This window comes from Erythrolamprus reginae, chromosome 11, assembly GCF_031021105.1.
Source record: "Erythrolamprus reginae isolate rEryReg1 chromosome 11, rEryReg1.hap1, whole genome shotgun sequence".
NCBI lineage: Eukaryota > Metazoa > Chordata > Lepidosauria > Squamata > Dipsadidae > Erythrolamprus > Erythrolamprus reginae.
Window position 1 is genome coordinate 36,836,665 of NC_091960.1, and position 140,053 is coordinate 36,976,717.

Sequence of the window (140,053 nt, forward strand, 5' to 3'; positions counted from 1 at the left end):
CCCATGCCTGATGGCAGAGATGGGTCTTAAGAACTTTACGAAAGGCAAGGAGGGTGGGGGCAGTTCTAATCTCCGGGGGGAGCTGGTTCCAGAGGGTCGGGGCCGCCACAGAGAAGGCTCTTCTCCTGGGTCCCACCAAACGACATTGTTTAGAAATTTAGAAATCAGGAGGGATCAGAAAAATCAAAGAGGACCAATTGATTAATGCTCTGTACTTTTTAAAAGAAAACATACTCATATAATAATAATAATAATAATAATAATAATAATAATAATAATAATAATAATCATCATCATCATCATCATTATTATTATTATTATTTATTAGATTTGTATGCCGCCCCTCTCTGAAGACTCGGGGCAGCTCACAACAATAATAAAAGACAATATAGCAGTGAAACAAATCTAATATTAAGAGAAAATATATATATCGCCAGACATGGTTTTAATTGCTGGGGGCCGGGGCCACCACAGAGAAGGCTCTTTCCCTGGGGCCCGCCAAACAACATTGTTTGGTCGACGGGACCTGGAGAAGGCCAACTCTGTGGGACCTTATCGGCCACTGGGATTCGTGCAGTAGAAGGCGGTTCCGGAGATATTCTGGTCCAATGCCAATTTAACATATTAACAGAGTTGGACGGGACCTTGCAGGTCATCTAGTCCAACCCCCTGCCCAAGCAGGAGTCTCTACATCTATCTAGGATTGAACTCACAGTCTACTGATTGTGAGGCAAGAGCTCCCCCTTCAGGGCACAGTAGCCAGGAAAAGGATGGAGCTTTCCTCACCAGCTGCCGTCTTGACCTTTCTGTCCACAAACACACCCTGAGCACAGTCGTTAGAAACTTTTGCTACTATTCTCATGGTTTCCGTCTCAACTTCCTGTAAAAACCAGTCAGTTCCTTATCCAATGAGGATATTGCAGAGCAGCACTTCTCAGTCCCAGTTGGGGATTCTGGGAGCTAGATAATTCTAGGAGCTGAAGTCCACATGTCTTAAATTTGCCCAAGCTTGAGAAATGCTGGCCTGGAGGTGGAGACGCTTGCTTAAATGCCCCAGAAAGAAAGGCCACAGCTGGCAGGTAGGAGCCACCCTCAAATCAATTTTATGGGAGTTTCTTCATGTGTAACCCTATCGTAGGTCTACCATGGAGAACTCTGCTTACATGGGCGTGCATAAGTGCACCAGTGTGCCTTCCGTCCCCTGTCCAATTGTCTCTCCTTATCTCATTTATCTTTTCTTCCTTTCAAATATGTTCACCTATACTTTTATACCTTTTCTTCTATTCTTTTCTTTACTTATATTATTACATATCTTTCTCTTCCATGTGTATTATGTATTGGACAAAATAAATAAATAAAATAAATAAATAAATAAAATTCTGCTGCCCCTGGGAGCACTTATTTGTGGCCACAGCCTTGTTCCTGCACTTCAAATGACACGGCTGGCTAAGGAATTCTGGGAGTTGAAGTCCCCACATCTTAACATGGCTATGGTTGAGAAACAGTGCCATGGATGATGAGAAGGAGAAATAATTCCATTGTAGATCAAACCACTCAACTGCCCAGAAGAATGACTAAGAGAAATAAAATATAAATATGAGCCAAGGAATAAGTCACTGGAGAAGACCCTGACGCTTAGAGAAATCAAAGAAAAGGGAGGGGCTTTTCTGGACATCTGCTTTTTATCTTCTTGGGGATTACAGAACTGTCAGATATATTTTTTTTCCTTTTTAATTTACTTTTGCACTAGAGTGCAGCCCTGTAGTTCTTCATGGAAATATCTGAGAGTCGAGAGGAAATTGCCCATGAAGCACTATGCTGCACATCCATCTTCTTATCATGCAATAAATCCCTTTCCACCCCCGGAGTTTCAATTCCTCTGATGTGTCAGTAATTTCACGCCTCTCTTTTTATCATCATCGGTCCTAGCAAATAACAAGGCCACAGAGTGTATGACTGTTGTTTATTCCAGTGATGCTTTATCTGCTATCTTCACCCATCTCTTCTAGTTCTTTATCAGTGGAAAAAAAATCAACTGGAAAAACAAAAACAAAACTACAGCTGGGCTACCTTATTTTATTTTTTTTTTATTTTGTCCAATACACAATAATATACAATGAAGGTTATAGATGATATAGTAGAGAAGATATACGAGATATAGGAGAGACAATAGGGCAGGGGTCGGAAGGCACACTAGTGCGCTTATGTACGCCCCTTACTGACCTCTCGGGAGAGGTCAACCATGGACAGTTTAAGGGTAAAGTGTTGGGGGTTAGGGGAAGATACTACGGAGTCCGGTAATGAGTTCCACACTTCGACAACTCGATTACTAAAGTTGTATTTTTTACAGTCAAGTTTGGAGCGGTTAATATTAAGCTTGAATCTGTTGTGTGCTCTTGTGTTGTTGTGGTTGAAGCTGAAGTAGTCTTTGTAGTCTAAGTATTGTGGGCAATACTTAGATCTTGTTTAAGGCATTGTCGTTCTAAGCTTTCAAGAGCCAGGATTGTAAGTCTAGTTTCGTAGGGAATTCTGTTTCGGGTAGAGGAGTGAAGGGCTCTTCTAGTGAAGTATCTTTGGACATTTGGAAATAGTATAAGGGCAGACTAGATGGACCATGAGGTCTTTTTCTGCCGTCAGTCTTCTGTGTTTCTATGTTTCTATGTTTCTATTTTTGAGGGTGTTAATTTATTATTATTTATTTTATTTATTTAATGTCAGAAATGTGGTATGGGTTCCAAACAGTTGAGCTGTATTTGAGGATGGGTCTGGGGAAAGTTCTGTAAGCTCTGGTAAGTAGTGTGAGATTTCCAGAGCAGAAGCTACGACACATCCTCTTTCTCCCTTTCTCTCTCTCTCTTTCTCTCCCTCCCTGCTCGGCCTCCCCCCCCCCCTCCAAGTGCTGTCTAGTTCCTGTTCTACTCTTTCACAATAGAAGATTCAGCCTGAGCTCCCAGCAACATAACAAACAGCTGTTGCAAAGTTTCTCCACCACTGTCCTTTGCCAATATCGGTTGGCCGGCTTGGCTGGCTGGGGGCACGAACGGAGAGACCAATCTCTGTCCCCTCCAGTCTTTGCCACTAGGTGGGGGGGTCCTGTTTCCAAAACACCTTTGAAAGTCCCAGAGGCGATCCAGTTCCCCGTTCAGCTCTCAGGTAAGAAAAGTGGGGGCTCCCAACTCTTTGGCTTTCTCCCAACATGAACTGGGTCCAGAGGAATGCTTCCGTGCTGCGAAAGAGGATCCTTTTACTGGAAGTTCCTGCAAACAGCGAGAGATCTGCTCTGCTCTAAACTCTGCAACTACATTCAGCAAAGCTTAATTGCACCGGATTGTTTGTTACTAGCTAAAGGTGAGTTGCTGGTCAGCCTGGACAGAAGTGGGGTTATTATAAATAGAATGGAGCTCGGTTTTGCAGGTCTGTCGGACACTGTGGTTCACCCCAAATTTTTCATCTTGGCCAGTAACTTTTAACCACCAAGAGCCGTGCTGTTTATGTGAGATCTGTCTCTTCCTTGCTATTCAGATCAAAAAGTCTCCTGTCTGTAATATGTAATATGGTAAATGATTTAGCTTTACTAGATAAATGGTCAAAGCAATGGAAACTGCAGTTTAATGTTTCCAAATGTAAAATAATGCACTTGGGGAAAAGGAATCCTCAATCTGAGTATTGCATTGGCAGTTCTGTGTTAGCAAAAACTTCAGAAGAGAAGGATTTAGGGGTATTGATTTCTGACAGTCTCAAAATGGGTGAGCAGTGTGTTCGGGCAGTAGGAAAAGCAAGTAGGATGCTTGGCTGCATAGCTAGAGGTATAACAAGCAGGAAGAGGGAGATTGTGATCCCCTTATATAGAGCGCTGGTGAGACCACATTTGGAATACTGTGTTCAGTTCTGGAGACCTCACCTACAAAAAGATATTGACAAAATTGAACGGGTCCAAAGACGGGCTACAAGAATGGTGGAAGGTCTTAAGCATAAAACGTATCAGGAAAGACTTAGTGACCTCAATCTGTAGAGTCTGGAGGACAGAAGGAAAAGGGGGGACATGATCGAAACATTTAAATATGTCAAAGGGTTAAATAAGGTTCAGGAGGGAAGAGTTTTTAATAGGAAAGTGAACACAAGAACAAGGGGACACAATCTGAAGTTAGTTGGGGGAAAGATCAAAAGCAACGTGAGGAAATATTATTTCACTGAAAGAGTAGTAGATGCTTGGAACAAACTTCCAGCAGACGTGGTTGGTCAATCCACAGTAACTGAATTTAAACATGACTGGGATAAACATATATCCATTGTAAGATAAAATACAGGAAATAGTATAAGGGCAGACTAGATGGACCATGAGGTCTTTTTCTGCCATCAGTCTTCTATGTTTCTATTATAAATAGAACGGAGCTCGGTTTTGCAGATCTGTCAGACACTGTGGTCCACCCCAAAATTAACAGAATGCATTATTTGAGTTGCCAAATTTTTCATCCTGGCCAGTAACTTTTAACCACCAAGAGCCGTGCTGTTTATGTGCGATCTGTCTCTTCCTTGCTATTCAGATCAAAACGTCTCCTATCTGATGCAATCCAAGTGCTTGTTAAAAGGCTCAACTGTCTCCGTTCTGGTCAATTGGCAACTGCTACTGATGTTGTCCAGAAACCAGAGAGAGTTAAGAAATCTTTTGCAGACTCTGCTGCTTGAGTAGGACTGGGGTTGTGGGCTTGCAAAATGGGGAATTGTAAGGCAATGCAATGCAAGTAAGCCAGTTTATTCTAATAATGGTGCTGGCCTAGAAGCCAGCACATTGTAAATTATTTTCCCATCTTAGGCGTGAAAGTCTATTTGCGAGTTCTAGTCCCACCTTTCGGCATGAAAGCTATTTGTGCCACTTGGGGCCAGTCATCAATTCTAGCGTGTGAGTTTTAGTTTTGTTTTAGGCACGAAAGACAGCTGGACGATTTTGAGCCAGCAACTCTCTCTTAACCCAACCCACCTCACAAGCCTTGGTTTTAAGTGTTACCCTTTATTCAATCTGGATCTGGAAAATTTAGACATCTCTTTACCAAGCTGGCTATATTATTCCTTCATTTGCAGACATAGAAACATAGAAGATTGATGGCAGAAAAAGACCTCCTGGTGCATCTAGTCTTCCTTTATACTATTTCCTGTATTTTATCTTAGGATGGATCTATGTTTATCCCAGGCATCTTTAAATTCAGTTACTGTGGATTTACCAGCCATGTCTACTGGAAATTTGTTCCAAGCATCTACGGCTCTTTCAGTCAAATAATATTTTCTCGCGTTGCTTCTGAATCCCAGCGGCCGATTAGGTCCCACAGCTGGTCTCAAGACATCACCATTATACAAGAATTTTGTGATGAAAACTTGGAGTCTTTAATTATTAATTGCAAACTCTTTTATTCTCCTCGTGAGATTCATTCCTTCTTAATATCTGCAATTTACATCCCTCCGCAAACATCTGTAAAAAAGGCACTAAGAACCCTAGCTGATCAGATTACGGAGGCTGCAGCCAAATAGCCTGATTCACTGGCCATTATCTTGGGAGATTTAAACTATGGATGCTGTCAAAGTCCCTGATGAAGACGATGTCTTCAAAGGGGCTAAGAGCAACCCAGCCGTGTGGGGTCACTCACGAACGCGAATCCTAGAAAGAAAACTTGGACACATTCTCTCTCTGGGTGAAGTGACACAGTATAGAGCCATGTACCTCTTTTTATTTGGGAACATAAGGAAATGGGGATAATTACACATACATGTCAAGTGATACATCCAATAACATAACTTCAAACATACCTTTGAGTTCTTCCTATTCCCACAAATATCACAAAACAATTTCCTAGAAACTTCCTCAAAGCAGATGTTTCTCACACCTAATTTCTCTGAAGCCTTCTTCCTTATCACAACTAATCTCCTTAATCACCCTCTAGTCCTGTGTATGCTTCAGGCAATGTAAATCTCCCCCTTTGATCCTATAACGTCCTGTCCAGAGTGATGTAAACTTTGTTTATCAGTGAGATGTTGATTGAGCCCTTTTGTTTCCCTGTAGTAATTGCCAGGAATGCAGACTAGGCAAGTTTAGTGCCCTCCTATCCTGGATTATAATAAGCAGAGCATTTTTATGCTAGAGGTCCAGATATATATAATTATGATACAATCCTATTCTAACATATTTATGCTATACTGCAACATTAAACAAGGCAAACTTAAGAGATGAGCTACCAAAATACTTTCCAACGTGTAAATTGTCCCACCAGAGGCAATAATATCTTAGACCCTTGGCTATCCTTCGTGAAATGCCCTTTGTCAACTTTCTTCCCAATCTCCTAGGTGTTCCTGAAATAACTTCCTCCTTTACTGCCATATCCCACGATGGAGTTTGCTGAGCTGATCAAGACCACCAAGGTGGACGATGTGGTTCTCTCGTGTCCAGGACTCCAGACCATCCGAGGGACCCTGGCGATCACCAGCCATCACTTACTCTTCTCCTCCCAGACAGAACAGAGAAGAACTGAGTTGTGGATACTTATTCGCAATGTGGATGCCATTGAAAAAAGGTGAATAGATTTGTCCTGCATTGCTGGGCTTCTCATCATGGTTCCTCCTCACCCCCCCACCCCAGTTTGTGGACTTCATCTCCCAGAATGCCTCAGCCAACATGGCTGATTGCAGAATTCTTGAGTTGAAGTCCACACAAGTTAAACTTGCCAAGGATGAGAAATAACTGGTCTAGGCCAGGGGTAGGCAAAGCTGGCTCTTCTATGGCATGTGGACTTCAAGTCCCAGAATTCCTGGACTAGTATGATTGGCTCAGGAATTCTGGATATTATTATTATTATTATTATTATTATTATTATTATTATTATTATTATTATTATTATTATGTCAGTACAACACAGCAAACGAGATCACTATGCTGGATTTCAAATTTCATCTCCAGTCGGGCACTTCCCAAGCACCTAGGACTGCGTGATGTAGCGGTGAATTATGTTTGCCGATCCCAGTAAAGCCGCCTTTTGCAATTGACAGGTGGAGATTTTGTCAATTCCAATGGTTTTCAAATGTCCGCTGAGATCCTTTGGCCCTGCGCCCAGCGTGCCAAGTACCACTGGGGCCACTTTCACTGGCTTATGCCTGAGTCGTTGCAGCTCGATTTTTAGATCTTCGTATTTCACTAATTTCTCTAGCTGCTTCTCCTCAATTCTGCTGTCCCCTGGGATTGCGATATCGATGACCCATACTTTCTTTTTCTCCACGATCACAATGTCTGGTGTGTTATGCTTCAGAATTCGGTCACTCGGAAGTCAGAAGTCTCACAGTAATTTTGCTTGCTCATTTCCGACCACTTTTTCGGGCTTATGATCCCACCAGTTCTTTGCCACTGGGAAATGGTATTATTGTTGTTGTTGTTGTTGTTGTTGTTGTTGATATTATTATTATTATTATTATGAGTGGCCCCGAGTCTTTGGAGAAGGGCAGCATACAAATCTAAATAATAATAATAATAATAATAATAATAATAATAATAATAATAATAATAATAGATTTGGTGTTGAAGTCCACAAGTCATAGAAGAGCTAACTTTACCTACCTCTGATCTAAGCAAATGTACCCTAACAAAGCTTAAACTGCACTATCAAACTTTATTGATTCATCTTGGACAATTAGAAGATTAATTTTGTTTGTTTGCTGCTTTGTTTGCTGCTTTGCAGAACAAACCTAACTAATACCTTTCGTAAGCTCCTTAAAACCCACCTCTGCCGTCAGGCACGGGGGAACTAAGATATTCTTTCCCCCTAGGCTTCTACAATTTATGCATGGTATGTTTGTATGTAGGATTGGTTTTATAACAAGGGTTTTTGCTGTTTTAGTATTGGATTTTTACATTCTGTTTTTATCACTGTTGTTAGCCGCCCCGAGTCCACGGAGAGGGGCGGCATACAAATCCAATAAATAATAATAATAATAAATAAATACGCAATTGCAGTTTTAAAATCTCTCATTAGCAATCTCAACTACTTGGGTGGACTACTCAGACCCAAATGAAGGCGATATGTCCACCCAAATATTACAATACTCTCAAGGGTTCTTTTTAAGGGTTCTTTCAAGTTCCTCCACACTCAAAGATGGTGAGATCAGAAGCAAAGGAGGCCAAATATCCTGCAACGGCTGGCTTGGGCTTTGGATTGGGTAGCCGGAGCGAAACAATGTGCTTTTCTTACTCTAACTGCTAATGGATGAGCTTTGTTCCCTGCTCAATCTCCATCTTTCCCCCATTTGTTCCTGAGCTCTTCAAATTGTGGGTTTAAGAGGTGACAATTTTCTGCAAGACTTGGGAAGAAGCATCACTGAGGGCGGCTGTAGAAGAAAGCAGGAATTGTACATCTTCCTGGGGTACAGGCCCCTGAGAGAAAATTGCCTAGGCAAAATTGGGGTGGCCCACATCACCCAGTGTGGCAGAGTGAAGAGCGAGCTGGCAGAGGGAGGGCGCTCTCCATCTCAGTGCCACTTGACCTCTGCATTTTGGACCCGAGGCTAACCTTTCTCCTTTCCTTCCTGTGACTCTCAGCATTCAGAATTTAAGCTGGTATCAAAGCGCCTGGACTAACGGCTCCCCACCAGAGAACAGGTTTGCCTTAACCATGCTCACACCGCACGGCATGCAAGCAAATGAGGTGGCAGGCTGGCGCGTCACCTGCTTTTGGCTTCTGCAGCTGTTTTGCACCACTGGGGAGGGGGACGCCTTCTTGCTTCAGGAGGGGAAGTGAATGAATCCCAGACAGGTGAAGAACGTCCTTCCAGCCATCCTGATACCCTGTCTCTACCTGCTGGACAGCTAAGCCAGGACAATTTGATGGAGTGGGTAGAGAGAACTGGCAACAGGCCCCATAATCAGAGATCCAACTTCTTGCCAGAAATAGCCCAGATTTTGCTATTACAGTGGTACCTCTACTTACGAACTTAATTCGTTCTGTGACCTGCTTCTTAAGTAGCAAAGTTTGTAAGAAGAAGCCATTTTTCCCATAGGAATCAATGTAAAAGCGAATAATGTGTGCGATTGGGGAAACCACAGGGAGGGCGGAGGCCCTGTTTCCTCCCGGGAGATTCCTAGAGAGGCCCCACGGAGGCTTCTCCCTGCCTTTTCTGGCCCTGTTTCCTCCCGGGAGATTCCTAGAGAGGCCCCACGGAGGCTTCTCCCCACCTTTTCTGGCCCTGTTTCCTCCCGGGAGATTCCTAGAGAAGCCCCACGGAGGGTTCTCCCTGCCTTTTCCGGCCCTGTTTCCTCCCAGGAGATTCCTAGAGAAGCCCCACGGAGGTTTCTCCCCGCCTTTTCCGGCACTGTTTCCTCCCAGGAGATTCCTAGAGAAGCCCCACGGAGGCTTCCCCCTGCCTTTTCCGGCATTCGCTGGCTGGGGAATTCTGGGAGTTGAAGTCCAAATATCTTTCAAGTGGTTGGGAAACAACTGCCCTTAACGATTGCGGGGATTTGCTTAGTGATCATGACAAAAAAAAAAAAAAAAGTTGGAAAATTGGCTATGACTTTCTGTACAACCACCTGGCTTAGCAACAGAACCTCTAGTGCCCATCATGATTGTAAGTCCGGAAGGGCAAGTGAGCTGGCAATGATGTGAGTAAGGTAAGAGTTGCATCAGTGTACGAAGCGCTTGGTATTGTGGCCACCCACCACCGCTTTGCTGTCCTCTGCTTCTCTCTTTCTGGGTTAACGAGTTGCTTCCTTCCTGCTCATCTGCAAGCCCCACTTTCAGATTGTGACTGGGGGAGGGGGGGTCTCCATCGTTGGTGCCCCTCCTCCTCCCTTGCCACAGACATGAGCTTCTTTCTGCTTGTGGTTTCTTTGCAAAGCAGCTCACGTGGCCTCTTTTCTCCCTGTTCCCACAGACTGGGCAACCCATCTGGCACCATCACACTAAAATGCAAAGACCTGAGAATCCTGCAACTGGAAATCCCTGGAATGGAGGAGTGCCTGAATGTGGCCAGCTCCATTGAGGTGAGGTCAGCTTATCCTATACAGTGGTACCTCGAGATACGAGTTTAATTCGTTCCGGACCTGGGCTCTTAAGTCGAGCAGCTCTTATCTCGAACGACTTTTCCCCATAGGAATTAATGTAAATAATTTTAATTGGTTCCAGCCCTCAAAAAACTCACAAAGTTAGTCTAAATTATGCAGAAAGACATGTTTTTAATGAAGAAATGTACATGTACATATAAATGAATAATGAAGTTTCTTTCACTTAACTTGTAAACTTTCTTAAACTTTTAAATTTACATATGTTCAACTTCTCTGCCACCCAATCCTGTAGGACAGAGGTCCCCAACCCTTTTTGCACCAGGGACCGGCTTTAAGCGATCAAGAGAGGAATGGGTGAATGAATGGACGGAGGGTGGGAAGGAAGGAAGGAAAGAGGGAAGGGACAGGAACAGAGGAAGGAAGCAAGGAAACTTATGAAAGGGGAGAGTAAGAGAGGAATGAGTGAAGGGAGGGAGGGAGGGAAGAAGGTGGGAAGGAGAAAGAAAAGAAGAAATAGAGGAAGGGAAGGTAAAAGAGAGAAAGAAAAAGAGCAAGCAAGCAAGCAAGCAAGAAAGAAAGAAAGAAAGAAAGAAAGAAAGAAAGAAAGAAAGAAAGGGGGAAGGGACAGGAACAGAGGAAGGAAGCAAGGAAACTTATGAAAGGGGAGAGTAAGAGAGGAATGAGTGAAGGGAGGGAGGGAGGGAAGAAGGTGGGAAGGAGAAAGAAAAGAAGAAATAGAGGAATGGAAGGTAAAAGAGAGAAAGAAAAAGAGCAAGAAAGAAAGAAAGAAAGCAAGAAAGAAAGAAAGAAAGAAAGAAAGAAAGAAAGAAAGAAAGAAAGAAAGAAAGGGGGAAGGGACAGGAACAGAGGAAGGAAGCAAGGAAACTTATGAAAGGGGAGAGTAAGAGAGGAATGAGTGAAGGGAGGGAGGGAAGAAGGTGGGAAGGAGAAAGAAAAGAAGAAATAGAGGAATGGAAGGTAAAAGAGAGAAAGAAAAAGAGCAAGAAAGAAAGAAAGAAAGAAAGGGGGAAGGGACAGGAACAGAGGAAGGAAGCAAGGAAACTTATGAAAGGGGAGAGTAAGAGAGGAATGAGTGAAGGAAGGGAGGGAGGGAAGAAGGTGGGAAGGAGAAAGAAAAGAAGAAATAGAAGGGAAGGTAAAAGAGAGAAAGAAAAAGAGCAAGAAAGAAAGCTGCAAGCACCCCCCCGAGCCCCCCAGGCCGGCTGCAACCTTTTAAAACACGCGCGCCGCTTCGCAGCTGTCTCCTGAAGCCGAACGCGGAAGTTAGCGTTTGGCTTCAGGAGACAGCTCCTTGGCGCTTGTATCTCGAATTTGGGCTTGTAAGTAGAACAAAAATATCTCTCCCCTCCCAGCTCTTATCTCGAGTTGCTCTTAAGTAGAGCAGCTCTTATGTCGGGGTTCCACTGTATATAATGACCTATAAAGCCCTACATGGCATCGGACCAGGACCGTCTTCTGCCACACGAATCCCAGAGGCCAATAAGGTCCCACAGAGTTGGCCTTCTCCAGCTCCCATCGACTAAACAATGTCGTCTGGCGGGCCCCAGCAGAAGAGCCTTCTCTGTGGTGGCCCCGGCCCTCTGGAATCAACTCCCCCCGGAGATTAGAACCACCCCCACCCTCCTTGCTTTTCGTAAGTTACTGAAGACCCACCTATGCCGCCAGGCATGGGGTACTTGAGGTACCCCTAGGCTAATGTGATTTATTTATGTATGGTATGACTGAATTGTATGACTTTGAATGATATGGGCTTTTAGATGTTTTTTTAAGTATTGGATTTTTCACATTGATTATTATTGTTGTGAGCTGCTCCGAGTCTTCGGAGAGGGGCTGCATACAAATCTATTACATTATTATCATTATTATTATTATTATTATTATTATTATTATTATTATTGTTATTATCCTGAGTTTGGCAGAACCCAGCTGCTGCAGGACTATTGGAAGAGGAACAGTCCCTAAACATGCACAGAGTGCCTGTCCTGATTAATTGCAAGGGAAGACCACCTGGTTCCCACCTACAGGTCCCCTATCAGATTTAAGCCCGGTCTTGAAGGTGGCGCAAATTCAGCCAGTGCTTCATCCAGGATGTATCGTGACATACATGCTCACAGTCACTCATGCCCTCATCACCTCGACTCCTCGCCTTTCGTAAGCTCCTCAAAACCCACCTCTGCCGTCAGGCATGGGGGAACTGAGATATTCCTTTCCCCCCAGGCCTATACAATTTATGCATGGTATGTTTGTGTGTATGTTTGGCTTTTAGTAAGGGTTTCTTAGTTACTTTAAATATTAGATTTGTCATATGCCGTTTTATTATTGTTGTTAGCCGCCCCGAGTCTATGGAGAGGGGCGGCATACAAATCCAATAAAATAAATAAATAAATAAATAAATAAACAAATAAATAAATAAATACATGTTCTACTAAAAAACAAAACAAAACTGTATTGTTCTGCAGTTCTGGGGAGCAGTTATAACCAGATATCCAAACTATTCTGTACCCAGCAGCAGTGTTCCCTCTAATTTTTTTGGGGGGTGGGCGGAAAAGTATAGTGTCTGAGCGGCAGTCCCTTCGGGACTGGGCGGCACAGAAATATTAAATAAACAAACAAACAAACAAACAAACAAACAAATAAAAAACCCACCCTGTTTTGCCTGAGAGAATTTCAAAATAAAATACTGTACTGTGTGTCTATAACAGTGAGCTCATAATAGGGCAACTCTATCAATATCAAAATGCCACTTAAATAGTTGAGCTAGTTTCAAACTAGATTTTGATTTTCTTTCCCTCTTCCTTACTCCCATTCTTTTTCTTTCTCTTTTCCTTCCTCTCTTTTTTCTATCTGTTTCTCTCTCTTCCTCTCTTCCTCTCTCTCTCCTTCCTTCTCACTCTTTCCCTCTCGGCTTCTGGGCAGGTTTGGAAAACTCTGAGTTGATGATGATTTTTAAGTGAGCGATTGCTCACTGCTCAGCTTAGAGGGAACTATGCCCAGCAGGCCCCTCCCCTGGTTAAACTCATGCCCAAACTCAGCTCAGCCCAGTTGCTTCCAAATGTTGCAGCTTTGAGAATAAAGAAGTAAGAGGAGGAGTGAATGAGGAAGAAGGACAATAAATATTCCCAAGGCCTTGACTATTGCTGTTCAACCCCTTTCTTTGGAGTCATAACAGGGAAGTCTTCTCCACCCCCATCCTCTCCATTTCCTGTTGCTTCATTTTGCAAAGGGGGGGAAAAGGGAGGGTTGCAAAAGAAGTAAGAAGCTGATGGGCCTAGAAAGTTTAGAACTAAGATGCCTTAAACACGATCTAAGTATTGCCCACAAGATCATATGCTGCAACGTCCTGCCTGTCAAAGACTACTTCAGCTTCAACCACAACAACACAAGACTCTGGGGCTTTGCAACCATGGTAAATACATGCTGGTTTTCAAGCATGCAAATTTTAATCATGTTAGTATGTTTCAGTACGAAACCTTCAACACACATTAAGCAGAGTTGTTGTGGTGCAGGAAAAATGTGGATTAGCCAGACAATGACTCAGACTTAGTATCAATGTATATACAACAATATTATTATTTACAAATATACAGAATCAACAATAGAATACTCTAATAGTTTACAAACCACGCACACAGCAAGAATATCGCTCACGGCAAATATATCTCTAACAAAGTAACTTCTCCCAAAAGGAACGGTGTTGGCGCCCCCTTATGGCCGACCAGTAATATTTCCTTAAAGGTACAGTCTTTACATTTTACAAACTAACATGGTTAGCTACTGTATGGCAACACCCAAGTACAGGGGTAGGCAAAAATCAGTTCTTCTATGACATGCAGACTTCAACTCCCAGAATTCCTGAGCTAGCGTGATTGGCACAGGAATTCTGGGAGTTGAAGTCCACAAGTCATAGAAGAGCCTACTTTTCCTACCCCTGCCCAGGTAGGTTACAAATCATGTGACTATGGGGATTCTATGATGGTTGCAAGTGGGACAGCCGGCTGTTTCTCACTTTTCTCAGTGCCACTGTAACTTTAAATGGTTGCTAAATGAATGAGATGAAGGCCTCCTGTAGACAAAATGAGCGCCTGGGTTTTAAGAATGAAGGGCAGCAATGCTGGCTGGAATATTTGGGGAGTTGGAGTCCACACACCTTGAAATGTCTGAAGCTTGTCCAAGACTCGCTTCAAGATAGAGGAAGTCATGTGCGCTTGTTGTTAACCATGCCGGGCCAACCCTGTTTCCACAGGCCCTTTCTTCTCTGGAGTCGGTGATGATGACGTACCCTTTCTTCTACAGACCCCAGAACACAACCCTGGGCACTGGGTGGCTGACGCATGTTATTGAACAGTATTACCAGCAGGTCGCAACTGACGTGAGTAGAGAGGCCGGTGATCTTGAGAAGTAAAGTTCCCTCTCTCAGCATAGCTGTACACAAGGGAAACCAGGTTGGCAGAACTGACAGCTAGAGCAGGGCATTTTGTGGCCTGGTGTTAAGGACTTTTCATGCTATTCATTCATTCATTCATTCATTCATTCATTCATTCATGTCATTCATTCATTCATTCATTCATTCATGTCATTCATTCATTCATTCATTCATGTCATTCATTCATTCATGTCATTCATTCATTTATGTCATTCATTCATTCATTCTTATATGCAGCCCAATCCCTGATACCCTTACATCCCGGACATAAACTGCTTCAACTCCTCCTCTTGGGATGGTGCTTTTGTGAGTAGTCCACGTCCGGCTCAGCTGGTCACAGATTCCGAGGACCAGGAGATGGAGGAATACTGGCATCGCAGGCCAGTGTTCTTGCCATTTGAGTCTGAGAGTGAAGGGGAATTGGAGACTGAGGAACCACCAGAGACTGTAGAACCCCCAGTTAGGGTATTGTCTGAATCAGAGGACGATGGGGAGTTTGAGGACCCTCTCTTAGATGCAAGGGTAAGAAGAATGAGAGCCAGACATGAATATCTCCCTGGAAGGGGGTCTAGACATTGAATATCTCTATGGGACATTTGACCACACCCTAGCAGTATATAGGATAGGCTGATGGGAAAAGAGGGTGTGGAAAGATATGGAACATTCGGCACGGAGGCCATAGTCTAGGAAGAAGAGCTGTGTCTCTTCCTTTGGATTTGCCTTCCTGCGCTTTGCTAGAGCCCTGAAATTTCCCTGGAATTGGGAGTGAATACCTTGACAAAGCAGAAGAGACAATTAATGGGAGATTTATGACTCTTTTCTGGCGAGAGTCCCGGTGGGGCTATTTAATGGAGAGAGATGCAGCCAAGATCACATTCCAGTGATTTAACTTTTGCAATTCAGAACTTTGTTTGAAAAAATAAGAGACTTTGCTTTTGAGTCACAGCGCGAATGGGTTGAAAGTCTAGACTCGTAGGGAATTCTGTTTCGAGTGGAGGAGTGAAGGGCTCTTCTGGTGAAGTATCTTTGGACATTTTCAAGGGTGTTAATGTCTGAGATGCGATATGGGTTCCAAACAGATGAGCTGTATTCCAGGATGGGTCTGGCGAAAGTTTTGTAAACTCTGGTGAGTAATGAGAGATTGCCAAAGCAATCTGCCATCAATCTTCTATGTTTCGGGCCCTTCAAACCCCTTCATTCTTTTTTTTCTTCCCAGACAGGGGCCTGGAGACTGAGTTCTATCAATGCAGACTTTGGAGTCTGCCCCAGTTATCCCCCACTTGTGATTGTACCCGCAAGACTGGACGATGGAGTCCTTCAGAGGAGTGCACGGTTTCGTCAGGGGAGGCGATTCCCAGTTCTCAGCTACTATCACAAAAAAACCGGGACGGTGAGTCCACCTCCTGTCTCATTCCACCCATTTCACTGTGTATAGAAACATAGAAACATAGAAGTCTGACGGCAGAAAAAGACCTCATGGTCCATCTAGTCTGCCCTTATACTATTTCCTGTATTTTATCTTAGGATGGATATATGTTTATCCCAGGCATGTTTACATTCAGTTACTGTGGATTTATCTACCACGTCTGCTGGAAGTTTGTTCCAAGGATCTACTACTCTTTCAGTAAAATAATATTTTCTCATGTTGCTTTTGATCTTTCCCCCAACTAACTTCAGATTGTGTCCCCTTGTTCTTGTGTTCACTTTCCTATTAAAAACACTCCCCTCCTGGACCTTATTTAACCCTTTAATATATTTAAATGTTTCGATCATGTCCCCCTTTTCCTTCTGTCCTCCAGACTATACAGATGGAGTTCATGAAGTCTTTCCTGATACGTTTTATGCTTAAGACCTTCCACCATTCTTGTAGCCGTCTTTGGACCCGTTCAATTTTGTCAATATCTTTTTGTAGGTGAGGTCTCCAGAACTGAACACAGTATTCCAAATGTGGTCTCACCAGCATTCTATATAGTGGGATCATAATCTCCCTCTTCCTGCTTGTTATACCTCTAGCTATGCAGCCAAGCATCCTACTTGCTTTCCCTACCGCCTGACTGCACTGTTCATCCATTTTGAGACTGTCAGAAATCACTACCCCTAAATCCTTTTCTTTTGAAGTATAAACTAGCCTTGTGGAGAAACATATGCATTTCCCTTTATCATTCCGTGTTTTGTTCTGTCCAGCTGCCAATCCTCTTTTTCTTCTCTCTTCCCTGCACATGATGTTTGCATTCCACTACAGTTTTTCTTAATCTTGTCATCTTGACGATGTTTGCAGATGACAGATTAACAGAGATGGAAGGGACCTTGTAGGTCATCTAGTCCAGCCCCTGCTCAAGCACCATTTCTGACAATGTCCAATCTCTTCTTGAAAGTCTCAAGTGATGAAACAATGCTCCATGCCTACTCAATATAAGTAGCCTTCCATTGCAGCAACAGCAATCTCCAGAAAGAAATGAGTTCATCTCAGTCATTAATCAGCAGAACAAGAATGTAGAAATGTGTTTTATCTGCCCCAAAATGGGAACTTTTGCTTTTTCAAACCAATACGCAGAAACGTAGCCATTATTCAAAATTCATAGTTCTCTAACTTTTGCAACACATGTCATCCATAGTTTCATTTTTGGAAATATAACATCAAGAAAAGTCTGCTTTAAAAAACCCAAAAGCTGTATAAAATGCTCTAAAATGATTTTTAAAAAAAGGGTTTGCAAAAACCAAGCATGAAACATAAACAAAAATTCTTATGTTAAGGAAAACATATCCCCAAATCCATTCCATTTCGGGATGAGCTTTTCAAAAAAGATCAAGATTAAGGAGGCCACAAGGTGACCTTGGGAGAATCTCAAATGGATCTCTTTCCCCTTTACTCTCCTCCATCCATCTCCATCCTTTGCTCACACAGACGATGCTTCGCAGCAGCCAGCCCCTCGTGGGGCCCAACCGGAAACGCTGTCACGAGGACGAACTGCTCTTGTCCACTGTCCTGGAGGGAGGGGAGCGTGGCTTCATCCTGGACACCAGGTCACTGCAGGCTGCAAAGCAGGCCCGGGTGATGGGAGGCGGCCTGGAGCACCGAAGCTGCTACCGCGGCTGGAAGAGGCTGCACCGCGCTCTGGAGAGGTAAGTCCCTCCATCTATTTGTGCTGTGATTGTTCCTGATGGGAAGACATTAAAAAGAAACCCCAGACGAAGCCCATCTAAATAATATAGGACACAGTTTGGACACAAACTGTTTCAACTCCCACCCTCAAAACGTCGCTACAGAGCACTGCACACCAAGACAACTAGACACAAGAACAGTTTTCCCCCGAACGCCATCACTCTGCTAAACAAATAATTCCCTCGACACTGTCAGACTTTTTCCTGAATCTGCACGTCTATTTCTACTAGTTTTTTCTCATCATTCCTATCATCCTTTTCCTCCCACTCAGGACTGTATGACTGTACGTTGTTGCTTGTATCCTAAGATTTTTATGAATATTGATTGTTTCTTCATTGCTTATTTGACCCCTATGACAATCATTAAGTGTTGTACCACATGATTCTTGACAAATGTCTCTTTTTCTTTTATGTACACTGAGAGCATCTGCACCAAGACAAATTCCTTGTGTGTCCAATCACACTTGGCCAATAAAGAATTCTATTCTATTCCATTCCATTCCATTCCATTCCATTCCATTCTATAATATTCCATTCCATTCTGAAATCACCATGGAAGCCTCTTTCCCTCACTCTTAGCCTACACACAAAAAGACCTTCCACCATTTTTATAGCCCGTCTTTGGACCCGTTCAATTTGATCCATATCTTTGTGTAGGTGAGGTCTCCAGAACTGAACACAGGTATTAACTTTTGCTCACTTTCCCCAGCCAGACAAGCCTGGTTCTTGGGAGAAGCTCCTGACTGTGAACTGCAGGACTCTCTGACCAAAACACTTCTTTCTCCTGCCTCCCCACCTCTTAGGGGCCGTTCTCTCCAGGAAAGCTTCATCAAGCTGGTAGAAGCCTGCAATGACCCTTCTGCCCACATGGACCGCTGGCTGAGTAGGCTGGAAGCCTCCAAATGGTTGTCCCATGTCAAGGAAGCCTTGAATGCTGCCTGCCTGGCAGCCCAGTGCCTGGAAAGGTAGAATTGCCCTTGGTCCTTCCCCCAGAAAGGATCTAGAGCAGTGTTTCTCAACCTTGGCCGTTTGAAGATGTGCGGACTTCAACTCCCAGAATTCCCCAGCCAGGGAGTTGAAGTCCGCACATCTTCCAACGGCCAAGGCTGAGAAACACTGATCTAGAGAGGAGCTTCCAGGAGAAGCTGTTTGCGGAAGTTGCCTCTGCACCCCAACTTTCGGGATGGGCTCATGCCGGGGAGATGGTGGTGTAACCAGAAACGATGTCTTCTTCCAGAGAGGAGGCCTGTCTGCTGGTCCATGGAGCTGAAGGGAAGGACACCACCTTGTTGGTGACAGCTCTTGCCCAAGTCATCCTGGATCCAGCCTGCCGGACATTGGCCGGCTTCCAGGGGCTACTGGAACGGGAATGGATACAGGTACTAGCAGGGGATGGACCTGCTGGCTGGGGAATTCTGGAAAACGAAGTCCACACTTGAAAATTGCCGTGGCTGGAAAGCAAGAAAGTACATGTTCTACTTTTTAACTCAATAGTTCCTAGTAGTAATTCAGACAGAATTTCAAAATTGGAAGTGGTTGTAATTATTTCTAAGCACAGGCATAGGGTATTTATGCTACACAACTAGAATATGATGTTGCACTCATCAGGTTCTAGTTAGCTTACGAAATGGAAGTTAAGGATTCCTTAACCATGGCTTATTGTGGCGTGATAACACAGCCACTGAATATTATCATAAAGCCAGTGAGGGAGTCTCTAGCTCTCCAGATGGGGCTACAGTACGATTTCCTTTCTTCCAGGCCTTTAAATCTCTGCTGAAAATTGTACTTTAGAAACTTTTGCAGCACTCAGGCTGAGGTTAATTGGGGGAAAGATCGGGAGCAACATGACAAAATTATTTGACTGAAAGAGTAGTAGATGCTTGGAACAAACTTCCAGCAGACCTGGTTGGTAAATCCACAGTGACTGAATTTAAATATGCCTGGGATAAACATAGATCCATTGTAAGATAAAATACAGGAAATATTATAAGGGCAGACTAGATGGACCAGGAGGTCTTTTTCTGCCGTCAATCTTCTATGTTTCTACGTATAAGCAGAAAGCCTCTTGCAGTTTCTAGCTGACCACCTTTTCGCTTTTCCAGGCTGGTCATCCCTTCCACCTCCGCTGCGCCCACTCTGCCTATGCGCATGCCCGGCTCAAGCAGGAGGCGCCCATGTTTCTCCTTTTCCTTGACTGCGTCTGGCAGCTGGGGCGCCAGTTCCCCTTTTCGCTGGCATTCAACGAGCATTTCCTGCTGTCACTCTTCGAGCATTGCTATGCCTCCCCCTGTGGTACCTTCTTGGGCAACAATGAGAAAGAAAGGTAAGAAAGAAAGAATACCTCCGGGACCGTCTTCTGCCGCACGAATCCCAGCGGCCGATCAGGTCCCACAGAATTGGCCTTCTATGGGTCCCATCGACTAGACAATGTTGTTTGGCGGGCCCCAGGGGAAGAGCCTTCTCTGTGACGGCCCCAACCCTCTGGAATCAACTCCTCAGCTTGGCTCTCCTTTTTTTCTCTGCTGCTGCTGCCTGCTCCTCGCTTTTTTCCTCCTTCCTCCTTCCTGGCCTCGGGAGGTGGATGCATGAGGCTGGAAGGGAGCTGGGCAGGAGAGAGGGAAGCTCGTCCGATGCCAGGAAAGAGGAAAAAAGCAAGGAACGTGCAGCAGCAGGGAAAGAAATGAGAGCCAAGCCGAGACTGGTAATCTAGGAAGTGATTGTCGCGGGCCAGCTTCATTTCCGCTGGTGGGACTGCGTTCCACCCCGTCCTGCCTGCTGCCCACCCCTGCCTATAATTCATGCTTTCACATCCCCAACAATCCCATTTGAATCATGTTGTGCCCACAAGAAGGAACGACGTCTAAAAATGTTAGGTGGCCTTAGCTTTTTTCATGTTTTCCCCAGATATCCAATTGTAATTTTTTTGGATCATTTGTCCCTCTGTTGAATTCCTTCCCTAACACGATGGGCTTCTGGCTGGATGTAGTGATTGGGAAGCTGGCTAGGGACCTCTGGGACCTCTGACTTGCATTGGCTGCCGATCAGTTTCCGGTCCCAATTCAAAGTGTTGGTCATGACCTTTAAAGCCCTAAATGGCTTTCGACCAGATTACCTCCGGAACCGCCTGCTAACGCACGAATCCCAGCGGCCGATCAGGTCCCAGAGTTGGCCTTCTATGGGTCCCATCGACTAGATAATGTCGTTTTGCAGGCCCCAGGGGAAGAGCCTTCTCTGTGGCAGCCCCGGCCCTCTGGAACCAACTCCCCCCGGAGATTAGAATTGCCCCCACCCTCCCTGTCTTTCGTAAACTACTCAAGTCTCATTTATACCGCCAGGCATGGGGGAGTTGAGATATTCCTTCCCCCTAGGCCATTATAAGTTATGCATGGTATGTCTGTGTATATGTTTGGTTTTATTATGAGGGTTTTTAGTTGTTTTATTATTGGATTGTCACATGCTGTTTTTATCATTGTTGTTAGCCGCCCCGAGTCTACGGAGAGGGGTTGCATACAAATGCAATAAATTATTATTATTATTATTATTATTATTATAACTGAAGTGCACACATTTTCAAGTTGCCCAGGATGAAACAATGCTCCATGCCTACTCAATATTAATATTTATTCATATAGATTGTTTCTTCATTGTCTATTTGACCCCTATGGCAATCATTAAGTGTTGTACCACACGATTCTTGACAAATGTCTCTTTTCTTTTATGTCCACTAAGAGCATCTGCACCAAGACAAATTCCTTGTTTGTCCAATCACACTTGGCCAATAAATAATTCTATTCTATTCTATTCAATGGACTTAAATTGTATTGGCTTCCTTGCAGGAGGTTGTGTTTGATGAGGGAGAAGACCCACTGCCTCTGGCCTTGGTTAAACCACGTGAAGTACCTGAACCCCCTTTATGCGTACAACCCCCTGGTCATCTGGCCCTCCGTGGAACCACAGAGCTTGATGCTCTGGCAAGGTAGGGGGACAACCCACCATTCCTTTTACCATATAAAGTACAAACTCCCATTGTCCAGGGCTCTGAAACGAAGCACTCACGCAAGGGACATTGTGATAGGGATGGAATTAAGCCTTCTAGATTCCAGTTTCGTAGGCCAACATTGGCAAGATGGTTTGCTCAGACTGGAAGCCGAGTCATGGGAACTGAAGTGATTTTCTTGTTGGTTTGAGACATTTTATTGCTCATCCAGGCAGACTCCTCGATCAGAGCAAGTCGGTTACAGAGTTGTTTGCCCAGGTTCGCCTGGTGCACCAGTTGCGGCCCTATTTGGACCGGGAGTCACTGCTCAGTCACTCACGCCCTCATCACCTCGAGGCTCGACTACTGTAACGCTCTCTACATGGAGCTACCTTTGAAAAGTGTTCGGAAACTTCAGATCGTGAAGAATGCAGCTGCGAGAGCAATTATGGGCTTTCCCAAATATGCCCATATTACACCAACACTCCGCAGTCTGCATTGGTTGCCGATCAGTTTCCGGTCACAATTCAAAGTGTTGGTTATGACCTATAAAGCCCTTCATGGCATCGGACCAGAATATCTCCGGGATTGCCTTCTGCCGCACGAATCCCAGCGACCGATCAGGTCCCACAGTCGGCCTTCTCCGGGTCCCGTCAACTAAACAATGTCAGTTGGCGGGCCCCAGGGGAAGAGCCTTCTCTGTGGCGGCCCTGACTCTCTGGAACCAGCTCCCCCCCAGAGATTAGAATTGCCCCTACCCTCCTTGCCTTTCGTAAGCTCCTCAAAACCTACCTTTGTCGTCAGGCATGAGGGAATTGAGATATCTCCCCCGGGGCCTATATAATTTATGTATGGTATCTTTGTAGGTATGTCTGTTTAAAAATGGGGTTTTCTTAACTATTTTAAATTGTATATTATTAGATTCGTCATGAATTGTTTTATTGTGTTGTGAGCCGCCCCGAGTCTACGGAAAGGGGCGGCATACAAATCTAATAAATAAATAAATAAATAAATAAATAAATAAACAAACAAACAAACAAACAAACAAACAAACAAACAAACAAACAAACTCCTCCCACGCCAACCTTAGGTTTGGCTGTCTAACATAGATGCTGGGGCTGGAATCTAAGTGAGTCTTCTGGCTGATGTTCTTTATAAAGAATTGCTGCAAAGATATAAAATATTGCTGTTTGTCCTTGTGAAAGAGAGAGATAACTGCCCATTATTCTCCATCCAGGTTTATTTCTCCGCTGGGTCCGTTCATCCCATCATCTTGATGAAGCATGGGAAGAAATTCAGCAAATAGCAACAAATAGCCAAACCTACTCATAGCAATTGCAGAGAGCAAGATGAACGCACACTGCATCACCCCCTCCTTAGTTGAAGCGATCAAAGAATTGTCTGGCCACCCCAAAAGAGGGGACCTGAAAGCAGAGGGAGAATTGCTGACACAGGGCTACCAATGAGAGAAAAGACTCTATCTGTGGCACTGAGAAGACTGTGAATATGTAGATCTATTTCCCAAACCTATTTTTTTAACTGTTACAAATAAAACAACAGCGCTTTAAAAACCTATTTTAGATCAAGAGAATGAGGATAAATCTTTTGGGTAATGAGAGTTATCTGGATGCTCATATGTAGCACCCCAACGTGAAGCCAACAGCTATGTTTGGACAATAAAGTTGACATGGCTAAGCTTTTTAAATGTTAATATTAAGCAATCCTAATCTGTGCTAGATAAGGAATTCTGCGAGTCTACCCTACCTATAGTTGCTAAGATTGAAAAATGCAGCTTTAACCCATTAAACCCATCCAATAATTTCACAATACAGTGGTGCCTCTACTTTAGAACTTAACTCGTTCCGTGACCAGGTTCTTAAGTAGAAAATTTTGTAAGTAGAAGCAATTTTTCCCTTAGGAATCAACGTAAAAGCAAATAATGATTGCAAACCCATTAGGAAAGAAATAAAAGCTCGGAATTTTGGTGGGAGGAGGAGGAAGAAGAGGAGAAGGGCAGTTGCTGCCCAGAGCGAAGGGAACATTTCTTTTCTCTGGGCGCTGGCAGAGGTTTATTCTCTCTCCAAACACCCAGAGAAAGGAAAATGCTTCATTCGCTCTGGGCTGCCAAAGCCTCCTTAAGTGCCACCGAAAGGCTCCTCTGGCAGCCCAGAAAAGTCCGAGATGGCCGGGATTGAAGGGGGAATGGCAGGAAACTGGCCGGGCCTTTGTGCAACTCTCAAATTTCCTGGAAAATTTTTCCGTGCTTGGGTTCTTAAGTAGAAAATGGTTCTTAAGAAGAGGCAAAAAAAAAATCTTGAACACCCGGTTCTTATCTAGAAAAGTTCTTAAGTAGAGGTGTTCTTAAGTAGAGGTACCACTGTATACTGTAAATCCTGGAATGTGTATAACCTGGGCTTTACTTAACGAAACTACCAATATAGAAACCCCTAATGATAACAACGAATTCTAAAGCCAAAAAATCATACATGACGAAAACAGTATTTTAAAAATAGAACCTAATTAATTAATTCATACATATTTCATGTTGATAAGGGAAGAATTTATTATCTCTGTCTCACATTATAAATAAGGTAACTGCAGCTGTTCCAAGAGTGTACAAGTATAGAGATTCTCCAAGAGAGAACCATCAGCCACAGCAAGTCGTCCTTTGCTTCCGTTTGATTCCTGCCCTTAAGCATCGCTCAGGACGAGCAAGATTTCCATCCTGCTGGAACTGCAAGGACCAAAGAGGCACCAGAGGACCAGGAAGTAGCCAGATCAAGCTTCAAACTCAAATTCGAAGTACTGGGGGTCAAAGTAATGGATGCGGACGTAGCCATCCTCTCCGCCACTGCTGTAACTAGAAGGAGAAAACAAGGAGTGAAATACTTGGGGCTTCTGGTCCCAAGTCCTGGTGAAACTCAAGAGCCAGAAGTATCTACGGCTCTTACCTCTTCCCATCAGGGTGGAAAGCAACGCTGTTGATTGGCCCAAAATGACCTTTGACTCTTCCAAACTCTTCCTCGACGCCCAGGTGGAAATATCTAGAACCATAAGTAAGATACAAAGAGATAGACATCATAAGAGCCGGGATGGCGCAGCAGGTAGAGTGCTGTACTGCAGGCCACTGAAGCTGACTTGTAGATCTGGAGGTCAGCGGTTCAAATCTCACCACCAGCTCAAGGTTGACTCAGCCATCCTTCCGGGGTGGGTCAAATGAGGACCCGGATTGTGGGGGCAATAGCCTAGCTCTGTAAAAAAAGTGCTGTTGCTAACATGTTGTAAGCCGCCCTGAGTCTAAGGAGAAGGGCGGCATAAAAACTGAATAGATAAATAAATAAATTGGAAAAGAACGCTGGGCAGCTCTTCAGCGTAACTTGCTGAAGAGGTGAGGTGATGTCTTACATCTTTTGAAACCAGAGTTGGGCTTCACGGGAACACAATAGAGATGGCTAAATCGGTGCCACGTCCCTCAAGACCAGAGGAGAACACAAACTCACCTGGCCTCAAACTTTCCAATTCTGGTGGAGGTGGTTGTCACGTCCATGGCTTCCTGCCCACCACCTAACACCACCTGCCAGAAGAAAAGGACAAGATCCAGTTGACATTCCCTTTGATTAGGAGAGGATATGCCGAGAGATCAGCTTAGAGCCATGGCTTAAAATTTGGTTGCTCCTCACTGTTCTGTCTGGGTCATTCCGGAAGCCAAGACCAACCCAAAAAGAGAATCCAGACACACCGGTAAAAGGCAAAGGCAGTTTTATAAAATTCAAGAAAAACACAGGTAACAGAAAATGTCCTTACAAACAGGAAAACGCTGTATCTTCAGATATATCCACAAAGGCAAAAGTCCATGCAGCAATACAGGATTCTTGCTGCCAAGACGAGGCTGTAGATAGCAGACCTACACCCCCCACGGGTCTTCCAAACTGCTGGGCCACAAGCCAGGAACAGAGACGTTGAGAACAAAACAGGACACCGTAACTCCAATTGATAACACTCCACATGGCTTCAAGGGCTTGCCTGCCTTTTAAACCCTGCTAAGGAGGACCACACCCAAGCCCAGCTGTTCCTAATTCAGTGCTGATAATACTTCTTTAATTGCTCCTTTCTTTGATATGAACGTTTCTGTCGCATGTCAATGATGGCTTGTGCTTCATCACCTAATGACTCCAAGCTACTGGCTGGGGAGCCCCCCCCCCTCCCAGGGCTCTCATGCTGTTCTCCTTTGTCCCATTCCTGACTCTCCTCTCCCCCGTCCGACTGTTCAGCCCCCTCCTCTTCGCTGTCATCCTCCTCCGGGCATGGAGCCAGCAGAGACACAGCCGGTCCCTGAGCAGCCTCAGGCTGAACCACAACACTCACTAAGGAAACTTTGCTCATTTGCCGAGTAGAGAGCCCAGTCAGTTGATCTCTCTATGCTTTCCCATTTCCTGTACAGCAATCAAGCAGATCCAAGAAGCAACCAAGATGGAAATCAAGAAGGAAAAGTACTATTTGATACTACACTTAATAACATCAACAAGAATAACTGTAGCCCAATTCTGGAAAGATGAAGCAATGCCGAATGAACGGAATTTAATTACAAAAAATGCTAGATTGTGCAGAAGCAGACAAGCTTACACTGGAGCTAAAAGAACAAGACAACTCAAAATACAATCAGATTTGGAAAGACTTCTATACATGGTTGAATAAAAGAACAATTACTAGTAGTGCTGCGTGATAAAGGAATGTGAAAAAGGCAAAAACACCAAGAATCAATATAACATTTTTTTCCCTGTCTATTCATTAGAAAGCGAGTTAGGTATGTTTTATTATTAACTGTATAAAAAGAATTTATATGCATTAATATACAATACAAAACATTAAATATAGGTTACTAATTAAATCACTGGTCTCGATACCGCTAAGAACCAAATGTTGGCTGTCAATAGAGCCAACCCGTAGGAGGGGAAGGGTGACAAAATAGATTCGTCTTTTTAAGTTTCGTGTGTGTTCTGTACATTGTTTAGATGTAAATGTATTGTCAGTTGTTATTGTTTTAATGTATATTTGTAAATAAAAATTATTTTCAAGATGGAAACCATCCAAAGGCAAACACAGAGACACTTCCCTCTCACAGACTGTTGTGATTCAGCCTGAGGCTCCTCAGGGACCGGCTGGAGCTCTGCCGGATCCATGCCCAGAGGAGGAGGACAGTGACCAGGAGGGGGAGGACCAGGCAGACGGGGGAGAGGAACGTCAGGAGGAGGAGGAGGGAGAGCAGCCTGGGACCCCCCGAGGGGGGACTCTCCCCAGCTAGTAGCCTGGATTCATTGGATGAAGACGCACAGGCTATAATAGACATGAGGCAGCGACGTGCAGCTCAAAGACGGGGCCAATTAGAAAGGTATTTCCATCCCTGAATTGGCAACAGCTGGGTTTGGGTGTGGTTCTCCTCAGCAGGGTTGAAAAGGCAGGCCCACCCTTACAGTCTTGTGGAGAGTTATCAACTAGGAGTCCTGTGACCTTGCTTCGATTCTTGGCATCTCTGATCTTGGCTTGTGGCCTAGAAGTCTGGAAGACTTGGGGGAGGCGTGGGTTTTATTATCTCCAGCGTTGTTTTTGCCAGCAAGAATCCTGTTTTATTGCCTGGCCTTCGTGAAACCTCTGTGAAGCTTCATAGTGTTCCTGTCTGTAAGAACAGTTTTTGTTACCTGTGTTTGCTTTGAATTATATCAACTGCCTTTGCTTTTTACCAGTGTGTCTGAATACTCTTTTTGGTTGGTGTTGGTGTCTGCGGGGACCCAGACAGAACTCAGACAAACGTACCTTTGTGAAGGACCCATACAAACCACGCAACAGCCATACAATTCTTGCCCTAAGAAGATGATCTCACCAAAGGAAATATAAGGGGGGAAAGCCACAACTCATTGCCCACCAACATACATGATCAAAGATGGGCGAAAGCGCTGCGGAGTTCACCGGCCGTTCTGTTCGGAATGTCTTGAGGTGGTCAAGATTTGTGGAATCGAAGAGCTGCAAGAGAAATAGATCTGTCAGGGCTTTTGGGGGAGGCACTAAATTTCCCCAGTATCATCTGAAAATGCCAATTAGAGCATCGGTCCCAGGCAGCAGAGCACAGCCACTTCCCAGTCTTATGAGCAACAGTTGTCCCAACAAAACACTGGTTGGAAGCTGAACGGGGCAACTAGAATAAGCCCAGGAAAACAAAAACTGAAACCAAAGTCTTCCTGAGTTCTGCTGAGAGTTGAAAAAGGTTCCCACGGCTATTAATTTGTGTGCTGATGCCTACATTTATGATTTTCAAGAAAGATGTCAGAGTAAGAACATTAAAGAAAATGCCAGTATAAGAACATAAGAACCTAAGAAGAGCCCTGTTGAATCAGGCCAAAGCCCATCGAGTCCAGCATTATGTGTCCCACAGTGGCCCACCAATTGTCCATGGGGATCTTGAGCAGAAAGAGAAGCCAAGACCCTCCCTTTCCCTTGACCCTCAACAAATGGGACTCAAGGGAATCCTGCCTGCCTCAACCAACATAGAGGCGGCACTTGGACATCCGTTTCAATAACCACCCATGATACACTTGGAATCCATGAATCTGTCTCATCCTGCCTTGAAGCTCTCCAGGCTGACAGCTGTCACGACCTCTTCTGGAAGGGAATCCCATCAACCAAGGACCCTCTGGGTGAAGAAATATTTCCCTTTATTTGTCCTCACTTTCTTACCTAAGAACTTTAGGGAGGGGCCTCTCGTCCTAGTATTGTGTGATAGAGAAAAGATTTTTTCTCTATCCACCTTTTCTATCCCATACATGATTTTATACACTTCGATCAAGTCACCCCTTAAACACCATCTTTCAAGGCTGAAGAGACCAGGGTGTTGCAACCTGGTTTCATAAGGGAGGGGCTCCATTTCCTTGATCATTCTTGTGGCCCTTTTTTGCACCTTTTCCAGTTCCATTACATCTTCCTTGAGGTGAGGTGACCAGAACTGTACACAGTACTCCAAGTGGGGTTTCACCACCAATTTATACAGTATGACAATGAATGTTTTAGGGAAAGTTTATTAAGGAATTGTCTCCAACCAAGAGGCCCATCCTTAATTTGCCCCAAGAATTCGAGTCATGAAAGGGGGAATTTTTTAGGGGGGGGGGGGCAGTTTTTATGGCCCTGCTACCTCTCTTTCCCTCTCAAGCTCCAAGTTGCTCAGTTTAGGCATCAATAAAGGAAGGTCAGATATGAATGAAAATTACAACCAAAGATGGAAATAATGATCTGAGGTCAGAGCCAAAATTTTATTATCTCAAAACCTTTGCAAAAGTAATAGGAAGAGCTAGCTCGTCTAAGCAGGGTTGAATTGAAAAATGCAGGTCAATCATAGGACACCGTCCTTTGCAGCAAGCAGTGACTCACCTTGGCAGTGTTATCCTTGGAGGCAGTGACAAACATTGTCATATCTCTGGAAGTCTGGATGTCATTGATCTGCTTCGTATGTTCTTTGACGTTCATGAGGACCTCTCCTGACTAGAAGAGAAGAAAGATATTGCTTCTTTACATTTGCTTAGCCTAGTTGTTAGAATAGCAGGCTAGAGCTTGCGAGTCCTAGTCCCAGCTTAGCCATGAAAACCTGTTGGGTAACTTTGAGCCAGTCTCCCTCTTTCTCTCTCTCTCTCAGCCCAACCATCTCACAAGGTGGTTGTTGTGGGAGAAATAGGAGGAAGGAATATTAGAAATCGAGTTATTTATAAAGGTGGGATATAAAATAAATATGAATAAATGAATGATACAATCATGATGTTACATATAGAGTAATCAATAAGTAGTAGATCCCAGCGGCTGATAAGGTCCCACAGAGTTGGCCTTCTCCGGGTCCCGTCGACCAAACAATGTCGTTTGGCGGGGCCCAGGGGAAGAGCCTTCTCTGTGGCGGCCCCGGCCCTCTGGAACCAACTCCCCCCAGAGATTAGAATTGCCCCCGCCATCCTTGCCTTCCTTAAACTCTTGAAAGCCCACCAATGTCACCAGGCATGGGGGAGTTAAGTTATCCTTTCCCCCTAGGCTACTACAAGTTATGCATGGTATGTTTGTGTGTATGTTTTGTTTTGTTTTTTTTTAATAATAAGGGTTTTTTAGTTGTTTTTATTAATTGGATTGTTCATGTTGTTTTACCACTGTTGTCAGCCGCCCCGAGTATGCGGAGAGGGGTGGCATACAAATCCAGTAAATAATAATAATAATAATAATAATAATAATAATAATAATAATAATAATAATAATAATAATAATAATATTTCAGTCCTTATAATAACTATCAGACAGCAAGGACCACCAAAAGGGATGGCCTGAGGTCACATCAAATGTGCTAAATTAAGCAGGGCAATAATAAAGCAAGGCGTCCACTGAGAATTCTTGGTTCAGTCGTTGAATCCCACTCTGGATAAATATATGGTAAGGCAGAGGTCTTCAAACTTGGCAAGTTTAAGACTTGTGGACCTCAACTCCCAGAATTCTCCAGGCTGGAGAACTCTGGGAGTTGAAGTCCACAAGTCTTAAACTTGCCAAGTTTGAAGACCTCTGATGTAAGGTATCGAACAAAAAAAAATATGGCAGCCTTATCATCCTCTTTTTGAAGAATACAGAAGACTCAGGTGAGAGACTGCCATCTTGCTTAAGGCAACAAAAGGCAAATCAAGTTACACTTAATAAAATAACAAAGTTGTAAGGGAGTTTGGAGATACATACCAGGCGTTGGCAACCCGCAGTCCAGAGAAGAGCTCTTTGGGCTTTCTGCTGTGGTCCCTGTCCCAACACTGGCTGGCCACGCCCCTTTTATTTCTTTTTGGGATATTTTTGGAAAGCTGGACCCACCTCCTCCTCCTCCTCTTGTGACCTTCTGGCCAGCAGTGGAGTGTGTGAACGCATGGGGAAACCCCCCTCAAAGCATATTGACTCCCAAGGAAAAAAATGTTCATCATTGTGCTATAGTTTCTGTCTCTGAAGATTGGATAGAGTTGATGAACTTAGATCAATCTACTGTTACCCAAAGAGCATGATTTCTCTATTGTGGTGGCTGCCTTCTGGAATGATATTCTACAAAGAGTCACTTGGCTATGGCCCTGTTGATGTTTCAGAAGCCTTTAAAAATGTACCTGCCTTCTCTACATTTGGGGTAGGGTGACTCTAGTGTAGCCTCACTTTTTTCTATTTGATGTTAGGTTTCCTTCTTGATGGGACACAAATACCACATGGCATTGGACCAGATTACCTCTGGAACCGCCTGCTACCGCACGAATCCCAGCGACCGATAAGGTCCCACAGAGTCGGCCTTCTCCGGGTCCCGTCGACTAAACAATGTCGTTTGGCGGGCCCCAGGGGAAGAGCCTTCTCTGTGGTGGCCCCGGCCCTCTGGAACCAACTCCCCCCGGAGATTAGAACTTCCCCCCACCCTCCCTGTCTTTTGTAAACTACTCAAGACTCACTTATGCCGCCAGGCATGGGGGAGTTGAGATAGCTCTTCCCCCTAGGCCATTACAAGTTATGCATGGTATGTTTGTGTGTATGTTTGGTTTTATAATAGGGGTTTTTAGTTGTTTTACTAATTGGATTGTCACATGCTGTTTTTATCATTGTTGTTAGCCACCCCGAGTCTACGGAGAGGGGTGGCATACAAATCCAATCAATCAATCGATCGATCAATCATATGAATCCATACCAACCTTTGAACTGAACTGGTTCAACTCCCCATTCTCATGCCCAACGATGATGAACTCCCCAAGGGGACCCCAAACAGCACTGGTAATTTTGGACTCGCTGCAGGGGATCTTCATGTAAGGTTCATTGTCCTCTAAAGATAAAAGGGAGGAAAAAATAATCTTTAACACCAACTCTGAGGAAGGACAATTCCCCCACCCTGATTTAACCTACTACACCTGAAGGTCTTACCAAGCTGGCTGGAGTCTCGAAGGTCGAAGAAGCTCACAAAACATTGGTAGCCCATTTGCTTATCTGTGGAAAACATGATGATATTCCCTCCAAAGTCAAAACCACAAGTCCTGACAGCTGAGTTGGTCTTGACTAAAGCAAGTTGCTTTCCTAAAGAGGGGATGAAACACAAGCAGTAAGTACAACTTGAGAGACCCACTGCTCCCTCAAACTCAAGAAATATCCCCTCCAAGGATGTCTCAAGCTTCAGGTCTACATACAACCGACGTATCCTAGTCAGCTTCAGACATAGGAGATGCGTGCACACAACATAGAAACATAGAAGACTGACGGCAGAAAAAGACCTCATGTTCCATCTAGTCTGCCCTTATACTATTTCCTGTATTTTTATCTTAGGATGGATATATGTTTATCCCAGGCATGTTTAAATTCAGTTACTGTGGATTTATCTACCACGTCTGCTGGAAGTTTGTTCCAAGGATCTACTACTCTTTCAGTAAAATAATATTTTCTCACGTTGCTTCTAATCTTTCCCCCAACTAACTTCAGATTGTGCCCCCTTGTTCTTGTGTTCACTTTCCTATTAAAAATACTTCCCTCCTGGACCTTATTTAACCCTTTAATATATTTAGATGTTTCGATCCTGTCCCCCCTTTTCCTTCTGTCCTCCAGACTATACAGATTGAGTTCATGAAGTCTTTCCTGATACGTTTTATGCTTAAGACCTTCCACCATTCTTGTAGCCTGTCTTTGGACCCCTTCAATTTTGTCAATTTCTTTTTGTAGGTGAGGTCTCCAGAACTGAACACAGTCTTCCAAACGGGGTCTCACCAGCGCTCTATATAAGGGGATCACAATCTCCCTCTTCCTGCTTGTTATACCTCTAGCTATGCAGCCAAGCATTCTACTTGCTTTCCCTACCGCCTGACTGCACTGTTCACCCATTTTGAGAGTGTCAGAAATCACTACCCCTAAATCCTTCTCTTCTGAAGTTTTTGCTAACACAGAACTGCCAATGCAATACTCAGATTGAGGATTCCTTTTCCGCAAGTGCATTATTTTACATTTGGAAACATCAAACTGCAGTTTCCATTGCTTTGACCATTTATCTAATAAAGCTAAATCATTTACCATATTACAGACCCCTCCAGGAATATCAACCCTATTGCACACTTTAGAGTCATCGGCAAATAGGCAAACCTTCCCTACCAAACCTTCCCCTATGTCACTCACAAGCATATTAAAAAGAATAGGACCCAGAACAGACCCTTGTGGCACACCGCTTGTAACCTGTCTCTGCTCCGAATACTCGCCATTAACAATAACTCTCTCATGTCTACGTTTCAGCCAGCTGCAAACAACTTCCAAAATATTAACAGGGTTGCTTTTTAAGGACTGAGCATGTTCTGCAAACCTGCCTTGTTAACTTCATTTATGGTTCAAGATTGTGAAATTCCTTGAAATGAATTTTAATTCTGAAATCGGATTGAAATGAGATTCTCCATTCCTGCTACTGAGGTCGCTTGGAATTAGAAAAGTGCGAATCCATGGAGACCACATGCCTTTAAAGCAATATTCCTCATCATCAGACAATTCTTCACTCCAGGTGCATTTAGATTTACCAACAGACTTTACAGAAGGAGGCCTTCAAATAGATCTCCCGTTCTTATTTCTAATCCTATTCCTGAGAGGTTTCAGAAAGACATCTAAAACCTGAGGGTATGGGTCTCAATAGCTCACAGCTTTAATTGGAAAAGAAAATAGGGGACCGCCTTCTGCCCTACGAATCCCAGTGGCCAGTTAGGTTGGGTCTTCTCTGGGTCCCGTCAACTAAACAATGTTGTTTGGCGGGACCCAGGGGAAGAGCCTTCTCTGTGGCGGCCCCGGCCCTCTGGAACCAACTCCCCCCAGAGATTAGAATTGCCCCCACCCTCCTTGCCTTTCGTAAGCTACTTAAAACCCACCTCTGCCGCCAGGCATGGGGGAATTAAGATTTCTTCTTCCCCTAGGCCATTACAATGGTATGCATGGTATGTTTGTATGTATGTTTGGTTTTGTATATTAAGGGGTTTTTAATTCGCTTTTACTATTGGATTATTATTGTATACTGTTTATGATTGCTGTTAGCCGCCCCGAGTTTTCTGAGAGGGGCGGCATATAAATCCAATAAAACTTGAACTAAACTTGAAACTTGAAAATAGTGCTTCTAATATTTTTATGGCAGAGAAAAACAATAGCTGATAGTTGGAAAAACTACCACAGCAGATAAGGAAGGAAAAGTGCAATAACAATACAAATAATTCTCAATTTATAATAATTTGTTTAGCAACCATTGTGAGAAGGGTTAGAATTGAAAGATGATAGCACACATTATGTGTTAAAATTAGAAATGAAAAAGAATTAATATGAATATGTAATTAATATTCTTATCATTATTTGTATTGATATGTATGAAACCCAGAAAACAACCCATTCACAAGATTTATAAAAGTAATGAAACACTTAAAAAAAATAACATTCTTCCTACTCTTCATACATTGACAGTTACCTGTTTCACAATCCCAGAGCCGACAACTGTTGTCTGCTGAGCCAGTCAAGACATGTTTTGTGTCCCCTGAAAAGATCAGTCAAGGAGCCACACAAAATATATAACGAGGAGTAACAGGAAACAGAAATGAACTACTGCAGGGTTTCAAAATACAAACCCTGGGAATTAAATATGCACACTACTAAAACCTTGTAACTTTTAACTGGGAAAAACAGTGTAGTGTAGAGCAGAACGTTTTCAACCAAGGAAACTCAGATGGATTAACTTACGGAATGCTTCCAAAAGCCGAAACCCACAATTGCTGTGAAATTGACCTTTGGCTAATTGTATTATGACATAAACATTATGATAATGCAATTTATTTCAGAATGCAAAATGAAATAAAACTATTCCTGTGATCAACTACTGTCATTTGACTGTGCTATACAGTTCAATATGGGTTACTTCCCAGGCATTAAAGAATCCGGTAAGAAAATATCTCTGAAAATGATGACACAAAGATTCATGACTTGTTGTTGTGTGTATGTGTGTGTGTGCGAGAGAGAGAGGGGGGGGGGGGAGAGAGAGGGGGGGGATGAGGAAGAGGGAGAGAGACAGGCAGGAGGATCAGCTCCAATATATACATGAGCTATTTTCAGGCAACTTTGAAAGAAAAAATGATTTTGTACACTAAAACCAAAGGATACAATCAGCGTCCACACACCAGACTGCACCAGTGTGGCCAGTATATGTGCCAAGTCTCTCACCGTTGACAGAGTACCAAACATTAACTATCTGGCAAATGAAAAATAAGGTAAATTTAATAAAACCATATTAAAACTGGTACATAACAAGTTCCTGATTAAACACTTCTATTAGTAAATAACTTACAGACAAGATAAATTGACTTGGAACTGATTATATAATATAGAGTAAAATTAAGAAAGTAGTAAGATATTAACGATGAATGAAGGACAATCATTAAAATAAAATCCATTGACAACAGGTTTCACAAACTCTGAACTCTTGGATATTAATGCCATTCCGACTATATTTTAATAAGCTGTGATGACCAATATTTACTGAAATAAAACAAAACAAAACCTTTAATTGTGGCTGACACACTCACCCTACAATCAGCTGTATTCCTCCACCACAGATTTTTAAAAATTTTCTTTCAAAGACAATGATATGTCTGATGCATCATATGCACTTTTTTGTTTAGGGTGGGAAAGATTTAAAAATCAGTGTGCCCAAGTTTCACGAAACACAAAAGATACAGGTCCATTCTTGGCATATAGGATACAACTGATTTTGAAGTAAAATGTGTCTGTTTTTTTCCTTCCATTTTTCTCTCCTATCTATTAGGATAGTAGGAAAAAATACTCTACTAGGCTAACTGAAAAAACACACAAAGATAACCATTTAATGATAACATACCGGATCCTTTGCTACTGTAAAAAGCAAATCTCCTTCCCGATTGTACTTGATCTGAGTAATTGACCTCTCATGGCCTTGCAATAAAATAGGTTTCTGTAAAGAGGATTTAAAGAAAAGATGTTAACATTGCTTACTTGCTAATGACAATGTTAGAAAATATCCTTGTCATTTATAATGCTGCAGCTGCTATTCAGATGTGAAAAGATGGATAAAATAATAACATGCTGGGCAACAGAATTAAAATCCAGATGTTAGTTTTAAGGGGTGAAAAAGGTAACAATTACATTTCTTCCATAAGAACATAATGAAATGCCCTTTGTTAAAAGGACATTATAAATAAACAATTATTATTAATAAAGAAATAAAATGAAAAGATGGCTCAATTTAAAGATGTACAGTACTCAGTTTTTTGTTCCTTTTAACAATCCTATAGTCCCTTGCATCTCTTGCAGTCACCTGACTTGGGGTGAAGTTGGGTGACTGAATGAAGCTGAGCATTTGTTAGCCGCCTACACGGCATCTGCAGCAGGAATTTTCTCTTTGTGCCCAGAGAGAGAAATATCTGCCTCCAGGCCACCTTGCCACTCTAAAGATGTACTGTAATATCTTAAACGTATTTATTCAAAGCATGAAGATGTGTAGATAGGTGCTGGGGCAGGTGAGAAAATATGAGATCATCCAAGTTTAAAAGAAAAGAAACCCTAAGAGGTTTAACAACTGAGAAATTGAACTGACCATACATTTACTGTGAACTTAATAGGATTTATTTCCGAGTAAATAGGCCCAGAATTACAACTTCAGTATAATGACTTTCTACACTGCTCAAAAAAATAAAGCGAACATTTAAACAATACAATATAACTCCAAGTAAATTAAACTTGGGTGAAATCAAACCTTCCACTTAGGAAGCAACACAGATTGACAATCCATTTCACCTGCTGTTGTGCACATTCAATGCTTGTACAGAACAAGTATTCAAGGAGAATATTTCATCCATTCAGATCTAGGATGTGTCATTTGAGTCTTCCCTTCATTCTTTCCCCAGTAATAGGAATGATGTGTAGGATGCTCCTAGTAGAACATTTAGGTTCATTATTTTTGTTATTTCTTTGAGCTACTATTCATTGGGATGCAAAACAAATCCAGGAATACTCTTTTAGGCTGTGGTTATACTGGTTTCCTAAGCAGAGAACCTTGCTAATTCTGGTTTCTATTGTTATGCGCTGGTTTTATTGAGGCAGCTTTGTTTAATTTTATTTTACTGCAAGCTCCTCTGAATCGAAGCATGGGAACAATGCTTATAAAAATAACCCCAGCATTGAAACATTCCCTCTTTTAGGGCAGTGTTTCCCAACCTTGGCAACTTGAAGATATCTGGACTTCAACTCCCAGAATTCCTGAGCCAATCATGCTAGCTGAGGAATTCTGGGAGTTGAAGTCCACATGTCACAGAAGAGCCAAGTTTGCCTACCCCTGGTTTAGGTTTATACTGGAAGAGGCGCCGTTGAGTTCAACCGGACTAACTTCCCCGCAGAGGTGTGAGACCTTTTCCTAATAACTGAGCCCAGGAGAGCTAGCGGGCTCACCTCCCGTCCCAACGTCTGAATTAATTATCGGCCGTAACTACTTAATCGAGTTAAGAGACGCAGAGACTCACCATGGCTGCGGAAGCAACGCCCGGCAGCACGAGCGAAAAACACGAAGAACCGTTTCCGGGGCGAGCCCGAAAGCATCGCTTCCGGGTCAGGCCGAAAGGAAGTGGCCCTGCAAAGGCAAGAGAAGGGAAGCCTATTGGACTATGAGTCCTTGGAGAAGGGCGGCCTAGAAATCGAAATAAGTAAGTCAATGTAAGGCCGAACCATAGAGATGTAGGGCTAGAGCAACCCCGCTGACGGCTCTTTTCCAGGAAGAAGAAATGCTTTGCCGGTGCTCCAGTCGCCATGGCGTCGCTAGGTGAGGGAGCCGCTTCCGGTGCCTCAGAAATGGACGGCGGGGGCAGAATAAGAAGGGGAAATAGTTACTTTAAAAGGAGGGTGTTGGTGATTGCTCCTCGCCGGAGGAATTTAGGGATAATGGTAAATGTGCTTCTAGCTCGGGATGATGAGGGTTGTAAATTCAGCTTCATGCCATGTGCTACACCATCCCCCCCCACCGGAGAAACCCTGATCACACTGTATATTGTCCTCCTTCCCCCCCCCCCCCCCCAAGAGAGCTCCGGATTGCCTCCAATGTTTGGGGGGAATGGGAAGGGGCTTCTAGAAATTTATTTATTTATTTATTAGATTTGTATGCCGCCCCTCTCCGCAGACTCAGGGCGGCTAACAACAGTAATAAAACCATATGAGAAATCTAATATTTAAAATAACTAAAAAACCCTTATTAAAAACCAAACATACCCACAAACATACCATACATAAATTGCATAGGCCTGGGGGGAAGGAATATCTCAATTCCCCCATGCCTGACGACAGAGGTGGGTTTTAAGGAGCTTACGAAAGGCGAGGAGGGTGGGGGCAATTCTGATCTCTGAGGGGAGCTGGTTCCAGAGGGTCGGGGCCGCCACAGAGAAGGCTCTTCCCCTGGGTCCCACCAGACGACATTGTCTCTAGTTGACGGGACCTGGAGAAGGCCCACTCTGTGGGACCTAAGTGGCCGCTGGGATTCGTGCAGAAGGGAGGGACACTGACCTCCTCTCTGTCCCTCCATGTTGGCAAAGGAAGAGGCGCAACGAGGGAGGGGAGGAAGCGCGGATGAGTTGGGAGGGTCCTCCGAGACCATCTCGGCATTAGGATCCTCTCAAGTCAATCCAGACCTTTTGTGGCCAGGCTAAAGGTTCAACATGCGGGCCTTGCAAAACTCCTTGGTAAAGCAAGTGTTCTGCTGCGGAGCTTTGGTAATCGATTGCCTTTGATTTGAATTAGATTATTGAGCTGCGTCAGGGGTAGGCAGAGTTGGCTCTTCTGTGACTTATGGAATTTATTTTTATTTATTTATTATGTCCAATACACAGTGATACATAATGTAGGTAATAGAGGATACCTTCAAGTAAAAAAAAATATTAGAGGAAGAAAAGAGGAGACAATATAGTAATAAAAAATATATCAATTGAAGAATAGAAGAAAAGAGATAGATATAGAAGAGAAGATATAGGAGAGACAATAGGACTGGTCGGAAGGCACATTAGTGCACTTATGCACACCCCTTACTGACCTCTTAGGAATCTGGAGAGGTCAACCGTAGATAATCTAAGGGAAAAATGTTGGGGGTTAGGGGATGATATTACGGAGTCGAGTAATGCTAGCTCAGGAATTCTGGGAGTTGAAGTCATAGAAGAGCCAACTTTGCCTACCCCTGATGTGGGTGAATGGGTTAGGATTAGGGCAGTTGAAAGTAGGATTAAGCAAATGCTGCAAATCCTTTTCCATCCATCTCTGTGGGGGGTGGGGGTGGTGCCAGTTTGCAAAATTTAATAGTGCAGCCCTGGATCTCGTTCAAGAATGTTTGCTCCTTCACTTGCCCTTTGAATTAGGTAAAAGCAAAGCTCACTAATATGCAGGTAGCCCTTGACAGATAATTGTAACGGAGCGTCTCCTCTATACTTGTAAGTAGTGACAATTGTAAAATGGGGCACTTATGACACCAATATGATTTTACAACCTTTTAAAAGTAGTAATTAAATAAACAAAGTCACAAAACATCAAGGTAACTTTGTTGTAACTTTGAAGGTCAGTAAATAACCGTTGGTAAATTCAAGACTAACTGTATTAGGACTTAATGCTAAACAAGATGCAAATTACTTAATGCAGCTTAAAATCTGTAAAACTTTAATATATTTGTATTGAAAGGGAAGGATGATTATTAATTGATTAGCTACTGTCTTTCTTACCAAGAAATGCAGTTGTAATGGATTAATAACCCCTTCATTAAACAATTTCTCGTGGGATGTCATCTTGCAGGTGAGGTTGCAGCTTTGTTTTTGGTAGCAATTCTTTGGGGAACAACCAATCCATTTTTGAAAAGAGGAACTGTGGGTCTGGAGCAGGTAAAGAGAAAAAGCAGACTTCAGCAGATGCTGGCGGAAATAAAGTTCCTTTGCCTGAATTACAAGGTATTTGCCATTTTACACAGCACTCTTCACACTTGGGGTTTTTTTTTCTAATCTTAACTACTTTAAGATCTATGGCTTTCAATTTCGAGAATTCCACAGCCAGTTCAAGTCCACATGTATTAAAAGAGAGCTTCCAATCTAATGTTTTAATTATGGTAAAAGACTGTTTAAAAAAAGGCAGGAGGGATGGTCTAATGCAGTGTTTCCCAAACTTGGCAACTCGAAGATATCTGGACTTCAACTCCCAGAATTCCCCAGCCAGCGAATGTTCCCAAAACTAGAATGCTGGCTGGGGAATTCTGGGAGTTGAAGTCCAAATATCTTCAAGTTGCCAAGGTTGGGAAACACTGGACTAATGAGCATGAAAATAAATGTCTGCAGATGTAAAGATGACATGTAGTGGGCCCCGGACACAGGTCATTCAGGTTCCTGTTACAAAGGGGCTTCAGGTAATGGTAGGGGTACTGAGTAACAAGAGGTGGGCTCTGTGAGTGGCCTTATCTCAAAACAGTGGGACACGCAGCATAGGTCTATTCTGCACTAAAGAAGAGGGTTTCCCAAACTTGGCAGCTTTAATTTGCTTCTTTTATTACAGCATTTAGTAGCTTTCCCAATGGAGAAGTAACTCCTTGTCTAATTTTTTTTCCTCTTTAATTCAGAATATTTGAAAAAATAACAGTCTTCTCAGACAAGACTGTTCAGAAAGCCATTAGTCAGCAATGATGTTTTAAAATTGTTTGCCCCCACCCTCCTTGCCTTTCGTAAGCTACTTAAAACCCACCTCTGCCACCAGGCATGGGGGAATTAAGATTTCTTCTTCCCCTAGGCCTTTACAATTGTATGCATGGTATGTTTGTATGTATGTTTGGTTTTGTATATTAAGGGGTTTTAATTCGCTTTTAGTATTGGATTATTTTTATGATTGCTGTTAGCCGCCCCAGTTTTCGGAGAGGGGTGGCATATAAATCCAATCAATCAATCAATCAATAAAGAAAGAAAGAAAGAAACAAACAAACAAACAAACTAATTTGAAAATATATGATGCATTATAATAACTGGAACAACAGGGATTGTATTGTCCCTGGTGATCACAAATTGATTTAAATTAAGTAATCTTGAAGGTCTATATTTAACTACTTTTTTTCCCTCTTGCAGTACATGTTGCCATTTATTGTAAACCAGTGTGGCTCATTCGTCTATTATCTCGCATTAGCATCCACAGGTTGGTCCTTAATTAAGTATTGCTAGTGTCAATTTTGGGGGGGGGGGGAGGAGGAGGCTCGCATCAGTGTGGGGGATTACTCGAATACCTACTGCAGAAAGACATTTCTGTGACTGTATCACCAAAATGGGAATAACTCAGTTCTTAACAGATTTCAGAGCAGGATTACTTTTATTGAAAAAAAAGACCAAGAATTCTGATACACATTCAAAAGGAGTAGGGTTTTAATCACATGATCAGATACTATCTAGAGGTTTTGGAAGCACCTGCCATCTTGTCACTATTGTCCTATGTGAAAAACGCTGAATATGGAGATTTAGCTAACATGGGAGGAAGGATTCCCTACAAGAATTATTTACCAGCCATTCACCAGCCAAACACAACCTTCAGATGAAGTTTCCATTTGATTAGGGTTATTTCCTCAATAGTTTTTATTTGTTTTGATCAGATGATTCTGTACTAAATGTTCCACTTTCTATTTCAGACCTAACCTTGGCTGTGCCTCTTTGTAATTCCTTGACCGTGGTCTTCACAATGGCAACAGGGAAAGTTCTTGGAGAAAACATAGGTGGCCCAAGTAGGTGTCTAATGGCAAATTCTGTCCTTGTTGCTTTATATTTACTCAAAATAAGCAGGCTTCAATTGAATATTCCACGTTCCTCTCTCCCAAGAACAAAGCTTGTAGCTTTGGTTGATATCCTGCTTTTTCTCTTTGGTAGGGGCTGTCCTGGGAATGTTCTTGGTAGTCTTGGGCATTGCCATCTGCACAGTTTCATCTGGGCACAAAAAGCCATGAGAAGTCTCCAAAGAAGAAGAGGGGAAATCCTTCAGAAGATCACAACTGCTGATGACACTGTCAAGAGTTGCAGCACGGGGTAAACAAGCCCTGGCTCCATGTGTGAGAGAGCATGGTTCTTCATATCCTGGCAATCGTTCCTTCGTGCACTTGGATTCCAAAGAGACCCAGGTTCCTTGATCTTGTCTTGATGTTCCTGTTAGCCAGAAACTTTGGGGAACCTGAGATTGCTTTAATGGAAGCAGCACGATCCTTTAATAGGTCTAAAAGGCTCTTGAGTGTTTAAGGTTGCCGACCTCTGTTTAAAAGGATGCAAATGGCCTGCTATCTGCAAGGAATATAAATCCTTCCATTCCCCACTATCCTGTCAGAGCTGAAAATGCTTGAATGAGAAGCAAAAAGTCTTCAGAAGATAAAACAAGTCCAGTTGCCTTCTGAAAAAGCACTTTTTGGGACAATCAAGACCTGGATGTCTGCCAATCTCTACAAACGTAGACTTACATGGACTGGACTAGAAGAGGTAGTGCATAAATGCACCATTGTGCCTACCATCCCTGTCTTACTGTCCTATTGTCCAATTTTACCTGTACCTACTTTGCTTTTGTTTATGTTTATATCAATACCTGCTATCTTGTACATGTTTTGACAAATAAATAAAAATAATAAATAGACCTCCAAGGTCTCTTCTTATTCTACTCCATTCCATTCCATTCTCAAACTAGTGTACCAGCTTTCAAAACCGAGTCTGCTCCAAGAGCCATTGCAACTCTTACAAAATTGGTGACACACATATCGCCTGCCTTATTGTCACCAACACCTGAGTGGCTTCTGTGGCCAATCAATGTGGAATTTCCCATATTTAATGTTAAGAAGGATCCTAAAGGATAATGACATATTTTAGCTTTTTGGCAAGAACTAGTAGAAATAGACATGCAGACTTAGTAAATAGTTTGACAATGATGAGGGAGTTATTTGTTTAGTAGAGTGGTGGCATTTTGGAAAAAACTGTTCTTGTGTCTAGTTGTCTTGGTGTGCAGTGCTGTGTAGCGACGTTTTGAGGGTAGGAGTTGAAACAGTTTGTGTCCAGGGTGCGAGGGGGTAGTAAATATTTTCCTCGTCCACTTTTTGACTTGTGCAGTCTACAGGTCCTCAATGGAAGGCAGGTTGGCAGCCATTGTTTTCTCAGCAGTTCTGATTCTCCTCTGAAGTCTGTAGGTCTTGTTGGGTTGCAGCACCAAACCAGACAGTTACAGAGGTGCAGATGACAGACTCAGTGATTCCTCCGTAGAACTGGATCAGCAGCTCCTTGGGCAGTTTGAGCTTCCTGAGCTGGCGCAGAAAGAACCTTCTTTGTTGTGCTTTTTTGATGACGTTTTTGATGGTAGATGACCATTTTAGGTCTTGAGATATAGAAATTTGAAGAGAATTTAGGCGCTTCAATTGGGGCAAAAGCAGAGCTGGGCTGCTAAAGGGGAAAGGTGATGTGTGCTCGCCCCCGGGACTCTGCGGAGTCCAGTGCAATTCTGCTACTGCACCTGGGCAGGTAGCAAAATCGCATAGGACACGCAGGGGCGCCTGTGGCTGCCCAGGTGCCATAGCAGAATTGTGCTGGACTCCCCAACACTCAGAGCCCGGAGGGGGGGCAGCACTCGTCACCCTCCCCCCTTAGCAGCCCCCCCTCTGCCTTCCCTTCCATTCTAATCAGGTAGGAGGAGTTTTTTCAACTTTTGTTTTGATCTGCAGGCGCTGCTTCCGGATCTCCCTCTCGTCGCCCGTGACGTCACTCGCGGCAGCCGGAAGAGCGCCTCGGCTCACCCGGAAGTCGTTGCCGGCCGCCCTCTCGTTCCTCAGCCGCTGTCGCCGCCGCCAACATGGGGAAGCCGCGTTTCCAGGGCCGCCGGGCCAGCCTCAACCCGTCGCGCGCCAGCACCAACCCGGGTGAGCGGAGCCGCGGTCGGGAGGGCGGGCGGTTGGGTGCGGAGCTGGGCGGGCGGTGGACGCTGAGCCTCCGTTTTTGTCCCCACAGATCGCCCGTCCGGCGCCGGCGCCGGCGGCCACAACATGAGGGACCGCGCCACCGTCCGGCGCCTCAATATGTATCGGCAGCGGGAGCGCCGGTGAGTGGAAGGGCCGGAGCGCTGGGCGATGCTGCGAGCCTTGAACCGGGAGGGACTCGCGGGCGGCTCTTCCCGGCTCCAGCCCCCGGCTTAGCTCTTCCCTGGTGAAACAGGCTCAATACGATCATAAGAACATAAGACCCTAAGAAGAGCCATGCTGAGTCAGGCCAAAGCCCATCGAGTCCAGCATTCTGTGGCCCTCAATGCCCCCCCCCCCAATTGTCCTTGGGGATCTTGAGCAGAAAGAGAAGACCAGACCCTCCCTTTCCCCTGACCCCCAACAAATGGGACCGAAGGGAACCCTGCCTGCCTCAACCAACATAAAGGCGGCATTTGGATACCTGTTTCAATAACAGGAAGGAAGGAGTCTTCGGAGAGGGGCGGCATACAAATCTAATAAATAAATAATAATAATAATAGTAATTATTATTATTATTTTTGAAGGAAGGAGGGAGGGAGGGAAGGAGAACCTAAGAAGTCCATCAAGTCCAGCACTCTGTGTCCCACAATGGCCCCCCAATTGTCCATGGGGATCTTGAGCAGAAAGTGAAGGCAAGACCCTCCCTTTCCCCTCACCCCCAACAAGTGGTACTCAAAGGAATCCTGGTACTCAAGGGTCTCCTGCCTGCCTCAACCAACATAGAGGTGGCACAAGGACATCCATTTCAATAAGTCACTTGTGGCTGGGCCCAGTGAAGGGCTACCAAACTTTTTACTATCATGCTGTGGGCGTGATATGCATTTTCTTTCAGCATCTTTCAGTGCAAATTGGGTGCTTTGGGGTGGAGCTCCATTTTTGCTACCCCACTGTGTTCTCCCCCTGTCTGGGCAGAAGCCCAACCCTGGCTGTGCCTCGCCGTCGGGTTCAGATCGGATCAGCGACATCCGCTTTCTCCAATGTTGCTCTTTATGCAGGAACAATCGTGGGAAAGTGGTCCGGCCGCTCGAGTTCCAGTCCACGGTGGCACCAGGCACCGTAGCCCGCGTGGAGCCCAACATTAAATGGTTTGGTAAGCTTGCTCTGATTGGGACAGTTGTTGGGGTGGTTCTGTGCTTGAGTTTCATTTACCCCAAAGCTGAATCAGAGAGGCTGAACAAGTGCTGTGTTGCTCTCTGCATCTTGTTAATCCAAGCTACATCAGGCACCAACAATTGGAACATCCTCTTCATGTAGGAAACACACGTGTGATCAAGCAGACCTCTCTCCAGAGATTCCAGGAGGAGATGAAGACGGTGATGAAAGATCCTTATCAAGTGGTCATGAAACAAAGCAAGTTGCCCCTCTCTCTGCTCCATGACCGGATTAAACCTCATGTGAGTAGTATGCTTGTCCTGTTGACCCAGGTATTACCACTGTGTATGGGTGGAGGCTCAGAGGGTTGAACTCTGGGGGAGACTCTAGCTGCATTCTCTATCTCCTTACACTCATTCCCGCCTCACAGAATGAGACACCTTCTGCCAATTAAGAAATATAAGACTGCAATAGGAAAGCCTAGTGGAGATGCATCATTTATATTTATAGTTGTGTACATCTTTGTTCACATTTGCTTACTGAGAGCCTGAAAGAGCGAAAGAACAAATTTATTTATTTATTTAGCACATGGCATACAATGTCAGGGAAATCTACATTTATATTACACACAATGCCTAGATTGCTGGTTCATTAAAAATTATAATAAAAGAGAGAAAACAAAAAGACGGGATTTAAGGTTTTGCTTAAAAGATGATTCGATGCGAAAGGCCAACCATGAGGAGCTTTGCATGCCCAGGTGTGAGGTTCTCCCCACTCATGTGCTCATTGACATGAAGCGCTAGCTGGATGGTTCATCCACTCAGGCAGCTCCCAGGCTCTCCTGTAGGACCTCTTCTTCCTGCCCAGTTTGCATTAGGTTTTTCATGGGCTGCCGTTCTCACTGGCCTAACTATAAAGAGGAGAGGAACGGTGAAATGGGATATACTCAAAATATATACAATTTGGCCTGATCGTTCTACTACTTTTTCTCTGTCAGAAGGTGCCTAGCAAAATCCTGGTCCCAAATTGTCTCTGTTGGGAAAATACTTCCCTATACAAAGTGATGCTGTTCAGGGGCTGGAAGTCCCAAGTGGGATGGAGGTGCCAGCTGCTTTCAAGCTACTGGTGGATTCTACCTGTCGTTTTGCCAGATCCCAATGTCTTCATCTCAAGTCCAAAAATGTTTTTTTGTTCTGGTTTAATGGCCACATTTCTTATTTTCCTGTGTAGTTTGATTTTCCTCTGAACAGCTCTTTTTTTTCAACAGTTCCCATATGTCTTTAATAAAATGAAAACTATAAATTCTCACTAGAGTCCTCTGAAGTTCAAGCACGTATCACTCACAGCTGTTCTTATTAGCTAGAGAAGAGTTGGTTCCAAAGAAAGAGCTGGCTTTCCAAAACAGAAATCAAGCTGTGAGGAAGATTAGAATAGAATAGAATGGAAGTTTTATTGGCCAAGTGTGATTGGACACACAAGGAATTTGTCTTGGTGCATATGCTCTCAGCGTACATAAAATAAAATATACATTTGTCAAGAATCATGTGGTACAACACTTAACGCTTGTCATAGGGGGTCAAATAAGCAATGAAGAAGCAATATTAATAAAAACCTTAGGATACAAGCAACAAGTTACAGTCATACAGTCACCATGGGAGGAAGTGGGTGAAAGGAATGATGAGAAAAACTAGTAGAATAGAAGTGCAGATTTAGTAGAAAGTCTGACAGTGTTGAGGGAATTATTTGTTTAGTAGAGTGATGGCGTTCGGAAAAAAACTGTTCTTGTGTCTAGTTATCTTGGTGTGCAGGGCTCTGTAGCAACGTTTTGAGGGTAGGAGTTGAAACAGTTTGTGTCCAGGATGTGAGGGGTCAGTAGTTAGCTAGAGAAGAGTTGGTTCCAAAGAAAGAGCTGGCTTTCCAGAACTGAAATCAAGCTGTGGGGAAGATTATGCTGGATAGTTCTGAATTTTGGCAGAATTAAAGCTCAGTGGTTGAAAGAAAGCAGGCAAGCAAACACACAGCAATATCTTCATCCTTGTAACTTCAATCACAGAGGAAGGAAGGGATGCCAAACCACGAAGTTTACACTGGCTAGCATAGCCTGCTTTGGGCCAGGAGTGGTGTTGCTGGCCCTATATCTGTTCTCAGGGGGGGAAAGTTCAGGGGGAAAATTCCTTGTGGGGTCCAGGTGAGCTGGAGCAACCTGTTTTGATCCAGGATGATGTAGACGGGATCTTTTCCCTCTTTCAGCATTCCCAAGTCCACATTCTCGATACAGAAACCTTTGGAACGACCTTTGGCCCGAAGTCACAGCGCAAGCGACCAAACCTCCTGGCAAGCGACATGCAGTCCCTGGTGGAAAACGCCATAGCTGAAACCAGCAACTACAGCCAAGAGAAAGACCGGGATCTGGTGACAGAGGACACCGGAGTGAGGTATGCTGTAGGAACAGAAAACTAGAAATACGGCTTGGTGTGGAGGGTGATGCGTTTTTACCCTTTAGTTGGAGGGTTGTTAGGTGTCCCATTAAAACGGCGGCCACAGGCCGGAGGTGTCACATGCAGGCCGTGTCCACTCCGGCTTTGCAAAGGCAAAAAAGTCACGATACATCATCATCCAGCCTGTGACACGATTTGAGTTTGACACCCGTGCCTAATGGAGTCTGGGTGGTACCCACCTATATCCCTAATCACTACTTGCTCCAGCTACATTATTGGGAACACCTGGATGTTATTTTGGTCCTGTGTTCAAGGCATCTCATTGACAACAACACGGCCAAAAGTGTTCTTGCGGCAAAAAGAGCGGTTCCTGGCATGCCCCCCCCCCTTTCTCAGGAAAGTAGTTGGAGGGGCTTTATTTTGGGGTGGGGCTTATTTCAGTGCATACACTGAAAAGCCTGATTGGCCTTATTATGGGGACATGTATTATTGATTTTTGGGAAAACGCGATAGTCGTCTGCTGACGTATAGTGTGCCTGTGCTTTTGTGCTGCTGGATCTTCTGGTTCCCTTTTCCAGGATGGAGGCGCAAGAAGAAATCTATAAAAAAGGACAGTCTAAGCGGATCTGGGGAGAACTTTACAAGGTATATGAAAGGGTGGTGAATGTGGTTGTGTAATTGTGCTCTCAGAAACATTTCTGACTAAGGCAATGGGAAAGCTATTCCTGCCAATGTATCCTGAGGTAGCTTGCTTATTTTTATTGTTTTCATCCCTCCTTTATTACTTGTATAAGTAACTGAAGGTGGCAAACATATCTAATACCTGTTCTTCCTCCTGTTTTCCCCTGTGAGGTGGGACTGGGCTGAGAGAGGGTGACTGGCCCAAAAACACCCAGCTGGCTTTCATGCCTAAGGCCGTGCCTGGACTCAGCATAAAACCCACCTCTGTCGCCAGGCATGGGGAAATTGAGATACTCTTTCCCCTAGGCCTCTACAATTTTATGCATGGTATATGTATTTTTGGTTTTTATAATAATGGGTTTTTAACTGTTTTTAGTATTGGATTATTATTATATGCTGTTTTATTATTGTTGTTAGCCGCCCCGAGTCTGCGGAGAGGGGCGGCATACAAATCCAATAAATAAATTGTAGCTTCTAATTTGTAGCCTGATTCCCTAACCTGTAGACCAAAAGCACAGAGTTTCTTCCAAGTTAAAGCAGGCCTGAAGTTTGAGGTGTTCAATTCTAGATTTCTCAACTCAGGCTCGGGACAGAACTGCTTATCTGCATAGTTTGGAATGCTTGAACTTGATTGCTATGAAGAATTAAAACACGGAAATCCTCCTGGGTGCTTCCCCAGCCCACTAAATCTCTCGCCCTGTCTCTGGACTGCCAGGTGATAGATTCCTCCGATGTCATTGTGCAAGTGCTGGATACCAGAGATCCCATGGGGACCCGCTCCCCTCACGTGGAGGCCTACCTGAAGAAGGAGAAGCCCTGGAAGCACCTCATTTTTGTCTTGAACAAATGTGACCTTGTGCCCACGTGGGTGACGGTAGGTCCCTTGGGGAATGAGGTGGGGCACAAAAAGAAGTCTCCAGGGCAGACAGACCATTTTTGCACATGAGCCTGGGAAATGGCAGCTTGCAGAGGTTTAAGTCAGAAATGACATTTTGCAACTGCTTGGACGTGTGCTTCAACCTCCTGCATCATGGAATGGTTTGAAAGGGTGGGGGGGCAGGAGTTTCAGAGCCTGTCAGCTAACGTTTCCCCCCATTTCACATGGATGACTTGGAAGTGGGAGATTTTGCACTTTTACTCTCCCCTCCAAAGACCACCCAAATTGGGGGCCTATCAAAATTTGGCCCAGTTTGGTAGTAGAAGATTTGCAACCTGTTCTGTCGGCCTCTCTGGTAGACTCCTCCCAAAAATTCACAGGTACAAATTTCAGACACACACACGTTTGAAAATTCAAAACAATGTTCTTTATAATGAAAATTCATCAAGCCCTCTTTTGGTATAGCCAAGAGCACTTGTCTCCAAACAAACTGGTAATTGGTACAAGTCCCTTATCAGTTCTGTGATACTTAGCTTGCAGCTGTGAGGCAATTCACAGTCCTTCTTCTTTCACAAAGTGAAACACACTTTGCTCTGGTTTAGTTTCAAAGCGGGGAAAAATCAGCACACATAGGTCGAAGTCAGTAAAGCAGTCACGAAACACAACGATCAGATAATCCTCCACAATGGCCAAACCCACAGGCTGCTCTTTATAGCAGCCTCACTAATGACCACAGCCCTACCCAACCACAGGTGGCCTCATTTTCTTTGATAATAATCTCTCAGTTTTTGTTGCCTATGCATCGCTCTCCGCATGCGTGGCTGTATCATTAACTCTTGTTCTGAATCCAAGGAGGAGCTAGATAATTGATCTCCTTCTGAGCTGTCTGCCCCACTCTCCTCCTCCCTGTCACTCATGTCTTCTTGGTCAGAGGAGCCTTCATCAGCAGATTCCACCGGGGGCAAAACAGGCCTGCAGCATGTGGATGTCTCCCCCACATCCACAGTCCTTGGGGCAGGAGCTGGGCCAGAGCTAACCACAACACTCCTTAAGCTGTTGGCTTGCATGGGATGGAGGGGCTACCAACGCGTGTCTTGTTTCTTCCAGAGGCGCTGGGTGGCAGTGCTGTCTCAGGAGTATCCGACCTTGGCGTTTCACGCCAGCCTCACAAACCCTTTTGGAAAAGGTGCCTTCATTCAACTTTTGCGGCAGTTTGGAAAGGTATAGTAACCCTTTGTGCCTGCCTTGAGTGCACTGAGGAATGCTGTGTTAGGTGGCCCACCACTTCAGTATGAGCTGGCTGTGTGCTGCAGCTGCAAGGAAAGCCCACAGTAGTAAGAGCACACTTGGAACGTTGCGTCCAGTTCTGATCACCATGATAGAAAAACTGTAGCTGATCCAAAGCTTCTTTCTCTAATTCTTGGGGTGTTTGTGTGTCGTCCTGTGTTTTGTCCCTAACAGCTGCATGTAGATAAGAAGCAGATCAGTGTGGGATTCATTGGATACCCGAACGTGGGGAAGAGCTCAGTAATCAACACTCTCCGCTCCAAGAAAGTCTGCAACGTGGCTCCCATTGCTGGTGAAACCAAGGCAAGCTTCCCCACAGATCCAGGAATAACATGTAGCCATTGTGATTGACAGGGCTTCTTCTGCCCGAAGGCAAGGTCTCCTGTGTCAGCATGAAGTAGGCTCTCATTTCTACAATTGCAGAACTGCAGGGCTGGACTGAAAGTGCCTGGTGTGCAGTTCATAGTCCTCTCTACTTAAGGTTTTACTTCTGCAGATATAAACATTATTATTATTATTATTATTATTATTATTATTATTATTATTATTATTATGTCAGTACAACACAGCAAACGAGTTCACTATGCTGGATTTCATACTTCATCCCCAGTCGGGCGCTTCCCAAGCACCTAGGACTGCGTGATGTAGCGGCGGATTATGTTTGCCGATCCCAGTAAAGCCGCCTTTTGCAATTGACAGGTGGAGATTTTGTCAATTCCGATGGTTTTCAAATGTCCACTGAGATCCTTGGGCACTGCGCCCAGCGTGCCAAGGACCACTGGGACCACTTTCACTGGCTTATGCCGGAGTCGTTGCAGCTTGATTTTTAGATCTTCAATAATAATAATAATAATAATAATAATAATAATAATAATAATAATTTGTTAGATTTGTATGCTGCCCCTCTCCGTAGACTCGGTAGACTTGATAACTTGTCACCATTCCTTGGAGGGGGACGCTGAACAAAACTTTTATTAGGTGGCCCAAAGACTTAAAAATGGCCGTGTTGGAATTAGCATCTAAAGTGAGAAACTTTGTGTCAATATGCCCAAATGATTCCCCCCCCCCCGGTCCCAAACCCCCTCAAAATCCCCTTGCCACATAAATGTGATTTTGACTTTTTGCTGATATGTGTGAACCTTAGAAAATCTATCATTAGAGACAAGAAAAACAATTTTACTGTATGCCCTGCAGTCTAGCATGCTTGCTAAATAGCCTTTCCAAAGTAATAGCAGGTAAGATAATGGCACCAAAGGGCTACTCACAAGTTCCCTGGCTATGAAAGTCTTCATGTTCAGATTTATTTATTATTTATTAATCAGATTTGTATGCTGCCCCTCTCCGCAGAGTCGGGGCGGCTCACAGCAATAATAATACAATGTAAACAAATCTAATATTTAAGTTAATTTAAAACCCCAATTTAGAAAGCAATCGTACAGACTGACATACCATGCATACATTTTATAAGCCTAGGGGGAAGGAAAGTCTCAATTCCCCCATGCTTGACGACAGAGGTGGGTTTTAAGGAGCTTATGAAAGGCAAGGAGGGTGGGGGCAACTCTGATATCTGGGGGGAGTTGGTTCCAAAGGGTTGGGGCCGCCACAGAGAAGGCTCTTCCCCTGGGTCCCGCCAAACGACATTGTTTAGTTGATGGGACCCGGAGAAGGCCAACTCTCGAATAGTATCAAGAGCTAGTGCCGTGTGTTTTGTTCCTTGTGAAATAAAAGACAATCTGGCCTTTCCCCCCTGCAGGTGTGGCAGTACATCACTTTAATGCGCCGAATCTTCCTTATTGACTGCCCAGGTGTGGTGTACCCCTCGGGAGACTCGGAAACAGATATTGTACTGAAAGGAGTTGTAAGTATCAAGGGAGACATTGGGCAAAGTTTTTTCCTGCCTTAGTCTGATTTTGCCAGGCTTATTTATTATTGAAACGTTGCCAAGATTCAGGTGCTTAAATAATCACAATAGATTAGTTTACTTAAAATTTTAGTAAGCTATTTGACGCAGTGGGACCACAGCCTACTTATTAATAAGATGGAAAAATGTGGAAGAGACAGCGCCACTATCCAAATATGTTCATAGATAGTTGGTTGACAAACTGCACTCAACCTCTGATCCTCAGTGGAGCCACATATACATGGAGTGGGGTGCCCCAGGGTTCTGTCTTTGGCCAGTGCTCTTCAACATCTTAGAAACATAGAAACATAGAAGACTGATGGCAGAAAAAGACCTCCTGGTCCATCTAGTCTGCCCTTATACTATTTCCTGTATTTTATCTTACAATGGATCTATGTTTATCCCAGGCAAGTTTAAATTCAGTGACTGTGGATTTATCTACCACGTCTGCTGGAAGTTTGTTCCAAGGATCTACTACTCTTTCAGTGAAATAATATTTTCTCATGTTGCTTTTGATCTTTCCCCCAACTAACTTCAGATTGTGGCCCCTTGTTCTTGTGTTCACTTTCCTATTAAAAACATGAATGATTTAGATGAGGGGATAGAAGGGGAGCTCATAAAATTTTCAGATAACACAAAGCTGGAAAGAACAGCCAACACTTTAGAACGTGGATGTCAAACTCAAACTGTGTAGAAATCTTTGCCTTTGGTAAAAGCTGGGCGTTTCCTGTCATTTCCAGGTCCAGGTAGAAAAAATCAAAAGTCCAGAAGACCACATTGCTACAGTGCTGGACAGAGCCAAGCCGGAATACATCACCAAGACGTATAAAATAGAATCCTGGGAAAATGCAGAGGATTTTTTGAAGAAGTTGGCATTCCAGACTGGGAAGTTACTAAAGGTGAACCTGATCTTATGGGTGCTGAATAGAGAAAGGAATTTGGAGCCCTTGGTGTGGACATTTGTTCAGCAAGTGAGATGTTTTCTGAAGGAGATCCTGCTTCTGAGGACCCTACAGGGAGCAGACGGAAGGGATAAGAGAGAAAAGACGATTGTGGAACAAGGAGATGATGACTTAGTGTGACTGCTCGTGGCTCATGCTCTAGGAAAGTGATGGCGCACGGAGCCATATCTGCTGGCATGTGAGCCATTGCCCTAGCTCAATTCCAATGTACATGTATGTGCTGGCCATCTGATTTTTGGCTCGCACAGAGGCCCTGGGAGGGTGTTTTTGCCTCCCAGAGAGTCTCTGGGAGATAGGGAAGAGCATTTTTATCCTTCCCACAACTCCAGGGAAGCCTTTGGAGCCTGGGGAGGGTGAAACAGGAGCCTATTGGGCCCACCAGAAGTTGGAAAACAGGCTGCTTCTGGCCTGCAGAGGGCCTGGGGGGGGGGGGGGCAAGAGAAGCTGTTTTTGCCCTTCCCAGACATTGAATTATGTGTGTGGGCACTCACGCATGCACAATAGGTCACACCCACGCTCTTTCGGCACCCAAGGGAAAAAAGGTTCGCCATCACTGCTCTAGAAGGCTGGAATGGGGTTCATGGTCATTTGGGGAGTGTCCCTTTGTTCTTGCACATTGGGTGAAGTCTACGGAGAGAGTGGCATAAAAATCGAATGAATGGATAGATGGATGGATGGATGAATCAGGCCATCATAGTACACAGTGAAACATTTTGAGGAGGGATGGTATGAGTCCAGCCATAAGTGCCTTCTCTACCTCTCCCCTGCTCCCCCCCACCCACACATCCTGCCTGGAGTCTTGGTCCCAGGTCCCTTCGTCACCGGGCTGTTCTCTTTGATCCCCTCCCTTCCCTTCTCCAGCTGTGACCGCTGGTCCTTCTGCCTTTCCAGGGAGGAGAGCCTGATCTGCACACGGTCAGTCGGATGGTGCTGAACGACTGGCAGAGAGGACGCATCCCATTCTTTGTGAAGCCTCCAAATGCGGAACAGGATGCGCAGGTAAGGGGTGCCAGAGCAGCTTGAGTGTTTCTTTCCAAAAAGACAAAAAGGGGAAGGATTCCTGAAAGCAAATAAGAGGGCAGTAGTTAACAATCAAGCAGTTTTTAAGCAGGACCGATAATGCGCTGGCTTTCAACAAAGAACTTGAAATAATAGAAATGTTCCTTCCCTTGTAACAATTTGTCTTCCTAGGGTCCCTACGAATATCCGTAATGTCCATCTGTCAATATACACTAGGCTAGGGGTAGGCAAAGTTGGCTCTTCTATGACATGTGGACTTCAATTCCCAGAATTCCTGAGTTAGCATGATGGGCTGAGGAATTCTGGGAGTTGCAGTCCACAAGTCATAGAAGAGCCAACTTTGCCTACCCCAGCACTAGGCAGACAACTATGAGGAGCCTTTTCTGTGCCTTTACATAGAAACGTAGAAACAGAAGATTGACGGCAGAAGAAGACCTCATGGTCCATCTAGTCTGCCCTTATATTATTTTATTTTAGGATGGATCTATGTTTATCCCAGGCATGTTTAAATTTAGTTACTGTGGATTTACCAACCACGTCTGCTGGGAGTTTGTTCCAAGGATCTACTACTCTTTCAGCCCCCTTGTTCTTGTGTTCACTTTCCTATTAAAAACACTTCTCTCCTGAACCTTATTTAACCCTTTCACATATTTCAATGTTTCGATCATGTCCCCCCTTTTCCTTCTGTCCTCCAGACTCTACAGATTGAGTTCATTAAGTCTTTCCTGATACGTTTTATGCTGAAGACCTTCCACCATTCTTGTAGCCCGTCTTTGGACCCTTTAAGTGTCCATCTTCACACAAGATGAGGAGGGCCCACCTTAATTGAAAAAAAAAAATCGCACATAGCATCCTTCTCATGGCTGTAAACTGCTCATGGGAATAGTTCAGAACAACTATCTTTAATGTACTGGTTGTCCTCAACTTTCAACCATTAATTATTGACCGTTTGAAGTTACAACAGCACTGAAAAAAGTGACTTTTGACCATTTGTCACAGGATCATTGCAGGGTTCATATGGTCACACGATCAAAATTTGAGTGCTTGGCGACTGACTCATTTAGGACAATTTCAGTATCCCTGCTTGTGACCAGATTCATTTAACTTTGGTGGGACTAACTTAACTGCAGTGGTTCCCTTAACAGTGTTGGCAAGAAAGGTCATAAATTGGGTCAAAGGTCACTTAATTGTCTTGTTTAGCAGTGGAAATCTTGAGCTCAGTTGTCATAAGTAGAGGACTCCCTGTAAATATCTTCCTTCTCACATGTTCTGTTGTCAGGGAGAAAAAAAGGAAACTGAGTAATCTTTTATGTCTTCTTTTCAGTCAGATGGGAGGGTTGGATGGTCAGTCGGTGGTGATGCATATGCATAAGTGTGCTTGATTATCCTTTCTCGTGAATCTGGTTTCCGACAGGCAAAGGTCAGGTTGGGATCCTGACCAGTCTTACCTGAAGGCAGAGGGGGGCTGCTAAGGTGGAACGGTGACGTGGCTCTGAGTGTTAGCGGAGTCCAGCGCAATTCTGCTGCTGCACCTGGGCAGGTAGCAAAATCACACGAAGACACCCAGGTGCAGTAGCAGAATTGCGCTGGACTTCGCCAGCATTCAGAGCCCTGGGGTCAAGCACATGTCACCGTTCCACCTTAGCAGCCCCCCTCTGCAAATTACTCAAGACCCACCTTTGTCGCCAGGCATGGGGGAGTTAAGATATTCCTTCCCCTAGGCCATTACAAGTTATGTATGGTATGTTTGTCTGTATGTTGGTTTTTATAATAAGGGTTTTTAGTTGTTTTATTAAATTGGAGTGTTACATGTTGTTTTTTATCATTGTTGTTAGCCGCCCCGAGTCTGCGGAGAGGGGCGGCATACAAATCCAATAAATAATAATAATAATAATAATAATAATAATAATAATAATAATAAGGCCTTCACAAGTAGAAAATTGTACCAAGATTGTTTGGAGTTGAGCAGTCCAGTGGCAAAGTGAATGATGGGGATGCACAAGTAACCTGGCTTGCAGACAAACCTCCATTGCTTAATCTCAGCCCACAGAAGCTGCCTCAGATACGACTGTCGACCTGAGTCACAGCGAGAACCCAGGGATGGAACATCAATGCGAAGGACAGGCTGGGAATAACGAATGTCCCAACGTGACACCGAAATTGCCTTTGCCCCAAGTGCCGCAAAACTATGAGAAGATCACGGTGACCTCCCAGTTCTTGGAAGAGGATCTGGCTCCGGTGAATATACCTTGTGTCAGTGAAACAGACAGTGGTGAAGAAGAAGAGGAAGAGGAGGAGGAGGGGCAGAGTTTCCCACATGGGAGGCCAACCTGCGAGGCTAATCCCAGAGAAAACCCAAAGGTATCACTTAGGTCCCTGGACGAGAAGATTGCCAAGTACAAGAGATTCCTGGAGAAGGCAAAGGCCAGGAGGTTCTCAGCAATAAGGTAGGACACCCGAGCTGCCTTGGTTCAGCTGATTGGTCAGAAAAAAGGGCCTAAAAACGCCGACTAACGATTGGGGTGGAATGGACAAGTATGTTTTTCTTCCCTTGATTTTGTGTCCCATCTCATATCCTCCCCCCCCCCCCCCAATGCTAAACAGTCAACACCTAATGGTGCACAATTGAGATAAATAGCTCACCTACTACTGATGGCCGTTATTCAGCCGTAGGTGATGGCTTGAATAAAAGACTTTGGAACACACCCATATTCTGCCCATTTCTGCAGCAGGGAAGCCCCTGGAAACATAGAGGTGGTTGGGTTGGTGGGAGACTGCAGTTTGGGAAGTGGGAGCCTATGAGAAGAAGTGACATCGCCATCCTTGCCTTGTATAAATGCAAGTAGATGGTGTGTCTCCCCCCGTTTCCCCCCAGTATAATCCTAAAAAGGGGATTCTTCCAGGTTCAATGCAGCTCCCACCACCACTGATTTACAAAACATTGAGTCAGGGTTAACTGAGCAGCCAGAGAGATTTCTCTCCATGATTTGTCCTTCGCCTGGTCTTTCAGGTTTTACAGTGTACACTCATGGCTGCTGTAACTGAATCCAGGCTTCTGGCTGTGGGCCATCCTCTTCCTCTTTCCTTCCACTTTCCCCAGCATTGTATGTAGTCCTCACTTAATGCCCACAGTTGGACTGGCAACTCTGTTACTAAGCAACACATCATGTGACTGGACATCAGATTGACCTCACTCCCACTGCAGTTGTTAAGTGAGGCATCACGTGACTTGTAATTTTACTGTGTTTCCTCATTGCCTTTTTTTAAAAATCCAGCTATAAATCAGGCCAATGGAGAGCACCAGACTGCTGGACTTGCAACAGTCATAAGTATCTGTTGATTGTGAAAGCACAAACATTTCAATCATGTAATAACTGGGATGCTGCAACAGTCATAAGTGCAGTGACTTATTGTAAAGTTATTTTTTCTGTTGCAACTTTGTTGTCTAAACTGAGCAGTCTTAGCAGTTGTTAAGCAAGGACTGTCTATACAGCCTTCTCCAGAATCAGGTCTTGCCACATGCCATTTGTACATTGAGTGAGAACACACAGTGTGATCCATTTGTTCTTTTTCTTGGCTGTTTCCACAGCTACCTATTTGTAAAATATATATTCTACATTATATTTTTTCAACTTACGATTATTATTACGCAGCCGCGAGAGCCATCGTGGGGCTTCCAAGATTCGCCCATGTTTCTTCAACACTCCGTGGCCTGCATTGGCTGCCGATCAGTTTCCGGTCACAATTCAAAATGTTGGTCATGACCTTTAAAGCCCTACATGGCATTGGACCAGATTACCTCCGGAACCACCTGCTACCGCACGAATCCCAGCGGCCGATAAGGTCCCACAGAGTTGGCCTTCTCCGGGTCCCGTCAACTAAACAATGTTGTTTGGCGGGCTCCAGGGGAAAAGCCTTCTCTGTGGCGGCCCCGGCCCTCTGGAACCAACTCCCCTGGAGATTTGAACTGCCCCCACCCTCCCTGTCTTTCGTAAACTACTCAAGACTCATTTATACCGCCAGGCATGGGGGAGTTGAGATATTCCTTCCCCCTAGGCCATTACAAGTTATGCATGGTATGTTTGTGTGTATGTTTGGGTTTTATAAATAAGTGTTTTTAGCTGGTTTATTATTGGATTGTTTTTATCGTTGTTGTTAGCCGCCCCGAGTCTACGGAGAGGGGCGGCATACAAATCCAATAAATTATTATTATTATTATAGTAGAGAATTAGCCTGTCCTATGAAACTTAAGGCTATACAACTGCTAAGTGGAATGGGTTTAGGTAGAGTAACTGTTTGTTTGTTTGCTTTCCTGCCTAGAATCCCTAAGGGCCTGAATGAAAAAATAGTTCCAAAACCAGAATTGGATACAGTGGCTGTTGAAACTCAGAGGACTAGAGGTATGGTGGCTCCTTTGGCAATGCACATTTCATAGCTTTATTCTTATAAAGGGCCAGCGCTGGCTTAATTCCACATGATGCATTTAAGCCACAGAGTTTTGTGTTGCAATGCAAATAGTCCACTCCTCCACAAATGTTCTTTTCAAAACTATCAAGTGTTACTCATCTGCATGGATTTTGATTGACACCTGAATCACTGACCATGTGCATTGAAGACTGGTTGTTAAGGAGTGACTCTGAGAAGGTGTAGTTGCCCTTGTTCACTTTGGAGGGCTCCCAAAAGCACAGTATAGGCTAGAACAGTGTTTCCCAACCTTGGCCACTTGAAGATATCTGGACTTCAACTCCCAGAATTCCCCAGCCAGCGAATGCTGGGAGTTGAAGTCCAGATATCTTCAAGTTGCCAAGGTTGGGAAACACTGGCCTAGAAAGCTGAAGCACAAAGGCCCACAGCTATTCTGGAAAGCACTTTTCCTCATGCTGTGACCTACTTTGCTTCTTGTGTTTGTTGAATTTATTTAAGATATGCATCAGAGAAAAGGGGTGGTGGTGTCATTTCATCTGGAAGGGGAGCACAGCCATCCCATTGCGAAACAGTTCTGTCCCTTACTGGAAAACCTAGTTGCTCACAATGTTTGGCTCTTCAGAAAGAGCTTTGTCTCTTACTATTCTTGACACACTTCTTTTAGGAAAAAGGAAGAAAAGGAAGATTTCAGAGGGAGAGGAACAGCAGAGTCCCAGCATCTGCAAGAAACCAAATTCAAAGGAGGTAGGTGTGAGCAGGGAAGTCTGGCTAAGAGGCTTTGGGACGGTCACTTTATCTCAAACCATCTCATGGAAATGTTCCGGGGAAAACATTAGGAGGTGGGAGCATTCGGTAGGTCACCTTGAGTTATATAGAAACGTAAGGCAGGATGTAGATCCGTTGTCCTCTGTGGTTTTCATAAGGTGCAGCCCAAGGGGAACTTTATGCGGCATAGTTGTCATGTAGTGTGGATTTTAAAAATAGAATTGTTGTAGCGTTTTACAATTTTTCCCCCTTTTGAGATTGTAAATTACAGCTAATACATTGTCCACTGTCTTGGATTTTTACAAAACCCTTTGCCTTTGCAGAAGAGAAGAGCAGAGCGACAGCAGCGCTCAAAGAAAGTTGGTGTTCGATATTATGACACTCACAATGTCAAAAATAGAAACAAGAACAAGAGGAAAAGTGACACTGAAGCTCAGAGGTTTACAACCCAAGATAAATAAAGATACTTTCTTGAAATTGTTGTCTTTATAAATCCGCATAGCAAACATTTACAACATGAAAACTGTTGAATATCATTTGGGATCCTTACAAAAGACACAATTGGTGTGAAAACCATCAAGAACGGCAGAAAAAGTAAGATGTCTTCCTACTTTTGCCTTATAGTGGATGGTAAAAGAGAAGTTGATCGGGATGTGTGATCACCAGTTAAACCACCAAATCAAACTTCAGGAGTCAGGATTAATTTTAACGCATTTTGTACAGTTGGGCAGACTCGCGCATAGAACTAAAATACTGGGTTTGTTGTTGTTGTTTTAAAAAAGCACCTCTATTATTTACCTCCAGTAAATATTAATTGAAAAAAAATCCCAAGCCGGTTGAGATTCTCTTTAAATGTGCAAGAGACATTTGAACAGTATTTGGATTTATGCTGATTCAGATGAGGTGGAACAGTTTAGATAAACTCTTTCAGGAAAAAATCTCTCTACAGCCGTGTCCTCCTTTTCTCCTCAAGGCACTTTTTGCATTGGACGGACAAAGCTTATTTCTTCGGTGCAATGATGCCTTCGAGCTGGGCCTAAAATGCAAACAAGCAGTTAATCAGTGAGGGCTACTTCTCCCCGAGAGATGGTGCTGCTACGCATGAAGGACAGACACTGTATCAAATATTTTACCACTGGACCATTCTGAAACAGCATGCGGTTGGCTTAGAAATTAAAGCACAATTGTTAAGATTGAAAAACAATCCTGAGTGGGTTTGTTTTAGAGCAGAGGTCTTCAAACTTGGCAACTTGAAGACTTGTGGACTTCAACTCCCAGAATTCTCCAGCCAGTTGCCAAGTTTGGGGACCCCTGTTTTAGAGATTTTAACACCGCCAGCCGTGTAAATTGCCCCGGTCCAACTCAGCCCAAAACACAAAACAAGTCCAGGTAGTTCTCAACTTACAACCAGTTGCTTAGTGACTGTTTTAAATTACAATGGACTTGTCAAAAGCAATTTATGATTTGATTTGAAAGATGTGACTCCAGCACCCTGTCACATGATCACATTTTGGACACTTGGCAACTGGTTCATCTTTGCAGCAGAATGGCAAAAACCTGGATAAAATGGATTCACATTTTGAAACACGATTTAAGTATTGCCCACAAGATCATATGCTGCAACGTCCTACCAGTCAATGACTACTTCAGCTTCCACCGCAACAACACAAGAGCACGCAACAGATTCAAACTTAATATTAACTGCTCCAAACTTGACTGTAAACAATCGAGTTGTCGAAGCGTGGAACTCATTACCAGACTCAATAGTGTCAACCCCTAACCTCCAACATTTCTCCCTTAGACTCTCCACGCTTGACCTCTCCAGGTTCCTAAGAGGTCAGTAAGGGGCGTGCATAAGTGCCCCGGTGTGCCTTCCGTCCCCTGTCCAATTGTCTTTCCTTTATCTCGTATATCATATATATTTTCTTCCTTTCATATATCTTCTCTATTTTTACATATTTTTCTTTATATATATTACTTCATGTCTATTCTCTTCCATATGTGTTGTGTATTGGACAAATGAATAAATAATTAAAAAAAACATGCTTACAATGCAAAACCCCCCATCCAAATCAGGTCTGCTCAGGCAGTAAACTGCTTAACTAATTCTGGGCTCAATTATGGTTAATCAAGAATTAGTGTTGAAGGCAGAGTAATGTGACTACAATTGCCGCCAATTAAAACTAGAACACTCAGTTTGTGTCTCCCCTAACCTTGAGCTGCTGATTAGTCCGCTTCAGGAATTGGACCTCCTCCGTGTGCTTCTTCTCTTCCACCTGTCGCCTTTCCAATTCCCGCTTTTCAATGGCTTCACACTTGGCCTTCTGCTCATTCACCTGTCTCTCCAAGTCCCGTTTCTCATCCTCCAATTCTGCAATCTTGAAACAGAGAAGACACCAGGCAGGGGACCTTTCAGAAGAGCCGGCTGTTGCTTCTCAACCTGCCCTTTTGGCTCTGGGTTGCAGCCTAGGAGGAAAATATGTATGGCCTGGGCCGGACGAGTGCCAGCCAGGGAGCTCCGGCTGACTTTACCTTTCTTTCCATGTCGGATTTGCCCTGCTCAGCCTGCAAGGCCTTCCTCATGCCGAAGGCCACGCTGCTCTCGTAGAGGGTCTGGTATGCCGCGATGGTCATCCGGATCTCGTCTCGCACGCGCAGCAGCAGCAGCCCACGCTCGGCGCAGTTGATGGTCACCTGCCGGATGAGCTCGTCTGTGGGAGAAGGAGGGAGAAGTCAGGCTTTGCCCCAGAGGGGGGCTGCTTAGGGGGGACGGTGAGGTGTGCTTGCCCCGTAGCTCTGAGTCCAGCGCAATTCTACTGCAGGTAGTGAAATCGTGCGTGGACACGCAGGTGCGCCCGTGGCTCTAAGTGCTAGTGAAGTCCAGCACAATCCTGCTATTGCACCTGGGCAGGTAACGAAATTGTGTGTGGACATGCAGGTGCGCCCCTGTAACTGCGCTAAAACACAGGTGCACCTGCATGTCTGCATGCAATTTCACTACCTGCCCAGGTGCAGTAGCAGGATTGCCCCGGACTCCGCTAGCCCTCAGAGCCACGAGGCTGAGCACACGTCGCCCTTCCACCTGAGCAGCCCCCCTCTACAAACACACCCACACCCACACACCCAAAGGCTGCTCACCGAAGCACTGGGAGTAGAGCTCTCGGCGCACGGGGCAGATGCCGGTCTCGCGCGCCTGGCGCTGCTGCAGCTTCAGGTCCAGCTGCTCCTGCAGGTGCACCACGTCCATGCGCGTGCTGGGCGTGCTGGAGACCTGCTGCACCCAGAGCTGGTTCTCCTCCGACCATTCTCTGCAAGGGAAGCGCAGGTGAGCGGCCCGGACGCCTCGGCCCAGCCCCCCCCCCCGTAGCCACCCCCCGTCCTCCCTCACCGCGGCGGCAGGATGGCGTTGAGGATCTCCTCGGCCTGCTTGGTGGGGTCCACCGGGGGCGCCGGCGCTTTGCCCTTGGGCGGCGAGACGGGACCGGCGGGCACCGACAGCTGCGGGGTCCCCTTCAGCGGCCGGGCCTGCGGAGCGGCGGAGCGGTCATGACTCCCGGGAGGCCCCGCTGCCCCCCCCCCCCCCCGGCCCCTTCCCTCCGGCCCCGGCCTACCTTGGGGGAGCGCTTCTCGGTGTTCCGGCTGACGAGCACCGGCGTCTCGTAGCGCAGCAGGGAGTCCGCGGGGGGAATCATGGCGGCTCCTGCAGGCCCGACAGGCGCCGAGCCGGTTGCGCCGCCGTTGCCACGGCCACGGGGACGCCGGGGGGCGGGAGCGTGCGCAGGCGCACAAAGGCCCCCTCGCCCGCCATGATGCAAGAAACCCGCCCCCCCGGCCCCGGCCAATAGCGAGCCGCGTCGCGCTCACGAGACGCACAAGTCACGCCGCCGTGAAGGGCGGAAGCACTTGGTCGAGCACTTCCGGGCCGTGCAGAGGGCGGCGGTGGCATAGAGGCGGAAACCAGGAACTGAGAACCGGTGAGGCGCCATGGAGGAGTTAGAGCGGCGGCGGAGGCACCGAAAGCGCAGCCCGCGGGGAAGCCCCCGCGAGGCCGATAGGTGAGCGCCAAGGGCCGGGGCGGGCCGGGGGGCGGGGATGGGGGCAGGAGATGGCGGGCTCGAGCTCGGTGCCTGACGGGGCTTGTGTCGTTGGAAGGTCGCAGTCGAGGAAGAAGCACCGCTCGTCGGGCAAGAGGAGCAGGTCGCCGCTGCCCCGGGAGAAGCGCAGCCGGAGTCCGCGACACGCCGGGGTCAGGATAAAGCAGGTACACAGCTGTCGGTAACTTTCCAGGCGCCAGGCCGCATGTGCTGGGTTCAGGGTCGTAGGGGTGTCGGCTGGTGTCGGGCCTGGGTCTCGGTGCCAGGCATTTCCCTTGCCCCTCCGGCCTTAGCCATTAGGCCCACCATTCAGTTACACGGGATCGTTTTTAAAAAAGGTTTATTTATTGGTTTTTACATAAATACAAAAGACTAAAACAAATATTGTTCACTTTTCTTATTTACAAACCATAAGCCATTCTATTACCTTCCTTATTAACATCTGTATATAATATTTATTATTCAAAGGGATAGGATGTGATTTAAGCAAAATAGATTAGTGGTAGTTAATTATACTTATAAGCGTATAGATATATGATTGAGTAGCCTTGAAACATACAGAAGTTAATATGTGGGAAACTATTACTGCTTATCCATTTGTGTTTATATTCTCTTACTCGTTACCTGAATTATGTGTATGTATTTATTTATTTAATCAGTACAACTACATTAGGCCATTAGGCCTATCATTCTGTTACACTTGAGCGTTCAGTAGTTCAAATGTTAGAGATGCTTTATGGCCATGTATTTCAAGCATTATTGGAATAACAGTGAACATTTATAAAATATAGCTGGGAATTCAAGAATATTGATCTTTATTCCCGAGTTCCAGTTGTAGCTATCTATTTATCCCTCCACTGTTATAGGAGCCGGAGGATCATTCTCGGAGGGGACATGAAGAGCGGCAGAATCAAGACCGCTCAGAGCTTGAACGTAGGCAACAGAAAAGCAGTAGAGAGAGGTACCGGGATCATTCAGGTCGAAGGAAACTCACTAAGGAACAGGCCGAGAGTCGTGGAAGAAAACAGGATGCCCACCATCTCCTGGAACAGCAGGCAGAAAGGGAATTCTATAACGAGAGGCGGCGGCAACATCGCCAACAGATGGAAGCAAGTGGAGATGAGGAAAACAGTGAAGGAAAAGGGCCCAGCAACAAGAATACGGACAAGGAGGCCAGCAAGAAGGAAAAACCAAGTTTTGAACTATCTGGGGCTCTTTTGGAGGATTCCAATACCTTTCGTGGTGTTGTGATCAAATACAGTGAACCCCCGGAAGCACGCATTCCCAAAAAGCGATGGCGCTTATATCCTTTCAAGAATGACGAGGTTCTTCCCGTTATGTATATTCACCGGCAGAGTGCGTATCTGTTGGGAAGGCACCGGCGCATTGCTGATATCCCTATTGACCACCCCTCGTGCTCTAAACAACATGCTGTTTTTCAGTACCGGTAAGTTACGGATCCAGAGGGTTGAGGTGAAGTGGGAAGTGGGATTAGCTGCTTATGGCAAGATTTTTCAAGCGTGGGCCACAACATCCTGGGAGGTTTTGAGTGAATTTGATGGGCAGGCAGCTGGCTTCCTATTCTGCCCTCCCACTACCTATTTAGGTGGTTGTGGTAGCAACAAAAGCAGCAACAGCCTCTATCCCACACCAACTCTGACCTCTAGAGCCTCACAGCCTCCAGGCACCAACCCATCGCATCCACAGCTTCACTGAACTGACGCGGGATGGAGATGTATAGCTGGGTATCATCAGCATATTGCTGGTACCTCACCCCGTGTCGATGGATGATCTCACCCAGTAGTTTCATGTAGATGTTAAATAGGAGTGGAGAGAGAACGGAATCCTGCACTACCCCGCAAAGGAGGGGCCTAGGGGTCAACCTCTGTCTTCCCACCAACACCGACTGCGACTGACTGGAGAGGTAGGAAGAGAACCACCGTAAAACGGTTCCTCCCACTCCCCACTCAAAAGCCGCTGAGTGGTCCATAAGCACCAAGATGGAGGAATGATCTATATTATTGCTATAAAGCTAGAGATCTCCTGATCTGAACCTATTCGTTTGTCTCTGTTAAATCTTGTTATGATACCTTTGGCCTGTTTCTCCAACTTTTCAACATTATATTATTTTTGTCTCTTAGATATAAGCTATCTATCCAATTTTATATATTCTGCAAATTGATAAAAATTCCTACCATTTTTTCCCCAATGAAGACAAACTTTGATGAATAGAGGATAACAGATGATGCACTTCTATTCTGGTCCATAGCTGTCCACTTTATCTTTTTAGTGTGATAATGATTGACAAGCATTTTTGGGATATGATTTACACTTAGCTGGCTTGCAAAGCAGCTTGTCCTAGGGCTTTATATCAGATAGGTTCCTGAGATCAAGATGCTTTTTTGCCAAAGGGCTTCCACTACCAAACACTGGTTACCTGATCAAAATGTGAGATAAAGTTAGCCTAGCAAAGTTGCTCTTGAGGTGTTGACTTCTGATAACCATCTCATTGTTGTCAAGGTCCTTATAGCTCTGCGTTAAATAGCTAAATGCATCTTGATTGTATTTCTGTCAGTTTCCATCTACACACTCTTGGCCCTCGGGCAGTTTTCTGTTGTCTTACTGGAGAAAACTGATTGCCAGGTAAAGTGATTACCTGCTGGTGTCCTGCTGGCTTCTTTGACAATTCTTCCAGAGAACCTAGTAGGATTTCTTGCCCAAATAAATTCTTTTCTGACTTATTCTCTATGCAGTAATTCTATCTGTTTATATTCTTCCTTGATGACTCTGTGTGTACTTTTTGCTTCCTGGTCTTCTTTAAGCTTTATTGACATGGTTATTATTATTATTTATTTGACTTTTATGCCGCCCTGAGTCCTTTGGGATTGGCCGGCATAAAAGTCAAAATAATAATAATAATAATAATAATAATAATAATAATAATAATATGCTGTTTTGGCCACAGTTGGTGGGAAAATCACAACCCTGGTGATTTGTTTAACAGTTTGTTTCACAAGAAAATAGTGACAAATCAAGCAGGAGAAAATAATCGCTAATTAAAGGATAGAGAACTGTGGAGAGAACTGAAGGGCAGTCTTGAAAGCTGGACTGCCGAAGATGGTCCTTAGGAGGGATTTGAATGAATTGCTTGCCTAAAAAGCAGCTAAAAGAATCTGTGATAGATGGAGGTAGTCTTCCACCTATCAAGTTATTTTCAGACCATTTGGAGTTATCTTGGCCTTGAATGCTTGGCAAACAGCTTGCATTCATGACCGATTATGGTTCCCAGGGTCTCAATTTGTGGAAATTGAGTTTGCTTCACAATCCCTGGTGATTTAATAAACAATTGCCAGGAAAAATATCAGAAAAACATGGCTTCTTTATAACTGCAGTAACTTATGACCAGATTTTGGCCCCAATCACCCCATGTCAAGAATACCTGTGGAAAAGGGGGTAGCTTTTAGAAGGAAAAAAATCCCCACTGCTGAGAAGAAGTGAAAATTCATTGGCTTCACGAGCCTGACTTTGGGAAGAGAAATAGGTGGGGAGGAGAACCAGCAGAAGGCCCCTCCCTTGGCTTTCCAAAAGAATAGAGAAGAAAGTGTTAGCAACCAAGGGGGGAAACAAGGGCTCATTCCTACCATCCCTCGCCCATGGCCAGGCTACCTAGAGCATCCGGTGGAGGACAGTTCACCCCTTCCTGAGATGGAGAAGGTTATTTTTATAAGAGGAGAGGAAGGCAGGGCCCGTCAAGGGTTAGTGTTAGGCGTTCCAGCAGTTTTTCTCCAGCAGGATATTTAAGAGGCTCCAGACTGGGAGACCAGGACCTGCCACTTGAGGAATGTCATATTTTAACCCAGTTTGGTCTCACCCCTTCTTCCACAAGTCTTTCAGAGCGTGGCTCTCTTCGTGGCCTGGTTAAACCTCTTACTTGTCTTGAATGTCTTGCATAGTTTGTTCCTAGCACATGTGCCTTTCCCCCCCCTTTCATTTCACTGTAATTTACCCAGAGTTGCTGGGAGTCAGGCAGCCACTCAAACTAAAGACATGAACTGCCTTCTCCCGTCTGGGCACAAAGGCCTCCAACTGTGGGATGAAAAAGGGATTTTCCGTGGTTTTCATCTCTCTCGCTAGAGCTGTGTGAGAGGCTGAAGGGATTCAAATTCAGAGGTACGTGTGAATCAAACTACAGTGTTCCCTCAATTTTCGCGGGGGGTGCGTTCCGAGACCGACCGCGAAAGTTGAATTTCCGCAAAGTAGAGATGCGGAAGTAAATACACTATTTTTGGCTATGAACAGTATCCCAAGCCTTCCCTTAACACTTTAAACCCCTGAATTGCAATTTCCCATTCCCTTAGCAACCATTTAGATTATTACTCACCATGTTTCTTTATTAAAGTTTATTAAAAAAAATATTTATTAAAAGTGGATGAAAGTTTGGTGATGACATATGACGTCATCGGGCAGGAAAAACCCTGGTATAGGGGGAAAAACCGCAAAGTATTTTTAAATTAATATTTTTGAAAAACCGTGGTATAGACTTCGCAAAGTTTGAACCCGTGGAAATCGAGGGAACACTGTATTCCCAGATTTTGGGCATTAACTGGCATGGGTTTCTTTTCTCTTTTTCTCTTTTGCAAGGCTTGTGCAGTATACCCGTCCTGATGGCACAGCCAGTCGGAAGGTGAAGCCCTACATCATTGATCTCGGCTCAGGCAACGGCACCTTCCTGAATAACCAGCGCATTGAATCTCAGCGCTATTACGAACTGAAAGAGAAGGATGTGCTGAAATTTGGCTTCAGCAGCAGGGAATACGTCCTCCTCCACGAGTCCTCCGATGCCACAGAGGGTGGACAGAAGACGGAAGAGGAGGAGGAGGAAGAATCCACCTGTCGCGCCGACAGCGAGTAAACCTGGATCCATCTGGTGGACATTGGAGCCTTGGAGGCTCTGGGGGCCCTCGCTGCCTTAACACCTGGAGGCCCCTCAGACGGAGATGGCGAGACATGGGCCAAGAACCCCGTTTTTGCTTTGGGGTATATTTTTAAAAGTTTGATGCGTCAGTGGCATCCGATAATTTTTTCCGGTGCATGTTTCATGAAAAAAAACATGGTCAACCACCCTGAACACGCAGGACCACCATTTACAGTTAATAGACCCTTTTGCTTGTTTTCCTTTTTTTAATTCCTTGTGCAGTTTGTTTAAAAATAGATGCTTTTTGGTTAAGAGAATACAGAGTCCTCTGTGTGTGTGTGTGTGTGTTCTTTGCGTATCTCCTTCCCTCTGCGGCACCTGCAGCCAGAGGTGGGCTGCTAAGGTGGGGCAGTGAGGTGTGCTCCCCCCTGGGGCTCTGAGGGCTAGCGGGAGTCCAGTGCAGTTCGGCTACTGTACCTGGGCAGGTAGAGAAATCTACCTGTTGCACCTGTGTTTCCATGAACTAACCATGGAGTTCAATGTAATTCTACTGCACCTGGGAAATCACGTGTGGACACACAGTTGCAGCTGTGTTTCCATGAGGTAACTGTGGAGTCCAGTGCAGTTCTGCCACTGCACCTGGGCAGGTGGAGAAATCTCGTGTGGAAACGCAGTTGTGCCTGTGTTTCCATGAGGTAACCATGGAGTCCAGGGCAATTCTGCTTCTGCACCTGGGCAGGGACTGAAATCGCATGTGGACACGCAGGTGCACCTGTGTTATGGTGCAGTAACTGTGGAGTCCAGGGCAATTCTGCTTCTGCACCTGGGCAGGGACTGAAATCGCATGTGGACACTCAGGTGCGCCTGTGTTATGGTGCGGTAACTGTGGAGTCCAGGGCAATTCTGCTTCTGCACCTGGGCAGGGACTGAAATCGCATGTGGACACGCAGGTGCACCTGTGTTATGGTGCAGTAACTGTGGAGTCCAGGGCAATTCTGCCCCTGTACAGGTAGCAAAATCATGCGCGGACACGCAGGGAGGGACACCCATGTTTCTGCACGGGTAACTTTGGAGTCCAGCGCAATTCTGCCCCTGCCCCTGGGCGAGTAGCGAAACCGTGGCGCACCTGTGTGTCCCCTTGCGATTTCTCTACCTGCCCAGGTGCCGTGGCCGAACTGCGCTGGACTCGGCTAGGCCTCAGAGCCCCGGGGGGAGGGGGGCGTCCCGCCTACAGCAACACCCGAGTTCGCGAGGGCCCTTGTCTGTGGGGGGGGGTGAATCCCCTCCCTGTCCGGGAAAAAGTCGAGCCGAGGCGCCTTCCCGGCCGGCCGCCTTCGCTCCCCCAGCGGCCTTTGCGGCGCAGCTGAGGCGACTAGCTACCCCCGGCGGGCGCGGCCTACTTCCTCCTCAGCGCCTGAGGGGCGGCGGAGGCGGCGGCCTGTGAGTAAGGCGGGCGGGCGAGGGCGCTCCAGGCCGCGGCTCCTCCTCCTCCCCCCGTTCCCGCCACGCTCCGCCCCCGCCCGCCTCCTCCTCGTCCTCCCGCGCCGGCCTGGTGGTGGCGGTGGGGCTGCTCGGGCGGGCCATGGCGGCGTTGCACGGGGCGGGCGCCAAGGCCGGCGCCCCGCCGCAGATCCCCGACACTCGCCGCGAGCTGGCCGAGCTGGTGAAGCGCAAGCAGGAGCTGGCGGTGAGGAAGGGGAGGGGAGGGGGCTGGGAGGGAGGGGGGCGTGGAGGGGGGCACCCCCGCCCCTCAGGGAGTGTGTCCCCCCCCCACGCTAGCCCCCCCTGCCTCCCCCCGCAGGAGACGCTGGCCAACCTGGAGCGTCAGATCTACGCCTTCGAGGGCAGCTACCTGGAGGACACGCAGATGTACGGCAACATCATCCGCGGCTGGGACCGCTACCTGACCAACCAGAAGTGAGCGCGGGGGGGAAGGGGGGGGTAAGGGGGAGGGAGGGAGAGGGGCGCCACCCAACCCCCCCCCCCGCTGCCCATCTTTCTCCCCCCCACCCGCAGAAACTCCAACAGCAAGAACGACCGTCGGAACCGGAAGTTCAAGGAAGCCGAGCGGCTCTTCAGCAAGTCCTCGGTCACCTCGGCCGCGGTGAGTGAGGGGGGGTCTCACTCAGGGGGCGGGGGAGGGCAGAGGGGGAGGCTGAGGGGGAACGGGGACCTGTGCTCAACTCCCCCCCATAGCGGAGTCCAGCGCAATTCTGCCTCTGCACCTGGACAGGGAGCGAAATTGCGCACGGACACACATGTGCGCCTCTGTTTCTGCACAGTAACTGTGGAGTCCAGGGCAATTCTGCTTCTGCAGCTGGGCAGGGACTGAAATCACATGTGGACACTCAGGTGCACCTGGGTTATGGTGCGGTAACTGTGGAGTCCAGGGCAATTCTGCTTCTGCAGCTGGGCAGGGACTGAAATCACATGTGGACACTCAGGTGCGCCTGTTTTATGGTGCGGTAACTGTGGAGTCCAGGGCAATTCTGCTTCTGCAGCTGGGCAGGGACTGAAATCACATGTGGACACTCAGGTGCGCCTGTTTTATGGTGCGGTAACTGTGGAGTCCAGGGCAATTCTGCTTCTGCAGCTGGGCAGGGACTGAAATCACATGTGGACACTCAGGTGCGCCTGTTTTATGGTGCGGTAACTGTGGAGTCCAGGGCAATTCTGTTTCTGCAACTGGGCAGGTAGCAAAACCACACATGGACACACAGGTGCACCTGTGTTTTCACACAGTAGCTGTGGAGTCCAGAGCAATTCTGCTTCTGCACCTGGGCAGGTAGCAAAATCGCATGCGGACACGCAGGTGCGCCTGTGTTTCCATGCAGTAACCGTGGAGTCTAGCACAATTCTGCTTCTGCACCTGGGCAAGTAATAAAACTGCACGTGAACACACAGGTGCACCTGTGTTTCCACGCGGTAGCTGTGGAGTCCAGTGGAATTCTGCAACTGCACTTGGGCAGGTAGCAAAATCATGTGCGGACACATGGGGACATCTATATTTCAGCACAGTAACCATGGAGTCCAGCGCAATTCTGCTACTGAACCTGGGCACACCTGCGTGTCCTGTGGCATACTACCTGTGGCGCACCTGCGTGCCTGCACATGATATCACTCCCTGCCCAGGTGCAGTAGCAGAATTGCACTGGACTCTACTGCCACTCAGAGTCATGGGGATGAGTACACATCACCGTTCCACCTTAGCAGCCCTCCTCTGGGGACGCGGCAAGTGTTGGGCTACTCCCATTGACCTCCTGCCTCTCTTCTGCACCCCCCCCAGGCGGTCAGTGCCTTGGCTGGAGTTCAGGACCAGCTGATTGAGAAGCGTAAGTCTTTTTTTTAAATTATTTTTTTAAATTGATTTTTAAAAATATCAGTACACACACAACATAAAACAGTGAGAAGTGCCCACCACCAAACATTCGCACCCCACCAAGGAACACCCCCAATTTGGTGAGAAGCGTAAGTCTGAGAATGTATCCTGCCCCTCCCTGCTCCCCTTGGCCCTTTTGCCCAGTTCTGGGTGTTGTGCTCAACTCGCATCTGGCTCCTTTGGTCACAGACTTCAAGGAGAATGAACCGGGCCCGTCTGGGTATCCTAAGCCAGTGTGTTTGTCAGAGGAATCGGAAAGTGAGAGTGAGGGAGAGTTAGGGCCTGGGGACACCCCAGAGGTTGCAGACCCCCCAGCTGTGGTGATGTCAGAGTCAGATGAGGAGGGGGATATTGTGGACCCAATATTAGATGCCAGAGTAAGAGCAATGCGAGGGAGACAAGAATATCTCTGGCAACATAGATCTAGGCATTGAATATTTCTATTATTATTAATTATTATTTATTGGATTTATATGCCGCCCCTCTCCGCAAACTCGGGGCGGCTCACAACAATGGTAAAAACAATACATAATAACCAATCCAAATACCCACCAATCCAATTACAATTTTAAGCTAAAAAATTCATAAAAAACAACCCCAGAATATTAAAAAAACAAGCACACAATCAATCTAACACCAAAACAACATGGGCAAGGGGGAGATGTTTCAGTTCCCCCATGCCTGACGGCAGAGGTGGGTTTTAAGGAGTTTGCGAAAGGCAAGGAGGGTGGGGGCAATCCTAATCTCGGGGGAGCTGGTTCCAGAGGGTCGGAGCCGCCACAGAGAAGGCTCTTCCCCTGGGTCCCGCCAGACAACATTGTTTAGTCGACGGGACCCGGAGAAGGCCAACTCTGTAGGACCAAACCGGTCGCTGGGATTCGTGCAGCAGAAGGCGGTCCCGAAGGTATTCTGGTCCGGTGCCATGAAGGGCTTTATAGGTCATAACCAACACTTTGAATTGTGACCAGAAACTGATCGGCAACCAATGCACAGCTTGTCATCACTGATAGTATAAAAGGGGTGGATGATGGGAATTTCTGGTGCAGAAGTTCAACGTTCCCATATAGAGAGAGAGAACTAACACCCAAAGCGTCTCTCTCTCTCTCAAATCCTTCTGCAGCCCTGCAATCCTAGTTTGGGAAGGCATGTGAGTACCTGCCCACGCCGAGAATTAAAAACTTGAATTTATGACTTTCTTTAGGATGCTTGTTGTCAACTGTGCCGATAACACTGGACTTTTGTCATTAGAACCGATATTCCTCTGATTTCACTGCTGTTTCTAGCATGTTTCTTTGTAAATAGACCAATGTACATAGTGACTTTGCTCCCGAGTCTTCATTGGGGCTTAACTGCTGCTAATTATCTGGGCCGGACAGAACACTGGGTGGCCAAGCTTGGGGGTGCTGCCTCTCTCCCTCCAGGCGAGCCCGGCAGCGGCACCGAGAGCGACACTTCCCCGGATTTTCACAACCAAGAAAACGAGCCGAGCCAGGAAGAGGTGGAAGAGCTGGACGGGTCCGTCCAGGGGGTGAAGCCCCAGAAAGCAGCCTCTTCGGCCTCGGGGAGCCACCACAGTAGCCACAAAAAGCGGAAGAATAAAAACCGACACAGGTGAGCTGGGAGACTCTCGAGCCACTTCTTTCTCCAGGTCTCTGGCTGCAACCACCTGGGCCTCTGGAGAAGGAAGCGGGTTCCTTTTCTATCGGACAGTCGTAGTTCAACATTGCTGCGTCCGGTCATCCCACCGACAAGGCGCGTTGGGGTCAGAGTTTGCCCCTCCCCGTGAGCTCAGTGGCCAAGTGGGCCTTTAAATCTGGCAGCGGATCCCCAGCTGAGGGACTCTCTTGGGGTTCAGGGGGAAAAAGGGTGCAGAGTCTGGCCACGGTCTTCTACCCCAAGGACATTTATAAATCAGTAACAGTTTCCCAAGGACATCCCCTCTTCTCCTAAAGACACAGCCAGTTGGGTTGGCAGGTTTACCCAGAAATGCTGCTAAAGCCGTGAACTGCTTCGATGCACAGCCTGCGCTATGCTTAATACAAGGAAGGGGCTTCCCCAGCAGTCAGGTAGCCTTGAAAATGACATTGTGAAGGTACGAAGAGGAGAAATGGGATGTGGTCTTGTTATGTGTATTTTGTTTAAGTTGCAAGTGTCTGGCGACAACCCTCTTGGGGTAGTGAGGCACTCCCTATTGAGAATTGGGAACTTTCAAATACAGTGGTCCCTCTACTTTAGAACTTAATTCGTTCCGTGACCAGGTTCTTAAGTAGGAAAGTTTGTAAGTAGAAGCAATTTCTCCCATAGGAATCAGTGTAAAAGCAAATAATTTGTGCAAACCTATTAGGAAATAAATAAAAGCTCGGAATTTGGGTGGGAGGAGGAGGAGGAAGAAGAGGAGGAGGAAGAAGAGGAGGAGGACAGTCACTGCCCAGAGCGAAGGGAGTGTTTCTTTTCTCTGGGCGCTGGCAGAGGTTTATTCCCTTTCCAAGAGCCCAGAGAAAGGAAAATACTTTTATTATTATTATTATTATTTATTAGATTTGTATGCCACCCCTCTCCGCAGACTCGGGGCGACTTACAACAATAATAAAACAATGTACAGAGAACAAAATCTAATATTTAAAAATCTAAAACCCCATTATTTAAAAGAACATACAACACAAGCATACCATACATGAAACTATATAGGCCTGGGGGAGATGTCTCAATTCCCCCATGCCTGACTGCAGAGGTGGGTTTTAAGGAGTTTGCGAAAGACAAGGAGGGCGGGGGCAATCCCAATCTCCGGGGGAAGCTGCTTCCAGAGGGTCGGGGCCGCCACAGAGAAGGCTCCTCCCCTGGGTCCCGCCAGACGACATTGTTTAGTTTGCTCTGGACTGCCAAAGCCTCCTTAAGCGCCACCGAAAGGCTCCTCTGGCAGCCCAGAAAAGCCAGAGATTAAAGGGGGAATGGCAGGAAACTGGCCGGGCCTTTGTGCCGCTCTCAAATTTCCTGGGAAATTTTTCCAGGCTCGGGTTTGTAAGTCTAAAATGGTTCTTGAGAAGAGGCAAAAAAATCTTGAACACCCGGTTCTTCTCTCGAAAAGTTCTAGAAAAGTAGAGGGGTTCTTAAGTAGAGGTACCACTGTAAATGGATATTGGCCTTCAAGGCAGGAAGTACCAATAGACCAAAGGCTCAAGCCTGAATATTCTGTCCTGAAAGATGCCAGAACTTCCCGTTCACAGGTCAGGAGACGTAGGTTGGGCTGGATTTGAGAAGCAGAGTCTTCTCAGCACCAGAGCTACCCCAGAAAGTGAAAGCAGGCCCTCTTGGCTGGTGCCCCTTCCTTGCCCAGCATTCTCCCCAATCCAGGCTGGTCTTCTCCCTTCTCAAGGCCGGGCACTGGGCCAGGAAGGACCCAGAAGCCGGGGAAAGTCTCCTCCATTTCCATTTTCTTCCCTTCTGCCCAGGCAGTCCAGCCAGGATCGTGCCCACCCCTTCCCAACCTGGCTGTTGGCTGTGCTCTTTCCAAGGTGGCTCATATTTGTCCCTTGCAGTGTCACAGAGTTATTTAGGGTAGCAGACCTCTGGGGGAGTGGGGGTGGTGGCGGTCTTGGGTGGGTTTTATATTTAAAGATTGCAATCGATGTGTCAGTTGCTCTTTTTTATTTTTTGAACTTCGCTAGGGTGGCTAATCGACTAATTGATTTAATTCCTTAGTGTATTAATTTCTATTGCTTTCTTCTCTTTGAATGCTGCTCCTCAGCCCGTCTGGCATGTTTGATTATGACTTTGAGTAAGTTCTGACTTGATTTGACATAGTTTTTTGTGCTGTGAATGTCCGTGTGTGTAGACTTTCCCCCCCCGCCACCCTCCTGCAACCTCCCCGCGCGCGCTTTCCAAACTATTCTAATCCATAGTTTATCTGTTTAATTGTAGGTATGTATATTAGGTTAGGCTGGCAAGGTTTTAAAAATACAGACAAAAGCACAACGGAGGTAACTTTTTATTTGATAATCTTGGCTAAAAAACCTCATTCGGCTTCCCTCTTTGCTTCCTTATGTCCCTTCGAAAAGTAGACACACTTCTACTGAATTCTGAAAATTGATTTTTGTTGCTTGGGCTTCTGAGGCCGGCAGATAAGGCAGTTTCTCAAATGCAGAAAATACAATTTGGTTCTTACTGGTGCCGCTAAATTATCTGGCTACCATTTCCTCCTCTTGCTGCCTCCTCCTCTTCCTCTTCCTCCTCCTCCAAGTTCTATCTTTAACATGCTAACCCTGCAGTTGACGTGTCCCCATGGTCTTTGGATGCTGCCTAACACTCTAATGTGTTTCTTCTGATGGTTGGGTGGAATCTGCTTTGGGAGGTGGGTTGGCAGCGCTCCTATCAGGCTTGTCCCTTTGCTGCTACGGGAGAGGCTGCCCTTTTAGCCACTGATAGGCTAACATTCCCTTCTTCCTTCCTCCCATTGCAGGATTGATCTCAAGTTGAACAAGAAACCGCGAGCTGTAAGTGTCCCTCCCGTTTTTCTTCCCAACATAGAAACATAGATGACTGACGGCAGAAAAAGACCTCCTGGTCCATCTAGTCTGCCCTTATACTATTTCCTGTGTTTTATCTTAGGGTGGATGGATGTTTATCCCAGGCATGTTTAAATTCAGTTACTGTGGATTTACCAACCACGTCTGCTGGAAGTTTGTTCCAAGGATCTACTACTCTTTCAGTCAAATAATATTTTCTCATGTTACTTCTCATCTTTCCCCCAACGACCTGCCATCTTTCAGTTACTGGGTAGGGTTGAGGTGAAGTTTGCTTAATAGGGAGAAGAGTGTCCTCCTTGCAGCCTCTGCTTTGGATGGTTGAAGGACAGCATTGTCAGAGGGGAGTGTGATTGGAGTTTGGAGCAAGGTTAGAACCTAAGACGAGCCCTGCTGAATCAGGCCAAAGCCTTCTGTGTCCCACAGTAGTCCACCAATTGTCCATGGGGATTTTGAGCAGAAAGAGAAGGCAAAAACATCCCTTTCCCTTGACCCCCAACAAATGGTACCCAAGGCAATCCTGCCTGTCTCAACCAACATAGAGGCAGCACATGGACATCCGTTTCAATCACCACCAATGATACACTTGGCATCCATGAATCTGTCTAATCCTGCCTTGAAGCTATCAAGGCTGACAGCTGTCACGACCTCTTCTGGAAGGGAATTCCATCAACCAAGGACCCTCTGGGTGAAGAAATATTTCCCTTGATTCGTCCTCACTTTCTTACCTATGAGCTTTAGGGAGTGTCCCCTCGTCTTAGTATTGTGGGATAGAGAAAACAATCTTTTCTCTATCCACCTTTTCTATCCCCTGCATGATTTTATACACTTCGATCAAGTCACCCCTTAAATGCCGTCTTCCAAGGCTGAAGAGACCAAGGTGTTGCAACCTGGTTTCATAAAGGAGGGGGCTCCATTTCCTTGATCAAATCAGGGTTTTCCAGGGTTGGCTGTGTCCTACTCCTGCAGGCACCTTGTAATGCTGCTGAGACCCCATTTGGAATAATACTGTGTTCAGTTCTGGAGACCTCACCTACAAAAAGATTGATAAAATTGAATGGGTCCAAAGACAGGCTACAAGAATGGTGGAAGGTCTTAAGCATAAAACGTATCAGGAAAGACTTCATGAACTCAATCTGTATAGTCTGGAGGACAGAAGGAAAAGGGGGGATATGATCGAAACATTTGAATATGTTAAAGGGTTAAATAAGGTTCAGGAGGGAAGTGTTTTTAATAGGAAAGTGAACACAAGAACAAGGGGACACAATCTGAACTTAGTTGGGGGAAAGATCAAAAGCAACATGAGAAAATATTATTTTACTGAAAGAGTAGTAGATCCTTGGAACAAACTTCCAGCAGACATGGTTGGTAAATCCACAGTAACTGAATTTAAACAGGCCTGGGATAAACATATATCCATCCTAAGATAAAATACAGAAAATAGTATAAGGGCAGACTAGATGGACCATGAGGTCTTTTTCTGCCATCAGACTTCTATGTTTCTATGTTTCTATCTTTTACCTATTTCATGAACTCCGATGCCAAAAACTGTTCCTTAACTTTGTGTTTGCTGGAAAGAGAATGAGGTTTTGTAGTATACAGTTTATATATTAATTTGGAATTCCAAATTAGTATTTTTATTATGGGGCTTCCCACTTCTGAAATATTATTGCATGGCTAATTGTTGATTCTTTTATGTACGCTGAGAGCATACATAAAAGTATTATTTCACTGAAAGAGTAGTAGATCCTTGGAACAAACTTCCAGCAGACGTGGTAGATAAATCCACAGTAACTGAGTTGAAACATGCCTGGGATAAACATATATCCATCCTAGGATAAAATACAGGAAATAGTATAAGGGCAGACTAGATGGACCAGGAGGTCTTTTTCTGCCGTCAGTCTTCTATGTTTCTATGTTTCTCAGCTCCCATGGGTGGAAAGTTCTCTGGTTTCTCCTGGCATCACCAGTGATTCACTCTTCCCTTGTGCCCACAGGAGTACTAGTGGTCATCCAGACTGGATCTTCCAGGAACTTTTCTCCTGCCTTCCTTCCTTTCCTCCCAAGAGACTGAATAAGCACAAGCCCGGCTCTTTCCTGCAGCTGGAACAGCTGCTGCCAATTCATCATGCATAAAACCCATGGAAGTTAAGTCCTCTCTACCTTCTGCCATCTTCTGGTTGAATTGTTTGGTCTTATGTATTTGGCTCTTTTTTTTTTAAAGAAAAGAATAAACTTTATTTAATTTTCCATTTGTTAAAGGTGAAGACAAATTGTCTGCTGGACACTTTTATTCTCCAGAGCCCAAATAGGTTTTTTTTTTAAAATGGAAAAAGATGGTTTGATTTTACTCTGAAACGCCTGCTAACTTGAGGGATAAACATGGATGTGTGGGGCAAGCGGTCTCCTTTTTAATAACTATGGCTCCTTATTGTAAATAAAACATCCACGTTCACTTCAGATCAGTGTTTCCCAACCATGGCAACTTGAAGATGTTTGGATCTCAATGAGCGTTCTGCCAAATCATTTCTTCCTTTCTTCTAGTCTTTCTTATTTGCCTAGATCAGCGTTTCCCAACCTTGGCAAGTTGAAGTCCAAATATCTTCAAGTGGCCAAGGTTGGGAAACACTGCTTTAGATAGTTTTGTGGCTGCACGTAGAGCCACAGGTGGTTGAGTAAACCAATATTAGGGGATATCCTAAATTGCAGTGATTTATTTATTTATTTATTTATTAATCAGATTTGTATGCCGCCCCTCTCCGCAGACTCGGGGCGGCTCACAGCAAAAATAGTACAATGTAAACAAATCTAATATTTAAGTTTAAGTTAATTTAAAACCCCAATTTAGAAACCAATCATACGTACTAGCATACCATGCATACATTTTATAAGCCTAGGGGGAGGGAAAGTATCAATTCCCCCATGCCTGACGACAGAAGTGGGTTTTAAGGAGCTTACGAAAGGCTAGGAGGGTGGGGGCAGTTCTAATCTCTGGGGGGAGTTGGTTCCTGAGGGCCAGGGCCACCACAGAGAAGGCTCTTCCCCTGGGTCCCGCCAAACGACATTGTTTAGTTGACAGGACCCGGAGAAGATCCACTCTGTGGGACCTAACTGGTCGCTGGGATTCGTGCGGCAGAAGGCGGTCCCGGAGATATTGCTGTTGCATAAGTATTAAAGCATAGTCTGGCCTAGTGGTGAGGGCACCAAGCTAGAAACTGGGGAACTCGAGTGCTAGTGCTACGAGTCTATGGAGAGGGGCGGCATACAAATCTAATTAATAAATAATAATAAATAAATAAATAGTGCTGCCTCAGCCCAATCCACCTCCTTGGGCTCTGGGGAAAATAGCAGGTGGAAGAAATATCAGGTATGCTTTATAAATTATAAAGTGTAACGGAATAAAAATCTAATAAGTGAAGTCTGGTTTATGAACTATGAAGGCTTGTTGCAGTACAGAAATGTACAGATAAACTTGGCCTCTGGTGGTGGGTGAATTCAGCCTCCCAGAGAAAGTCAAGCCAAGGATTCCAGAGCCTGCTTCTCACCCTGATGGCTCTGAGCGCTAGTGGAATCCAGCACAATTCTGCTACTGCACCTGGACAGGTAGTGAAATCATGCGCGGACACGCAGGTGCACCTGTGTTTCAGTGCTGTAACCATGGAGTCCAGGGCAATTCTGCTACTGCACCTGGGCAGGTAGTGAAATTGTGCACGGATTCCAGAGCCTGCTTCTCTTCTCAGCCACCCATAGGAAAGGTGGGGTGTTTTGGGGCAGAAATGGGGGCGGGGGCTTTCTGGAGTTTCCCTGGAGGGGAGGGTCTCTTGCTTTGCCAGATTCCCAGAGGTGTCGACTGGGACCCCTCTCAGTGAGTCTTTACTTCTGGACAGGTGTTCCTCAGAATAACCATCCTTCCATGCTCAGTAGCCTTTCTGTCCTTTTGACATGTTATCGGGTTAGACATGTGATAATGTTGGAGAGTTACAGGCAGCGGTGGGCTATGAGTGTTGGTTATGACCTATAAAGCCCTTCATGGAACCGGACCAGATTATTTCCGGGACCGCCTTCTGCTGCACGAATCCCAGCGACCAGTTAGGTCCCACAGAGTGGGTCTTCTCCGGGTCCCGTCAACTAAACAATGTCATTTGGCGGGACCCAGGGGAAGAGCCTTCTCTGTGGTGGCCCCGGCCCTTTGGAACCAACTCCCCCCAGAGATTACAATAGCCCCCACTCTCCTTGCCTTTCGTAAGCTACTTAAAACCCACCTCTGCTGTCAGGCATGGGGGAACTGAGATACTCTTTCCCCCTAGGCCTTTACAATTTACGCATGGTATGTCTGTGTGTATGTTTGGTTTTTATAATAAGGGTTTTTTTTAGTTATTTTAGTATTGGATTGGATTGTTACATGCTGTTTTTATCGTTGTTAGCCTCCCCGAGTCTACGGAGAGGGGCGGCATACAAATCCAATAAATAAATAAAATAAATAAATAAAATGAGCCGGAACGTTAAATTACGCTCACCGCTGCGGCTCGTAAGTTCTTGCGGGCCCAGCGCGATTTTGCTGCTGCAGCTGTGGAGGTAGCAAAATCGTGCCTATGTTTCAGCATGCGTGGAAGCAAAAAAAACCAACCCTTGCCAAAACATGGGCGCATCTGCGGCTCCATGCGTGATTTTGGCTTCCTCCACAGGTGCAGAAGCAAAATCACGCTGGCCCCGCAAGAAACTACGAGCCGAGGCGGTGAGTGCAATTTAGAGTTCCGGCTGGATAAAAGCAGTGTTACTGACTTTACAAGTGTGTGTGTCTGAATTCCTGCCTTTGAACTTAATTGGGGGCTCGTGGCGAGAAGCCCGGCAGAACAGAGGGTGGGAAGGAGGAGAAAGCATTGTTTAAGAGAGCAAGCATTTGCACGGGAAACCAGAGTTGGCTTTGTTTCTTCAGCACCCACAACCTGATTTATCCAATAAAAAAAAATTACTTTTGGAAATTCAGTTCTCCCAAGAGTTATTTCCTTGTTTTTGGTCCGTTAATTGGACCAATGGCATTAAAACAGGCGCTTTTAATTCGGCCGACTCAGCGTACGGATGATCCCAAGAGGGCTGTGATCTGACCTTGTCTGGAATGGAGTGACAAGCTGATGCCACAGTGAAGACTGGATTGTTTCCTCCCCCCTCCCCCCCCAGGTACCAGTAGTTGCTGAAGTGAATAAGGGTTAAGAGGGTCGTGATCTGATCCAAAGAGAACGTAGAAGATGGAGCAGCTACTGGGGCACGAGGAGGCGAGTGTGGCCCGGTCCATTTGCTCTGACCCGAAGGTGCAGTGGCTGAGTGACTGTGGGAGGCAGGCCATAGTTTGAGGACTCCTGCTCTAAGTAGTTCGGGGTTGCCATCCAACCCCCGCAGCTGTGGGGCAAACCCAGAGAATTCCTACAGCAGCAGCAGCCCAGGCTCAAGCAGACTGCCTGGGGAGTGGGCTGCCCCTGAGCTACCATGTGTCCTGTAAAAGAAGATCCAGTCATTGTGTGTGTGTGTATCATATCTCTCTCTCTCTCTCTCTCTCTCTCTCTCTATCTAATTAACTATATCTATCTATATCTATCTATCTTTCTATCTATCTATTTCTCTCTCTATATCTATCTATCTATCTATCTATCTATCTATCTATCTATCTATCTATCTATCTATCTATCTATTTCTATCTCTCTCTCTCTCCCCTAAACCCCAAAATTTTTCCCTTAGACTGTCCACAGTTGACCTATCCAGATTCCTAAGAGGTCAGTAAGGGGTGTACATAAGTGCACTAGAGTGCCTTCCGTCCCCTGTCCTATTGCTCTCCTATATCGTTTCTTCTATCCCTATATCCTTTCTCTATTCTTTCATTGATATATTTTATTCCTATATCTTCTATTCTTTCTCTGATATATAATTTACTATAAGCATATCATCTATAACCTTCATTGTGTATTGGAGTAAATAAGAAAAAGAAAGGAAAGAAAGGATGGAAGGAAGGAAAGTAAGTAAGGAAAGGAATGAAAGAAAGGAAAGAAAAAGGAAGGAAGGGAAGGAAGAAAAAGAGGAAAGTAAGGAAAGAAAAGAAAGAAAAAAAGGAAGGAAGGAGCCGCCTGGGTGCGCCCGACGAGGCTCCGCCGTCCCTTCCCCGCTCACAGCCGCCCGCCCCGCCCGTAAATGCGTCCGGCCGCCTCAGCCGGCAGGAAGCGCCGGGGCCGCGGGGAAAGTCCCTGCCCGGAGCCCCTCGCCGGAGGGGACGGGGAAATCCCCGCGGGGCTCTCGGGCGGGGGCGCGTGTCACGGGAGGAGCCGCCCTCGGCCCCGCGTTTCCTCGCCGGCTGCAGGCGGAGCGCTCCCCCCCCCCGGCAGAAGAAGCTCTTTCGCAAGACCCTCCCCCGCGCCCCTTGCAGAAGAGAGGAGGGAAGGGGGGGCCTCCACACCCCCGCCCCCCCCCCGCCGACCTCGGTCCGGCTCCTTTACAACCGTCTCCCACCCCACCCCAATGGTGCGCATTGCTGCTGCTACGCATCTCCATCCTGCGCCTGTCCCGTGCAGCGAAGCAACGTGGGAACCGCTTTGCGAATCCTCCCACCACCTGGATCTTGGGCATCTAAGGACGAAATTAGGGTTAAGAAAAATACACGAAATTGGTATTTAGGAGAGATGGAGAGGATTGAAGCACCACGGCTTAGATATATTGCCCAATTTATGTATGGTATGTTTGCTTTAATAATGGGGGTTTTAATTTCTTTTAAATTATTAGATTTGTCATACATTGTTTTATTGTTGCTGTGAGCCGCCCTGAGTCTACAGAGAGGGGCGGCATACAAATCTAATAAATAAATAAATAAAATAAATAATACATATGGTTAGAAAGAAAGCAGCCTAAAAAGTATTAGTTAATAGCTTTTGAAATGCATGTAAGAAATTTGAGTAATTAATTTTGTCCAGGTGTCAAATGCAAAAGGAGGCAGCATTTGATTGGCGAGGGGTCTACGGAGAGGGGGGGCATACAAATCTAATGAATTATTATTAATAATTAGGAATACCGAATTTGAAAAGATGAATTATTGTAATGTAATTTTGGATTGATGGTCATTTTGTATACGTGTTTCGAGTGGGGAAAAAAAAATCTTTGCCACAAGCTGGACTGCCTGTTGCTACCTTAGGGAGGCCATGGGAGAGGAAAGGCTGAGTTTTGGCTCTGCTTAAACACCCCCCAACCCCAGATGCAGGCCCACTCAGTTGCCAGGGGATGGAATTGACCCCATCCCATCCCATGGCCTCAATTGGAAGCCTCTGGAGCAGGGCAGAGGGCACCTATGCCCACAGGTGGGCTGCCAAAATGGAACGGTGACATGTGCCCACCCCCGTGGCTCCGAGTGCTAGTGGAATCCAGCACAATTCTGCTACTGCACCTGGGCAGGTAGTGAAATCACGTGCGGACACGCAGGTGCACCTGTGTTTCAGTGCGGTAACCATGGAGTCCATGCACAATTTCACTACCTGCCCAGGTGCAGTAGCAGAATTGCACTGGACTCCACCAGAGCCATGGGAGCAAGTACATCACCAGTCCACCTTAGCAGCCCACATCCACCTATAATAATAATAATAATAATAATAATAATAATAATAATAATAATAATAATAATATTAGATTTGTATGCTCTCCCTCTCCAAAAACTCGGAGCGGCTCACAGCAGTAATAATAATAGTATAATAATAATAATAATAATAATAATAATAATAATAATAAATTAGATTTGTATGCCGCCCCTCTCCGAAACAATATAACAAATCCAATACTTAAAAACATCTAAAAACCCCATATCATTAAAAACCATACACACCCCATATTAGCCTGGGGATACCTCAATTACTCCATGCCTGGCAACATAGGTGGGTCTTCAATAGTTTATGAAAGGCAAGAGTGGGGGCGGTTCTAATCCCCAGGGGGGAGTTGCTTCCAGAGGGTCGGGGCCACCACAGAGAAGGCTCTTCCCCTAGGTCCCGCCAAACATTGCTTAGTTGACAGGGCCCGGAGAAGGCCGACTCCGTGGGACCTTATCGGCCGCTGGGATTCGCGCGGCAGGAGATGTCCACCCTTCTGCTTTGTAGCAGCTGAAGAAAAAGAGCCCAGAATGGTTTTAGCATCCAAAGCTTTATTTTGTATCTTGGAAAGAGACTTCACCTTTGAAGGGAAACCCCCCCCAAAACAGCCATTCCAAGGGTCAAGGGTGGGTTTATTTTTCTACGTGATTGTCACCCTGCCTAAGGCAGAGTAAAGGGAGACCAACCCCCACCAAAGCAGCCTCAGCTCAGAAAGAATTTCATTAAAAACTACGACTCTTGTAATTTAAAAGTGCAAAGTTGTAAAAGATTATAAATGACGACTAAAAAAAAGCATTTTGCTTACTAACGCGAAGCACCACATTCCTGTGATGGGTCATAATTAACCAGAGACAAGGGGGTTCCTTTGGCCACGTGGCCTCCTCAGCACACGGTGCTGGCGCGGCTGACCGATCCTCGGGGCACTGGGCAGGGCAGGAGCGGCAGGGCCCGCAGCCCCACGGAAACCCCTGCCCTGCTTCTCCCCCAGGCAGCCGCCCCTGGGACGACTCCAGCCTCAACCCCTCCAAAGAACCCCTGGAGAGAGCGATGCAACGTGCATCAACTGACCAACTGACCCGGGCCTGCCAGGGAATCCCTTATTCGGAACAGAGCAGGACCAGGGACAATTGTTGCAAATTCATTACCGAAGGATGTGTGACTGCCCGAATCGGACTTACCAATCCTGAAGACTGCGCTGATATAGAAAAGGATGAGCTAAACATGCCCCCCCCCATCCCTCAAGTGTCCAGTGGGCCTTTCTGCAGCCACTGAGAAAGGGTGGAGTTGCCTTCTGTCAGCAGAGAAGCTGTCCAGTGCAGAGGTTGGTGACAAATGAATGGCTCACCACACCATCTATGAAAGGTCTGATGTTTATGGGAACTTGGGAGCAGAGGGGGGGCTGCTAAGGTGGGACGGCGACGTGTGCTCGCCCCCCGGGGCTCTGAGGGCTAGCAGAGTCCAGCGCAATTCTGCTACTGCACCTGGGCAGCAGGTAGCAGAATCATGCGCGAACGCACAGGTGTTTTTCTGCTTCCATGCGCTAGCACTCAGAGCCACGGGGGCGAGCACATGTCAGCGTTCCACTTTGGCAGCCCACCTCTGCTTGGGAGGGGTGATTTTCAGGAGGGAGCAGGTGGCCCAAAACAGCAGGCACTAAAGGGGCTCCCCCCAACAAGTCCCCTTTTCTGGAGACCCCCCTCGTTCCACATTAATGCGCTTTGCATTTAGTCTTGGGATGTGTGACATCTGAGCTTAAGATATAAACTTGATTATAACGCCAATATTGCTAAGACCCCCCATGGAGCATTTTCAGCATCAATGCTCCATCTCAGGGCAGAAGCTACAACCCCCCTCCCCCCCCCCCATCCCAAGAGTTGCCAGTGATGAAGTGTCGGCCATCAGCAGCCCTGGAGGAGGGACGTAGAGCGCCTCCCGTCTTGTCCCAGGAGAGAAGAAAGAGTAGTGAGGCCTTAACAGTGTTACCCCCAAAATAAGACCCCCTTGTCTTATATTTTTTGAACCCCAAATTAAGCACTTGGCTCCTCTCGCCATCTTACCCGATTTCCAACTCCTGTCTTCCCAATCCCAACCAAAGGAAATTGGATATTTTTGGGGGTGGGTGGGTTATTTTTGGGGTAACACACAGGTGGGGGTTGCACTTGCCAGCCACTACCAGTACACTTTCTGGGACAATCACAGCCGCATCCCATTGGCACAACATTTGGCTCCTGCGCATGCAAAATCTCACGCGAGGATGCTCTCAAGCATGAGATTTCGCTGATTTTGGGTGATTTCTTTGCTTCCGCGCATGGGCAGCAGCCAAAAAATGCTGAAAATCAGTGAAACCTCGTGCGAGATTCAGTCCGTTCCTCTCGGAGGGCATTCTGCAGGCCCTGGAACTTTTTCCTCCCTCCGATTTCTACGTCCCCCTGCAGCCATTTGGGAAAGGGCTCTGGTGTCCCGCTCCAATTCTGGCTGTGCCATAGCCAGGGAGCTTGGGCCCTCCTCCGTGTTCCTCTCCCTAACAGCCGCTGTCAGGCGCAAAAGACCCACTCACGGCCACAAGACCAGGCAGCCTTCACGCAGCAAGAGAAAACGACTCAGCCTTGGGGCTCCTGGGCCGCGTTCTTGGGTTGCCCGAGGCCTTTCCATCCCACCTGGGCCACCAAGAAGCCTGGCGCCTGCTGGCTGGCTGATGGCCCAAACTGCAGGTAGCAAAGGACATTTTGGCCCCCTCCCCGGTTGGGCTTCCCTCCTCCAGCCGCGTCACACCCCGCGGTGTTGGGTCTTGTACGTGAGGATTTCGGCCGCCAGCTGCTGCGGGTCCAGGAGGTGGGGGAAGCGGCTCATGACGGTGTCCACCAGGTGAGGATGGAAGATGCCGCAGAGCTTGACGTGGACCTTGGCCCGCTCCTCTGCAAAGCTGTCCGGAGTGGCCCAACGGCGCGAGGAGTCCTTGTAGGGCAGGCAGGGAGCCCTGGGCAGGTCTTGGCGCACAGCAGGCCCCAGGTGGTACGGCTCAGACCAGTACTCGCGCCCAGGGCCCAGAGACGCCCCGGTGTCCACGTTGTAGCCAGGAAAGGAGTGAGGAGAGACCTGTTCGGACGGCGTTGGCGGGAAGCCCTGGGGCAGGTACTGGCCGAGCCTCCTGGATTCCGGGCCAGGAGGGACCCGATAGGCAGGCCCCGGCCCCCTGCAGCTGCCCCCCGGTTGCTGGGCCCACTTGACAGGACTAGCAGAGGGGCTGGGCCACATTTCAGAGAGCTGGCTCTCCAGGGAGCCCAGTCCCGAGTCCAGGTGGTCTTGAGAGACATGGGCGAGGGGGTCCCTGGGAGGGGGCTGGTACTGGTCTGGACTCCTGTAGCTGGGGCTCTTCCGGGCCGGCATGCCATGGGCACCGAGGAAGAAGGCGGCCCCATCGCCCTGGGCAGAGCCCATCTTCTCCGCCAAGGCCTTCTGCGGTGGGACCTTCTCGCCCTCCCCAGGTGCAGAGCCCCAGAACTCCCCGTGAGGGGGCCTCCAGCTCCTCCTCTCCTCCTTGGGGGCCGGCGCAGTCCTGGTGGGGGAGAGGCCGGCGTTGGCCCGGAGCTCATCGGCCACAGAGCGCTGCAGCTGGTGCGGCCGCTCAGGGTGGTAGAACTTGCACTTGATCCCGTAGGTGCATTTCTTGCCTGCAAAGAGAAACACAAGCCGTGTCACAGGCGCCCGGAGCCGCCACAAACCCTTCCAGCTGTTCTGTCCCGAGCACAGCAGAGTGGCCGCCAGTGGCTGTTTTGGTTGGGTTTTCAATATATGGAGATAAACCAGCATCGTGTTATAATAATAGTATTACTTTAAGAGCTAGGCAGCAATTAAGAGCTACAGACAGATGTGCTGCTCTGTGTTGCATTCTGTTGAGCTGTTGTTGCTTTGCGTCTGTTCTGTTGCCTTATATTGTATTGTTGGTGTGTATATTCTGGTTAGTATTAATATCTGAGCTGTGTGCAATATACGCTGTAGAATATACTATACTGCCATGTGCTAAGTTTAAAGATAAATAAGAGCTTTGTGCTGCTGTGAGCCGCCCCGAGTCTGCGGAGAGGGGCGGCATACAAATCTAATAAATAATAATAATAATAATAATAATAATAATAATAATAATATAATATACGGTGTATAATATACTATACTGCCATGTGCTAAGTTTAAAGATAAATAAGAACTTTGTGCCGCTGTGAGCCGCCCCGAGTCTGCGGAGAGGGGCGGCATACAAATCTAATAAATAATAATAATAATAATAATAATAATAATAATAATAATAATAATATAATATACGGTGTATAATATACTATACTGCCATGTGCTAAGTTTAAAGATAAATAAGAACTTTGTGCCGCTGTGAGCCGCCCCGAGTCTGCGGAGAGGGGCGGCATACAAATCTAATAAATAATAATAATAATAATAATAATAATAAAAAATATACTGTGTAGAATATACTATACTGCCATGTGCTAAGTTTAAAGATAAATAAGAGCTTTGTGCAATATATTGTGTAGAATATACTATACTGTTATAAAGGTATTCGCTGTCGAATAAGGGAATATATGTAATGGTAGATGTACCTGCTGTTTGCAAATAGGATAACAAATGTAATTGCCATGGGTAATTATGTATTATGCACTGCATTGTAATTACTTATGGAGATATTGTATATCTTGTAAATAATTATTTTATTTATTTAATTTATTTATTAGATTTGTATGCCGCCCCTGTCTGAAGACTCGGGGCGGCTCACAACAGTAATAAAAACAATACAGCAGTGGAACAAACCTAAGATTAAAAAACATATCAAACCTAAAATAATACCTTTACTATATGTTGTATTGTGTTACTGTCTGAACAACCCACCACTGCCACATGTACCCTGGTTCACATGCAATATTTCTACCATTATTAGAGTGCTGACAGTGGCCTCACCGTATGGGCACTGCTGCTTCTTGTGTTCGGGCACTGCTGGGGTCTTCCTCAGGAAATTGTCCAGGCTGGGTCCGTGGCGGCCCAGGGGGTCATCGGGAGGCATGAACCTGGGGAGCAGAGGAACCACATCTGTCAGGAGCTACGGGCCCCAAGGCCAGGCCCAGCCCTTCCCCATCTGCCATGGCACCGGACCGGATTATCTCCGGGACCGCCTTCTGCTGCACGAATCCCAGCGACCGGTTAGGTCCCACAGAGTTGGCCTTCTCCAGGTCCCGTCAACTAAACAAGGGACCCAGGGGAAGAGTCTTCTCTGTGGCGGCCCCGGCCCTTTGGAACCAACTCCCCCCAGAGATTAGAATTGCCCCCACCCTCCTTGCCTTTCGTAAGCTGCTTAAAACCCACCTCTGCCGCCAGACATGGGGGAACTGAGATACTCTTTCCCCCTAGGTCTTTACAATTTTATGCATGGTATGTCTGTATGTATGTTTGGTTTTTATAATAATGGGTTTTTAACTGTTTTTAGTATTGGATTATTATTATATGCTGTTTTATTACTGTTGTTAGCCACCCCGAGTCTCCGGAGAAGGGCGGCATACAAATCCAATTAATAATAATAATAATAATAATAATAATAATAATAATAATAATGCCATGAGTGCCACCAAGTCCACGGCCTCCTGAAAGGCTGGCTACAGGTTAGCAACCTGGTGGACCTGGGAATCTCGGCAGAGATTAGATTAGATTAGATTAGATTAATTGGATTTGTATGCCGCCCCTCTCCGCAGACTCGGGGCAGCTCACAACAATGGTGAAGAACAGTACATAGTAACAAATCCAATATTTAAAAATCTAGGTTACAGTTTTAGATTAAAAAGTCCAAAAAAGAAACCCCAATATATAAAAAAACAACACACGATCGAATCATACACAAAAACTACATGGGCAAGGGGGAGATGTTTCAATTCCCCCATGCCTGACGGCAGGGGTGGGTTTTGAGAAGTTTACGAAAGGCAAGGAGGGTGGGGGCAATCCTGATCTCTGGGGGGAGCTGGTTCCAGAGGGTCGGAGCCACCACAGAGAAGGCTCTTCCCCTGGGTCCCGCCGGAAGACATTGTTTAGTCGACAGGACCAGGAGAAGGCCCACTCTGTGGGACCTAACTGGATGCTGGGATTCGTGCGGTAGGTGATGGAGAAGACTCTGCTGGGCACAGTGTCAACTTAAGCTGAAGATGCCGGCTGTGAATTAGGAAAGGAGCTCCCTAACCAGGAACTTCACACCCCAGAATTCCCAGCCGTAGCCTTGGGGGTTTCTCTTCACCCCCCCCCCCCAGACAACCTCCAGCCTCCCCCAAGGCCGAGGACTTACTTGTCGTTGACAAAGGAATACATCAGCAATCGTTCTTCGATGAACTTCTTCCACTCGGGGCGTTCTGCCTGCAGATCCCGGTAGACGTCGTTGGAAACCACAATGCCGTCGGACTGCCAGGCCAGCTTCACAATGAAGCGGTCATCGTAGCAGACCACGCGCTTGCCTGCCACTCGCCGGGAAGGAGTGAAGACGAGGATGTTCTTCTTCTCGAGGTCGTGGAGAATGTGCTGATCTGAAGGAAGAGGGGGTGAAGAGGGCCAAGTCATTTCTTCCCTTCCTTTCTTCTAGTCCTTCTTATTTGCCTAGGTCAGTGTTTCCCAACCTTGGCCACTTGAAGATATCTGGACTTCAACTCCCAGAATTCCACAGCCAGCATTCGATTCTGGGAATTCTGGGAATTGAAGTCCAAATATCTTCAAGTAGCCAAGGTTGGGAAACACTGGCCTAGATTATTATTATTATTATTATTATTATTATTATTATTATTATTATTATTATTATTAAATTAAATTTGTATGCTGCCCCTCTACGTAGACTCGGGGCAGCTCACAGCAGTAATAGAAAACAATGTAAAATACAATTCTAATATTTAAAAAACTAAAAACCCTTAATTTAAAAAACATACACACAACATGCCATAAACTATATAGGCCTGGGGAAGATGTCTCAGTTCCCCCATGCTTGACAGCAGAGGTGGGTTTTAAGAAGTTTATGAAAGGTGAGGAGGGTGGGGGCAATCTCAATCTCCAGGGGGAGCTGGTTCCAGAGGGTCGGGGCCGCCACAGAGAAGGCTCTTTCCCTGGGTCCCGCCAGACAACATTGTTTAGTCGACTAAACTAAACATTGTTTAGTTGTTGTGTCCCAAAGATTTTGTGGGGTTGTATCATTATTTTTATTAAAAGTTCCAATTCTTTCCCAATCCACTCCTTATATTCAGGGTCACGCAAAACATCCCTATTCATGTGCCAATTATTAGGTTTTTATATATAAATGGGTTTTATGACATGGATTAGTTTTTAGAGATTATATTCAACTTCTTTTTGTTGCTTGTACCTTTTTGTATTGTATTATGTGTTGTAACCTTTGGGGTTGGGCGCCATAGAAGTCGAATGAATGAATGAATGAATGAATGAATGAATGAATGAATGAATCAGCCAACCAACCAACCAACCAACCAACCAACCAACCAACCAACCAACCAACCAACCAACCAACCAACCAACCAACCAACCAACCAATAAAGTGGCATATGTCCCATCTCAGTCAAGTGTCTCCCCATCCTGAGGAAGAAGCACAGAGACTGCCCCCCCCCACCAGCCTGCATCAATGTAGGATGGACAGCTGCCCAAGGCCACCTTGTTACCTGTAATGGTGACCTCAGAGCGCGGCTGCTCTTTCCTCCAAGAAGGGACGAAGACGGTGACGTCCTTGTGTCCTCGGACCAGAAACCAGGTCACAGCCAGCTGGATCCCTCGGCAGGAGAAGGTGCCTTTGTCTCCGTGACTGCAAATGGAGCAGAATGGCAGGTTCAGAACTGGCATTGAAGAGACCTTGGGCAGCCACGGGGGAAGGGCAGCCCTTCCAAAGTCTCCCACTGGTCAAGTTTCACTGCCTTTCCGGCTATTCACAACCAAATCACATCCGCTGGAGGAGAGATCGCAGCCCAAACTCATTAAATCATGCCAGAAAATGGACTCCGATTGTAACAGAGGACTACTGCAACGCTCTCTACACGGGGCTACCTTTGAAGAGTGTTCGGAAACTTCAGATGGTGCAGAATGCAGCTGCGAGAGCAATCATGGGCTTCCCTAGGTATCCCCATGTCACACCAACACTCCGCAGTCTGCATTGGTTGCCGGTCAATTTCCGGTCACAATTCAGAGTGTTGGTTATGACCTATAAAGCCTTTCATGGCATCGGGCCAGAATATCTCCAGGACCGCCTTCTGCCGCACGAATCCCAGCGACCAATTAGGTCCCACAGAGTCGGCCTTCTCCGGGTCCCGTCGACTAAACAATGTCGTTTGGTGGGACCCAGGGGAAGAGCCTTCTCTGTGGCAGCCCCGGCCTTCTGGAATCAACTCCCTCCGGAGATTCGAATTGCCCCACATCCTCCTTGCCTTCGGTAAACTGCTGAAAACCCACCTATGTCACCAAGCATGGGGGAATTTGATTCCCATGACCGTCCTGCTTTATGTAAGGTTATGACTGTATCATTGTTTATAAATAAGGGGTTTTATAACTCTTTGTTTTTAAGTTAGATTTGTACACTGTATAGTTGTTGGAAGCCGCCCCGAGTCTTTTGAGAGGGGCGGCATACAAATCTAATAAATAATAATAGTGTACTTGAGGGAATGATAATGTTTTAAATTATTTTAGGATTTTTAAGGTTTTTTAAAATTATATATAAGGTCTTTTACTGAAAGAGTAGTAGATCCTTGGAACAAACTTCCAGCTGACGTGGTGGGTAAATCCACAGTCACTGAATGTAAACATGCCTGGGATGAACATAGATCCATCCTAAGATAAAATACAGGAAATAGTATAAGGGCAGACTAGATGGACCAGGAGGTCTTTTTCTGCCGTCAGTCTTCAATGTTTCTATATTATTTGGATTAGATGTATTACTATGTTTATACATACTGTTGTGAGCTGGCCCGAGTCCTCGGAGAGGGCGGCATACAAATCCAATTAATAAAATAAATAAATAAAAAAAGATGGAGACACCGAGGGGGAAAAACTAGCCCAAAATCTCTGTGGCAGCCCCGACCCTTTGGAACCAACTCCACCCAGACATCAGAGTTGCCCCCACCCTCCTTGCCTTTCATAAACTTATTTCTGGGAAATTCTGGGAGTTAAAGTCCAGATAGCTTCAAGTGGCCAAGGTTGGGAAACACTGTCCTAGTCCAATCTTCTGCTGGTGGGACCCTAATCGGTCGCTGGGATTCGTGCGGCAGAAGGCGGTCCTGGAGATATTCTGGTCCGGTGCCATTAATGGCTTTATCACTTTGAATTGTGACCGGAAACTGATTGGCAACCAAATAACTTTCCCGGATCCAATGTGAGAAAAAGCAGTGAGAGAATCAGGAAGAGAAGACTACAACTCTCGTTACTACTCTGAAAAGTACCTCCTCCACAAGGCCCCCTCCCTCTCCTGAAAACACACCACGCAGGATGAGCAAAGACTAGCAGGGACTGATTCTCCTCCGATGTTTCCCCATTCTCAGCTGAAAAGGGTCCAAGTAGTTCATCGGATGTGGCAACAGACGTGAGGAATTCCCGTAGAAGGAAGTCAAGTCGGCTCTACACACCCCTCCGAGATTTGCATAAACCTGCCGCAAGTATTATCCAAGCGAGGGTGAATGGGTGAGGAACACTTTGTGACTCCACTCATGCAGGAAGCAGCCTGTAAAAATTCCCCTTCGTTTTTTTTTCCCTTGAAGAGAGATTGCTCAGAAACTCAGCTGCCCCAGGCACCAGGCAGAACCAATACTCGCCCCCCCTCCCTCCCTTTCAACAGAAAGTGCCCTCTAGCCGGCATTTACAGCTGCAGAGCAATCTGGCTTATCTGAGATATAGCAAGGACGGGGCAGAAGTCCGATACTGCTGGCTAGGTTCTCCCCACCGTTCAGGCTACCAGGTCTGGGCTGCCCAAGAACACAACTACTGCAACACTCTCTACATGGGGCTTCCTCCATTAAGTCCAAGATTGGACTTAATCCCTGGATAGTTCAGTGGATTTCAAGCTGGCTGAAGCATAGACATCAGAGAGTTATTGTTAATGGCGAGTATTCTGAGCAGAGACAGGTTACAAGCGGTGTGCCACAAGGGTCTGTTCTGGGTCCTATTCTTTTTAATATGTTTGTGAGTGACATAGGGGAAGGTTTGGTAGGGAAGGTTTGCCTATTTGCGGATGACTCTAAAGTGTGCAATAGGGTTGATATTCCTGGAGGGGTCTGTAATATGGTAAATGATTTAGCTTTACTAGATAAATGGTCAAAGCAATGGAAACTGCAGTTTAATGTTTCCAAATGTAAAATAATGCACTTGGGGAAAAGGAATCCTTATGAGTATTGTACTGTATTGGCAGTTCTGTGTTAGCAAAAACTTCAGAAGAGAAGGATTTAGGGGTAGTGATTTCTGACAGTCTCAAAATGGGTGAGCACTGTGGTCGGGCGGTAGGGAAAGCAAGTAGGATGCTTGGCTGCATAGCTAGAGGTAGAATAAGCAGGAAGAGGGAGATTATGATCCCCTTATATAGAGCGCTGGTGAGACCACATTTGGAGTACTGTGTCCAGTTCTGGAGACCTCACCTACAAAAAGATATTGACAAAATTGAACGGGTCCAAAGACGGGCTACAAGAATGGTGGAAGGTCTTAAGCATAAAACGTATCAGGAAAGACTTCATGAACTCCATCTGTATAGTCTTGAGGAGAGAAGGAAAAGGGGGGACATGATTGAAGCATTTAAATATGTTAAAGGGTTAAATAAGTTTCAGGAGGGAAGTGTTTTTAATAGGAAAGTGAACACAAGAACAAGGGGACACAATCTGAAGTTAGTTGGGGGAAAGATCAAAAGCAACGTGAGAAAATATTATTTTACTGAAAGAGTAGTAGATCCTTGGAACAAACTTCCAGCAGACGTGGTTGGTAAATCCACAGTAACTGAATTTAAACACACCTGGGATAAACATATATCCATCCTAAGATAAAATACAGGAAATAGTATAAGGGCAGACTAGATGGACCATGAGGTCTTTTTCTGCCGTCAATCTTCTATGTTTCTATGTTTCTAGTGTTTGGAAACTGCAGATCATGCAAAATGTGGCCGCATGAGCAGTCATGGGTCTTCCCAGATACACCCATGTTTCTCCAACACTCCGCGGTCTGCATTGGCTGCCGATTGGTTTCCGGACACAATTCAAAGTGTTGGTGATGACCGATAAAGCCCTACATGGCATCGGACCAGATTACTTACGGGACCGCCTTCTGCCCCATAAATCCCTGCGACCGATCAGGTCCCACAGAGTTGCTCTCCTCCAGGTCCTGTCAACCAGACAATGTCGTTTGGTGGGGCCTAGGGGAAGAGTCTTCTCTGTGGCAGCCCCGGCCCTCTGGAATCAGCTCCCTCCAGAGATTTGTACTGCCCCTACCCTCCTCACCTTTCGCAACAGTCTTAAGACCCATTATGTTGCCAGGCGTGGGGCAATTAGTATATGCCCCACCCCCCATTCTGACCATTAATGTTATGTGTGGGTATGATTGAGTAAATTGACTGTTTTTTAAATTAATGGGTTTTTAGGTATAGAAACATAGAAACATAGTCTGACGGCAGAAAAAGACCTCATGGTCCATCTAGTCTGCCCTTATACTATTTTCTGTATTTTATCTTAGGATGGATCTATGTTTATCCCAGGCATGTTTCAATTCAGTTACTGTGGATTTATCTACCACGTCTGCTGGAAGTTTGTTCCAAGGATCTACTACTCTTTCAGTCAAATAATATTTTCTCACGTTGCTTTTGATCTTTCCCCCAACTAACTTCAGATTGTGTCCCCTTGTTCTTGTGTTCACTTTCCTATTAAAAGTATATTTTTAACTATTAAATTTGTATAATTGCTTGCATTGTATGTTGTGAGCCGCCACGGGACCCAGGAGAGAGGTGGCATACAAGTCTAATTAATAATAATAATAATAATAATAATAATAATAATAACAACAACAACAACAACAACAACAACAACAACAACAACTAGAGCTTGGTTGTCTTTTTCCTGCCATCTGGTGACGATGGTCCAGATTTTTGCCGCCCCAACACTGCCAGCATCGCAGAATGAATTGGTGATGGGGGAATGCTTGCCGGGACAGTTCCAGGTTCAGCGGTTAACCCAGCTGATGGCATCAGGGAGAGGAGGCAGCCTCTTCCAGCATCCTCAAGTGCAATTTCCCCACTTAGGCAGCTACAGCTCAGACGAAACGTTCATAGATCCTTGCCCTATCTTGTACAGGTAGCTCTCCACTTACTCATTTAGCGACCGAAGTTATAGCAGCACTGAAAAAAGTAACCTATGACTGTTTTTCATACACTGCTCCAAGAAATAAAGGGAACACTTAAACAACACCATAAAACTCCAAGTAAATCAAACTTCTGTGAAATCAAACTGTCCACTTAGGAAGCAACACTGATGGACAATCAATTTCACCTGCTGTTGTGCACATTCAACTTTGTACAGAAGTCCAAAGGATTCAATGAGAATATTTCATTCATTCAGATCTAAGATGGGTTCTTTGAGTGTTCCCTTTATTTTTTTGAGCAGTATATTTACCATCATTGCAGCATCTCCATGGTTGCATGATCAAAATTCGGACGCTTGCAACTGGCACATATTTATGATGGTTACAGTGTCCTGAGGTCAAGGGGTCACCTTTTGTGGCCTTCTGACAAGCAAACTCAATGGGAAAGCCAAATTGATTTAACAACTAGGTTACTAACTTAAAAAACTGCAGTGAATCACTTAACAAATGTGGCGGGATGAGTCCTAACACGGGGCAAAACTCAATTATCTCACTTAGCAACATAAATTTTAGGTTCAATTGTGGTTGTGAATTGAGGGATACTGTCAGAGGTGGGCTGCTAAGGTGGAACGGTGACATGTGCTCACCCCCGTGGCTCTAAGTGATAGTGGAGTCCAGCGCAATTCTGCTACTGCACCTGGGCAGCCATGGAAGCACCTGCGTGTCTGCACGAGATTTCGCTACCTGCCCAGGTGCATTAGCAGAATTGCGCTGGACTCCACTATCACTCAGAGCCACGGGGGCGAGCACACCTCACCGTTCCACCTTTGCAGCCCCCCTCTGGATATTGTATTTCCAAAATGTTGGGAGATGGAGAAGTTGTTGTTCCTGGAAGCACAGCTTTCATCGAAAAACCAAACTGCTTCCCCCATGGACAGGGAAGAAACATGAGTGCCCTCCCCTGGGCTCACCATCCTCTCACCCAGGATAGGCAGAGTTTCAACCTGAGCCCTTGACCCTTCTTTCAAGCTCCCAGGCTGCACTAAAGGCCACACCTGGTTGTGCTCAGAGCTGGCCTCCTCCCACCCAATGCCTCTCTGTTGGGGCCTAATCAGAGGTGGGCTACTAAGATGGGACAGTGACGTATGCTCGTTCCCGTAGCTCTGAGTGCTAGCGGAGTCCAGCGCAGTTATGCTACTCACCTGGGCAGGTAGCGAAATTGCACACGGACACATAGGGGCGCCTGTGGCTGCCCAGGGGCAGTAGCAGGATTGTGCTGGACTCTGCTAGCACTCAGAGCCATGGGGGCGAGCACACCGTTCTACCTTAGCGGCCCCCCTGTGGGCCTCATCCCTTTTAATTCCCACTGAGAAGCCAATTGATTTGGGGGTGGGGGAGAAGAGGCCCCTCTGAAGGAAGAGAGAAATGTTCCTCCGGGCACTGGTGCTTGAGTCACGTGCGCCTTTAACCTGCGCATGGTTCCTTCCTGTTTAGATAAGAAAGGATGTTTGCCCAACAGAGTCAGTGTAGCAGAAAGGCAGAGCTGCCTGAGCTACAAGACTGGTTGTCAGTCAAGCGAATGTCCCCATGCTCTTCCTGCTTCTGAGATAGGGGGAACTGCAGGGGCTCCCAAGGGGGCCACTCCCCTGCAACCGAGACAAGGATGCACCAGGCCCAAAACCCACCTGCCAAGCCTCATCTAATCACATAGCTTTACCGTATTGCCAAAATCCAGCAATCAACCATTATTAAATTCCCAAGAAGATAAAATTATTTATTGCCACCTGTTGGATTAAGATGGAAGGAAACCAAAGCCAGACACATTATAGAGGTTTCAGTCTCTACCTTCTCCACTGTGCATCCTCCATCATCATCATCACACCAGATCAGAACCAGATACCAAGATCTGGGCTTTCGGAGCCGATCTGACTCAGACCATGATGAGGAAATGGAAGCCTGGTGGTACTTCAGTTCTCTGGACAACCATTTTGTTTCCAGAGCAAGGTCAAAACTTACAGTCTTAGGTTTTAAAAAGCTTACAACTACGTTGCCTTAAAAACGACCTAAGCTTAGTCAATAAAATCATCTGCTATAATGTCCTGCCTGTCAATGACTACTTCAGCTTCAAGCACAACAACACATGAGCACATAACAGACATAAACCTAAAGTAAATTGCTCCAAACTCGATTGCAGGAAATAAACTTTAGTAACTGAGTAGTCGATGCATTGAACTTAGTACCTGACTCTGTAGTATCATCCCCTAACCCTCCAAACTTTACCCTTAGACTATTCACGGTTGACCTCTCCCGATTCCTAAGAGGTCAGTAAGGGGCGTGCATAAGTGCACCAGCGTGCCTTCCGTACCCTGTCATAATGTTTCTCATGTATTGAAACTTTGTCAAGTATACTTACTTGAAAAAACAAACATAAACAAAGCTCTCAGTGGATGAGATCCAGCAACTCACAACAAAGGGAAGGAGTGTTTGTGTGTGTGTTGGTTGGTCAGCCTGTGGCTGGAAGCAGCTCCCTCCAGACCCTTTCCCCTCCCAAGGCCAAAGCTCCCTTCCTGCCCCTTCGTCCTGGGTCCCTAAAGCAGTGTTTCCCAACCTTGGGAACTTGGAGATATCTGGACTTTAACTCCCAGAATTCCCCAGCCAGCATTTGGTGGCTGGGGAATTCTGGGAGTTGAAGTCCAAATATTTCCAAATTGCCAAGGTTGGGAAACACTCCCCTAAAGTATCCAGTCCCCCAGGCCCAGGGGTGGGCTGCTCAGGTGGAACGGGGACATGTGGTCACCCCTGTGGCTCTGAGTGCTAGTGGAGTTGGGTGCAATTCTGCTACTGCACCTGAGCAGGTAGGGAAATCGCATGTGGACAAGCAGGTGCGCCTGTGTTTCTGCGTGGTCACCGTGGAGTCCAGCGCAATTCTGCTACTGCACCTGGGCAGGTAGTGAAATTGCACACGGACACGCAGGTGTGCCCATGTTTTGGTGCGGTGACGGAGGCGTCCAGCTGTCCAGGTGCAGTAGCAGAATTGCGCTGGACTCCCCTAGGACTCAGAGCCACGGAGGCGAGCACGGGTCCCCGTCCCACCTCTGCCCAGGCCTTCAAGCCAGCCGGCCGGCCGGTCCAGGCCCACAGAACTTTCCCAGGCCCACTGGGCCCCAAGGCGGAGAGGAGCCCGCCCGAACTCACCTCATGGCCACGTTGCTCCCGTCAATCACGATCGGCCGCAGCTCATCCCCATCCGGCTCGTCCGGAAGCCCCGGCTGGCTCGGGGGGCTGCCGGGGGCGGTCCGCGGCCTGGGAGGAAGCGGCGCCGGCGCCTCGGGGGCCTCCGGGACGGCCTGGGACGGCTCCCTCTCGCGCTCGCCCGGCGCCGCCCCGTGCTTCACCAGCTCCCCGAGGATGGTGTTGGTGTCGGCGTCCGGGCCGTGCTTGTGCAGGGCGCCCAGCACCTCCTGCGAGGAGTAGCCCAGCTTGCGGAAGAATTCCACCTGCCGCCGCCTCTCCGCCCGGCCCGGCTCGGGGGCGCTCCAGGGACCCGCCTCGGCCCCGCCGGCCTCTCCCTCCAGGCTGCAGCCGCACAGACTCAGGTAGCCGCTTTCCGGCGACTCTTCCCGGCCGCCGCCCAAGGGCAGCCCGGGCTCGCTCCAGCCGGGGAAGCGCAGGGCGCTGGGCGGCAGTCGGTCCAGATCCATGGGGCTCTTCCTCGCTCACGCCCGGCCTGCCGAGAGAAGCGCGCAGCTAGGAGGGCAGCCGGGCCCAGGTCGGACTAGGCCACCCCCGAGAACGGCCCGGCCCAGCTCTTCCCTCCCACCAGCCGGCCGGAAGAGCGGCCCGGTCTCCGAAGACGGGGAACCGGCCGCCTCAGAGCAGGCCCGAAAGGAAGCAAGGGGAGGCCTCTAGCGGGCCGAACCCTGGGCGCCCAGCCGGTTTCCCCCAAGGCGCGGAGGGTGTCGGGGAAGGAAGAGGCGCCCGCCCCGCCTCGAACTGGGCCTTGCGAGCTCCGGACGGCGCCCCGCCGGCTCGCGCGGAGAGAAGCCCCGACACTCCCGAACCGCCCCGCCGCTTACCGGGCGCCTCCATGGGGCCGAAGTCTCCCCGTCCGCGCGAGGCCGCCTCTTTATAAGAACGCCGCCCACTCCTCCTCCTCCTCCGGCCTTGTTGGGGAAGCCACGCGGCGGGCGGGACCTGGCGCCGGGCCTGCCTGACAGGGTTCTTGGGAGCGCTGAGGGGCGAGGCCTGTGGGGCCTGGAACTCCCGTCGGAGGCCCCTCTGTTCTGGGCCTTGCCCCCCTCGGCTTCCCGTGACGGCGCTTAGCCGGGCTTTCCGGGAACGGCGGCCAAACAAGGGGGGGAATTGGTCCGCAACCATCAGCTTGGAACGGAGAGGCGGCAGGGAGGCTCTAAGAAAGAAGGGGGTCTTCAGGCCTGGGAAGGGGCAGCGTCTGAGGTGGGATCGGCCTGGGCATGTAGCGAAATTGTAGCATGTAGCCCAGGTGCAGTGGCTGAATTGCGCAGGACTCCGCTAGCCCTCATAGAAACCTAGAAGATGGACGGCGGAAAAAGGCCTCCTGGTCCATCTAGTCTGCCCTTATAGTATTCCCTGTATTTTATCTTAGGATGGATGGATGTTTATCCCAGGCATGTTTACATTCACTGATTGTGGATTTACCAACCGCGGCTGCTGGAAGTTTGTTCCAAGCATCTACTACTCTTTCAGTCAAATAATATTTTATCACGTTACTTCTGATCTTTCCCCCAACTCACCTCAGATTGTGCCCTCTTGTTCTTGGGTTCACTTTCCTACTAAAAACACTTCCCTCCTGGACCTTATTTAACCCTTTAACATATTTAAATGTTTCGATCATGCCCCCCCTTTTCTGTCCTCCAGACTCTACAGGTGGAGTTCATGAAACCTTTCCAGGTAAGTTTTATGCTTCAGACCTTCCACCCTTCTTGTAGCCCATCTTTGGACCCGTTCAATGTTATCAATCTGTTTTTGTAGGCGAGGTCTCCAGGACTGAGCACAGTATTACATGTATTCCAAATGGGGTTTCACTGTCCCACCTCGCCGTCTTCCCTTCGCAGTCCACCTCTGGCTGCTGGAGGACAAGGCCGCTTATGGATGCGGCCTGTGAGAAAAGGCCGATGGCTGCTGGCCTAGCTTTTGGGCGGGGGGGGGGGGGGCGCACCGGCTAGGCCAGTGTTTCCCAACCGTGGCCACTTGGAGATATTTGGACTTCAACTCCCAGAATTCCCCAGCCGGCGAATGCTGGCTGGGGAATTCTGGGAGTTGAAGTCCAGATTTCTTGAAGTGGCCACGGTTGGGAAACATTGGGCTAACCAGTTGACGGACCGCTGCCCGGCCCTCAAGGCGCCGCCGCCGCCTTCGGGCTGGGAGCCAGAATAGAAGGCCCCGACGCGTCCTCGGGCTTCGTCTCCCGAACGAGGCCCGCTGGCTTTCCAGGGCTTGGGGGGGGGGGGGGGGAGTGGTTGAGAGGGAGGCGCCTCCGCCCGCCCGGGATGGGCCGCTGACTCTGCTGTTGCAGCATCCGGCGCCGCATCGGGCCGAGAAGGCGGGGCGGCGGTCTTCCGAGGACGCCCGGCCTCTGTATGCAAAGCAGGCAGCCCGAGGACGGGGAAGGTTCGCCTCCCGGGCAGGAAAGGGACTCCCCGGGAAAGAGCAGCGCTCGCTTCCTGCTTCGGCTGGAGCCTCCGACGGGTGGCCGGGCTGTGTGGAGCCGGGGAGGGGCGGCGCCTCCCCTGGAGGGAAACTAGGCCGCGGGAGGGGGGGGGGGGCTTGGAGGTGCTGAGGGCCTGGTGCCCAGCAGAAACAGCAAAAGAAGCAAGCAAGGAAGGAGGGAAGATGAGGGCAAGGAAGGGGAAGGAAGGAAGACAAATGGAAGGGAGGGAAGAAAGATAAGAGGAAGGAAGGAGGGGAGGCAAGGGGAAGGGAGGAAGATAATGGGAAGAGGAAGGAATGAAGGAAGATAAGGGGAAGGAAGGGAAGAGGAAGGAAGAAAGATAAAAGGAAGGGAAGGGAGCAAGATAATGTGAAGGGGAAGGAAGATAAGAGGGAAGGGGAAGGAAGGGAGATAAGGGGAAAGAAGGGAGATAAGGGGAAGGGAGGGAAGGAAGGGAAGATAAGGAAGAGGAAGGAAGGAAGATAAGGGAAGAGGAAGGGAACGGAAGGGAAGATAAGATAAGGAAGGGAAGGGGAAAGAAAGGAGATAAGGGAAGGAGAAGGAAGGGACATAAGGGGGAGAAAGGAAGGAAAACCTCATAGGAAGCAGGAGAGGTAGGCAGCGTCCCCAGGCTCAGCCAAAATGAGTCAAATGCACCCACTCTCAAAGTCTAGGGAACAAGCAGGGGGAAGGTGAAGGATTCGTAGGTGAGGGCAGGTAAGAAGCAGCTGCCACGATTGAAACTTGGGTTAAAACCCACGACTGGAAGATTTGCACTGCCCCCCCCCCTCCTTCCGTTAAGAGTCTTAAGACTCCCCTATGTCACCAGGCTTGGGGCAACAAGGTCTCAGCCCCCTGGCCAACAAAATGAGATATATGTTGTATGATTGAACTGGTATGATTGCTTTTAAATATTGGATTTTTAGGTTGTAATTTTAAATTTAATTAGATTTGCCGTCCTTGGAGAAGGGCGGCATACAAATGTAATAAACAAACAAACATTGACCGAGCAACTGCAGTCATTCACTTAACTTGATGTCCATCCATCATGTTCAAAGAGGATTGTGGGCAGTCCACGATGTGTCTGCAGGTGGCTGGTAAGGCCTATGTTGGCACAAAATGTTCTGCCACATGTTAGGCAGATGTATAGGCACCATTGTGGCAACATGGCTGCACGAATCCCAGCAACCAGTTAGGTCCCACAGAGTCGGCCTTCTCCAGGTCCCGTCGACTAAACAATGTCGTCTGGCAGGACCCAGAGGAAGAGCCTTCTTTGTGGCGGCCCCGACCCTCTGGAACCAGCTCCCCCCGGAGATTAGGATTGCCCCCACCCTCCTTGTCTTTCATAAACTCCTTAAAAACCACTTCTGCCATCAGGCATGGGGGAATTGAGATATCGCCCCCAGGCCTATATAATTTATGTATGGTATGTTTGTGTCTATGTCTTGTTTATAAATAAAGGTTTTTTAAGATATTTTTAAATATTAGATTTGTTATTGTACATTGTTTTTATTATTGCTGTGAGCCGCCCCAAGTCTGCAGAGAGGGGCAGCATACAAATCTAAATAATAATAATAATAACAATAATAATAATAATAATAATAATTATTATTATTATTTCTGAAACATAACACACCAGACATCCTGATTGTGGAGAAAAAGAAAGTCTGGATCATCGACATCGCAATCCCAGGGGACAGCAGAATTGAGGAGAAGAAGCTAGAGAAATTAGTGAAATACGAAGATCTAAAAATCGAGCTGCAACGACTCTGGCATAAGCCCGTGAAAGTGGTCCCAGTGGTACTTGGCACGCTGGGCACAGGGCCAAAGGGTCTCAGCGGACATTTGAAAACCATAGGAATTGACAAAATCTCCGTCTGTCAATTGCAAAAGGCCGCTATACTGGGATCGGCAAACATAATTCGCCGCTACATCACGGAGTCCTAGGTGCTTGGGAAGCGCCCGACGGGTGATGAAATACGAAATCCAGCATAGTGATCTCGTTTGCTGTGTTGCATTGACATAATAATAATAATAATAATAATAATAATAATAATAATAATAATAATAATAATAATAATGTGCTTGGGAAGCGCCTGACTGGTGATGAAATACGAAATCCAGCATAGTGATCTTGTTTGCTGTGTTGTATTGACACAATAATAATAATAATAATAATAATAATAATAATAATAACAGCAACAACATTTTCAGTTCCGTCTTTGCGGAGTGCTTACTTCTCTTGTACTATGGCGGTTCTGCTGTCCTCAGATGTCGGGCAGCCTTGGAGGGTCAGCGTGCGCCGTTCACTTAACAATTGTTGCAAGAAAGATTGTAAAACGGAGTATTTATTTATTTTATTTATTTGTTTTGTCAATAGTATTTAAATACACGATGCTAGTAAAAGACAAAAACTTGGAAAGGAAAAAGCATTAGAAATAATAATATTCATATATGTGCAACTAGTAAAATGAAGAAACAGGACAGGGGACGGAAGGCACGCTGGTGCACTCACTTAAAGTTTGTTAAGTAAAAATCACTTAACAAATGTATCTCAGTTAGCAACAGACATTTTGGGCCCAATCAGGATCATAAATCAAGAACTAGGCTGTATCTATGCTGGGGATTTCCCATTGGTAAAATGGCCCTTCTGTTATTTTACTTGCATAGGCTTTTTGAAAAACTGCTGTCAGAGTTAAAGCATCCTGGCGCCCCCTTGTGGAGTCCTTGCATCTTCCCTGTTCAACCCCTATTCTCTGCTGTGTGGTGTCCCAGGAAACAATATGTTGTTTAATTACAGTATTACTTTTCTTCACCTCAAGGAACTACTTTCCCATTTTTCAAGGCAGTCCATATTAGGCCAAAAGAGACAAATCTTACTGCCTTTGATAACCTGAGTAAATTCATAAATCAATGAAATCTTATTAAAATAGTTTAAACTTCAGCAAAGCATTTGACAAAGTAGACCACAACCTAATTCTTGGTAAAGTAGAAAATTTATGTATTATTTATTTATGTATTTGTTTTGTCCAATACACAATAATGCACAATGAGGGTTACAGAGGATATAATCAGGTAGAATGCATTACAGGGGGAATAGAAGAGAGAAAAAAAGGAGTAAAATATAACAATGAAAGAATAGCAGAAAAAGATAGGTATAGAAGAGAAGATATATGAGATATAGGAGAGACAATAGGACAGGGGACGTTAGGCACTCTGGTGCGCTTACGTACGTCCCTTACTGACCTCTTAGGAACTTGGAGAGGTCAACCGTGGATAGTCTAAGGGTAAAGTGTTGGGGGTTAGGGGATGATACTACAGAGTCAGGTAGTAAGTTCAATGCATCAACTACTCAGTTACTAAAGTTGTATTTCCTGCAGTCGAGTTTGGAGTGGTTTACTTTAGGTTTGTATCTGTTGTGTGCTCGTGTGTTGTTGTGGTTGAAGCTGAAATAGTATTTTCCCAAATACTATTTCTTAACCTAATGGAAACTCCCCTCCAAATCAAGATCTCTAAAATTGGGTTCTTGCTATGCAGCCCAGAACACTTTTGCCTCTTCTTTTGTAAGGAATGGGAACTTTTTTTACAAAAATTCTCATTCTCACTGCTATGTTTTTTTTCACCAGGGTTTTTAATAAGGCTTCAAAATGCTTCTGTGGGCAGGGACTTCCAGTGGGGAAATGGCAAACGAGTGGCTCCTTTTCATGTTCTCTGGTGTTCTGCCTGACCGGCCTCAAGCAATGATTAATGGTCCAGAAAAGAAGGTCAAACACACACGTGGATAGTTAATCAGCAAACTTGTATTTAAACAGTAAAGAAAAAAGACTAAAGCAAACGGTCCTTACTTTCAGGAGAAACCAAGAGGATTCGTTGCAAAATTCAATCAGCTACAAAGTTCAGTGAAAAGCCATCCCATACAAAAGTCACGGAGCAGAAATAGTCCAAGAGTCTCTGAATATTCACAGCACAAAAGCAGCAGCTTCTCCCAGAGCGTTCAACTCCCCCAATGCTGAAGTACAATCCACGAGTAGGAACTTCAGAGCAGGAACAAACCACCCAGATAATCAGCCACAGTTTGCCTTGGCCCTGTTCCCTTTTTATGCTGTTTAGCCCTTATTAACACCCAGCCCAGGTGTGTTTCTCCTACTTCTTAAAGCGACCCCTTCTTTGTAAGGCCCTACGGCTGCGTAAATTGATGTATTGTCCTGCAGACGAGCTGAGAGAAGATAAACTGTCTGACGAATTGCCAGCCCCTTCCCCTGAACTGTCTGCCAATTCGTCCTGGCTCTCTGCCCCATCTTCCTGACTGCTGGCTACATCTTCCTGGCTGTCAGCTGCATCATCCTGGCTGTCAGCCAGGCTTTCACAGTCACTGTGTGGCGCGTCTTCCCCATCTGTGGGGGCAACAGCTGGCCCAGGCCCAAACACAACATCTGGTAGGTTCCCATATTCCAGGAGTTCTGAAAGATTCTGTTCAATGGTTCCGAGAGATCACGTTGGGCAGCTCTTTCTGGGAAAAATCTGAATTTGTTTCTACGTGGAAACCATTGTTGGATCTTTTGCTAGAAACTGAAAGAAATGAAAATTTAATTTTGGAATTTGATGATCACAACTGTTTATGGAAAAAGCTCATTTCAGAGTAAGAGGTTAGTGGATTATATTCTGCATTTTTACCTAAGAGAGTTGGAAAATGTAGTTTTTCCCACCTTTCATTTTCTTTTTATCCTTATTCTCCTGAGTTTTCTTTTTTCTTAATATCTCTTTTATTAATTCCCTCCTTTTTTGTCTTTTATCCTTTGTAAAATTTGATCTATTTCTTTTAAATGAAATACATCTGTGGGCTAAAGCAACCAGGCTAGGCAACTCTACAACAAACACGTTTCCCTTTTAATGTTAAAATGAGTTGTATGTTATGTTTTGGTTTAATGGCATACACAGAGTTGAAGGAAAAGCAATTAACAGGAGGTTGACGTACAGTGTTCAGCAGAATTAAACAAAGCAAAATTGTTCAAAGGGAAAAGGATATTGAGAAAATGGGGCACTGGAAAATCTTAATGGGTTAATTTAGTAACTGGATTAAAAGCGTGCAAATACTGAGTGAGATTGGGAAACAAGTCAGATTCCTTATAGCTCACCCAGATTGATTGATTAATAAATATATTTATTTATTAATTGGACTTATATCTTCAACAAACTTATACTGCTCCTTCTTCTCTCAACAGGAACTCTGAATATAGGTAGTCCTCAACCACAGTTAAGCCCAAAATTTACGTTGTTAAATGAATTTTGCCCCATTTTATGATCCTTGTTGCTGCATTTAAGTAAATAACTGAACTTGTTCAGTTAGTAACTGTTCTGCCGGGGCTCTCTGGCAGACTCCTCCCAAAAATTCACAGGTACAAATTTCAGACACACACACACGTTTGAAAATTCAAAACAATGTTCTTTATAAGGAAAATTCACGTAAACCAAGCCCTCTTTTGGTATAGCCAAGAGCACTCATCTCCAAACAAACTGGTAATTTGTACAAGTCCCTTATCAGTTCTGTGATACTTAGCTTGCAGCTGTGAGGCAATTCACAGTCCTTCTTTCACAAAGTGAAACACATTTTGCTCTGGTTTAGTTTCAAAGCGGGGAAAAATCAGCACACCAAGGTCCAAGTCAGTAAAGCAGTCACGAAACACCACGATGAGATAATCCTCCACCATGGCCAAACCCACAGGCTGCTCTTTATAGCAGCCTCACTAATGACCACAGCCCCACCCGACCACAGGTGGCCTCATTTTCTTTGATAATAATCTCTCAGTTGTTGCTGCCTATGCATCGCTCTCCGCATGCGTGGCTGTATCATTAACTCTTGTTCTGAATCCAAGGAGGAGCTAGAGAATTGATCTCTTTCTGAGCTGTCTGCCCCACTCTCCTCCCTGTCACTCATGTCTTCTTGGTCAGAGGAGCCTTCATCAGCAGATTCCACCGGGGGCAAAACAGGCATGCAGCATGTGGATGTCTCCCCCACACCCACAGTCCTTGGGGCAGGAGCTGGGCCAGAGCTAACCACAACAGTAACATGGTTGTTAAGTGAATTTGGCTTCCCCATTGACTTTGCTTGTCAAAAGGTCACAAAACATGACATGACTCTGGGATGGATGGATGGATGGATGGATAGATAGATAAATAAATAAATAAATACTGTAACCATCAGTTGCCAGCGTCTGAATTTTGATCATATGGCCATGGAGATGCTGCAATGATCATGTGTGGAAAACAGCCATAAGTTACTTTTCCCCCGAGTTGTAACTTTGAATGGTCATTAAACAAACTGTTGTAAGTCAATGTCTGCCTGACGTCTTACAGATGGATCTCGACATACAATAATTTGTTTAGACACTGGTTGTGTTTTCCTATTTTTGAAATATATTTATCAGTATTCAACTAGAGGGGACATTTTATGTATAAGTTTGTTTATTTTAATGCATATTTATTTTCCCTTTTTTTGGGGGGGGTCTTGTCTAGTTTTGCTTAGTTTTTGTACTTTTGTTGTTTTTCTTTTCTGGAGTTTGTACTTTAATGTTTTTGAAAAAAAAATGAAAGAAGAAAGAACTACATTTGATCCATCACTATGGCTCAGCCAGAAAGACCCCTTTTCCTCAGAACAAGATGGATGTTATAAATTATCCCTCTCCCACCACCTCCATCAGAACAGGGAAGACATGAAATTTGGAGGGTTCACAAGGCTCACCTGTAGGGAATAATAACAACAACACAAGAGCACGCAACAGATTCAAACTTGATATTAACCGCTACAAACTTGACTGTAAAAAATATGACTTTAGCAATCAAGTTGTCGAAGCGTGGAACTCATTACCGGACTCCATAGTGTCAACCCCTAACCCCCAACATTTCTCCCTTAGACTCTCCACGATTGACCTCTCCAGGTTCCTAAGAGGTCAGTAAGGGGTGTACATAAGTGCACTAGAGTGCCTTTCGTCCCCTGTCCAATTGTCTTTCCTTTATCTCATACATCATATATATTTTCTTCCTTTCATATATCTTCTCCTCTATTTTTATATATTTTCTTTATATATATTACTACATGTCTATTCTCTTCTATATGTATTGTGTATTGGACAAAATAAAAAAATAAAATAAAATAATAATAATAGGTTTCTTTAAAAGGTCTGAGCATATTAAGAGATGCCACTAATTAATCCCTAGAAAAAGTATTCTGTAAATAGGACAATGGCAAAGAAGAAAAATTAGCTGTGCCTTAAGAGAGCACTTTTCCAAGGGCTGAACATTTTCTGTAAATCTCATCACCTTGTAGCAGATTAAAGACAAACATGCGCTCATCAAAGGGGGAATTATATTCTATTGTTAAACCTAATTGACTTGAGGCAGGCGCTACAGATTTAAGTCATCCTGAAAGCAGCAGCATTCATGTCATCAGATCAAGAATGTCACGTATTCCATTTGAGAAGGGAGGCATTGGCAGGCATCATAACTGTGGGTTTTGCCTCCCAAGGACAATTCTATCTGTCCGTCCATTACCCTGGGGGGGGAATCACTGACCCCCTCAGAGAGGGTCCACAATTTGGGTGTCCTCCTCGATCCACAGCTCACATTAGAGAAACACCTTTCAGCTGTGGCGAAGGGGGCGTTCGCCCAGGTTCGTCTGGTGCATCAGTTGCGGCCCTATCTGGACCGGGAGTCACTGCTCACAGTCACTCATGCCCTCATCACCTCGAGGCTCGACTACTGCAATGCTCTCTACCTGGGGCTGCCTTTGAAAAGTGTTCGGAAACTTCAGATCGTGCAGAATGCAGCTGCGAGAGCAATCATGGGCTTCCCCAAATATGCCCATGTAACACCAACACTCCGCAGTCTGCATTGGTTGCCGATCAGTTTCCGGTCACAATTCAAAGTGTTGGTTATGACCTATAAAGCCCTTCATGGCACCGGACCAGAATATCTTCGGGACCACCTTCTGCTGCACGAATCCCAGCGACCGGTTAGGTCCCACAGAGTCGGCCTTCTTCTGGTCCCGTCGACTAAACAATGCCGTCTGGCGGGACCCAGGGGAAGAGCCTTCTCTGTGGGGGCCCCGACCCTCTGGAACCAGCTCCCCCCTGAGATTAGGATTGCCACCACCCTCCCTGCCTTTCGTAAACTCCTTAAGACCCACCTCTGCCGTCAGGCATGGGGGAACTAAAGCATTTCCCCCTTGCCTATGTTGTTTTGCCATTTGATTGATTGACTGCCTGCTTTTATATATTTTGCGACTGTTTTATGAATTTATTAATTTTAAATTGTAATTAGATTGGTGGGTATTGGATTTGTTATTATGTACTGTTTTTTATTATTGTTGTGAGCCGCTCCGAGTTTGCGGAGAGGGGCGGCATATAAATCCAATCTAATCTAATCTAAATCTAATAACCCACCAGTTTTGGAAGAACCAGGGCCTTTTTTTCAAGTTGGTTTGAATTCTTTGTATTGCTGGCTGGGGCGAGCCTTTTTCCAATCTCTCCTCCACTCTCCCTCCCTCTCTCTCTCTCTCTCTCTCTCTCTCACATAGAGAGACAGAGAGGCAGACACCCTGAAGCAAACATGCAGTATTACGACCATCTCTGAGTGATCAGCATATTTGGCGACATACTCATGCCCTCATCACCTCAAGATTTGACTACTGCAACGCTCTCTACATGGGGCTACCTTTGAAAAGTGTTTGGAAACTTCAGATCATACAGAATGCGGCCGCGAGAGCAATCATGGGTTTCCCAGATATGCCCAAGTATCATCAACACTCGGTGGTCTGCACTGGCTGCTGATCAGTTTCCGATCACAATTCAAAGTGTTGGTTATGACCTATAAAGCCCTACAAGGCATCGGACCAGAATACCTATGGGACCACCTTCTGCCGCACGAATCCAAGTGACCAATTAGGACCCACAGAGTCGGCCTTCTTTGGGTCCCGTCAACTAAACAATGCTGTTTGGCGGGACCCAGGGGAAGAGCCTTCTCTGTGACAGCCCCGGCCCTCTGAAATCAACTCCCTCCAGAGATTAGGACTGCCCCCCCCCACCTCCTTGCCTTTCGCAAGCTCTTGAAAACCCACCTATGTCGCCAGGCATGGGGAAACTGATATGCCCCTTAGCTACCATGGTTTTTTATGTATGGTCTGTTAGGTTGTGTGTTTGTTTTTTATAATAAGGGTTTTGAATTGTTTTTAACATTAGATTTGTACATTGTGTATTGTGAGCCGCTCCAAGTCCTCCGAGAGGGGCGGCATACAAATCTAATTAATAATAATAATAATAATAATAATAATAATAATTATTATTATTATTATTATTATCCTTTGAAAACCATGTACAATACTGTTACAAATCTGGGACTGAATCAACTAATCACAAACAATACCAGACTCAACAACTGCTTTGATCTCATCTTCTGCAATAGTTTTTAAAACTTTGCACAACTTTGCAACGAAGGTGCCTCCTTTGTCTTTGCACCAGCCGAAGGGAAACTACGCACCAGACCTGTCATGCACAAGGCATCTCCTCCCCCACCCCAGAACGACCACCAGGTGGCAGTGTTGCTATGTGGATGGAGGCAGAATCTGGGCAGCTGCCCTAAAATCCAGGAAGGGCCAGAAAGATGCCTGCAGGGGTGAGGATGTCTTCCTGCTGGTTCCCATCCATCTTCCTTTCCTTCTGCTGACTGGAGGATCCTTCTTATGCTTGACTTTGAAGCCCAGAGGGCTCCTAGCATGGTCCTGCTGAACAAAGGAAGAGGGGAGGGCTTCCTTCCCCTCCTCCATCTAGAAATATTCTGCTCTGTGTCCAACTAAAGGAAAATAATGTATACTTGAATGTTATACAGTTGTACCTCTACCTAAGAATGCCTCTAGTTAAGAGGTTTTAAAGATAAGATTTTTTTTTGCCTCTACTTAAGAACCATTTCCCACTTACGAACCCGAGCCTGGAAAAATTTCCCAGGAAATTTGAGAGCAGCATGAAGGCCCGGACAGTTTCCTGCCATTCCCCCTTTAATCCCGGCCATCTGGGGTGCCAGAGGAGCCTTTCAGTGGCACTTAAAGAGGCTTTGGCAACCCAGAGCGAACAAAGCATTTTCCTTTCTCTGAGCGCTTGGAGAGTGAATAAACCTCCGCCAGCACCCAGAGAAAAGAAACGCTCCCTTCGCTCTGGGCAGCCGAGGAGTCACCACAGCAAAGGAAAGGCGCCGGCTACGAAGTGAGCGAGCGAGAGGAGAGGGCAGCCCTTCAGCATGGGAAGGAAGAGGAAGCAGGGAGCAGCAGCAGCCGCCGCCAGTGTATGGCTGGCTGGAGAATTCTGGGAGTAGAATTCTGGGTCCACGAGTCTTAAAGTTGTCAAGTTTGAAGACCTCTGAGCTAGGGATTTTAATTCCTGACACTTCCTTTCATGAAACTAGCCATACCCAATTCCAGCAACCTTTTGTTTATATGTTGTAGCTTCCAATTGGTCTTCTCTGTGCTCTTTCCAGAGTCTCAACATCTGTCTTTATGTTATGGTGACCAAAAGTGGATCCGGATTCCATGACATGGAGCCTCTTTCCCCCTTTGGACGGAGCGCAATACCTTGCAGCGTCCGAGATCTTTCTTTCAGAGATCTCTGGCGTCGTTGTTGTTTTCAATTCCTTTAGGCATCGGTGGCTTTCTCAAAACAGGAAGTCCTGTGAAGAGACAACAAAGACTATTTTTCTGCTGTCAACTTACAAAAAACGCTTTGGGGGCAACTTTGTCGAAGCGTCTTGACCTTTCTGAGCTTTTGTCTACAGCAAACAATGATGACACATTACAAGTCTCGCTCTCTTCCTGCAAGGAATGAAAGTGGCTGGGACCTTCTCTGCCATGTTGTCTTTGCTCGTTTCCATAGCAATGAAGAATGCTTTTGATCCAGTTGTTCTCTTATCCTGGAGCATTTCAGTGATTTAGCAACACCACCATACTTGCTCCAACCTCTCCAGCCGGCCTTGCACAGGCCTGCAACTGCCCATGTCCAGTCAACGAAGCAGTGGAAGTGATGTGCCTGGAGGCTGTTGGGGCCTGAATGGGTGTCAACAAACTCAAACTCAACCCAGACAAGACGGAGTGGTTGTGGGTCTTGCCTCCCAAGGACAATTTCATCTGTCCGTCCATTACCCTGGGAGGGGAATTATTGACCCCCTCAGAGAGGGTTCGCAACTTGGGTGTCCTCCTCGATCCACAGCTCACATTAGAGAAACACCTTTCAGCTGCGGCGAGGGGGGCGTTCGCCTGGTGCACCAGTTGCGACCCTATTTGGACCGGGAGTCACTGCTCACAGTCACTCATGCCCTCATCACCTCGAGGTTCGACTACTGTAATGCTCTCTACATGGGGCTACCTTCGAAAAGTGTTCGGAAACTTCAGATCGTGCAGAATGCAGCTGCGAGAGCAATCATGGGCTTTCCCAAATATGCCCATGTAACACCAACACTCCGCAGTCTGCATTGGTTGCTGATCAGTTTCCGGTCACAATTCAAAGTGTTGGTTATGACCTATAAAGCCCTTCATGGCACCGGACCAGATTATCTCAGGGACCGCCTTCTGCTGCGCGAATCCCAGCGACCAGTTAGGTCCCACAGAGTGGGTCTTCTCTGGGTCCCGTCAACTAAACAAGGGACCCAGGGGAAGAGCCTTCTCTGTGGCGGCCCCGGCCCTCTGGAACCAACTCCCCCCAGAGATTAGAACTGCCCACACCCTCCTTGCCTTTCGTAAACAACTTAAAACCCACCTCTGCCGCCAGGCATGGGGGAATTGAGATGCTCTTTCCCCCTGGGCCTTTACAATTTCATGTGTGGTATGTCTGTATGTATGTTTGGTTTTTTTATATTAATGGGTTTTTTAAACCATTTCTAGTATTTATTGGATTATTATTGTACATTGTTTTATTACTGTTGTTAGCCGCCCCGAGTCTCCGGAGAGGGGCGGCATACAAATCCAATAAATAAATAAATAAAATAAATAAATAATGGCTTACTCGGAAAGGAGACGTTGTCCTATGGGGCTTCTCACCTCTTACTCTCAAGTGAAAGGATGCCAGGTGAGCCCCCTCAAACTGCCCCAATCCACCCACATTTTAAGGAGGGAGAAGACAAGGAAGTCCCTTAACAGAATAAAATACCAACTCTCTTTTTTCGTCCCATTGGCTGAAATCATGCTGAATTTTTTTCTTGGTCTTTCTTTCATTAGTATAAAATCAAAGCTCCTTAAATGGCAGAGATGAGCAGAGACTTAAAAAGTAGGAATGCAAGCAATAAGGCTGGCTTCGTTTTCTCTGGCAGTAAAGGGCAACTCTCCAAAATGAAATAAAAATCAGCTAAAGCCACTCGAAAGCCAATCCAGTTAAATTAACAGAAGCTACACAATAATGCTGACCGATGGGGCCAACTTGTTTCGCAATCCTCAATGCGTTTCTTCTGACCATAGGATCTGCTGAAGGAAAACAAATGCCAATTCTAAATTTCTTTTATAATAATAATGCATCCACCATGGAATGAGGGCATGTATTGCAGAAAAGTCAACCCAAACAATTCCCCAGAGAACACAGGGATACAGCTCATCTGTTTGGAACCCATATCGCATCTCGGACATTAACACCCTCGAAAATGTCCAAAGATACTTCACCAGAAGAGCTCTTCACTCCTCCACTCGAAACAGAGTTCCCTACGAATCTAGATTTACAATCCTGGGTCTAGAAAGCTTAGAACTAAGACGCCTTAAACATGATCTAAGTATTGCACACAAGATTATATGCTGCAATGTCCTGCCTGTCAAAGACTACTTCAGCTTCAACTGCAACAACACAAGAGCACACAACAGATACAAGCCCCAAACTTGACTGTAAAAAATATGACTAGTAATTGGGTTGTCGAAGAATGGAACTGATTACTGGACTTTGTAGTATCATCCCCTGACCCCCAACATTTTAGACCTGTAGACTATCCATGGTTGACCTCTCCAGATTCCTAAGAGGTCAGTAAGGAGCGTGCATAAGCGCACTAGAGTGCCTTCCGTCCCCTGTCCTAAAAATCTCTCCTATATCTTGTATTTCTTCTCTACTATATCCTCTATAACCTTCATTGTGTATTATTGTGTATTGGACAAAATAAATAAATAAAATAAATAAAAATAAGTGGGGCCCATCTTGTCCAGGAGAAGAAGGCCAGCAGCACACCTTGTGGAAGGCTGAGGCTTCAACCCAGCCTCTCAGTGACTCAACACCAGAGGTGGGGTGCTAAGGTGGAACGGTGACGTGGGCTCGCACCCGTGGCTCTGAGCCCTAGCGGAGTCCAGCGCAATTCTGCTACTGCACCTGGGCAGGTAGCAACATCGCACGCGGACACACAGGTGCACCACAGGCTACCTGCCCAGGTGCAGTAGCATCATTGCGCTGGACTCCGCTAGGGCTCAGAGCCATGGGGTCGAGCCCACATCACCGCTCCACCTTAGCAACCCACCTCAAGCTTAATAGGATCCCCCCTCTGCTTCTCCTCCTGATGAAGTTCTTTTCTGATTGAACTAATTATGCTGATTGAAGTTCTTCCATCACCCACTAAAGAGAGTGTGAAAGGTTTGCTTAATTGGATGTGCATAATTGTCATGCTACACACTGTCACATGTTAAGGCATTAACATTGATTGACAGTTAATCAGCAGCACTCTGGTGGTTCCGGAGAGAAAGTGTCTGGGGTCATTTGTGAATGTCATAGAGCTTCAGCAGGGGGGGGGGGGTCCGGCAGCTAGATATGGGGTAGCTCCTACACAGATAAATGCAGTTGTGTAACTCCCAGTGCTGGGCCTGGGCAAAGAGAAGGGCTGGACCAGCTGCAAGGAAGGCGGGAGATTCGTTCTAGGGCCAGGTGGACCAAGAGATGCAGGGAATGAAAAGCACCCCACATCCACTCACTCCTGACGAAGCAGACGGCAGGAATTGCTGTTAGAGCCATCGTGTCTTGGAAGAATCCCAGACTGTTTTTATTGCCTAACTCAGTGTTTCCCAACCTTGGCAACTTGAAGATATTTGGACTTCAACTCCCAGAATTCCCCAGCCAGCGAATGCTTAATTTTATTTCATCTTTTACCTATTTCATGAATTTCCAAAACAGAACACTACAGCAAAAGAATAATCATGGAAGCCATCGAGATAGAAAAACATCCCCAAAATATGAACAAGCGGGATGATACCTCCCGCCTACCAGACATCTGAAAACCAGCCCTCAAACGTATCCCAGCCATAGAAACTGAAACCAGACTCAGAACACACATTGCAAAACAATCAAGTAGCCTGCAAGCTCCAACTACTCAGGATATCACGCCTAATCCACAACCATTAACTAATCAGCATACCTCAGCTACATCAACGACCCCAGGTGTTACCCCACTGACTCACCAGGAAGTTTCTACACAACAGGCAATTGCTGAGCCATCAAACCATACCCAGCCACCAGTATTTATAGAAGGAAGGCAGCTCAGGTCTCGCTATGTTCGCCCTAGAACAAGGACAGAAATACCAGCCTGAAGATGACGAGTGGGACCTCGTCAAATGTCACCAGAAATTTCCTAATCCTACACGGGAAGAAACCCGAATATACCAAGACCATCATACCTGTACCCGTGAAAATCTACGAAAACAAATATATATATGTGTGTGTGTGTGTGTGTGACATGTTGTTTTTTGGCTGAATTTGAAAATTAAGGGAGACTAGGATAGATCTATTTTGGCCTTATTTTGGCCTCATCAGCTAGCCATACCCCCTGGGACCTGAACCTGCAACCTTTGCCTTGTAAGGCAGAGAATTATCCTCTAGGCTACAGTATCCAATCCCTTCAGCTCTGCACCAGGGAAAGGTTACATATTTTTGTGTCGAATCACCCTGGTGTATTGAAGGAACATCACAGCTCCTTATTTGCCTCTTGGCCCAACCCAGGGCCATTTCCAAGGCAGTTAATTTTGTTGATAGCCGACAATTCTATCTGTATGTGTCACATGGTTTTTTTTGCTGAATTTGAAAATTAAGGGAGACTAGGATAGATCTATTTCGGCCTTATTTTGGCCTCATCAGCTAGCATACCCACTGGGACCTGAACCTGCAACCTTTGCCTTGTAAGGCAGAGAATTATTCTCTAGGCTACAGTATCCAATCCCTTCAGCTCTGCACCAGGGATATTAATTGAACATTAATGGAACAGGTGAACATTGCCTATCTGAAAAGAAAGGGGACTCTCAATAATTCCTTAAACAGCCCTGCCGGGTAGTCTCTCATTATTATCAGTTGTTGATGGTGTCTGGGGTCTAGTTGGCCCTCCAGACGCAATTCTCTGCGTCCGATTTTCAACTTTCTCCACCCTGGTGGCTCTTTGGGATGCCTGTGAAAACCTTTGAGCTTGAGAAGTATTTAATTGTTGCTGTTTATATGTTAGTGCTTTATGATGTTTGAAATTAGAAGGGTGTTTTCACTGTCATATTGCCATGCTTAGACATCCCAGAATATATTTCTTTCCTCTCCTCTGCCTGGGCAAGGCATTTTTATGTACAGATTTATTTTAGAGCCAACACGAACTCCTGAACAACAAGCATAATCCCTCAGAAAGGTCTCTAGGGCAACAATGAAAGAGATATTTCCACAGTCCACGAAACTGCCTCAGGGTCACTGCAACCCTTTGATTTGTCCTTGCCTTGATTTTTTTTAGTCCTTCTTGGACAATCAAATTTCTAAGCAGCTAAAGACCAGGGTTGCCTCCAAATGGTACTAGGACTCCGGTAACCCCTAACTTGCCACTCAGCATCAAAAAAGGCAAATGAGCTAGACATTGTATAATTGTTAACACCATACAAACACTCTAGCAAGCAAGCAGAAAACAACATACAGTGATACCTTGTCTTACAAACTTAATTGGTTCCGGGACGAGGTTCTTAAGGTGAAAAGTTTGTAAGATGAAACAATGTTTCCCATAGGAATCAATGGAAAAGCGATTAATGCGTGCAAGCTCAAAATTCACCCCTTTTGCCAGCCAAAGCGCCTGTTTTTGCGCTGCTGGGATTCCCCTGAGGCCTCCCCTCCATGGGAAACCCCACCTACGGACTTCTGTGTTTTTGCGATGCTGCAGGGAAATCCCAGCATCACAAAAACGAGTGCTTTGCTGGCAACGGAAGTCCGGAGGTGGGGTTTCCCAGCGAAGGGAGCAACAGTGAAATCGCAGCATCGCAAAAACACCGAAGTCCTCGAAACCCCACCTCCAGACCTCTGTGTTTTTGTGATGCTGCGATTTCACTGAGGCTCCCCTCGCTGGGAAACCCCACCTCCGGACTTCCGTTGCCGGCGAAGCACCCGTTTTTGTGCTGCTGGGATTCCTCTGCAGCATCACAAAAAGTCCGGAGGTGAGTGTTCCCATGGAGGGGAATCCCAGCAGCGCAAAAACGGGGGCTTCGCTGGCAATGGAAGTCCGGAGGCGGGGCATCCCAGCGGCAGCGGTGGGTTTGTAAGGTCAAAATAGTTTGTAAGAAGAGGCAAAAAAATCTTAAACCCCGGGTTTGTATCTCGAAAAGTTTGTATGATGAGGCGTTTGTAAGATGAGGTATCACTGTATTAATTAAGGAACTTATGGTAATTAAGGAACTTAATTATTAAGTTAAGTAAAGGAACTTCCAGGGAGAAAGCCCAACCCCACCAACAATGGAAGAGTGTGTCACTATATACAAACAGGGAGCAGCAAATCTCACATTCAGTAGTACAAAAAGATCTTGACTTTGTTTCCGATTGGTCAAACACCTGGCCACTCCAAATGTCAACCAGCAAATGTTCTGTTCTCCACATCGGCAAAAAGAATCGGAACTCCAAGTATAAACTAAACAAACAAGACCTAGTTGATAGTCCTCACATGGTTAAAGACCTTGGGATACTCAAATGACCCAAGTGCCAAAGCCCACTGCAACAACATCGCCAAAAAGGCTTCGAGAGTTGTTAACCTAATCCTTTGTAGCTTCTGCTCCGGTAATCTCATACTTTCCCCCCACTAACCTCAGATTGTGCCCCCTTGTTCTTGGGTTCACTTTCCTATTAAAAACACTTCCCTCCTGAATCTTATTTAACCCTTTAACCTATTTAAATCTTTCGATCATGTCCCCCCTTTCCCTTCTGTCCTCCAGACTATATAGATTGAGTTCATGAAGTCTTTCCTGATACGTTTTATGCTTAATAATAATAATTTATTAGATTTGTATGCCGCCCCTCTCCGAAGACTCGGGGCAGCTCACAACAATAACAAAAACAATATAATAGTAATACAAATCCAATATTTTAAAAAGTATATATAAAACCCCAACAATTAAAACCATACAACACATGCATACCAAACATAAAATATAAAAGCCTGGGGGAGGTGTCTCAGTTCCCCCATGCCTGGCGATAAAGGTGGGTCTTGAGTAATTTTCGAAAGACAAGGAGAGTGGGGGCCGTTCTAATCTCCGGGGGGAATTGATTCCAGAGGGCCGGGGCCACCACAGAGAAGGCTCTTCCCCTGGGGCCCACCAAACGACATTGTTTTGTCGATGGGACCCGGAGAAGGCCAACTCTGTGGGACCTAATCGGCCGCTGGGATTCGTGCGGTAGAAGGCGGTTCTGGAGGTATTCTGGTCCACTGTAGGGCTTTAAAGGTCATTTATAATCATTAACTTAAGACCTTCCACCATTTTTTGTAGCCCATCTTTGGACCTTTGGACCTGAAAAGGTTTTGCTCTGTTTTCAACAATGAATTTAAAAAGCAGATTTTGTGTAGACATTCAGAAAGGTTTTCTAATGGCAAAATCTATTCAGCATCGGAACATACGGACTTGTGAGCTGATTTCCTCTTTACTGGAAGTGACCATCTATTAAGGGTGCTGGTGTCAAATGTGCCTTCCAACCATTGTGTTCTATGATTCCATAAATCTGCATGCAATAAGTACAGCCTCGAGGATTTGTCAGGATTTCAGAAAACAATTGAAACCACTTATAATTTACAAGGAGCAATTATATTTATAATCTGGTCCTTGGATTTGGTGTGTTCTAAGAAGGATCAGGGAGTGCTAATTGTCAGAAGTATTATGAACAGTTTAATCTCTTCCAGAACCTGTGGCTACCTTTAGCTCTAAAATCTGTGGACTCCCAAATCTTAAAAACGGATGCAAAGTGTTGTGGTAATGCTTCCTTGTTTTGGGCTACAGGTCTGAGCATCACAGTGTTGCCTAGGCATCTGTGATTAGATATTTTGGCATAAGATCCTGCTGAATATCCTTGAAATTGGTTTTCTCCAAACCTTTGACAAGAGGAGGTGTCACAAATATTAGAAGCATTCACTTAGGGGTGGTTGGTTTTTCCAGCTGCCTTGAAATAGTGAGACCCCATCTGGAAGGAGACATACTATATTTTATTTATTTATTTGTCCAATACACAATACATATTGAAGAGAATAGACATGTAGTAATATACAGTATATATATATAAAGAAAAGGATAGAAGAAAAGATATAAAAATAGATGAGAAGATATAAGGGTCCCACAGAGTGGGTCTTCTCCGGGTCCCGTCAACTAAACAATGTCGGTTGGCGGGACCCAGGGGAAGAGCCTTCTCTGTGGCGGCCCCGGCCCTCTGGAACCAACTCCCCCCGGAGATTAGAACTGCCCCTACCCTCCTTGCCTTTCGTAAGCTCCTTAAGACCCACCTTTGTCGTCAGGCATGGGGGAACTGAGACATCTCCCCCGGGCATATACAATTTATGAATGGTATGTTTGTATGTATGTGTGTTTAGAAAATGGGGTCTTTTAAATATTTTTAAATAGTAATTTAGATTTGTTGTAAATTGTTTTCACTTTGTTGTGAGCCACCCCGAGTCTGCGGAGAGGGGCGGCATACAAATCTAAATAATAAATAATAAATAAATAAATAAATAAATAAGAAAGGAAGAAAAGATATATGAGATAAAGGAGAGACTATTGGAGAGGGGACGAAAGGCACACTAGTGCACTTATGTACGCCCCTTACTGACCTCTTAGGAACCGGGAGAGGTCAATCGTGGATAGTCTGAGGGAAAAATGTTGGGGGTTAGGGGTTGACACTACGGAGTCCGGTAATGAGTTCCACGCTTCAACAACTTGATTGTTAAAGTCATATTTTTTACAGTCAATTTGGAGCGGTTAATATTAAGTTTGAATCTGTTGCGTGCTCTTGTGTTGTTGCGGTTGAAGCTGAAGTAGTCATTGACAGGTAGGACGTTGCAGCATATGATCTTGTGGGCAATACTTAGATCATGTTTAAGATGTCGTAGTTCTGAGCTTTCAAGACCCAGGATTGTAAGTCTATTTTCGTAGGATATTCTGTTTCGAGTGGAGGAGTGAAGGGCTCTTCTGGTGAAGTATCTTTGGACATTTTCAAGGGTGTTGATGTCCGAGATGCGATATGGATTCCAGACAGATGAGCTGTATTCAAGGATGGGTCTGGCGAAAGTTTTGTAGGCTCTGGTGAGTAGTGTGAGATTGCCGGAGCAGAAGCTGCATAGGATCATATGCCAGAAATGCAGTGCAGGTAAAAGATACACCTGGGTAAAACTCTGTATTTCAGAATACTCCCTATTTTCCACTTGCTGGGTGTGAATTAGGCTCTGAAGGCTCCAGTAAGCAAATGGCTCTTTCCCCAGGCACAGGAAGATATTATTATTCTTCAACTGTTGCTTTCAGTATCTTGATTCTCAACTTCACTGCCCAGCCCTGCCTTAATGTTCTGCTGACATAATAATTTACTGACTTCTCTATGCAGATTGTTTTAATTACTCTCAAATGCAAGCAAAGGTTGGGTTGATAAGTCAATAAACCAATCAAGCTGCACATGTTGCTTAAGCAGGGCCAATGTTTGGAGTAAGCAACTGTCTTGCGAGTGATCATTGTGCTATTACATTTATCATTTACTGCCACAGATATATTGCAAACAAAATTAAAAGGAGATGTCAATTTGGCAAGAATTATTGGGCTATAATTAAAAGGAAAGCGCCCGCTAGCTTCCAATCTTTCATAAGGACGTGTGGGATGGGGAAAACACATGGCGCTGTTAATTTTAATACTAAGACGATTTTTCTTTTAATCATATTGTGAATGTTTCAGTTTTTTCTTTGCATATCATGAGATTATGGTAGCATATAAATAATTAAAAAAAAACCTGAATAAATGAATGGCCTCGCAATAAACAAATGTAATTGAGCCAAAGGGTTATGGGAGAATTCAGAGAAATAAAAGAAGCAGCGATAGAAAGTGCTCAGGCAGTAATAATAATAATAATAATAATAATAATAATAATAATAATAATAATAATAAATATTTTTTATTAATATTAATATTAATATTTTTATTAATATTGCTTCTTCATTGCTTATTTGACCCCTATGACAATCATTAAGTGTTGTACCATATGATTCTTGACAAATGTATATTTTATTTTATGTACGCTGAGAGCATATGCACCAAGACAAATTCCTTGTGTGTCCAATCACACTTGGCCAATAAAATTCTATTCTATTCTATTCTATAATAATAATAATAGTCTTGGGTTGGAAGGATGCGACAAAATGGACAATGCAAAATTGGTATTGGTACATGGTGAACCACATTCAATTTGAGATTATGGATAAAAGGATGAATTTGATTAATGAAACTGATTTGCGACAACTGATGGGACGATGGGACAAAGTAAGACGATATATGGGGAATAGAATCCGAGACAAAGCTACAAGGAATAAATTGAAATCACTGTATAATATGTAAATAAATATTTCGCTGTTGGGTTAAAATGGTTTATACAAGAAACACCCACAATTGGTGGTGGGGTACAAATGTTTGTCTGGTGGTGGGCACAATCACTGAGCACTTGTTATATGTTGCGTGTGTGTTTTTAAATTATAAAATCAATTTTTTAAAAAAGAGTAGTTGTGGGGAAAATAGAAGGAGGAATGTGGTCATGTTCACCCCCTTGAATTATTTATAAAAATAATAAAGGCAGATATAAATGAAAGCTGACGTTTACCGTAATCACTTTTTAGAAATAAACATATTATTGTCATTAAAAAAAAGGAAGGAAGAATGAAAAAGAAGGAAGAGAAGGAAGGGCTGTATGAGATAGGAAGGGAAGATGGTTAAAAACAACAACAACAACCTTGAACTAATAAAGCAATAAGATAAATATAGAATATACTGTATGTGTAAAGATTTTGTAAAAGAATGAAATGATAAATGAGATGGTAAATATGTGAAATGTCTGTATGGGAATAAAAATTAAAAGAAACTTTTTTAAAAAAAAGAGTAGGGATGTAGCTGGTTTGGAATTCGCATGTTTTTAATAGGAAAGTGATTTGTATGCCGCCCCTCTCCGTAAATTCAGTTCCTGTGGATTTACCAACCACGTCTGCTGGAAGTTTGTTCCAAGCATCTACAACTCTTTCAATAAAATAATATTTTCTCACGTTGCTTCTGATCTTTCCCCCAACTCACCTCAGATTGTGAATTTTCTCCCTTACTGATTCATTTCAAAACTTGAAGAGAGAAGTTGCACATTGTATTTGAGAGGGTTTTCTAATTTCTTTGGTTTGATCCTAACCGGTACTGATGCAGAGATTTCAGGTCTCTGTGCCCACCAAGCTGACCACACCAGTTTCTATGCCATTTGCAGCCTCCTGGACTCTTTGATCCTCTCCTGCTTTCATATGTCTAATAGGCCTCTACACAAAGATGATTCCTCGACACTTCAAAAGTATCTTCAAAAGGAGCATTCTGGCCTTTTACAGCTTCTTAGAGGCGAACATTTTCTTCTTCATCTTTGCTTTCATAAATTTTCCCACAGGTGTTGAGCATATGTGACTCTTTTTCTCCCTCTTTTAGGAAATCTTGAAATTATGAAATACAACTGCCTTGGTCTGAGCCCGTGTTGTTGATGGAAAGACCCAGCTTATCAGCATCTCTGGGAATGGGAATCTAACTTTTATTTTATTTATTTATGTTGTCCAATACTCAATAATACACAATGAAGCTTATAGAGATATAGTAGAGAAGATATATGAGATATAGGAGAGACTATAGGACAGGGGACGGAAGGCACTCTAGTGCGCTTATGGACGCCTCTTACTGACCTCTTGGGAATCTGGAGAGGTCAACCGTGGATAGCCTAAGGGTAAAATGTTGGGGGTTTGGGGATGACACTACAGAGTCCGGTCATGAGTTCCATGCTTCGACAACTCGATGACTAAAGTCGTATTTTTTACAGTCAAGTTTGGAGCGGTTAATATTAAGCTTGAATCTATTGTGTGCTCTTGTGTTGTTGTGGTTGAAGCTGAAGCCCAGAAGGAATTGTTGATGAGGTTGGCAAAAGATACCGTTACTTCTGAACGTTAGAGGGCCAATTATTGGTCTGGGGAGAAATCCTGATTTTGCAGAAAGATAGATAGATAGATAGATAGATAGATAGATAGATAGATAGATAGATAGATAGATAGATAGATAGATAGATAGGATTTGTAAGCCGCCCCTCTCCGGAGACTCGGGGCGGCTAACAGCAATAATAAAACAGTGTACAATAGTAATCTAATATTAAAAACGATTAAAAAACCCATTAATATAAAAACCAAACATACATACATACATACCATGCATAGAGTTGTAAAGGCCTAGAGGGAAAGAGGTGGGTTTTAAGTAGCTTGCGAAAGGCAAGGAGGGTGGGGGCAATTCTAATCTCTGGGGGGAGTTGGTTCCAGAGAGTCGGGGCCGCCACAGGGAAGGCTCTTCCCCTAGGTCCCACCAAGCAGCATTGTTTAGTTGATGGGACCCGAAGAAGGCCAACTCTGTAGGACCTAACTGGTTGCTGGGATTCGTGCAGCAGAAGGCGGTCCCTAAGATAATCTGGCCCAGTGCCATGAAGGGCTTTAGAATAGAATAGAATAGAATAGAATTTTTATTGGCCAAGTGTGATTGGACACACAAGGAATTTGTCTTGGTGCATATGCTCTCAACGTACATAAAATAAAATATAGGTCATAACCAACACTTTGAAGTGTGACCGGAAACTGATCGGCAACCAATGATCAGATATGATTAAAGCAGGTCAAAATCTCTATCTCTATAGGAGCAAAGAGAGTAATTGGGTCAAGGAGTGCTTTAAAACCTGCCTTAATGCTACGGGCGCTGCCCCGTTTGCCTTCGACAGAACCTGTTTGCCATACTGAGAAGCTGATTCTTTGTTATGCCAGACCTGAAGAGCAACTATGAAAATATACATCCCATAACAATTTTCTGTGCTAATAGGCAGATGTGGAGTGTTCTGCAGTGCGGCAGTCATGGGGGCTGAATGGTGAACATCTCCTTTCTATCAGCAGCAAATCCATACTTATGTTCCTTCAAATTCCTTCCATTCTACCCTCCATTAAAATAGTAATATATTGCCTTTCTGCCCAGTGAACCAAGTGATAGGATTGTAGTTAGCAGCAATTTTAGCATGTTTGGTCATCTAGAAATACATAACTAGATTGCAACATGAAAATGCTGCATAAGTTTGTAGAATTGATGTATTTGAGTTCACTGAACTGTTAACTTCACTTCGGGAGCGATGGTGGAAATAATTTCCAGCAACTTTTACATTTGCTTGCTGAACCTTTACAAATGAAGAATATTGTACCCACCACCTCATCTATCTACTTTAATGCTCAATTGAATGGTGGTAGTTAGAGCCACAGTTGATTATCAACTCCATTAATTCAAATACTGGTTATATGTTACCAGGATTATTTTACCAGTCTTGAAGCTGAAGTACAAATTAGGCTTTTCTCTATTAGTGGAATTAAAATATACTTGATCTACCAATAATTTCTTAGCTTCATTTGTGCAATTTCTGAAACTGAAGATGGAGAATCTGTGACCTCTGTTACAAGGCTGCGCTGGTGAATCTGATGATGAGATCCCAAATTCTGGAAGTTCCATGTGCAAATTTGCTTTTTCAAAGATATTGAATGTGCACTAAAATGTCAGCTGTACCCATGGGAGGCCAGCTGCATGGACAAATACCAAAACCTCTATTGGGAGTTGCTCCCTGTTGTTGTCACACAAAAGACTGGTGAATCACCAGTAACACCCTTCTAAGAACGACTTTAAGGGTCAAACTCATGAAGAGCAAACTCACTAAATCTTCATAAGAAATGAAAGATATAAAAGCAAGCTAAGGTCACTCTAGGACTCAAAGACCCAGATACCTACATTTCATAATCTGCCTCCTTCTGGTCAATAGGAAATAATGTGAGATGGAATGTCCTGCTACTAAGTGGATTTGCAATTGGCTGAACATCCAGCACCAATGTGTGGACCTTAGTGGACTTTTGCTCACGTGGCAGGTGGTACGCAGTAGAGTACAGTGGTACCTCTACTTAAGAACTTAATTCGTTCCTTGACCAGGTTCTTAAGTAGTAGAGTGGCTGCTGTGAGCCACTCCGAGTCCCCGGAGAGGGGCGGCAAAGAAATCTAATAATAATAATAATAATAATAATAATAATAATAATAATAATAATAATAATTATTATTATTATTATTATTATTATTATTATTATTTTGTAAGTAGAGGCAATTTTTCCTATAGGAATCAGTGTAAAAGCAAATAATGCTTGCAAACCCATTAGGAAAGAAATAAAAGCTGGGAATTTGGGTGGGAGGAGGACAGTTGCTGCCGAAGGAAGAAGGTGAGGTGAGGGGAATAAAAAAAATCCAAAACTTTGAGGCTTAAAAAAAAAAAAACAGGGACTCTGAGCTGGCAAGGAGAAACACGCGTAAAAACCAGCGTGAGGCTGCCTCCTCTACACTGCACCAGAGAGAGAAACCCAGGGGGAATGGCAGGAAACTGGCTGGGCCTTTGTGCCGCTCTCAAATTCCTTGGGAAATTTTTCTGGGCTCGGGTCCTTAAGTAGAAAATGGTTCTTGAGAAGAGGCAAAAAAATCTTGAACACCTGGTTCTTATCTAGAAAATTTCTTAAGTAGAGGCATTTTTAGGTAGAGGTGCCACTATTTCAGAGTTCTTCAGGCCAGCACTCTTCAACATGTGCAGGGATGACTCAGATGAGGGAACCGAAGAAATGCCTATCACATTCGCAGATGAGATGACACAAAGATGATGATGGGGATTGCTAGTAGCTCAGAACAGCTCAATCTTCAAAAAGATCTTAGGTAGGAAAAAAACCAGATGACTTATTTTCAGGGCAACAGGGGAATGATTCCAGCTACATCAGTTCTCAGAATAGCTGCCTGGTGTGAATTCAAGATGACCAAGAGGGCAGAGCTTGATGATTAGCTCATCAATACTTGAGTTTTCTTATTTACACATCGTTGTCTTTTTCATCTAGCTAGGGAGCTAATTTATATTATGCATGTTCATTGGTCAACTATTATTTCACTAATGATAAAGAAATCCAAATATTTTAGAACTCCAAAAAAGATCCTGATTAATCCACCCTACAGTTTTTTCCGCTTTTCCAGTTGAGATTATCCTGAAAAAAACCCCCAACCTAATTAGTCAAATGAGAATCCAAAATACAGGGCACAGCAGTATCTTCATAGGGTTCCTAATGAACTTGGCTTGGAAATTGTCTCTTTCTGTTAGAAGTAATCATGGAAGAAGGAAGGTCATTAAAAGATCTGAGCCGGAAACGGAGTTCTATTTTTAAACACAACCATTAAAGTAGAGCCTCCCCCGTAGACAAAAACACAAGGCGGAATTCGAAGAAAGGGGGGAAAAAAGAAACAAGAAAGGAAAGGAGAAATTAGCCAGGAAAGTTTTGTTCTGATTAATCCGACTGATTTGGGCACCAGAGTGGACATATGCAGTCAGGGTTCCCTCTAATTTTTTTTTGGGGTGGGCGGAAAAGTATAGTGTCTGAGTGGCAATCCCTTCGGGACTGGGCGGCACAGAAATATTAAATAAACAAACAAACAAACAAACAAACAAAAACCCCACCCTGTTTTGCCTGAGAGAATTTCAAAATAAAATACTGCACTGTGTGTCTATAACAGTGAGCTCATAATAGGGCAACTCTATCAATATCAAAATGCCACTTAAATAGTTGAGCTAGTTTCAAACTAGATTTTGATTTTCTTTCCCTCTTCCTTACTCCATTCTTTTTCTTTCTCTTTTCCTTCCTCTCTTTTTTCTATCTGTGTCTCTCTCTTCCTCTCTTCCCCTCTCTCTCCTTCCCTCTCACTCTTTCCCTCTCGGCTTCTGGGCAGGTTTGGAAAACTCTGAGTTGATGATGATTTTTAAGTGAGCGATTGCTCACTGCTCAGCTTAGAGGGAACTATGTAAGCAGCGGTGGGCTACGAGGTGGAAAGGCTAAATTGCGCTCACTGCCACGGCTCATAAGTTCTTGTGGGACCAGCGCGATTTTGCTGCTGCACCTGTAGAGGTAGCAAAATTGCATCCGTGTTTCGGCGAGGTTTTACCTGTGGCCCCGTGCATGATTTTGCTACCTCTACAGGTGCAGTAGCAAAATCGTGCTGGTCCCACAAGAACTTACGAGCTGCGGTGGCGAGTGCAATTTAGCGTTCCGACTCGTAGCCCACCACTGTGGATAAGGTATGAATCCTGCCTCCTGGAAGTCCACATTGACCATAGGACTTGAGGGGGCATGGCCAATACTGTGGCAAGACATCTGATTCTTCGGGGTTCCCGAAGAAATTTTTTATTTATTGTATTTATAATTTATAATTTATAATGAGCCGGGGTGGCGCAGCAGGTACAGTGCTGTAGTGCAGGCCACTGAAGCTGACTTGTAGATCTGAAGGTCAGAGGTTCAGATCTCATCAATGGCTCCAGATTGACCCATCCTTCCATCCTTCCGAGGTGGGTAAAATGAGGACCCGGATTGTGGGGGCAATAGGCTGTCTCTGTTTAAAAGTGCTATTGCTAACATGTTGTAAGCCGCCCTGAGTCTAAGGAGAAGGGCGGCATAAAAATTGAATAAATAAATAAAAATTGAATAAATAAATTTATTTATTTTGTCCAATACACAATACATATAGAAGAGAATAGACATGAGATAATATATATAAAGAAAAATATAAAATAGAGGAGAAGATATATGAAAGGAAGAATATATATATGATATATGAGATAAAGGAAAGACAATTGGACAGGGGATGAAAGGCACACTAGTGCACTTATGTACGCCCCTTACTGACCTCTTAGGAACCTGGAGAGGTCAATCGTGGAGAGTCTAAGGGAGAAATGTTGGGGGTAGGGGCTGACATTATTGAGTCTGGTAATGAGTTCCACACTTCGACAACTCGATTGTTAAAGTCATATTTTTTACAGTCAAGTTTGTAGCGGTTAATATTAAGTTTGAATCTGTTGCGTGCTCTTGTGTTGTTGCGGTTGAAGCTGAAGTAGTCATTGACAGGTAGGGCGTTGCAGCATATGATCTTGTGGGCAATACTTAAATCGTGTTTTAGGCGTCGTAGTTCTAAGCTTTCTAGACCCAGGATTGTTAGTCTATTTTCGTAGGCTGTTTCGAGTGGAGGAGTGAAGGGCTCTTCTGGTGAAATATTTTGGGACGTTTTCAAGGGTGTTGATGTCCGTTGATGGGTAATGTTGAATCTCAGCTGATTTGGGGTTTTTATTGATCTAAACTGTTCTGGAGAAACAATGGATAGAGACATGAGCTGACATGAACAGGGAAAAGGCAATTTCCCTGGAGAGTCGACCGAGAGTCGAAACTGGCAGCTGAGAAAAGTAGCCATTGCAATCTGCTATGAAGCCAGAGTGACCACACTGAAGGAAGCAGGGTTGTTGGGGTACAAAGAGTGCTTTGATCTAAGTACCGTGCAGCATTGACAATTGAACAAGGTGATGACACTGGGTGAATGATCGACCAAGTTACACATCATTTACACACATGAGCATAAATAGAATGAATGTGAATGACTGCTTTTTATAATTGGGAGTTTAGATAGATTTTAGACTGTTTTATCTAATAGGTTTTATCTAATAGGTTGACCTATCCAGATTCCTAAGAGGTCAGTAAGGGGCGAGTACAAGTGCACTAGAGTGCCTTCCGTCCCCTGTCCTATTGCTCTCCTATATCTCCTATTCCTTTCTTCTATTCCTATATCTCTTCTTCTATTCTTTCATTGATATGTTCTATTCCTATATCTTCTTTTCTATTATTTCTTAGATATATTTTACTATGAGTATCTCCTTTATAACCATCATCATGTATTTTACTATGTGTATATAGATATATACCCACTAAAACCCTCATTGTGTATTGAACAAAATAAATAAATAAAAATAAAATAAAATAAATAAATAAGATTTCTTATATGTTTTGTATTATTCCTGTTGTAAGCCACCCTGAGTCTGCGGAGAAGGGCAACATAGAAATCTAAGTAAATAAGTAATAAATAAATAAAATAAATAATTTGATTCTTGACAAATGTCTCTTTTTCTTTTATGTACGCTGAGAGCATCTGCACCAAGACAAATTCCTTGTGTGTCCAATCACTCTTGGCCAATAAAATTCTCTTCTATTCTATAAAAGGAAACTTTAAAATAACTGTAAAAAGAGAGTCTGGAGTGGAAATTAGCAATTATTTATTATTTATTAATTGGATTTCTATTAATTGGCAACTGGGAGTATTACAAAGGAGGAAGGGAACCCATAGAATATAATATGTGATTGTTACAAATTGGATTTGGTGAAAACAAAGAGAATAATAAAAAAAGTGTAAAGAGCAAGAAGAAAACATTTTATATTTGGATTTAAAGTATTTTGAGAAGTTTTAACAGAAGGCTGATCTATGTCTATGGGGAATTTGAGGATGCCATCTGCTGATGGAAAGAGAACATTATAATAATTTGGTGGAAGACAAAAGAGGAAAACGGGAAAAAAAGAAAAGAAAAATGATGGGCAGCTGGGGATTGACCTTGCTTACAGAAAAATGTTATGGAAACTGAAAATCTTCAAGAGTGATTGAACTATAGAATTTGGTCTTGACTTTAATGTTAGTGGAAGATAAAATTTAAAGAGACTATGTGGATATTAGGTTTGAATCAAGAAAGTTATACAGTAATAATAAAACCCTAAAGACAGTAAGATAAAATGGACAAAATGGAACTGTGGATATTTGAAGAATTGATGGAGATCTCAAAAACTGTACATGAAGTTTTAAAACTGGTAAAAAGTGATGAGAAACTAGAAGTCATGTTGAATGATACCAAATATGTAAAAAATATAGTTTTGGACGAACCGAGAAAAAAACATAAAAGAACAAAAAACAGGAAGCAAAAAACAGATAAATTATCTCACTGGGATTTACAGTGGTATAGATAGGGAAAAATACATATTGCAAAAAAAAAAAAAATCAACTAAGAAGCAAAGGGGTGTAATAGTGGGAAGATCTTAAGAAGTTGGAGGAAAGTATAGGAAGAGCCCTTCTGAGATGGTTTCTCCTCTCCAGGTCCAAATTTCATTCATTCAACCATTATTATCTTGGTTGTAGCTGTTTCCTCCTGTCTCCCAAGGCCATTCCCATTACTCATGTCTACTTCTGGTTGAGTTTTGATTATTAGCATTTAGTAGTTACAGAGATCTGAGCTTGGATAAATAGTCCCCTTCCTTCTCCACATAGATCTCTAAATGCTGAAACTATTTTAAAACAATGTGTAAACACAGTGGCTGAAAGAAGTGCAATTGTTACGAGACTTCCATATAATTAATCTTTATATTTGTGTTGGAAAAATTAAACACTGCAATTACTTTTGCCATCTGAAAACATGCATTTAGGTTCCTCCTGGTTTCACTACTACCAAGTGCTTATTAAAGGAGACAAAGAAAGCTGGAATACTAATTGGTGCCAAGGTTGTTTTTATAGCCTCGAAAGGTTTTAAAGTTTAGCCCAAAAAAGAATAAAATGCAGATAGAGTAATTAAAAAAAAAAGGAATCATACTAATTTTAGTCAAAATGATTTCACATGGTGGAGAAGTGCTTTACTAAATATAAACAAGTACAGTGATACCTCTACCTAAGAACGCCTCTACTTATGAACTTTTCTAGATAAGAACCAGGTGTTCAAGATTTTTTTGCCTCTTCTTAAGAACCATTTTCCACTTACAAACCCAAGCCTCCAAAACTGTAACTGGAAAAGGCAGGGAGAAATATCCGTGGGGCCTCTGTAGGAATCTCTGGGAGGAAACAGGGCTGGAAAAGGTGGGGAGAAGTCTCTGTGGGGCCTCTCTAGGAATCTCCTGGGAGGAAACAGGGCCTCCACCCTCCCTGTGGTTTCCCCAATCGCCCGCCTTATTTGCTTTTACATTGATTCCTATGGGAAAAAGTTGCTTCTTCTGACAAACTTTTCTGCTTAAGAACCTGGTCACGGAACGAATTAAGTTCATAAGGAGAGGGACCCCTGTACTAAGGGGAGAATATCCTCCATTCAATGCAAAGGGCATCCTGATAATCTCATCCTTTATTTTGCAGCAGTTCTAAATTTCACACAATAGTGTATTTTAATGTTTATTTTTCCTTAATTTATTGCAAACTCATACTATTTAATTGCGCTAAAAATAAATGATATCCTTCTTTCCTTCCTCCCTCCCTCCCTCCCTCTCTCCCTCCCTTCCTTCCCTGCCTCCCTCCCTCTTCCTCTTCCTCCTCCCTCCCTCCCTCTTCCTCCTCCTCCCTCTTCCTCCTCCTCCCTCCCTCCCTCTTCCTCCTCCTCCTCCTCCCTCCCTCCCTTGCCTGCCTCCCTCCCTCCCTCCCTCCCTCCTAGGGGCACATGGAATAACTGAGTCATTATAATTCATTTCAGGAACACTGAAAGACACTAGTTGTTTCCCAAATGTTCTTCCCTGACAATTGTCACAATTGCTCCTCCTGCCCCAAGCCTTCTTTTCACAGCTGTTCCGCTTGCTCCCATTCCAGAGCAGCTGCTAGCTCCCCTCCCCTGTGGTCTTCTTGATTAGGAACACCACGGTTTGCCCCTCTTCCTGCCTCCTTTTGTCCTGGGGCAGCATCTCCCCACTCCACCCCCATTGCCAGGAATCTGGCTCTCCCAGAAGTTGACTGACAGGCAAGTCAAGACCTGGAGCAACAGGAGGTCCAGCTTTCCGCAGAAGCTGACGTGAGTGGAAATTTTCAGGCTTCCTTTACAAGGAACCCCCACCTACCTCCATTCTAGGGTAGGTTGCAATTGCTCCTCTCCTTATATCTCATAGAATCATAGTATCATAGGGTTGGAAGGAACCTCGGAGATCTTCTAGCCCAAACCCCTGTTCATCCAAGAGCTACTACACCAGACCTGGGCAAAGTGTGGCCCAGGGGCCGGATGCAGCCAGCCCGCTGTCTATGACCGGCCCACGGAGGTTGGAAAGAAGGAAGGAAGGAAGGAGAAATGGAGGGAGGGAGGAAGGAAGGAAGGAAGGAAAGAAGGAGAAATGGAAGGAGGGAGGAGAAATTCTTTCCATCCCCTTTTGCAAAAGTCCAATAAATGCTCATTTTTTAATTGTTCATTGGTTCCATTGACCTTTCCAATGAAATTTAAAGCAAACCCCCCACCCCACCTCTCAGAGGGAAAAAAAGGGAGGAGGAGGAGGAAGGAAAGGAATCCAAAGCTACTTTCAGGCAAAGTCTCCACTATGTTTTCTCCACTGACAATGTAGGTCAGTTGAAGAGAGGCACCTGAAAGGAATGTTTTGAAAGAGAAGTAAAAAACTGCCCAAAAGCAGAAATAAAAGGCAGAGAAAACCAGAGGGACAGAAGCTTCTCTCCATCTGGAGAAGGAAGGAAGGAAGGAGAAATGCAGGGAACAAGGAAGGAAGGAAGGAAGGAAGGAAGGAAGGAAGGAAGGAAGGAAGGAAGGAAGGAAGGAGAAATGCAGGGAACAAGGAAGGAAGGAAGGAAGGAAGGAAGGAAGGAGAAATGCAGGGAACAAGGAAGGAAGGAAGGAAGGAAGGAAGGAAGGAAGGAGAAATGGAGGGAACAAGGAAGGAAGGAAGGAAGGAAGGGGTGGGCAATTAATTTATAATTATAATATAATTATAATATATAATATAATATATTATAATATTATAATTTATTATATTATATTATAACATAATTATAATATAGTAAATATAATATAATATATAATTATAATTTATAATTATAATATAATTAACTCAGTTCTACTCAATAATATACAGTATTGGGTAGAACTGAGTTAATTATATTAATCCGTCCCTCTAAAACCATCCCAATTTCTCATGTGGCCCCATGGCAAAATTAACTGCCCACCCCTGTCCTACACCATACTAGACAACCAGTAAAATAGGTGATATAAAATGGTAAATATAGGCAATGGCTTGTCTAGCAGATAATGGTTTTGCATTGTTGCTGTAACGCACGTTATCACTAACTTCAACCTGCTTCCATTTCTATATAATGTTCTTTTAAACCGAGCAAATGTTTTGTTGAGCGGAATCAAGTAGGCTCCATTGAATATTTTATTTTCTCACTTCTGAATTCTTTTGCTTAGTCATCATGATCCCTCTGGTCTTTTCATGGGAAGCAGGAAGGGGGATAAATGCCTGTGATTGTTCCCTCCTTAAAAAGTCTGTATAATCAAAAATGGCAGATATTGGGAGTCTGAATGGCGAAATGAAACGGTGAGAACAATCAACAAGCAAAGAACGAGGGTAGGAAAAGCAATCAACAAGAAGAAGAGGGGCCAATACCTTCAGCTTTAATTCCACATAGGGGAAAAAAAGGAAGAGATTAGACATTCACTCTTTTTTCAGCCTCTTCATTTGTTCCGTATGGCATAGATTTCCCCCAGCGTTAAGGATGCAGGTTCCCCAGCTGCAACAAGTACCAGTCATCTTTTATTTCTAGATGAAATGAATGTAGCCAGGGACTTTTTAAATGCTTGAAATGCCCTCTTTTTTTCCAAGCTTGCAAGTGGCTATCCAGGTCCTTGGAGATTCTGAGTTTATTATAGTGGAGCTTTTTAATTGACAAATTAGAATGTAGAACATCGAATAATAGAGTTGGAAGGGAGCTTGGAGGCCTTCTAGTCCAACCCCCTGCTTGAGCAGGGGACCATATATGGTCAGATAATAAATGGTTGTCCAGTCTCTTTTTGAAAGCTTCCAGCGATGGAGCCACCACAACTTCTGAAGGCAAGAGATTCCATTCGTTGATTGCTTTCATTGTTAGGGAATTACTCCTTTATCACTCTGGTTGCTCTCTTCTGCACTTTTTCTAGAGTACCAAGTTCTCTTTTGCAGTGTGGTGACCCAAACTGCTGAAACTGAAACTATTCAATTGCAACGCAGTGGCAGAGCCCTGTCAACCACTGACTTCTCTGCCTTCTCAATCTGTTTAGTCTGGAGGACAGAAGGAAAAGGGGGGGGGACATAATCGAAACATTTAAATATGTTAAAGGTTCAGGAGGGAAGTGTTTTTAATAGGAAAGAGAACACAAGAACAAGGGGGACACAATCTGAAGTTAGTTGGGGGAAAGATCAAAGGCAACATGAGAAAATATTATTTTACTGAAAGAGTAGTAGATCCTTGGAACAAACTTCCAGCAGACGTGGTTGGTAAATCCACAGTAACTGAATTTAAACATGCCTGGGATAAACATATATCCCTTGTAAGATAAAATACAGGAAATAGTATAAGGGCAGACTAGATGGACCATGAGGTCTTTTTCTGCCATCAGACTTCTATGTTTCTATGTTTCTCGGCCAAATTGAATCCTAGAGCTGACTTGGGATTGGATTGACTTGGGAGGTCAGTCCAACTCCCTGCTCAAGGCAGGGTTCTTTTACCATCCATTAAATGATGGTCCAGTCTATTTTTGGATACCTCCAGTAATGGAGCACCCACAAACCGAGGAGGGAAATTATTCCATTGATTAATTGTTTTAATTAATTTCTCTTTACTTTCTGGTTGGGTCTTTTTTTAACAACCTTCCACTCATTACATAGAAACATAGAAACCTGACAGCAGAAAAAGACCCGGGGGGGGGAGATATCTCAATTCCCCCATGCCTGACAACAAAGGTGGGTTTTGAGGAGTTTACGGAAGGCAAGGAGGGTAGGGGCAGTTCTGATCTCTGGGGGGATTTGAAACATTCTTAGAAAAAATAGAGGAGGGATTGAGAGAATTATCTATAGAATCTAGGCATCTAAGGCCTAGATAGATACACAACACTCTTATTAGAGTACTAAACTTCCGACCTTTTGGACAGCGGACCTTGCCAGGAAAGCAAGAATGTAAAAAAACATGTTTACATCCTGTATCAAGATGAAGAAATCCTATTTTTAGGCCAAGAAACATTCATACAAACAGGACAATAACTTGATGGATTAATCTAGAGAGTTCCTAGGAACTATGATGAAATTGGATGCAAGACAACCCCATATTTGGGCAGGAGGAAGGGGGTGTAAACCAGACATGAAAATACTATAAAAGATGGTTCTTGAAGTTAGGTACTGTACCTTTTGAGGTACATGGGGAAAAATACCTGTGACTTCAATTGGTCATGGTGTGATATTATCACACTGGCATTTTTGGGATATTTATGTTATGTTTGATATATGTTATGTCTGATAAATGTTTCTATGATATATATCATGTGGTTAATAAAGATTTTTAGCTTTTATTCTCATGGTCTGGGGATTTTTTCTTACAGGGGAGCTGGTTCCAGAGAGTCGGGGCCGCCACAGAGAAGGCTCTTCCCCTGGGGCTCGCCAACCGACATTGTTTAGTTGACGGGACCCGGAGAAGGCCCACTCTGTGGGACCTAATCGGTCGCTGGGATTTGTGCGGCAGAAGGCGGTCCCTGAGATAATCTGGTCCGATGCCATGAAGAGAAATGCTTAGTGGTTGTCATGCTAGGATAAGGAGAACATGTGGATAGATCTATTCCCTCAAAGCCTGTGTCCTTTGTTTGTGAGAGTGGGCATCCATGAAGACAGGGGCAATTATCCAGGCTAATGATGAGGTTCTATATTGCAAATTGCCTTTGAACAACTTAGCAAATTGGACAATCTTTTCCTTTTTTGCCTGAGCAAATTAAAACAGAGAAACAAGAAGCCTGTTGCGCCTTCTGTTGGCTCCCAGTAGACTCCTCGCGAGGCAGCTGTCCTTGGTGCTGAATTTATTTTCCTTTCTCTAATAAGGCACTGAATACCTTGTCGGGGCAGAAGAGCAGCCAAGCATTGCTGGAAGGATGCAGCCACGAATCGGGGGCAACAGCGAAACAACTATAATGGATGAGTTGGGAATAAAGTGGTTGGCTGGCATTTGAAGGAACAGACTCAGAGATACATAACTTAAGAATAAAGGAGGGGAAAAAATTGGAAAGATCAAATTGATGGTGCAAAACAAGGCTTAACAAGTGAACAAATAATAATTCCGGCAGCAGGAAACGAAACGTTTCCAGGGGAAGTTGCTTTAAAGACTGCTACAGGAGACAATCAGATGTGCTCAAAGTAAGTATGGGGACCAGAAATGTTATCAACCCTGATAAGACGGAGTGGCTGTGGGTTTTGCCTCCCAAGGACAATTCCATCTGTCTGTCCATCACCCTGGGGGGGGAATTATTGACCCCCTCGGAGAGGGTCCGCAACTTGGGCGTCCTCCTCGATCCACAGCTCACATTAGAGAACCATCTTTCAGCTGTGGCGAGGGGGACGTTTGCCCAGGTTCGCCTGGTGCACCAGTTGTGGCCCTATCTGGACCGGGAGTCACTGCTCACAGTCACTCATGCCCTCATCACCTCGAGTTCACGGAGAGGGGCGGCATACAAATCTAAATAATAAATACTGTCACGCTCTCTACATGGGGCTACCTCTGAAAAGTGTTTGGAAACTTCAGATCGTGCAGAATGCAGCTGCGAGAGCAATTATGGGCTTTCCCAGAAATGCCCATGTAACACCAACAGTCCGCAGTCTGCCGATCAATTTCCGGTCACAATTCAAAGTGTTGGTCATCACCTATAAAGACCTTCATGGCACCGGACCAGGGTATCTACGAGACCGCCTTCTGTCGCACGAATCCCAGCGACTGGTTAGGTCCCACAGAGTGGGCCTTCTCTGGGTCCCGTCAACAAAACAATGTCGTTTGGCGGGGCCCAGGGGAAGAGCCTTCTCTGTGGCGGTCCCGACCCTCTGGAACCAACTCCCCCCGGAGATTATAACTGCCCCCACCCTCCTCGCCTTTCGCAAGCTCTTAAAAACCCACCTCTGCCGCCAGGCATGGGGGAACTGAGATATTCTTTCCCTCTAAGCCTTTACAATTTATGCATGGTATGTTTGTATGTATGTTTGGTTTTAGAATTAAGGGTTTTTTAGCTGTTGTGTATTGGATTTACATGCTGTTTTTATTCTGTTGTTAGCCGCCCCGAGTCTGCGGAGAGGGGCGGCATATAAATCCAATAAATAATAATAATAATAATAATAATAATAATAATAATAATAATATCTAACTATCAGTATGTTTAGGGGATAATGGTGTAATGATGTGCATCTCTATTTTAAGTAGTAAATAGCGCTTTTCCAAAAGGCAACTGGACTTGGGGGTTTTTTTCCCTGGAAAATGTTTCACTTCTCATCTAAGTGAAATTCAGAACTGAAGAAGCTTCTGGGATTAAAAGTGTAATATTTTCAAGGGGGGAAAAAAACAAGAAAGTCCTTTTGGAAAAGCACTTTTGGGACAACCATGACCTGGAGGATTAAGACTTTTAGAATGTTGGAAACCCTTCTTCTATGTATTCTTCCAGGTGTTGGAAGACTTGGGGTGCTGGTCTTGGGGTGTGATGTCACTTCCAGGGAGTATAAAGGCAAAGGATCTTGGGAAATTGGGTGTGGAGCTTCAACGTCGTTCAATGGAAGAGATGTGAGACTGAGGGTGAGATTGAAGAAGGCTTTAAAACCAATATTTCTGTCTCATAAAACTCATTATCTGCTGGGATGCTTGTTGCCAGGACTCCGGTGAGCAAAATTCACCTGCTTAAATGATAAATGGACTTTGTTATCTAAGGAAATGCTGATCAGGCCGAGTTTGGTGCCTTTCCCGGACATAGTTTACATTTAGCTCCAAAGAGAAATAACTCCTTTTTCCTGGCATTTTAAAATCTCCTTTTCGTTAAGTGTGCTTATATCAATAAAGAGTTTGATTTATTCATAAAATAAAGGATTTTGGGGTCGGTGGTCTCGCTCTGAAGGCCGTGCACAGAACAGTTGGAGGTGTACCTGAGAGAGGACACCTGATCACAGATGGGGAATGCGCAGTTCCACTAGCGGAAATGAAGATACGTGCGCAGCTCCAGCTGATTGGTGGCTGTCACTTCCTGGATTACCGGTCTCCGCTCGGCTCGGCTCTTTGTTTTTTCCCTGCTGCTGCTGTGTCTGCGCTCCTTGCTTTTTTCCTCTTTCCTCCTTCCTAGCCTCGCACGAGCTTCCCTCTCTCCTGCCCGGCTCCCCTCCAGCCTCACCTGGCCACCTCCTGCCTAAGGTGCAAGCAGAAGGCATGGGTGGAAGCATTTATGCTTCTGGCAGCACCCATTGACCTAGATACCCAGCTTGAGGTGGTGGGGGATGACCAGGAAGTAGATGGCGGGAAACGCGAAGCAAATTGTCACCCCAGTGAGCGACACTCGCAAGGTTGTAAGTCAAGGACTTAACAGTTCACTTGAACGATGATGAGCGTTCAAGCCACTCCCATCTGGTCACATGGCCAGCAAGCCACTTCTGCCCAGTCACATGACCATTAGGACACACCCACAAAATAAGCCACACCCACAGTGTGGCAGTAAAAAATTTGGCTGCCCATTCCTGGGAATATGTCACAGGTTCTGACCATGTTGGCTGCTCGACTGCAGTGCAAATGGTTCCAGCAGCAATGATCTCTCTGGGCAGCACAGAGTCCAGACTTAGTAGATGGACAGTATCTATTTCTGGAAAGAAGAAGAAGCTACTAAGTGAGACTCCGGGGGACATCACTGCACAAAAGGAATCCATCCACTCTGTCTAAGGAGAGGTGATAATCCCCATGCTCTCCAGAAAGGCAGTAAGTTCACCAGTGACCTTTAATCACGACAAGCATGAATATTATGGGCCCCGTATTACAATTTTCCAATTATGTCCATTTGTTCAATTATTAGAAACAGATGGAAAAACTGCTTGGTGGATTGCTTGGTGCAAAAGGGAATCCCAGCTGCCACACGAATCCCAGCCACCAGTTAGGTCCCACAGAGTGGGCCTCCTCCGGGTCCCGTC

The 140,053-nt window shown here is 45.3% G+C and overlaps 8 protein-coding genes across 15 annotated transcripts; 5 read left to right on the forward strand and 3 right to left on the reverse strand.

Moving 5' to 3' along the window:
* The first annotated feature begins 2,924 nt into the window (after window positions 1-2,924).
* On the forward strand, window positions 2,925-23,190 carry LOC139174351 (myotubularin-related protein 9-like). 2 transcript variants are annotated; one of them, XM_070764647.1, is made up of 12 exons: window positions 3,268-3,348; window positions 6,334-6,560; window positions 8,573-8,632; window positions 9,904-10,012; window positions 14,298-14,423; window positions 15,694-15,867; window positions 17,383-17,600; window positions 18,443-18,604; window positions 18,877-19,018; window positions 19,742-19,962; window positions 21,476-21,615; window positions 22,853-23,190. In XM_070764647.1, exons 2-12 carry the CDS (start codon window positions 6,376-6,378, stop codon window positions 22,945-22,947), a joined length of 1,632 nt encoding a protein of 543 aa, XP_070620748.1. In that variant the 5' UTR covers window positions 3,268-3,348; window positions 6,334-6,375; the 3' UTR covers window positions 22,948-23,190. The 2 variants fall into 2 exon arrangements, with proteins under 2 accessions (XP_070620749.1, XP_070620748.1); XM_070764648.1 differs by lacking the exon at window positions 8,573-8,632 and having other exon boundaries at window positions 2,925-3,348.
* A 963-nt stretch (window positions 23,191-24,153) lies between these two features.
* Window positions 24,154-37,493, reverse strand: EIF3I (eukaryotic translation initiation factor 3 subunit I). Its single transcript, XM_070764649.1, has 11 exons — window positions 37,185-37,493; window positions 35,528-35,620; window positions 34,795-34,882; window positions 34,109-34,174; window positions 31,561-31,710; window positions 31,335-31,462; window positions 29,032-29,142; window positions 27,544-27,633; window positions 25,116-25,189; window positions 24,567-24,659; window positions 24,154-24,475 (listed from the first exon to the last, which is right to left on the reverse strand). The coding sequence occupies exons 1-11, from the start codon at window positions 37,467-37,469 to the stop codon at window positions 24,394-24,396; spliced, it is 1,260 nt and encodes a 419-aa protein (XP_070620750.1). The 5' UTR covers window positions 37,470-37,493; the 3' UTR covers window positions 24,154-24,393.
* On the forward strand, window positions 37,294-42,325 carry TMEM234 (transmembrane protein 234). Its single transcript, XM_070764651.1, has 5 exons — window positions 37,294-37,480; window positions 39,484-39,635; window positions 40,791-40,857; window positions 41,342-41,434; window positions 41,577-42,325. The coding sequence occupies exons 1-5, from the start codon at window positions 37,468-37,470 to the stop codon at window positions 41,651-41,653; spliced, it is 402 nt and encodes a 133-aa protein (XP_070620752.1). The 5' UTR covers window positions 37,294-37,467; the 3' UTR covers window positions 41,654-42,325.
* A 1,110-nt stretch (window positions 42,326-43,435) lies between these two features.
* Window positions 43,436-59,614, forward strand: GNL2 (G protein nucleolar 2). Its single transcript, XM_070764155.1, has 16 exons — window positions 43,436-43,591; window positions 43,680-43,770; window positions 44,686-44,780; window positions 44,945-45,084; window positions 47,033-47,217; window positions 47,799-47,865; window positions 48,617-48,775; window positions 49,886-49,999; window positions 50,240-50,368; window positions 51,819-51,923; window positions 52,706-52,864; window positions 53,819-53,926; window positions 55,991-56,394; window positions 58,268-58,347; window positions 59,037-59,116; window positions 59,461-59,614. Exons 1-16 carry the CDS (start codon window positions 43,525-43,527, stop codon window positions 59,596-59,598), a joined length of 2,121 nt encoding a protein of 706 aa, XP_070620256.1. The 5' UTR covers window positions 43,436-43,524; the 3' UTR covers window positions 59,599-59,614.
* DNALI1 (dynein axonemal light intermediate chain 1) lies at window positions 59,605-62,912 on the reverse strand. Its single transcript, XM_070764157.1, has 6 exons — window positions 62,749-62,912; window positions 62,526-62,662; window positions 62,276-62,445; window positions 61,670-61,848; window positions 61,351-61,515; window positions 59,605-60,173 (listed from the first exon to the last, which is right to left on the reverse strand). The coding sequence occupies exons 1-6, from the start codon at window positions 62,827-62,829 to the stop codon at window positions 60,138-60,140; spliced, it is 768 nt and encodes a 255-aa protein (XP_070620258.1). The 5' UTR covers window positions 62,830-62,912; the 3' UTR covers window positions 59,605-60,137.
* Window positions 62,913-62,970: 58 nt separating this feature from the next.
* On the forward strand, window positions 62,971-68,463 carry SNIP1 (Smad nuclear interacting protein 1). Its single transcript, XM_070764156.1, has 4 exons — window positions 62,971-63,192; window positions 63,290-63,398; window positions 64,098-64,678; window positions 67,873-68,463. The coding sequence occupies exons 1-4, from the start codon at window positions 63,122-63,124 to the stop codon at window positions 68,141-68,143; spliced, it is 1,032 nt and encodes a 343-aa protein (XP_070620257.1). The 5' UTR covers window positions 62,971-63,121; the 3' UTR covers window positions 68,144-68,463.
* Window positions 68,464-69,564: 1,101 nt separating this feature from the next.
* MEAF6 (MYST/Esa1 associated factor 6) lies at window positions 69,565-78,318 on the forward strand. Of its 6 annotated transcripts, none has more exons than XR_011560324.1 (8): window positions 69,565-69,833; window positions 69,948-70,063; window positions 70,163-70,250; window positions 71,433-71,478; window positions 72,902-73,136; window positions 75,444-75,502; window positions 75,982-76,015; window positions 78,043-78,318. XR_011560324.1 is itself a non-coding variant. In XM_070764456.1 (8 exons), exons 1-8 carry the CDS (start codon window positions 69,729-69,731, stop codon window positions 78,049-78,051), a joined length of 663 nt encoding a protein of 220 aa, XP_070620557.1. In that variant the 5' UTR covers window positions 69,565-69,728; the 3' UTR covers window positions 78,052-78,318. The 6 variants fall into 6 exon arrangements, 4 of the variants coding, with proteins under 4 accessions (XP_070620557.1, XP_070620559.1, XP_070620558.1 ...); XR_011560325.1 differs by having other exon boundaries at window positions 72,947-73,136; XM_070764456.1 differs by lacking the exon at window positions 75,444-75,502 and adding an exon at window positions 75,271-75,300.
* A 5,874-nt stretch (window positions 78,319-84,192) lies between these two features.
* Window positions 84,193-100,157, reverse strand: ZC3H12A (zinc finger CCCH-type containing 12A). Of its 2 annotated transcripts, XM_070764943.1 has the most exons (6): window positions 100,074-100,157; window positions 99,193-99,724; window positions 91,347-91,486; window positions 89,981-90,215; window positions 88,615-88,721; window positions 84,193-87,329 (listed from the first exon to the last, which is right to left on the reverse strand). In XM_070764943.1, the coding sequence occupies exons 2-6, from the start codon at window positions 99,696-99,698 to the stop codon at window positions 86,425-86,427; spliced, it is 1,893 nt and encodes a 630-aa protein (XP_070621044.1). In that variant the 5' UTR covers window positions 99,699-99,724; window positions 100,074-100,157; the 3' UTR covers window positions 84,193-86,424. The 2 variants fall into 2 exon arrangements, with proteins under 2 accessions (XP_070621044.1, XP_070621045.1); XM_070764944.1 differs by lacking the exon at window positions 100,074-100,157 and having other exon boundaries at window positions 99,193-99,780.
* Window positions 100,158-140,053: the final 39,896 nt, after the last annotated feature.

Coding starts and splice junctions, on each gene's coding strand:
- LOC139174351 (XM_070764647.1), top strand. CDS start 6,376: ATGGAGTTTGCTGAGCTGATCAAGACCACCAAGGTGGACGATGTGGTT. Junction 6,561..8,572: donor GTGGATGCCATTGAAAAAAG/GTGAATAGATTT, acceptor TGTGACTCTCAG/CATTCAGAATTTAAGCTGGT. Junction 14,424..15,693: donor ACCAGCAGGTCGCAACTGAC/GTGAGTAGAGAG, acceptor TTTTCTTCCCAG/ACAGGGGCCTGGAGACTGAG.
- TMEM234 (XM_070764651.1), top strand. Junction 39,636..40,790: donor TCCTTTGCCTGAATTACAAG/GTATTTGCCATT, acceptor TCCCTCTTGCAG/TACATGTTGCCATTTATTGT. Junction 41,435..41,576: donor AGAAAACATAGGTGGCCCAA/GTAGGTGTCTAA, acceptor TCTCTTTGGTAG/GGGCTGTCCTGGGAATGTTC.
- EIF3I (XM_070764649.1), bottom strand. CDS start 37,469: ATGGCGACTGGAGCACCGGCAAAGCATTTCTTCTTCCTGGAAAAGAGC. Junction 35,621..37,184: donor GCGTTGCTTCCGCAGCCATG/GTGAGTCTCTGC, acceptor TCCTCTTTACAG/AAACCTATTTTATTGCAAGG. Junction 31,463..31,560: donor TCGAGACTCCAGCCAGCTTG/GTAAGACCTTCA, acceptor TTTTATCTTTAG/AGGACAATGAACCTTACATG.
- GNL2 (XM_070764155.1), top strand. CDS start 43,525: ATGGGGAAGCCGCGTTTCCAGGGCCGCCGGGCCAGCCTCAACCCGTCG. Junction 51,924..52,705: donor ATATTGTACTGAAAGGAGTT/GTAAGTATCAAG, acceptor TGTCATTTCCAG/GTCCAGGTAGAAAAAATCAA. Junction 58,348..59,036: donor TGAAACTCAGAGGACTAGAG/GTATGGTGGCTC, acceptor CACTTCTTTTAG/GAAAAAGGAAGAAAAGGAAG.
- DNALI1 (XM_070764157.1), bottom strand. CDS start 62,829: ATGATTCCCCCCGCGGACTCCCTGCTGCGCTACGAGACGCCGGTGCTC. Junction 62,663..62,748: donor CCGAGAAGCGCTCCCCCAAG/GTAGGCCGGGGC, acceptor GCCGCTCCGCAG/GCCCGGCCGCTGAAGGGGAC. Junction 61,516..61,669: donor AATCCGACATGGAAAGAAAG/GTAAAGTCAGCC, acceptor CTCTGTTTCAAG/ATTGCAGAATTGGAGGATGA.
- SNIP1 (XM_070764156.1), top strand. CDS start 63,122: ATGGAGGAGTTAGAGCGGCGGCGGAGGCACCGAAAGCGCAGCCCGCGG. Junction 63,399..64,097: donor CCGGGGTCAGGATAAAGCAG/GTACACAGCTGT, acceptor CCACTGTTATAG/GAGCCGGAGGATCATTCTCG. Junction 64,679..67,872: donor CATGCTGTTTTTCAGTACCG/GTAAGTTACGGA, acceptor CTCTTTTGCAAG/GCTTGTGCAGTATACCCGTC.
- MEAF6 (XM_070764456.1), top strand. CDS start 69,729: ATGGCGGCGTTGCACGGGGCGGGCGCCAAGGCCGGCGCCCCGCCGCAG. Junction 70,251..71,432: donor CCTCGGTCACCTCGGCCGCG/GTGAGTGAGGGG, acceptor CACCCCCCCCAG/GCGGTCAGTGCCTTGGCTGG. Junction 73,137..75,270: donor AAGAATAAAAACCGACACAG/GTGAGCTGGGAG, acceptor GCTGCTCCTCAG/CCCGTCTGGCATGTTTGATT.
- ZC3H12A (XM_070764943.1), bottom strand. CDS start 99,698: ATGGATCTGGACCGACTGCCGCCCAGCGCCCTGCGCTTCCCCGGCTGG. Junction 91,487..99,192: donor GGGAGCAACGTGGCCATGAG/GTGAGTTCGGGC, acceptor CTCCATTTGCAG/TCACGGAGACAAAGGCACCT. Junction 90,216..91,346: donor CTCTGAGGTCACCATTACAG/GTAACAAGGTGG, acceptor CTCTTCCTTCAG/ATCAGCACATTCTCCACGAC.